Source organism: Silurus aristotelis, assembly GCF_946808225.1.
Source record: "Silurus aristotelis genome assembly, chromosome: 15".
NCBI classification, from domain to species: Eukaryota; Metazoa; Chordata; class Actinopteri; order Siluriformes; family Siluridae; genus Silurus; species Silurus aristotelis.
In genome coordinates, this window is record NC_139588.1 from 17,835,080 (window position 1) to 17,979,258 (window position 144,179).

Below are 144,179 nucleotides of genomic sequence, written 5' to 3' on the forward strand. Positions count from 1 at the left end.
GTGGAAAGTTTAGAAATAGAAAGCTTTGAAATATTACTTGACAAAGATAAGCAATGTCTATACTGAGGGGGTCCATGAATTTTAATTTAGAATAGTAGTGGTCTCTCCTAAATTAGAAGCACATCACATTACAATTTTGCATCCTTAATTTTATGTGGATAAAATCATTCTAAAATCATTTTAAAACTCACTATTTTTCCCCTTCTAAATCCCCAGAGTAATGTTTTTATGTACTACGGCCTTTCAAACTTCTACCAAAACCATCGTCGCTATGTCAAATCCAGAGATGACAGCCAGCTGAACGGGGACACGTCATCTCTCAAGGTAGAAATGCATTTGAAAAATTCTCTACAGCCTCAGGTGACTGGTATGATCAGTAGTCCTCACTGTGTATGTTTTTCCACCACAGGATCCGAGCAAAGAATGTGAGCCGTACCGCATGATTGGAAAATCACCCATTGCCCCCTGTGGTGCTATAGCCAACAGCATGTTTAATGGTAGGGAAAAAAGGAATTTTTTAGAGTCATGGATTAAACAAAAGCCAGCGTGGTTGTCAACAATCTTTGTTTTTCTTTCATTTCTGCAGACACGCTGGAGTTGATTTATCTTGATCCCAATGGAACCAGAAACATAATTCCTCTGGTGAAGAAGGGCATCGCCTGGTGGACTGATAAGCATGTGAAATTCAGAAACCCTGGTGGCAGTAACTCCAACCTCACTGCTGTTTTCCAAGGTAAAAATGTAAAATTTCAGGATGCAAGACCCTTTAAATTAAATACGGATTGTAAAACGGCTAGTTTATAAATCTTAACATGGTCCAAAGCCCGATTTAGTGTAGTGCTTTGTGACCCTGGAACTGGGAAGTTGGAGCTCAGATTAGTGTCATGTTTGAGCTTTATGCTTCCAGGTGGGTGCTAGTTCAAAGCATGAACTATTATCGATTTAATAAGTGAATGTCTGTATATTTATTAATGTAAATACTTGCATATAGAGTATATATTTAAAAGTACCAGAAAGTTACACTGTTCACTGTTCATGCTGACTTGACATCACCTAATTCTGAGGTTCCTCAGAAGTAAAAACTGAGGAGTTTGTTTTTTTTGTTCTTTTTTTAATCAGAGGTTATAAATGAAGAGTTGTGGTTTTTAGTCTGCAGTAAACGATTCAGACAGCTAGTTTGATTTTCCACCTGATCACCCCCCCTTTCCAATTTCCATTCCATTCCCCTCCTATAACAAGTCTTTTCTATTTCAGGAACTGCGAAACCGGTCAACTGGGGCAAGCCTGTGTACGAGCTGGACTCGGATCCCGAGAACAACGGCTTTATCAACGAAGACTTTATCGTGTGGATGCGGACGGCTGCCCTGCCCACGTTTAGGAAACTCTACCGCATCATCCAGAAGAAGAACAACATGACGCCGACGCTTCCCAGAGGCAACTACACTCTAGAAGTCACTTACAGTATCCTTTCAGAACTGAATCCAAGTTTATTTAGGGGATCTGAGCAGGTGACGATCGTTGCACGATTGAGCAGCTAATGCATTTTTAAGAGTTTATCACTAATAACTGATCCAGATGAGAATTTTAAACCTGAACTTGTGCACTGATCAGGCATAACATCATGCAATTATAAAATTATGACCTGTGATGTGAATAACACTGATCATCTCTTCATCATGGCACCTGTTAGTGGGTGGGATATTATTAGGCAGCAAATTAACATTTTGTCCTCAAAGTCGACGTGTGAAATGCAAGAAAAATGGGCAAGTGTAAGGACTTGAGTGAGTTTGACAAAAGCTAAATTGTGATGTCTAGACGACTGGGTCAGAGCATCTCCAAAACGGCAGATCTTGTGGGCTGTTCCCGATCTGCAATGGTCAGTATCTAAAAGTGCTCTTAGGAAGGAACAGTGGTGAACCTGGCGACAGGGTCATGTGTGGCCGAGGCTCATTGATGCACGTGTTGTCCGATCCAACAGACGATCTCTTGTGAAGTTAATGCCGGCTCTGATAGAAAGGTGCATAGACAGAATACACAGTGCATCGCAGTTTGTTGTGTGACAGGCTGCTAGCCACAGACCAGCCAACATCAGGCAGGTGGTCATAATGTTCTACCTGATCGGTGTACACTTACTATCTATTGAAGAGAAATATTGTATTATACTGAACTGCTCTGAAGTTGAACTGCTTTGCGAATGCTGTTATGTTGCGCTCCTTAACCTCTCGCTCTCAGATTATCCCGTGCGCAGTTTCGATGGCCGAAAGCGCATGATCCTTAGCACCATCTCGTGGATGGGAGGGAAGAACCCGTTCCTGGGCATCGCCTACATCACCGTAGGCTCTGTCTGCTTCTTCCTCGGAGTCGTCCTGCTCCTTATCCACCACAAATACGGCAACCGCAACAACAGCTCCGACGTTCCCAACTAAGTCCGTGCGATCGCCTGCATGCCGTCTCCCACACGCATGTTGAAGACCAACCACTTCTCTAATAAGCTTGTCTCGTTGTGTTTGTATGGATGTGTGCGCTCGTACCTCTCGGGTATTTGAGTCTTGTCCTTGGAGTGCAGCAATGCGGAGCATTATGTTTGACAGTTGTTGAATTATATAGATGTATTTATTTTTAAACAGGTTCATGATGTACTGTATTAAAGTCATGATTTAATTTTTTTTCTGCCAGTATTTGTGTTAAAAGGCTTCTATAATGATGTGTATATTTGTGGACAGGCTTGCATAAGTGCGACTAGGTCACTTAATTACACTGAATGTATAGATGGTGTAAGTTTCAGAGCTAAATTCCTGCCTAAGTGTTGCAGCATGTGATCTAGTAGGTCAACATCTCTAACAGGTTATAGAGTGTAAAGTTTGTTTTGTTTTCGTTTTTTTAAGCAATTTGGGATCAAAACTAATTTCTTTATGTAGGTGCCATGACCTCACTCAGAGATATCTGTAGACCTGTTTGTTATTTAAATGCACATTTTGCTCTGTTGAAATGCTTTTTGTTTTTTTTAATCTGGCTTTTTGTTTTATGGCTTGAATTGTTTGGTATCAGGGGTTAACATGTTTTTTGCACTTTAGGCTTGGCACAGCTTTATATCCCCCATTTTGCCCACTTTCATGGATGTTTGTGTGTTTCCACAGAAATAAAATAAGCTGGAAGTGAACTTTTCAGGTTTTTAATTCTCGTTTTTCATAACGAGGTCACATTATATTATTAAAGAGAATATAAACTCTTAAACACAGTAAAATGTTCATTCTGCAACCCCTGAGATGGATGTAGTGGTTCTGGTGACAGTTTGTTCCTCGGTGTTGTATTTTTTGTTTTGCTGACTCATGTACTTTGCAATGACAGTGTAGTTCAGTATGAATATTTAATAATTACATATGGGACCTCAGTAACAGTCAGTTCTCAGTTTTGGCTCCTAACAGAAGTACAAGAACCGGTTTCACAGCAATTTGCATGATCTAGTAGCATGTTAATGAGAACGAATGTAGAAGTGTTGGGGATTTCCAGGATTCGATGCAGCAATGCAACACAATTGAAGCAGAAACTCGCCACAGTGAGATGACATGTACAATGGCATTAATAGTGGCTTGTGTACAGATAGCGAAGTGAAAGAGGTGGGAAGAATAAAGGAAGGAAGCACTCTTGCATTGTCTTAAGGTAAAGATGAAGCTACATGTCAATAAAGTCTGAATTAGCAGGAAGTTAAACATGCAGGAAAGTATTTTCCATCATCAGCATGCACATGTAGTTGCATGGGCAGGAATTAATCTCAGGGTGGTGTGAAGAATGAGGAAACACTAAATAAAAAAACATTGATTTGAAAAATCTGATTTGGGAGGGATGGTGTGTTATTTAGGCTATAGTTTAAGGTTTTCTCTACCAAACTTGCCATAAAATATTTATAAAGTTATAATTTTACTGAGAATTAGTAATCAGTGGAAAGTCAGCGTTTTAAGGCAAGGTTTTTTTTTTTGTTTCATTATAAAATAAATCTTGGACACCCAGTAATATGGTTGTAAATGCTTATAAAGATTAACACTAGGGATGCACCGAAATGAAAATTCTTGGCCGAAACCGAAACACTGAAAGAAATTATGCCTATTATTACCATTGCATTTATGGCTATGATTGTGTACTAAACTTACTAAAATCAAGGCATTTCAATTGCATAAATTAATATTAAGGTTTCAAAGAATAAATCAATTACAAATGATGAAAATATTTATTTATAGCACATTGCAGCAATGCACAGGATAAAATAAATTAAAATTCAAACTTAAATGTTTAACTTAATGCACTCATGTGTACATTAAATAATAATGTACAGGCCCTCTGGCCTGCTGAAAGGTTGTACAATTAAATATGTTATTTCATAAAAACAAAGTGCATTCAGAACAAGTGCAACTGCTTAAAGATACAATACAGTACAACACTATCACTGGGAAACTTCCTGCCTTTTTAAAAACGTCCGCCACAGACGGAGTGCGCGTGCTCGGAGGAGTTTTGCTTTTCTGTGCCGCGTTCCTCTCATATTCAGCATAGCGATCGGGATGTTTGGATTTCAGGTGATAAATTAAACCCGACGTGGAGAAAGTTTTTGCAAAATTTCGGCATTACATGTTTTGCAAATCGCTATCCGTGGGTCTTTCTCAGATATACTGAAATACATCCACACCGCAGACATGTTGTTTCAGACAAGCACGTGCAGGCAGCGGTTTTTGTTTGCGTCATCACAACAAACTGTTTCGGTGCATCCCTAATTAATACACAAATTTGAAAGGTTTCAGCTTTCTAATGGTTCAATTCAGAGGTGCCCAAACTTTTTCCTGTAAAGGGCCAAAAAATCAAACTTGATTGTGGTGCTGTGGGCAAAAGATGACTGTTGCATTATACCAAACATTATATTTAGAATTAGTTCCTATGCTTCCTTTCACTTATGATTTCTTAACATTTTAAATAACAGACAACATGACTGTAATCTGTGTAACTAATGCAATTTTAACTTCAAGGTTCTAGTTCAGTGTAACTTATAGTAAAGTGAGAAAAACTCCTATTTATTGTACAACAGAATTCACTGCCTTTTACAGCTATTCACTGATCTATAATGAGAGACATAAAGCTGGTTTTTATTTTAAAGTTTTTTCAAATGCCATTTTCAGTATTTATTTGACATCTAATAACATGGTGGACCAAATCAAAGGTCACCATGAGCAAACTTTGGCTCACAGACCCTAATTTGGGCCTCTCTGCTCTAATTACTGGCCAGAAGTATTTTGTAAGGTAAATGTTAGTGAAATTAAATTATGTATTTCATAGAAAGTGTGACGTATATATGTGTGTATGTATGTATGTATGTATGTATGTTCAGAGACAAATTTGGTGATGCTTGAAAATTAATACAAAAGATAGATCACTTAGTTTCTATTTATATATATATATATATATATATATATATATATATATATATATATATATATATATATATATATATATATATATATATATAAAATAAACCGGAAGAATACTTGATACACAGTGTAGATTATACTGTATAGTGCAACATATCACATGACTTAGAAACTGTAGTACCACGCCACAACAGCAGGCGGCAATATAACGACGAACCACAGTCAATGCACCGGTTCTATCCGAAATAGCTCGAATAAGGACTTATATTGCACTAAGTAGGCTGCAAAAGGGGCGTTTATAATGGCGCATGTAGTGCCCTTATATAGGGAGCAAAAGGGCGTTTGGGATTGAACCTCTATTTCCGTCTCAGTGTCCTTGGCTGGAGAGACTAAGCGGTAGAAGGAGATCATGTATAGGCACATTGCGGTGAGTTCGAACAGTAAATTATATTTTAGAACCGTAAAATTATTAATAAGATTGAAATATAGGGTTTGGGGAAGTAATCTATTTCCGAGCTGCGATAAGATAATACATTTCATTGGGTAATATTTTAGCTAGTTCGCTAGTCAGGCCTGGAAGGACAAGATCGGATGGCTGGTTTAATCAAACAGCGAGTATAAGGAAGTAGTTATTATAAATATCACAGGTTTTCTAAAAGGATGTAAATTAGGAAAGATAAATCTGAATAACAATTAGAGCGAGCTGCAATCTATTGAATGAATTATTCTCTAACTACCCATATTCATGTATATTATTAGCTACACAAACAAGTAATAACTATTCAAAATAAAAATTAACTTCCCAGATGTGTGTTTTATTCACATCCCAAATTATATGATTAACTACCAAAAATGTATTAATGAATACCCCGAAATAATTATAAACTGAACTACCAAGGTTATAATAATTTAGTAGTTCTAATAAGTTCATGATCTGTATGAATGCATAATAAAATAATAAACATTAAAAATCTAGAATAATAATAGTGTAAAACTGGAAGTTGAAAAAAGAGAGAGAGAAAGAGACACTAATAAGAAGTGCTTTTTTAATGAAGAGCTGATAAGTGATCCCAGCTGCAGCAATGTGCATATAAACAGGACAATAAACAAGAGAAAAAGGAGTGTATGGATGAAAGGAATCTGAGCTGAGGGAGGTTTTTATTCAACAGCTAAACAGGTCTCCATCAGTCAAAACGTCTGCTTGAGACATCTGTTCTTTTACCTTCTTTTTCTGCTTGGATGAGGTCTTTATTATTCATTTCTTCTAAAGAATAGGTTTCCCCATCCCTGGTCCTGTCCTGTGTGTTTTAGTATTAACGCTAATAAGTACTAGTCTATTGAGTAGACCTTCCTGAGTTGAGGTGTGTGATAGGACAGTGATATGGGCAGGACAGGTCCTAGTTCTCCAAGACCATGGATTGGGAACCTGTGCTTCAACAGAAAATAATAATTCTGAATGAGTTTTTAGAATTGGTTTAGCTGTTTTGAGATGACCGTTTTGGCGGACAATATTATCATATTTCCAGCACAGGGCATTTAATTTGTATCAAAACTGCCAACTAAAAGTAGTCTGTGAATACTTGGACCATTCTTGCATTCGTGTATACAGAATGATGGGATGGTGGTGGATTTGAATCTTATAATGGGAATATTTAGCAGGAGGTGAAAATACACTGGGTGTAGGAGAGAACCCTGAGGAAACAGAGCTCAGGAGGACCAGCAGCGCCATCTGCTGTATAGTTTAAAAAAAAAAAATCTGAAAAATTGACTGAGCTGTGTTTATATGAAAGAAATTCAGGATCCTGTCAAATGTTCAACAATCCATTCTAACGATTAGAGTAATGCGCACATGAAGAATGGCGCCCAGTGCTGTAATAATTGTTCTCCATGTTTCCAGGCGATTCATCAGCTGTCCCGGCGGACACTAACTAGCAGCGCTCGCAGGCAGGTGGAGAATAAAGTGGCCCAGAAGCAAAAGCTGTTCCAGGTACGTTGACCAGATTAGTCTTTCTAATGGATAATAATGTCCACATCTGGTTAGCTTATTATACATTTTCACATTTCAGTCTGTTTCTTTTGTTCTAATTGTCCTTTATGTTGAACAGCTTTTAATCTCTGAAGGTCTTTGAGAACTCCCTAGGAATGACTGGAGAATGGGGGTCATGCCCTTTTCAGTCACAATCCTTTCTTTTTATTTCCTTGCACACTTGGTGCAGCATTTAGTGCACAAATGAATGCTGCTGTTAATGTAGACCCAGAATTAAGAGTACAGTAACATAACATGCGAGTGTCTTACCTTTAAACTCCAGAAACGGCTTCTTTAAACGCGTCCCCGTTTCACCTTTTTTTGAAACTGATAGTCTTCTTCTACTTGAGGAAACAATGCGTGCGGCACTGGTTGTTTGTCGAAAATCGTTGCTTGGTCTGTGGTGTTTACTAAAATTGAACTAAATTTAACTTTTCTTCCCCTTCGTTAACAATGGCCCACTTACACAGAACTCAAGTGAAGTTTTGGGCATTAGATTTTTTTTCACCGCCGAGTCGGCATACACAGTTTATATAGGGGATTAATGATCACAAAACATTATTGATGCACAAAGTTAGGAGCACAACACAATGCGATTTGCAGTAAAATAATGCAAAATGGAATTGCTGTTGTCAACTTGATGTTGTCATGGCCCACCCACATGTATACTTATGTTTATAATTGCTGTAAAATGTGTGAAACAGATCAATTCTGCTATGACTTGCAATATAGCAGCTATAAACAGTTTCCTTGCTTCCCCTTGAATTAAATTAGGATTGCAACCAACGATTATTCTGATAATCGATTAAACGGGTGCTCATTTCTTCTTTTTCGATAAGTTTTTTTGTAAATTTTTTTTTATTTCTATTTTTATTTATACATTTTTTTTTAAATAAATTTTACTAGATGTGTTGCTTATTATAAACATATAAAACTCTAATTCAGTGTATTTTTTGTATAAAAGTGTCCTTAAAAAATGCAAAAGCCACATAGTGAGTTTAACTATTTTTAATATTGACATTTCTAACCTTGACAAAGCTTATAGTAGCTGCTTGTTGTTGAGTGCATGAGGGATTTCTACTTTGAACAAGTTCACTCATGCTGGGATGTTTCTGTAAAAAAAAAAAAAAACACAACAGCATTTGAGTATGAAAACTGAAGCAATTTGCAGAAATCAACGTTTGTATTGTATTTTGTTACAACCATGACAACCATGTTAAAAAGTCAATATAAAATATAATACATTGTTTTTGCAATTTTTGTTAAAATTAATTTTGTTCAGTTGTGAAGATATAAGCATCTAGAATAAATAATTAATTCGATTTTGTATGATAATTAAATGCATCAATTAAATATACAAACACCGAAAATGAGCATTTGAACGTAGTAAAGCCGCAGAAAATCACATTTAAAAAAACAGAAGTAAAAAAAGCTATAATAAGCGAATTAAATGCAGCAATTGAACGGCTTTATTTAAAAAAATCATTGGTGTGCGAATTCATAATCATTCGCTGAAAACCACAACAGTGACTTTAAATATAATTGTTTACTGCTGCTGTTATTTGCTGCTTTTAGATTTAGCGTTTGTTCGTACCGGATTAACTGAATCCATCACTGTTGCGAGCGAGCCGATTGCGCAACCTAATGCTCCCGAGTCACGACAGAACAGTGTGTTTTCTTTTTTCACGTGCTTGTGCATCACTGTGGTGCTTCAATCCCACACAAACTCCCCTTTGCATTACTTCCAGGTACATTTTTCCTTGTTGCATGACTTGGGAAGCACACTTTTCCCTGCTGCCGGTTGACCCTGTACTGTCCGCCATTTTCGCAGGCGGCTGTGTTCTCTTGCTTTAACGCAAAACCGTGACTTGAGCAGCCTAACTAATTGATAATGAAAACGAATTTCATTATTGATTATTAGCGATTTTATCGATTTATTTTTTTGTTGCAGCCCTTCATTAAACATTTTAGCTTGTTAGAGAAAAACCCCATGCTGCTGCTTTCTGAGCAATTAGATTTCAGAATTGAAAAGCATCGCATTATAAATATTTCTTGTGTTATGAGATAATGTACTAATATAAGCCCTAAAGAGTTATTCACGTCAACTGATCAAAACGGTCCGAAATGTAGACATTAATATTACACTGGTAATAAAACGGTATTACAGTTTCCAAGGAGTTAGATCATTTGCATTATTGTATCATTTATATCATCATCAAAGTGTGCACCTAATCAGTAATGTAGCATCCTGTCTTTATTTATTTTTTATAGAAGTTTGTTTGTGTGTGTGTGTGTGTGTGTGTCTTCACTTCACACTCAGGTTGTTGCACTTGAAACATGTCCAACAGATAAGTATATTATAGCTGAACAAGACTCTATCACACTAACCTGCGTATGGTGTGCTGACTGAGTCTAACAGAAGCATTTAATATACCTGTACCTATAGGTACAGTAGCAGTGCACATGCTTTCATATGCAGCATAGTTCTGTAATTCATGCTTGTAGTCTGTAGAGAGCGCTTTGGGGTTTTATTCCGGGTGTTGTTTATTGAAGGCAATTTAATCATTCCTTTTTATTTTTATATTTTTCCCCACCCTTTTTCTTATCTGCTTTGTTTCCCCTGTCAGTGAACACTTAGTATGGCAACATAAAGAATGAACGTATTCAAACATTCTCTGGCTTTTGCACGTATTGATCAATATCACTAAAACAATCTGCTCTCTTGGTGAGAATTTTCTCAGGGAATAAAAAAGAAAACCACACGAATATTAAAAGCCCCGTTAATAAAAATGAATGATAGTGCTGCATATTTAATATTTAATAAAGACTATACATTTGTTGTGTTATGTACAATAATCTGTTCTTATTTTGGTGTCTCCTAGGAGAATAATGGCATTCCAGTTCATTTGAAGGGAGGTGCTGGTGATGCCATCCTGTACCGCACCACAATGGGCCTCACCATCTTGGGTATGTGATGGTACATTAACCTGAAATTTGCTGTTACATGGTCATTGATTTTTAGCGAGTCAAAAAAAATAAAATAAAGTTTATATAGATTATCATTGTTTAGGCTGCTTCATTACATGCTACAAAACAGCAATGATTGTGTAATGATAGTATATAATTAATATATATTAATATATAACTAATAGTATATAACGATTATCTAATGTTTATCATTTATATATCATTTATATATTCATTACACAAATATTTTGCCGTTAGACTTTGTTGTGTTTTGCTTTTTAGGAACGGTCTTTGTGATCTACGAGCTGGTCAAAGCAGCACTCCCGCACAAAAAGGAATAACAACTCCTGGATATATTTCTGCCGAAACGGCCATGTACATGTTGTAAGGAGTTTAAAAGCTGTATATTTATTCATTTTCATAATGGGACCAATCTACAAGTATGTAGCTCTGGACAATAAAATCTGCTTCCCATGATTTTTGTCTCTATTTGAAATGCTTTCTAGACTGTTCATAATCACTAAAGGATATAGTTTTCCTCAGTTTCCTAAACAACACACAACCTTATATAAAAAACAAGAATGGATATCCAGTACCTTAGATTTTGTTTTCCAAACGACCAGTTTGAACAGAGAAATTGAATGAACACACTGAATTGATTTTTGGCACTTCATGACAGGAAGTGAAGAACCTTTTGTGAAGCTTGGTGAACGTGTTTCCACCAGCAAAATTTGTTTGCTTTCTTACATCCGAAATAAAAGCAGTTTAATCAAAGGAACTTGATGAGTCAAGTCAAGAAGCTTTTGTCCTTTCAACCATATCCAGCTGACGCAGGACACAGTGAAATGAGACAACGTTCCTCCTGAACCCTGTACCCTGAACATAGAGCTACATAACAGAGAAACACAGAGCTAAGCTGTAATTTAACAATGTAAACAAAAGGGTTTGTGCAAAACGGCAATAGTAGCACAAGTCAGGTACAAACACCCATCAGTCTTAACTTTAAAATACCTTGCTAATATTGTGTATGGTGTGCTGCCTGGAGCTCTCAGGACTCCCCAATACATCTAATGCTGTGGTTTTGGGACCAAGAAATTATAAACCGCTCTTAATAAGTCCTTGTAAGTCCTTCATGTAATACAGTGGGGCATTCAAGGATCAGACATGTTTGTCTAGGACATCCCACAGATGCTAGATCTGAGATATGGGTAATTTAATTTTGAGTTGAAGACATTGGCTTGAACTCAACATGTTCTCCAAACAATTTCTAAACAATTTTTTGTAAACAATTTATCCTGCTGAAAGGGGCCCACTGGGGAATGCAGTTGCCATGCTTGCAACAAACATCTTTTTTGGTAGGTCGTACACGTCAAAATAACATCCACATGAATACCAAGACCCAAGTTTTCCCATTGCCCAGAGCCTTGACCGACTTACCTTCTCCTCATGCATCCTGGTGCTAACTCATAAGTGACTTGTGTGATGTTTTGGACATCTGTAAAAGTTGCTCAGACTTTTTTTTCCCTGTTTTCAATACACCACCTTTGAGAACTGTTCACATGCTGCCTAATATATCTTACTACTCCATGTATTAAGGGATTGTTTGTTACTTCACCTGTCAGTAGTTGATATTACGGTTGATCCTGTAGGTCTTCCAGCTTCTGTGGACGAAAAGAAAACAATTTAAACACCAAAAAACATTGTTATCTGTTATCTGGGTTAGACCCAAGGTTTTAACCCGTGTAGAAAACTTAATTCTGACTTTATGGTTTTATTAACTTCCAGTCACTATCAATATTATAAAAAAAAGTTATCGAGTAGATGAGCAAGCCTTACACTCGTGGTATGATGTTACTGATCCCAGATTGTTTAGTATGCATTTGTTATATTGTTCGAAATACTGGTACCACCAGAAAACAGTGACTGGCCTTGATGTATAAAACAAACAAATTGTGGTTCTGGGTCATACAGGACATAGATTAAGTTCTCTGTGGAACCTAGTAAATAAATATCAACAGCCAGGACGGTCTCATGTCCTTGAATATATATATGAACTGCAGATGCAGGTGGTAGTTCATAAAAGCTGAGAGAAAAATGTGGGTTTTACATGGATTCTACAAGGTGAGGAAAACCTTTCTTTATAATTCTGGCCATGACCAAAAAAGTGTGATGGTCACTGAGATCAGATTCCACTCAACTTCTGCTGAGTCAGGTTAAGATTTAGAACTGGTGTCAACAGAAGGAATCAAAACGCCCAGTTTGCCTTGCGTCACCAGTTCAGGCTGTTGGTGGTACGGTCATGATCCGGGAAATGTTTTCTTAAAACGCAGACTGTGCCATTTCGGAGTATTGTTGCTGACCACAAAATTATTATATATCCCTTTACGAGCAAAACACGCTTTTTCCAGCATGACAATATGAAAATCCACAAAGCATAAGTCATTACAAAGTTGCACTATGAACATAACAGCACAAGTTGAATGCAGTGTTGTTCGATCCAGATTTTAACATTTTTTGCCAAGGCACAAAAAATCTGCTTGAGAAGCGTATGGTAGCCTAACTTTTCAGTTTTGTCTGTTAACTAAAATGAAACACTTAAAACTTTTCATAGTAGAATTTGTCTCTGAACATGCATAGCACTAGCGCTAAACTAGTAAACTATTTTTTATTGATATTTCTGAAGAGGTCCCTTGCGCTTACTGACACCTGTAATAAGATATATGATGCACCCATTAAAATATTATTACACTTTGCCAACTCAGAGTTGAGCATTTGCAGTATCATGTTTGACTTAATACTGAGCACTAAATAAAAGGTATGCTATGCTAAAATAGATCCAGGTACAGGTGTAGCTGATTGCCATTGATTATAATCAGGATGATATTGAAGATGTCTGTCTCTGTTGGCAGATGCTTGTATAGTAGTTTTTCTGGTTGCTCTATGGTACAATGTTCATATAAGGAAATTTACAGTGTAAAGGAAATCGTAAGTTTAACCCACATTAAAAGACCAACGTTACTAACCAAATTTGTTTTTACAGGAACCAGGGGTTTTTAAATCCAGGGTTACTGCAAGGAATCTCAGCAGTGGGCAAGCTACGGGACCTGAATAAAAGAGAGAGGCCCCTTTTCAGCACAAATAATTTTTGTCTGGGTTATATCTCTATTTAATCACTGATTTGAAATGAAAAAGAGCCTGGGTTTTACCCCCCCCCCCCCCCCGGTCCGGTTTAATTTACCGATATCAAATCAGTGTTAAGTCTTAATAATTTAGTAATCAATAAATGTGTTTAAAAAATGCAGCTTTTTGTTCTTTGAAAATATCCAGACTCTGGTAGTACTCTGGTTGATGCTGATGCTAAACAGGTACCTAAAGCAAGACTATAATGTTTAATCCTGGCTCGGCGACCAGGAAAATTTCAGGTTTCTGTTTTTTTATTTTTTATATTCTAGTAGAAAATTCTCCAAAGCATAGGTATAAAAAACAAAACAAAAAACCTATTCTAATTCAGAAAATTAGTTCAACAGACTGTAATGTAGTGGCATTGATTTACAAGCTAAGTTCTTGCGGAAAAAAAAAAAGGCAAATGGAAAAAGGAAATTATATATATTTTTAAAGTAGGGAACACTGAAGGGAAATCATAATGCTACAGCAATAAATGCCATTCCATACAGTGTGCTTCCAATTTTGTGGCAGCAGTCTCAAGAAGAATCCCAAACTTTTAGCCATATACTGTATGTTTACCTACCTTATCTAACCTACTGTGTGTTACACACTTACTCAAACCGATGTGGAAAACATTAAACTCCACTCAAACAGTATCCCAGGAATTACAAGACAATATCGCAAGACTGTATCCCAAGTTCAGGATCAAACAAGAGCAGCTACAAGGCAGCGATGCCCATTCTGTATTTACACAATTTACATGTAATATTTCACTATTTTTTACATCTCATGTGAGAAAACACAAAACATTAAACTTTTTCATTTCACTCAACACACCAACGTCAGGAAATTGACATTCGGAAAACAGATCATCTTTTACAGACCAGAGAAATCTACAAACACACATTTATGTACAGATCAGATAAAGCTGATAATAAGTATAATAAAAATGTTAAATTACCATATGAAACTGATGATCCCCACCCCCAAATATTTTTAATCCAAAACAAAGCATTCATTTATTATATGCTTTTTTTTTAACATTAGATTCGTACTGCTTAACATTATACCTAGAATAGCAAGCTAATGCTGCTAGGTGGCTAAGCCTAGCTAAGCAAACTGATAGCTAGAAACTAGTCATTTCAGATGAATGACACTTTTCTCTCCAAAAAACTGTTGTATCTGAAAAACAAAATTAACAACATCTGCCAGCAAGGAATTAAAAGCACAATTTATTATTCGTTTTTTTCAGCTGCTTTGGAGCATTTCTCGAATCATCCTTAATATTTGCAAAGCAGTAAGTGCATTCTCAAAACAAATGGTACAAACAGCACAACACATTGGATTTCTTGCAAAAGTCTGTACTTTTCTCAAAATCCTCAGTTCATCTCTCAAAAGTAAGTATTTGTGTCATCTCATTCCCATCAGAATGAAAAGTCCCTTTGTCCCATTGTTCACAAACAAAATCATTAAAATGTTTAGTCATGTTGTCAGTATGACTGTGCACAGTTTCTGGATTTCTCGATATAAACTACGGTTTGGATCACAGCGACTGTTAATGCACAAAATTTGACTTTTTTCTGTTTGGCATCTGTTAATATCAGCAGCACAAATTAATTTAATGGATTGGATATTTGATTTATATTGATTGCAAAAGACCGGACACGATTCACACTTTTACAAGGACAAGTGTTCGTTTGTTTCTTAGTTGTTCATCCATTTTCAGAATTTATTATTCTATTTTTTTGTTCTGTCTGTATACACTTTCCAATTACGGGTTCACAAGATTCACCTTTGACCTGTTTTAGAGAACCGTTTGATTATTGGTTGATCTGATGTCGTTCACTCGCATTCATTAGTCAAATTCAAGTTTTATCTGCACAATTCATCAATTCAAGTCGCATTTACAAAAAAAAAGTTTATTAGAAATTTTAGATGACAGATGATGACAACTGATTTAATCATTTTGCATTCAATGACTAAAACAATGAACTAATGCTGAGATGTTTAGGGGTTAAAACTATTCAGGTGAAACCAGTAGAATATATATCTTGACCAACATGACAAACTACTGATAATGTAGGAAACAGCACACACTTGTACACAATCAGTTAAATGAATGTACAAAAACATTCGCAATTTAATCAAAACAACAATAATTGTTTATGATGAGCACAAATGACTAAATGATGATGAGGTTAAACAATTAGTTTTGAGAATTTTATTTCTGACCTGAGAAACGCTCCAAAGCACTTTTTAGTGCACTATATGTTGAATAAACCATGGTTTGGTTTTCAGAACTGGTCAGAACAACTATGTTTTATACTAGCTAGTCATTCAGGCGTGGGTCACGGCACTGCCGCTAGAGGGCGACATTCACAAATAAATATAAGCTAGACTAACTGCACTAAATGCACTTAAAATTACAATTTTCCCCGCAAATGTGACTGTTGATATTGAGACATTGAAATAAAGAATATTTATTATTTCCATATGAGCACCAGAAGTCATGGATATGCTATTACAGTTTTTCTAAGTCGCTTTGGAGCATTTCTCAGATCAGAAATGAAATTCTCAAAACTTGTTCAACCTCCACATCATTAAGTCACTTGTGCACATCATAAAAGCATTTCTTGTTGCTTTGATCAAATTACGAATGCTTTTGTACAGTCATTTAATTGATTGTGTACAAGTGTCTACTCTTTCCTACATTATCAGTTGTCATGTTGATCAAAATATATTATACTGGTTTCACCAAAATAGTCTTAACCCCCAAAACATCTCAGCATCAGTTCATTGCATACAGTTTTTCTCGAGCATTTCTCGAATCATTCTTAATATTTTCAAACCAGTTAAAGCATTCTCAAAACAATTCGTACAAACAGCACGATACATTGGATTTCCTGCTAAAACCTGTACTTTTCTCAAAATCCTCAGTTCATTTTGCAAAAGTAAGTATTTGTGTCAATGAGCATCTCATTCCCATCAGAATGAAAAGTCCCTTTGTCATAGTTCACAAACAAATCATCGAAATGTTTAGTCATGTTGTCAGTATGACGCTGCACAGTTTCAGGATTTCTTGATATAAACTACGGTTTGGATCACAGCGACTGTAAATGCACAAAATTTGACTTCCTTCTGTTTGGCATCTGTTAATATCAGCAGCACAAATTCTTTTATTTGATTTCATATTTGATTTATATTGATTGCATGAGACCGGACAGGATTCACACTTTTACTGTACTGTACAAGTGTTCGTTTGTTTCTTAGTTGTTCATCCATTTGTGGAATTTGTAATTCTGTGTTTTGCTCTGTCACCAATTGAAGGTTCACGAGATTCACCTTTGACCTGTTTTAGAGAACTAGTTGGTTATTGGTGTAGTTTAGATCAAGAAATACTGAAACTGTGCACTGTTTTACTGACAACGTGACCAAACAAATCGAGTGAGTTAACAAAGGGACTTGTCATTCTGATGGGAATAAGATGTTCACTGACACAAATACTTACTTTTAAAAGACAACCTAAGGGTTTGGAAAAAAGCACAGGCTTTTACAAGAAATACAATGTGCTGTAAATTGTTTTGAGAATGCACTTACTGCTTTGCAAATATGAAGGATGATTCGAGAAATGCTAATAAGCAGCTGAAAAAAACTGTTTGTAGCTTGTACCTTTATGATTATAACAGTTTCACTTACATCTTTTCTATTATCTATTTATATGTGCACTCATTTGCGCAATTAAAGTTGATTATGAATTAGATAAATGTCACAATTTATGTACTAACACCTTCTAAAATTAACCCTGAACTTCAAGTTAGTAACATTTGCTGATGTGCTGCTTATAATTTTAAAATACTATCTCATTAATTATTGCAAGATATGTCTTTATTTTACTATTATCTAGTTAACTGCTATCTATCTATCTATCTATCTATCTATCTATCTATCTATCTATCTATCTATCTATCTATCTGTCTGTCTGTCTGTCTGTCTGTCTGTCTGTCTGTCTGTCCGTCCGTCCGTCCGTCCGTCCGTCCGTCCGTCCGTCCGTCTGTCAATACGATTAAATTATTGAATATTTTCTTTTGTTTGGTGTTTATGTCAGATAAGTTTCACTTACAAAAAATTATAACCATGACTGGTGATTCAGGGCTTCTGTATTGCTCTGAACACAGCGATTAAGGTATTTATTCTTCAGTGACGAAGATTCGTTTAATATCTCTGCAAGTCTTTGCATGTCAAATGCATTTTCCTGTGTGTTTGCATATGATGTTTTTATATCTTGACGGGGACCAAATACGCCCACAAGCAATTAAGAATATTTGACATGTTTGACTTTGTAAAAACATTTGGCTGGTTCCCAGGTTTTTTCCAAAATCTGCAAAAACTTTTAAATAAATGAATAAATATTTAATTGGTAACAAGGTTTGGAGTAAGATCTTGGCATAACATGAGCTGCACTGATAGTTATGCCAGTTCAAAGTGTATGTGTGTGTGTGTGTGTGTGTGTGTGTGTAAAACCCCAGCCTTCATTCCTGAGCTCCTCTGATGGATGTGCTCCATCTCCATCAAAGCAATGCGCAGAAGTTTCCAGCAGTGCAAATTCCTCCCAGCAGCTCTCATGATGAGGATGGTGTCGTAATACTTTTTTTTTTTTTACACTCTGTATCACCGCCCCCCTGTTAAGTAGCAGACCGAGGACAGACCCTGGCTCATTTGGAGTGCGGACCTTCCTCTTCCTCCTCCTCCTCCTTCTCCTCCTCCTTCTCCTCCTCAGGCTCCATCACTTCGGCTGTCTGTGAGCAATCAGGTCCAAATTAAACCAGGACCGACAGGACACCAGACCTCTTCACATTCTTCGTCCTCTGTTTGTGTGATATATCAGTCATTTCTTTTGGACACTTGGTCTGGAATTGAACGGTGAGTTCAAATTATAACGCCACTGCTCATTTTCATTTAATAATTACTAATGAATTAATATTATTATTAAAAGAACCTCTAATTAAATCCTTAAAGAATCACAGAACTTTCTGTGAATAACTACTTTTTTAAAGAAAACTTAAGAAGAGGAAATCACAGCAGATTTATTTATTTATTACATTTCTTTAAACTGTTGTGTAAATTAATGTAACAAATGGCAATAAAATGTAAATTAAAAGTGCAACTTTACTTTTGTTAATAAAGATATCTGTTAATTGTCTCAGAGATCTCATATTAAAAACCCATAGTGAGTCTTTATTATTTATGAATAAAATGTTCGTAGACATTCTTATGAATTAAATACTTCAGCAGTACTGCTATGAAACCCTTTCAGGTAATTCTTCTCACACACATTTGAAGGTTTGATTTGGTTCCTGAGGATGCGTGTGAGGTTTAATGAAAGGTTGAGATCTTTAATTACGATGTGCAACATTTATTCCTGTTGAGCCGGTAAAGGCTGAGTGCACTTTGCCCAGTCACCTCAAGATTAATGAGGGTTGAAGTGAACTTGAGCACGGACGGGCCGCTGCAATGTGCGGCAGGAGGCGCTCTGTATCTGTAATGCAACTGAAAGCGTTCTCTGTCAGGTTTTCTAGACTGGCTTATTGTGAAGTCTTGGGGAAGTTGCTCCTTAATGTACCCCCACAACCCCCACCCCCCCCACCAGAAAAAAAAAAGAAAAGAAAAAAGGAAGCCAAGTTCATGATGTAATGCGAAGATAGTGTTCAAACTGAAAAAAGAAATCAAACTGCTTTATGGCTTGTAGTAAATGTTTGATACATAGTTTATATCAGGTTCTAGTTCAACTCAAGGCTTCAGTGCTTGAAGAGTGCATAAAAAGTCAATAGTGCTTACGAACGCATACTTGTGCATGCAAATTTTCATAATTTGTGGTACATTTACATGTACATTTGATGATATTCCATTGTGTTATTATTATTTACTTCTAAAAGGGGTCATTAAAAATGTTACATGTGAATGTAACAAGTTTTCAATTAGAATGAACTTGGCCTTTAAAAAAAAATTATAAATACAATATGACGAGATATTAACCTATTCCATGAAATAAAATACATTAAACATAATAGAGCTTTTTCTGTTAAGCATCATGAAATGTTCCTTTTTTGACACATGTCTATGGCACCTTTTGTAAACATGGGACAGGATAATAATGAAAACTGTAGTAAGTTAATTTACCTGCTGAGGGGAAAAAATGTGTGCGTGTGAGCTGTGGATCACAGAGTGTAACGGTGTTTGCTTGTTTCTTAGGTCCATTCATGCTCTGCTGAGACAGACCAGGAGTGAAAATGAAGAGAAGGCTGTGTTTGGCAGCATCTGCTTTCATAGCAGTGGCAATAGTGTCGTGTGTGAGGGCTCAGAATGAAGGTAAAAACAGCTGAGTCACTAAACATTTCCTCTCTTTCTTTTTCTTTCCATTTAAACACTCATCTCTCTCTCTCTCTCTCTCTCTCTCTCTCTCTCTCTCTCTCTCTCTCTCTCTCTCTCTCTCTCTCTCTCTCTCTTTCTCTCTCTCTTTCTCTCTCGCTCTCTGTGTGTCTCTCTCTCTCTCTCTCTCTCTCTCTCTCTCTCTCTCTCTCTCTCTCTCTCTCTCCTCTCTCTCTCTCTCTCTCTCTCTCTGTGTGTGTGTCACTCTCTCTTCTCATTCTTCTTTAGCACTCCTCTCTCTATGATCTCTGGTCTTCTCTCTCTCTCTCTCTCTCTCTCTCTCTCCTCTCTCTCTCTCTCTCTCTCTCTCTCTCTCTCTCTCTCTCTTTCACTCTCGCTCTCTCTTTCACTCTCTCTCTCTCTCTCTCTCTCTCTCTCTCTCTCTCTCTCTCTGTGTGTCTCTCTCTCTCTCTCTTCTCATTCTTTTTTAGCACTCCTTTCTCTATGATCTCTGGTCTCTCTCTCTCTCTCTCTCTCTCTCTCTCTCTCTCTCTCTCTCTCTCTCTCTCTCTCTCTCTCTCTGTGTGTCTCTCTCTCTCTCTTCTCATTCTTTTTTAGCACTCCTCTCTCTATGATCTCTGGTCTCCTCTCTCTCTCTCTCTCTCTCTCTCTCTCTCTCTCTCTCTCTCTTTGACTCTCACTCACTTTCTTTCTTTCTTTCTTTCTTTCTTTCTTTCTTTCTTTCTTTCTTTCTTTCTTTCTTTCTTTCTTTCTTTCTTTCTTTCTTTCTTTCTTTCTTAACCATTTAAACCCTCGCTGCAGCAATTCCCACACCCCCAATAAAAAAAAAAAAAATAATAATAATAAAAAAATAAATAAATATATATATATATATATATATATATATATATATATATATATATATATATATATATATATATATATATATATATAAATAAAATCGTCATCTGATAATGCTATCTACATGCATTTGTTTTCCATTGCTCCCCTGTTTCACCCATCTGGGTTTAACTGTGCACGATTGTTTCTTATTATTGAAGCTCTGATTTGAAGGGCTTACTAGTGAAATCAGGAGTAAAGCTAAACCTTGAAACTGAAGCAGTAACCCAAGGTGCATTTTTTCTGAGGGGCAGATTAAATCTGCGTGTTGTGTCGATTTGCAGCCCTGTGTGGGCTAACACTGGTTTTAATCTGTGCCTAGGAAATAGGATACACACCTGGGACTGTTTTCAATTACATTTCCTTTTTTAGTAAAGCAAGCTACAACAGTCTGTTAATTTAAACTAAATAAGCATTTTTTTTACTTTCCACAATGGCAGTTACTGGGAACACCAGTGAACTGAATGAAGGCTGCATGAAGTTTATGTAACAGTTTTCATTTACAATAATAAAATACAGATGAGGGATTCATTACCAAAAGCAAAATAAAATAAAAAATTGTCATTGTATATAATTTACAAATTGTAGTCTTACAATTTATTAGTTGAAGTTTTTTAATTAAATAGGGAGGATGCTCACTATCAATAAACAGTAATATGTAGTATGACTGTGGAAGTATGTGAGGTTGTTCCCTTATGTAAACGATACTTGTTAGATGAAGTTCAAGATCCTGGACCGATTACTTCAAGCTCATATATGAACATGGCCTGCAAGTAAAATCCAGGAACTTGGATTAGAATAAGGATAAAAATGTAGTTTTCTAGGGTTATAGTGATCGTAAATAAGTCTACATTATAAAATACAAACATAGAGAGAGAAAAAAAAAAAAGCAGCCAAGAATCACCATAAGCAGCAGATGAAAGCTGCATCTTCACTCTTTCAACTCTTTCACTGCTGGTGGAACATTTTCAGAGTCATCCAAAGAGCAGAAAAACAATGACTGGACTTCATCATCATCGGCAAGCGTAAAAGTACAAAGTGTGCCACTGCGGGTGTACAGCGGAAAACCTAATGGAATATTTATACTACTTTTAACTTCATGTCCACCCGATTTAATAGAGCAAAAATACAAAAATATATTTATGAGCAAAAAAAAAAAAAAAAAAGATTTTAATTTTTTTTAAATTCTTAAATAAAGAGAAAAAGCTCTGTGTTATTAAGCAGTAAAGTCTGGCATCAGCATGTCGGTGACACTGTGAATGACTTTTTATTTTCTTGTGCTAGAAATAATGTTTTATATCATTATTTTAAATTATGCCATTGATTAGTGGAAGATTCAGATGATGATCGATGAAAAGCCCATATTAAATTTCATGATTGCAATCTTTTCAAATAGAAAGACAGAAACATGTCTGCATGATTGATTTGAAATAGAGAAATAACCTGTGCATAGAAAATGATTCTTTTTTTTAACTATAGTTAATGAGATATCATTTTTCATATATTTTGACAGATTTTTGATTAAACATATAAAAAAAAAAACATTAATTGTCTGGTACTGTGAAGTGTTGGACACCGAAAGCCACCCGAGTAGGACAGTGTTGACACCGATTCTCTGGAAGTGTATGCTGTGAACAGCATTTCTTTCTGTTTAAAATCCTGAATTTCCCATAGGTGTTTGCTTTTGAGACCCAAATATTGTAAAAGCCATATTATATAATTTAAATAACATTTTCATTCACTCAGCAAATATGCCCTTCATATGCCATACATGTCAAATATTAGGTCAAATATTACTCCACTAAAAGTAAAAGCGCTTCTTTTATACTTTGACTTGAGTAAAAGTATTTGCCTTCAAATGTACTTAGTATCCAAAGTACTATGATTGATCATGGCTATAACATCCTATTATCATTTTTGTCACAAGACTTTATCTTAGTTTATGTGAAAAGGCTCTAAAGCTACTTCAGAATATTAACGAATTACATTTTCTTTGTTACTGTCCACCACTGTTGGAAAAGACCACTTGCTTGTGGATAGACATGTATCATCAGGGGATAAAGGTGATCAGTCAGAAGAACTTTGTATAAAGAGAAAACCTGGATCAAACTATATTTTGTTTCTTCACTTATTTCCTCAGATCTTTACTTAAATATGTTACCTCTCTGTAAATATATCCAGATATTAAATGATAAGATGTCTAGTTTATGTTGTGGGCCATTGGAAAGTGTGAATGTTTTAATGACCAGCATATGTTAGGATTGGGTCGGGCCCAAATGGGATCAGAAATGGAAGCCATCATCAAAGTTGAATTGGTCAACCAGGTTGGTGGATCTTATTTTTAACGTCCCTGCCCTGGTCAAGCTTTGGCTCTGGTCTGCCTGATCAGAGCTATTGCTTCACAAAATATTTTATTTGGATATCCTTAACATACACTCATCTCACACATTGTTCCAGCTGCCAAATGTACCTCATAGAAAACACCTGAATTACACATCACACATCACACAGTCAAAGGATATCGATTTAAAATATTTCTAAATATATCCTCTCCCTGAAGTTCGTCTTGTACATGGAGGTTTCAAGTTGTAGGCTACAACTTTTCATGTACATGTGCATTGGGCAGATGTGACATCAGTCTGCCCAATGTGACCAACCCCAATTTCTTTTTGTTGTTTGTTTTCTGTTTGTCTTATTTCAAGTGTGTGCAAGTCAACTCGCATCTTCTTATTTAAGTAAATGTCGAAAAGAATGTACACACGCGTCACCAGTGACACTGTGTATTCTTTTAAGAGGTTTGCAATGGATTGTCATTTTAACCAAGTCTGTATGGAGAATAGAATGAGATGTGGTTTTTTTTTACATTTTCACTATGATATGACATTTTTCCATTGTACAATCAATATTTGAAATATATTTCTTTGGAGAACGTTCTGCAGCAGTTCACCACACTGTGAGTCCAGCTGTGTTGGACTGACTGCTCTGACCGCATGTAAAAAAATCTGGCACTCTACCGGTCTCTGTGGTTCACCTTTTTTTTTTTTTTTTTGTTCGCTGTGTTTTTTGCTTGAGCAGTCTGCAGCCCTTCATCCAGACTGCTCAAACAGATGTCATTTTATTTTAAAATGGCGTTATCTCTCTTGTGTTGCCGTCACTCCTCCTTCCCCAACAATGAACATGCTAACTTCAGACATGAAGTGTTGATCGTTGGGGTCCCGTCCGTGCACTTGCTATGTGTTCCTTTGACTTTATAAAATTATTAAACAAAATCTCTTTTGGCATTGACTTGATCTACTCCATCTTTTTGCAGTGATGCCGCCGTCAGATTTGAGATTTAAAATATTAAATGAGCACACAGTAGAAATGACATGGAAATTGCCCCGGTCAAGAATAGAGGGCTTCAGAATACAAGTGTCATCAGGTACAGGTAGGTAGTATAATTTATGAGCCTATATATCTTTCATTATTGAGCTTTTATAGCTTTATGTTGATTTTGCCCCTCAGGTTGATTATGAGTCTATTACATTTTTGATATACATCCTGTAGAAAAGTGATTGCATTGTTAAAATCTAAGTACTGCTAGCAAGACCCTAACTCTTAGATCTGAACTTCAAATGTATTTCACTTTCTAACAAATGTATACTTAAACAATTAATTAATTGAATATATAGGGTACAATAGGACAGAATACTTAAAAAAATAAAGGAAACTAGGATTGTGTATTAATAGTTGAATAGTAATATACATAATAAATGGCCCACTTCCCAGGTTTGCAATTTGCACAAGCTTTTATAAGTCTATGCACTTCCTTTGCTCTTTCCTCACTATAGACGAGCCTGTGAAAGAGTTTACACTTCCTGCCTCTGCGAAAAAGACCTCGATCAGAGACTTAACCACTGATGTAGAATATGAAGTTTCAATATCTGCATATACTGGATCACAAGAGAGTATACCCCTCTCCGGTCAGATAACAAGTAAGTCAATTGCTGATAAACCATTCTGTTTTGGGTCCTTTACGTTTCTTTTTTTCAAAGGTATAATTTACATTTTATTTCCCTAGTTCAATCAAAGGGGTCTGAAGGAGGTCCAAGAAGACCACAAGTTTCAGATTCAGTCAGTAAGTAAATCGCAGAGTTTTTTACTCTCACTCATTCATTGTCTTAAGTGTGTGCTTGTTATATATATATATATATATATATATATATATATATATATATATATATATATATATATATATATATATATATATATATATATATATTTTTTTTTTTTTATAAAAGCAGCATTGTGTTTTATTTTATGACTGAAAACATTGAGCTTGTTACACAGCTGTATAAAAGTGAGGTTGCCATTGTGTGAATCAGTGAGTGCTTATTCCTCTTGAGTTAAATGTGGACTCTTACCTTAGCTGATTAAAACAAGACCATAAAAACGCTGAGAGAAGCGGAAAGCATTGCAACGACTCACTTTACAAGAGCCTCATGGCCTTCTCCTCCTTAAGCAGAAGGTTAATAATTTTTTCTGCCTTGAGCATGGGTAAAGAGTTCCCTCGACAGCTGATTAGTCATCTTAATGCAGCACACTGATTAAATGCTGAAGACATCTTTAACATATGTCTGATGCTATTAGGTGGAGTAGTTGGCAGTGAGGTCAGCGAAGTTCAGGAACAATTACTCTTTTACTGAATTACTGCATTGCATTGAAGTGACGTACGTATTCAGCATCTGAGTGCTGTACAGTTTATAATAGAAACAAAAGAAGTAATAGATTTCTTGTAGTAGCCCCATAATTAGACCTGCACTGTGGGCCTGAAAAGCTTTTGGGCACCATTATTTGATCATCATCAACTGGAATAGATAACAACAAATGTGTTTGCTTTATGGTGACCCCTATAAAACAACCTTGTTCAATTCTTAAAAGTTTAAACATAGTCCCTATTTGACCAGTATTAAGTTTTAGTGAATATTCAGTGGCCTTTTTTAACCTCTAATTCTACAAATTTCATGACAGAAATGCTTATAAAGTGTAATGTTTATAATAGCGGTAGTGTGAATTTATACAGTGTTTTGGTTTTAATCCTATAAACCTCTTGCCTTTTTTGCCCCAGAATGCTCAGCAGTTGCAGATCTGGTCTTCCTGGTGGATGGTTCCTGGAATGTAGGGCAGGAGAATTTCAAGCATGTCCGAAGCTTCGTATCGTCTATGGCTGGAGCTTTTGACATTGCAGAAGACAAGAGCAGAGTGGCTGTGGTTCAGTATAGCACAGATGCAAGGACTGAATTTACGCTAAATCAGTATCTGAGACGGCCTGATCTTCTCCGTGCCATCAACAACATGCACTACAAAGGAGGAGACATCATGACAGGTATAAATGACAAACAACACAACCCAGTTAAATTCAGCTTTGAGTCAGGTAGCTCGAAATGAAAGATAATTTTGGTTGTTGATCTGTTTGATAAAAAAAGGTATATTTTATTTCATTTTTAAGAGATGAAAACAAAACTTCCTCCTCTTCCTCCTTTTCCTTCTTTTTATTAAAATGAATGCTTTCAAGTTTTTTAGAATTTTTTCAGGGAAGGAATGTAATTAAATGTGAATAAATTGTTGGACATATTATCGATATATTAAATGGGCAGTACTTAAAGTAAAGAAAGGACACTGGAAACCCAAGGGATGGAAAAAAATAGTGGCGTGAACAGGAGATTTTTCCTTTTACGTGATATGGGAGTGGGGATAAGGGGCTGTGTTAGGAAAGAGAACAAATTAAATATTGTTGGCAGGTTTAAAAAAGCACATTAAATAAAAAAATAAAAAACCTGTCCCATACACCAACACTCTATTTGAGACAAATGTGGAATAAAATGTCTGAGGGACAACAGGGGAACACTACATGCTGCGAGTACTAGCATTTAGCCCACTGTCCATAGATAATGTTTATTCTAACCATTTCAGAGAAGACACAACTAAGTCTAGCTGTCACGATGTGTATGTTTGAGTTCTAGTTCATAAGTTTGTTCTTGGAAGAAATAAAAAGCTTAAACCTCACCATAGGAATAGACTACTACAGAAGCATCCCACCTTTCTTTGTGTGAGAGAGAGATACAATTTGCTCATCAGGTTTAGACAAGATAGATTGTGCATTGATTGCTTTTGTTGTTTTGTGTTCTTGGCAGATCTCAATAATGCTGTTTACATGGTTCTGTATTTATGAATCCTTATAATCCTTATACTGTGTAATATATATTGTGTGACTATATCATGGGTTTGTGCAACTGCTTGTAAATGCATTGAAACCTAAGTGTATCTAAAAGGATTCATTTGACTTGATCACACATTTTCAACCCGGATATATTTACACACATACAGCATGCATAGTGCAAAGTTCATTCAGCACTGTGCTGCTTATGCAGATGTCAGAATACTCCCAGCCAAACACTCAAGCGCTCGATTCCAAAATCCACTCACGAACCAGCAATATGTCTGTGACAACAATTTGAATTCTTTTTTCTGACATGTCATAAATAATCACATGGAAGTGAGAAAAAGTGGATTTTAAAAGGAATTTCATGCAAAGTGAATGCTTAATTGTATTTTTCTCGCTGCCATTATGCAGGTGGTGCCTTGGACTACCTGTCGAAAAACGTTTTCATCGAAAGCGCTGGTGCCAGAAATGGATTTCCCAGAGTGGCTGTTGTCATCACAGGGGGACGATCGCGAGACTCTGTTAGGGACTTTGCTAAAAAACTTAGAAACAACGGCGTCGAGGTCTTCACCCTGGGTAGGTGGGAGTCTCGTGCTGTCTCTCAAACTTGAAATACTATATTTTCCTGTTATAAGGTTTTAGAGCTGGGGCGGAGGGATTGGTGCCCTTTTCAAACTCACCCTTCAGTCAATCTGCAGCAGATGGTGAAAAATAAAAAGCTTTCAAGGAGTCAAGGTCTAATCAGATGGGTTTTGCAGACGCTGTCTTTGGCACTATCATAGTTTCCTACTCGTGGAGGAAAAATAAGCTGCTTTTAAATGTTTTCCACTGACCTGACCTCCAACTCCTTATTTAAAAAAAATAAATCACTGTTAATCCAGCTGGATTGCTTTAAAAGTGGGGACACGATAAGCGTTTGCTGCTTTTCACATGTTTCTAGTGCATAGCTAGTGTGAGGCATTTTTACAGAATGCTTTTGATTGATTTCACATGCAGCTTTCATCTTTTACAAGACATTTAGCATTTGCAGGTGTTGATTTTAAAGCAGAAACAAGATTTTAGATTTTGTGCAACCCTATAGATCAATAAACTTTATTTTCTCTGCAAATCAGGCATCAACGAGGCAGAGGAAGAGGAGCTGAAACAAATGGCATCCACACCATATAGCACTCACGTGCATACCGTGTCTAGCTTTGAGTTGATTAAGACCGTGCAGAAAGAGCTCATTGCACAAGTGTGTTCTGGAGTCGAGGACCAGGTGAACTCATTGGCTAGTGGCGAGGAAGGTAAAAACAGCAAACAAAAAATCATGTAAACATGTGATTAAGGTTATATTTTTAACCATGTATGTAATATACAGTATATCATCATATACAGTAAATGTTGACTTACACTGGCCTGAACTGACCACGGTGCTCACAATTGCACACACTAGAAAAAACTATTCAAGTCTGTTTTTTTGCTACAAAATATTATCATTCCACATTAATATGTTCTGACTAAACATTTTATACTTCTTACCTAAAGGACATTTATGCTATTTTGCTTAGTACAAGCATGTTATGTATAGACTCTGAATGGATGCTTGCATCTCGTTGTAGTGGTCGAACCCGCCTCAAACCTGCAGGTCAAGGAGGTGGCATCCAAATCAATGAGGATGACGTGGGGTGCCTCTGTGGGTGAAGTAACCGGCTATAAGATACAGATGGTGCCTATGATGGCAGGAAGAAAGAGGCAGGAGCTTTACGTCAGTTCCACTCAGACCAGTGTTAATGTGAGGGACCTTTCTCCAGACACTGAGTATGAAATTAGCTTATTCGCCCTGAAAGGATTAACACCCAGTGAGCCAGTCATTACCATGCAGAAGACCGAACCTCTCAAAATATCACTGGGTAAATAGGAAAATTAAGTTATCATTAATTTCCATGAGCTGACTATTATGGTCTGTTTGGTTCCAAATGAACCTTTCAAGATGGTATTGTTCCAAACAAAATACCATTAATGCACTAAACTGATTAACATTTTCCTTCTAGAATGTTCCCTTGGAAGGGATGTTCAGGCTGATGTTGTCCTTCTGGTCGATGGGTCGTACAGTATAGGGTTGGCAAACTTTGCAAAAGTGAGAGCTTTTCTGGAGTACCTGGTCAATTCCTTTGACATTGGTCCACAAAAGGTCCAAATCAGTCTTGTGCAGTACAGCAGGGATCCACACACTGAGTTTTACCTGAACACACACCACAATCTGGATTCAGTGATTAAAGCAGTGAGAACCTTTCCATACAGGGGAGGTTCCACTAATACTGGCAAAGCCATGACCTATGTTAGAGAGAAGATCTTCATTTCCAATCGAGGTGCTCGTGCTAATGTACCTCGCGTGACGATCCTCATCACGGATGGCAAGTCTTCGGATGCCTTTAAAGATCCTGCAACAAGGCTTAGGAACAGCGATGTGGAAATCTTTGCTGTTGGAGTGAAAGATGCCGTGAGGTCAGAGCTGGAAGCCATTGCAAATCTGCCTGCAGAAACCCATGTGTACACTGTGGAGGACTTTGATGCGTTCGAGAGGATCTCCAAAGAACTGACCCAATCCATTTGCTTGCGCATTGAGCAGGAACTTCTAAATATCAAACAGAAAAGTGAGTGGTCCTTATAAAATATTTTGGTTTCAAATGGAAATTTGGTAAATGTAATAACTGAGGTATGCAAAGAAAGCATGTGTGGATAATGAATTCTGTTGATCTATCAAAGATGGCTTATGTGTATGAATATGATTAACTATTAAAATCTAAGACTTTCTGTGTAAACCCAAAAACTACTATATATGTAAGTTATGTAGTGAAGCAGAGTGGTGATTTTATTTAGAGGAAGTATATCTGTGAAGCATTGACCTTTACACTGACCAATTAATATGCTTTTTTATAATTTTTCAGCATCTGCCTTTATTATAAAAAAAAAAAAAAAGGTTTCAGATATTGTATGATTGATGTGAATCATCAACATATTATTATCATTATTATTATTGATAAACATTTCCATTTTACAATCCTTTGACAATAATTATATTTTGCTGAACAAAACTTCCATTCAGCAAATGTACAGTATGTGACTTGACTGCTGAAATTACCCCTGTAATGTAATTTTAATCTTAAATTAACAGCAGCAGAAATTATTTACACATATGGTTACAATTATGACAAGGATTTCAAAATGAGCCTCATTTGCCTTTTTTTTTTTTATTGTTCTTGATCTGATGAACATGTGGCTCACATATGTAAAAACAAATGGTTGCAGTTCATTGTGAAAAATCTTAGCCACAATGTCTGCACTGCAAGTTCCAAATGAATTTGCACGTAAACCTTTGGCACAATCTTCTCCAATTGTTATAAAATAGATAAGAAATAAATAGGTAGGGTGGGTGAAAGGTTTGGTTAGGATGATTGACACACTTAAATGAGCTTTATTTAATTAATTGTGATCACGTTGCAGGTTTGGTATCACCTAAGTCCCTGAGATTTTCCGAAATAAGCTCCAGAAGTGTCCGGACCACGTGGGCCTGTGATGCTACAGATGTCGAGTCCTACCTAGTCAAGTACAAACCAGCTGCAGAGCCTAATGCAGATTATGTCTCCGTCTCAGTACCAGGAGATACCACCACTGCTATGTTGGTCCACCTCACGCCCCTTACCAAATATGAAGTCAATGTTTTAGCCCAATATGACAAAGGAGACAGTATACCTCTCACTGATTTTGAGACTACATTGGAAGGTTAGTTCCTCTCTTTCGCATGACAAATTTGTTACACGGAAGTTTAAAAATGGGATTTTTAGAATAGATAGAAGGAGCATTCTTCAAAACAGCTAGTTTTTCTACTATTAATGTTTTTTATGTATTCAAGAAACAATTTCACCAATAAATATTTGTCAAAATTAAATACAAAAGATGTTTCTTTTTGATTACATTACAACACACCATGTATTATTGTCTGTAAAGTCACTAAAATACACTATTTTCAGACTTACAGTGAGGAATAGTAGAAAAATTATTAGTTGTAAAACATCAATGACTTATAAAGACTCTTGTTTTGCTGCAGAGCAAGGAACTGTACGCAACCTCCGTGTTTCTGAGGAGACCACCGAGAGTTTCCGTGTGTCATGGACTCCGGCTCCAGGAGCTGTGGTGAGATACAGGCTGACCTATGTTCCAGTCAGAGGTGACAGTGCCACAATGGAGACCTTTACACAGGGCCCTGAGACCAATATCATCCTCCAACAACTTCTCCCACTCACCACTTACAGAGTGAGCGTGGCAGCAGAGTACTCATCAGGTGTCGGGGAGCAAAGACAAATTGATGGCACAACTAAAGAGGGTGAGTTTCATTAATAAAGAGGCATATCAAAGTTTTATGATGCATATTTTCCTTCCGCTCATTACATTTTTCTAATGTTTGACATTCTGCCATTTAAAAGATTCCAATCCCACACTTGTTATTAAGCAACAGGGCTTTCCCTGTGGAAATCTGCAATCAAGACCTACACACACACACACACACGCACGCACCCACCCACATGCACACACACCCCCCCACAGTTTTTTGTTTCCTCTGTGGGAGGTTATAGAGGATGGAACGTTACCCAGGAGATGAGCCTGCTTGCTAACGCAACAACCATCTACTAGGGGGGAGGCTAATGGAAATAAACAAACTGATTTCCATTTGCCAAAGCAGTGGAATTCCAGACACTTGTTATCATTGCTCAATGCGGTTAGCGCCTTTGTATGTTCCAGCTGCTCCTATCTGGCTGCTCTGAGTAATGCAGCTGTGATTTTTTCAGGGCCTGTTATGGCAGAAGACAGATCTTATGCAATGGGATTTTCTTAAACTTTCAACATTTCATAAAGTGCAGAGTTTCTCCATTTATTGATATGAGAGAAAAATGTCTTCCTTACCACTTTATTTTGTCATGACGAAACACTTGTAAAAGGAGATTTACGGAGACATTTTATGTGATTATAAATGCATTTTATTCGTTTATCACTGTTGCATTTAGTTCGACAAATGACAATTCACAGATTGTAATAGCTAGATCATGCATTAAATTATTGAATTGAAATGTAGTTTTTGTTAATGCTAGCTTTATAGATCCTCCAGCATGGCCTTTGACCTAACAAGTCACTCATGCTGTGTTCCTATAGAGCTTGGCTCTCCACGAAACCTGCGGGTTTTTGATGAGGGAATATCGTCAATGCAAGTGGAGTGGGAGCCGGCGCCTGGTCGGGTGCAGCAGTATGTCGTGTCCTATCAGCCAACCGAGGGTGGAGAGACAAAAGAATTGTCAGTGAAAACACCATCAACTATGCTCAAAAACTTGCAGTCTGGCACAGAGTATCAGATTACTGTCCGAGCTCGTTACTCCTCTGGTCTTGGCCAACCGTTGGAGGGCACTGGCACCACTTATGAGGGTGAGTAGATATCCCTAAGTGTGTTTTGTTTTTCTAAGTCAGGAGTTAGCTAATAAAGCAAAATATATGCCATTAACATACTTCAGGGTCCATAAGCCTTTCTACACAGAAGTGTAAGTTTAAATAAGTGTGTAAACCTGCTGTTAGCTTAACTTTTTCCTCTTGCAATACACTCACAGCATATTGATTTTAATGTGCAAGTCAACTTCATGCAATTTGTGCCACATTTCCCATTTTATAGTGGTCCACCATTCTAGTGACCTTCAAAATTGACAGGGTGTTGCCTATTATAGAGTTTGCTTTTTTTCTTCTTTAAAAAAACAATTGCTGATTAGAAATCATGCTTCAGATTGAGGTGAAATCTGACTTTATGGGATGTGAAAATAGAGTAGATTAAGCATAGCCATTTGAAAGTGTCATGGAGGCCAACTAAATGCCCTTGGGGGTTGATGTGTTGGATGCTAACAAAAATAGCAAACATCTACTTGGGTAAACCAAGTGAACCAAGGCATTGAGGAATTGAAGGTATTTAGTTTAGTTGACATTGATATGGTCTGTTTACACATTTTACTGACTGTTAGACCTCCCAAAAAGAAGATAGTGGAGCAAAATACCTCACCGCATTTCCAACATATTCTTACATTTTAGTCAAAATAACATATCTGATATACAGTATTATAGCATCAGAATTATTGCTGTAAGTAAAGTATAAAAGCCCACAGAGAAAACCATTTAAAGTTTTGACCTGTTTCACACATTTCAAGAGTAATTATCCAGTTATTGTATTGCCCAAATAGAAACAATCACAGCAAATAAAAAAGACTGCAACTCTGAACAGGATATGACATAACACTTACTGAGATGATGATTGAATAAACACAGATATAGCATTTTACAGTGCTGCACATGCAACTAATTTCTAGTGTAATGCTCTTGTATTTTGCTTAGTGCTTTCAGACTTTATTTGCCCTGTGAAATATATCTTACTGCCCACTCCCATACCACATGGAAGTAAAAAAACACCCATTGAAAATGGTATAGTAGTACTTTCTATAGTAAAAATGGCTTTTATGTAGGTAAATACCTTCTTAGGCTAGAAGGTACACAACAACCAGCTCTTCTTTCATTCAGGGATGGGTGGAGCATTGGGATATGTACTGAAAGCAGAAAGACATCAAGCACCACCAAGAACTTGCACTTATTACCCTAGCTTGTGCTGCACCCAATGACTGAACTCTGGCTTGGTTGGAATTTGTTCTGACCAAGAGAGAATTGCGTGTGTGGTGCTAGTAGTGGTAGCTGGGGGGATGGGCTATGGTTATGAGTCACTTTCTCCTGCTGTGTTGGACCTTGTATGGACTTGCCTGGAATGCAGCAGCTCTGTCCTGAAGGTTTGGCTGGTGGGTCCATTTCTGACGTAATTGGACAGTCTGATTTTCTTCCTGCCTTCGGTTCCTTGGGCCATATGGAAAGGATTTGGCCAATTCAGCAACCAAAGCTCTTTTGATTATGATATATTGTTATGTTACTTCTTCCATCCATCCATTGACAAACAGAGAAAGTTTCAGTGCTGAACTGACCGAGCTGTGATCTCACAGCTGCTTACATAATCCACTTAACATGCAGCTGCTGGAACTATCAAGTAAAACATTTAAAGAAGGTTTTAGAGACTGTTTCATGCATAAGTTCTAGCAGTGAAAAATGAAAGGCTCCAACATGGTCCACCATTTTCTAGCTATGTTGATAATAGTAGCTTTTTAAGCAAGACATCCTGTGCCTTGCATCCAAGATCTCTGATCTCATAGATTGCTTGCACAATTCAATAAACACAAATTTGCTGGAGCAAAAATGAATTAGAAAAGCCATATTAGCAGTGTTTGCTGTTTTAAAACTTAAGTGTACACATAAATTGAATTACCAACACTCCATGACTCCACACTACAAGTTTATAATATTACAATCACAAAAATATTTTTTTTGACATTAAGACCTTTTTAGAAAAACCTTCCAGTAAGGAAAGAAATAATATAGAGGCCCTAACATACTCCTGAATTTCATATATGTGTGGAAGCAAGGAAGCTTAAGTTTCACATACATTCCATGACCTGTTCCATCAAGAAAAGAAAGTCAATAAAAGTAAACTTGAATGTACTAGATGGGAAATGAAACATTTTATTAGATATTTGGCATCAGACATCTATGTTAAATAATCTGTTATGTACTCATAATTATTGATAATTAAGAAACAAAAACAAATGCATGGCTTGCACTGCATTAATTCTTCATATTTTTCTTTCCTCTAAAATGAATGATCAGCTTCTGATGCATAAAGAATGCAGTGTTAAAATATTCCACAAATCCTTAAGTACTTTAAAAACAATTTGAATTTAGTAGCAGTTTAAGGAGCACCTTTGTTACCTTCCTCCATCCAAGAGCTGCGATTTTACACATACTTGCTCTAATCATTGAGCAGGAAACTTCTGGAACTCAGCAAAAGAGCCAAGCAAAAAGATCGTTGTTCAGATTTCTCTATGCTTGATTTCCAAAAGTAGGGAAAAAAAACAAACCACATATTCCAGGTCTCCACTGCTAATTATAAAATAATGGCCATTTCAGCAACCTTCAGTACTTTCCTTTATCCAAGGATTGCAGTCTTTTAAAGACATTTTAATGTCTAACTTCCAGAAGGGGGAAAAGAAACAGACACTCCGACATATTCCAGTACATCTGAGTTTTTTGGTTAATAGAAGGATAATTTTGACCTTGATAGGGTATGGAGATGACTGATAAGGGCGTGAACAGGCCTGTCAACAGCATCGGCCACATGGGGGATTTGTAGGCTGTAACGGGTCTGCAGAGAGGTCTCCAATCTTGGCATTCTCTGTATCTCTTTGTCCTTTTGGTGGAAACTCTAGCTTTTTTACCTTGATAAATTTGGCAAATCATAGCCTAAATGCACAGCACACGTAGATGCTTATGACTAAGTCAGCTCAGGATTCCAAGCAAAAAAAAAACCAATGAGCTGTGTAATAATGCAAAATTAATTGTAAAGGTTGGAGAGGAAAAATACTAAATAAAAATGTTCTGTCTGGTTTTGGTGAACCTGTGGCCAAAGGCACTGTAGTTTTAGAGTGAAAGCCTATGAAGATTTCTGCTTCTGCTCAAGGTTTCAATGTTTTGTGGTTTCTGGTTTGCTTTTCTGCTAACCATGGTTGCTAAAAGTGATATATAACTTACCATGGCCTTTCTGTATGCCTTTCCTGGAAGGCCATGCTCCTCTGACCCCTCTCATTACCAAGACCTGGCTACTCACAGACGTGCCACTCACTAATCTGTGGCATATGTGAGAACCCCAGGGAATCAACAGTTTTTTTAATTTTTAAATCTCATTTATGAAAGTAAGATTGTAGATTGGTTCAATCAAATATTGCAATTATATAACCTAAGCTTAAAATTTTCACAATAAAGGCATCTATTGTAATACATAATTTCCCAAAGAAGACCACCAGGCATTCAGTTTTCAGCATATGGAGAGTTGTTCCGACAGCTCAGGATTACCTCAGGGAGATTCCTAGGAGAGCATAATTTTTCTATGACATTTATTATATATACAAAGCTGATCTTGGCCTTCAAGGGTATTTTATTTATTCTAAATGTATTTCTGTGCCTCTTTGATTAATGCTACTTTAAATTAATATATTTTATTTTTATAATGTAAGTTGCAAAGCTTATCATAAGGCATTTTTGATCTTAGTAGGAATCTCCACATTTGACCTCATACATGTGAAATGTTTCGAAATATGTGGAAGAAGAGCTTAATTTTTAAAACTTGGATATTCACGTGAATTTGGGATGCACATTCTTAAGCAGCAAAATAGAGATGAATGAGGGTAAAAAAACATAGAAAAAGAGGACATATGGAAATGAAATCAATCTTATTCAGTTTGTGTGGAGAGAGCCAAAAGTAAGGTTTTCTATTCGCAGTTTACTGACAAGGTGCAGCACCTGGGAACTGTCAACCGAGGATGACCCTGCCCTCCCTGACGTGGAAAAAGCACATCAAGTGTTTCGGCTTTGGCCCTGCTTTACAGGCCCATGACCCCGGGGAGGTTATTAAATTCAATACTGCGTGCCTTTTCAGCCATTACCCACTCTAAAGGTCATTTAAGAGGGGATTACGTTAAGACAACATAGCTTTTCTATGACATTTATTACAGACACAAAGTAGGTCTTTAAGGATCTATTGTCAGCTCTGATTGTAATTCCATGGAAGCTAATACCTCTCTGTAATACTCTTCTAATGGGGTCATGTAATAAGCATATTTCCACTCTTGTAATATACACTAATGTTGTCTATATTGTTCACAAGTTGGGACCCAATGGTAACTTTTCTTTGTGAAGCAGAACCCAAAACCCATTGAAATTTGGTTTCTAATCAAGGCTAAATATAATTACTGTACATATTTGTAGACTTTGAGGAGGATAGTGTTATATTCACACTGGAGGATGGTAAATTAGGACTTTGGATCCAAACATTGTGAGCCACACCATGCTGCCACTCCTGGGCCCCTGAGCAAGGCCCCTCATAACTGCTCAACTGTATGAATAGAATAAACATTAGTCACTCTGGGTAAGTTAAGTAGTTTTTTAGGTAGTCATTAATTAGCTTATACGCTGTCCATCTTAGAATTATTATTATTTTAAACCCTTCTTTAAAAAGATTAAAAAGTCATGGCTTTTTGTACATGGTTATGAAATGACACAAAAAAAGAAAGGAAAAAACAGGCACAAAAAGGGGAAAAATTCCATATATTCTAGCATGTGCCATAGATTTAGTATGGAAAAAACAGGTTGTGGATTTGCTGGCAGGAATTGCTCATGGCAAATTGTATGTGTGATGTCTGAGGCGACCCAATCCCTTCCATACCTGAAACCCATGCTCCTGAAGCTTTTAAAAACAGAGGTGGTAAGGTGGCAGCCAGCAGACAATATTCTGAAGACATTTCTTTTGCTGCACATGTGCAGTAAAACTAAGGAAATGAAAAGTGTGCCAGAACTGAAACGGAATGCTTAATGGGAATACTGCGTGTGATAGATTATTTTTGGCGTAGCTGTTGGAAAGATTTAGTCTGAAATCAGACAGAGCTTACTCATAGATCTATGAAATTGAGCAAAGCTTTGAGTAAATCTAATGCTTTTATCAGTCTTGAAACAAAAGCCCTGCTTTACTTTTCTATGTATTTTTGTGTAACAGTAGATGTGTTACTGTTAACCTGATGATAGGTCATTTCTTTTCAGTTAGTAACTTTTCCTTTGAGATCCAAAACTTAGAAGCCATTCAGTTAGTTTATTATGAGTATTATTAGAACTTTTAGATTTTGTGAACTGAGATGAAATAATGTACAAAAAATCAGCATATAAAACTGACATATAAAAAGCTTGGATTTAGTGTGTATTTTTAGTATGTGTGTATGTAAATTAAGGTTTAGCCCTTCACACACAGTCAGAACAGCTTTTCTAAACCTGAGGTTTAGATTTGACCGATCCCTAGAGCTGCAATGGGCAAATGGACACCATTTGCCTAAGGATTTAACCGCAACTAGCGGTGGTGGTGGAGTTCTTTTTTAAAAGACATAGCTCAAAAATCTCTCATAGATGTTCAGTTGAGTAGCGATCTTCTGAGTTTGAAGGCTATAGTCACATGTAAATTCGATTTTCATCAAACTATTCAGTGAGTTCTCATAAGCTGTGGTTGCTGGTGTTTGAATAAAAAAATACCACCCCCAGAAGAATAGGAATGTTTTGTAATAGTATAAATGTATTAAATCAAACCAGGTTTTTTATTGGTTTTGGGAAAGCTAGACCCAATTATTTTGTACCCTCAAACTGGTACAAAAGAAAATCCACCTTTATTGTAGCAGTAAAATCTCCATTTAGCCTTAATTTCCTGCTGCAACATACTAAGTGATTCTGTAAAAGTGCTACAGGGGTCTAGACTGGCATTTATTATAGACTTAACTGTCCAAGCTAACGTTAGCATTATAGTAAAAGCTTAATTTTCCAGCTAATATCCATAGCAACATATACTTTATATGATTTTTTGAAGGAAAATGGAAAGAGTTTTGTTTTGTGGTAAACAGTTCTGTTGGCATGTAAGCCATTTACGTTATCAACACAATTGGCACCATTAGAGGCTATAAATATAGAGGTAATACAGTCAATTATATATTGCTACTTTGAAAGCTACATCCCCGTGTGTGTCTGAACCCCAACTGTGAATTTATTTGGTCCTGCAGATACATTTATATTCTTTGCATTAGTACTCAGTGGGGAGAGGAAACTGGCAGCCAGCGATTAGTTGCTTCTACCAATTCATAAAAAAATAAATTGGAAGTCCCCCCAGAGAACCCATGTGGTTTTGAAAAAATGAAAGTTGCTGCAATTATAGCAAGTTGTTGCAATTATCCCTTAATTTTATTTTTACTAAGCTGTGTGTGTTTTCTTCACAGAACTTGGCTCACCCAGAGACCTGATAACTAGCGATGTGACTGATTCAAGCTTCATGGTGTCATGGTCAGCCGCTCCAGGCCGTGTCAGGCAGTACCGTGTCCGCTGGATGTCGCAGTTTAGTGACGAATCAGGGGAGAAATCTGTGCCTGGAGATGTGACAAGCACTCTGTTGGAGGGATTGAGCCCTGAAACGCGGTATCAAGTGTCTGTTTTTGCTGCTTATGGCATAGGAGAGGGCGAGCCTCTGGTGGGAGAGGAGACCACTGATGGTACGTTGTGTTTATTTTGACTGAAATTCTTTGAGTAATATTTTGTATTTTGTAGCTACATCTTGAAGATACCTTTTGGGTAACATTTTAACTAAAATGGAAACTTGAAGGGCATCAAGTGTTTTTTTTTTTTTTTTATGTGATCATGTGACAACGGAGACAGTAAATGGTTATGCCACTGAATTAAAATATTGGATTGAAGTATTAAGATTGGAGACAGTTGAATTTTCTGTCCTCCCAAAATATCCTGTAATTAAGAGTAAGGAATTAAGGCCAATACATTTTGAAGGATTTAATTTAAGTAATGTGTCCACTTCTTGCTGTGACGTTCAGATCATGGATTTTGCACTTAGGTGTGGTATTATGCCAGACATTTCCAAGACGTGTAGAAGTTGTCTTTGCAAGGTTTTTATGAGATGTCATGATTTTTGGTCGGAAATGCTATAAATGATTAATGCTGTAAATGATAAATATCAGTATTACTGTAGTCATACACAAGATGTCAGACACTATATTGGAGTGATGTTAAATGGACAACTAGTAATGTATATGGGTCAATTTAAATAAGGTCAGGCTGAATGTACAATACAATTTACATTCACAGTCAACTTTGCCTAGTTCTTGTAGTTCTTGTAGTACATGAATTACATTTACAAAGCATTTCTATTATTTCTATTGGCTCTGTTTTGCAAACCTTGGTTCTGTGAACCTCAAATCCATGCACCAAGACAATACAGAACAAACCAAACTTCTCCTTAGAAGAAATTTAACCTGGTCATGCTTGAAACTTCTTTTGGGAAAATCACTGCTGGTAAAACCACATTTATTTACAACTCAGCAAAGCCTGACCCCATGGTCTGATAAGTCTAATCAGATCGAGGTTTTGAGGTTAGACAGAGAGATTCTTTTATGCTGAGACTCTGCAGAAATGGCGGTATTCAGTCATATAAATATATAAATGGGGCTTGGAGTCTCCTTGGCTTTTCCTCAGTGGAAAAAGTGAGATGATGGTTGTGAGAGAAGGGTGGGGGGAAGATAACATCATGGCAATGAAGTGAAAGCATTTAAAAAACCATGCATCTTTGCACTGGCGGCTCTAATTTGTGCCGTATGTCGGAGACAGGCTCTAACAGGCCTTGGACACGCTTAGTTAAAGACTGTACGCCTTCTCTGTCTACACATGGATGTGCAAGGAAAGTCAGTGGAGGAATGGAAACTTGCTTATAATGCAAGGAGCCATGAGGAAGGGTTTTATTTTTTGTGGTTTTGTATTGACCTTAGAACCATTTTGGGCACTTCACTCCATTTCCTTTTAACAACGAGTCCCTATGCAATATATGCATTTTAAATGGAACTTGCGTTTTGGATGCAAAGGTTTGCTCAGGTCAGTCAGCACATTGGATCGCCACAATTCTTTCCGTTCATAAAAGCCTTCCTAGTAAAAGTCTTGGAGTCTGCCATTTCTTGGAACCACAAAAGATTTGGATGAGCATAAGCAAAAAATAATATAAATAAATAAATAAAAGTGAACAGATAGTCTTTGGCTCTGTTGAGCAGGAAATGACAGTCAAAATCTGCCTCAGACACACAGAAAATACTTCAGAAAAAGTAAAAATTTTGAGCATGATTTTATTCTTATCATAATTTAAAAGAGTAATGTGCAATTTCATGAAGGTTGATGTGTGTTTTCATGTGTTCAGTTCATCTGCCATCCCTAGATAATTTCTTAATAGGAACCATGTTCGGATGAATGTTATTGTAACATTAAATCCAACTTAATTCATCGGCTGTCTCTGGACTGTTTCATGAGTGCACAAAGGTGAATTGAGATCCACATAATACAGAAGTGAAAATGTCGCAAACCAAACAAGAAACGTTCCAAAAACTTTTTTGAAAGCCCAGCCTAATATTTTCCGCTGTTCAAAACACTCCTTTTCCCCAACCTTTGTTTGAGAACTAAATGTCCACTCAAACTACACTAATGCGTTATCTTACTTGTCTTTAGAGATGTACTTTGATTAGTATAAATGGTTCCATTAGTCAAACATTCCAGTAGCGTTTTGCAAAATACATTACTTCAGTGGTTTCTGACACACATACTGTGACACACTGTAAGCTGTCTAATGATTTAGGCATGTGCTAAAACTGTTCAGCTATTATTATTCTTATTGTAATGCTGTTTTTGTCTCCAGCTTCAGCTGCTGCTAAGGAATTAACCGTGTCCGACGAGACGGAGAAGACAATGAGAGTGAAATGGCAGGCGGCTCCAGGCCGGGTGCTGAGCTACAGAATTACATATACGCCCCAGTATGGTGGAAGACAGCTAATTGTGAAAGTGCCATACAACACGACATCCACCGTGCTGAAGAAGCTGCAGCCCAAGACCACATACGACATCACTGTTCACCCTATTTACAGGCGCGGAGAAGGCAAAGCAAGGCAAGGAGTAGGAACCACACGTACGTTGGCCTATAATTCAAAGCCCATGAGTCACAGGGGGGCATGTTTGTGGTTTTGGGTGTGCTAAGAGTATTTGTGTGTGTGTGTGTGTGTGTGTGTGTGTGTGTGTGTGTGTGTGTGTGTGTGTGTGTGTGTGTGTGAGAGAGAGTGAGAGAGAGACCTTAAGTAAACAGAAACTTACTTTAAGTAACAACTCCCAAGACAGTTTTTGTGAATTTTATTTTAGAATAGTATATTGAGTAGAACAATTCTCTTAATCCCCAACCCAAAAGCCGATATCTGTATCTTAATACATAACAAGTAATGCAATAATACACTCTGATATTCACATATTTATATATTTTAACATACAGTGCCTATCAAAAGTTTTACAACAACTAGTCTTTTATTGTTTTTTGAAGACACAAGCACGTTCCTTTAGTTTATATGCAACAAGCTGGGTATTGTAATGATATGAAGATTTACTTTGACCAAACAAATGTATACTGTATGTAAAGATGGTAAACTTTATTTTTAATGAAAAATCCTATATTAGCATGAATAACAGTTTGTTTCTCCAAACTTTCAGCTAAAGTACTTTGCTATGCCTGTTGTAAAACTTGCCAAAGATGTTCTTTACTAGTAGGATTTTTTTCTGAGCTTGCAATCCAGTTCATCCCATAGCAGTTTGATAGGATTTAGGTGCAGTGACTGGGCAGGCCTTTTTATGATAGATAACACTCCAGCTGACTGTTTGCGCTCCAATTAAAGCCTACAGACCTTGGATGTATGCTTCTGGTCATTGTCTTGTATACTAAAGTTGGTTCCATATAGACAGATCTTGATGGATCTGCATGGAGTTGATGTATTGGTTCAGTATTCCTTTCACCTGGAATAAGTCTTCAAACTTCCCTGCTCCGAAAACAGCCCAAACCATTAAGCTTCCACCACCATGTTTGTCTATAGGCGGGAGAAGCCGTCTGCTAACATTTTCTCTCCTGTTCCGCATTTTACATAAATTCTTCTGTTAGAGACAAAAATGTCAAATCTTGACTCATCTGTCCATAGGTCCTTCTTTCTTTCAAACACTGTCCAATTCTATTCTGACCCAGAATACTTGAAGTTTTAGCACCTTGGAAATGAAAGTTTTAGAAGTAAATACATTAACAGTAACTTTAAAGGTGAAGATATTTCTGAATGTAATGCAGGATCATTATGGACATTTTGACACATAGATGGACTGCCTTAAACCATCATATTTCCTAAAATGACTCGATAAACAGAATAATATTTGCAAGAGAATGTGAATCTATATTTTAACAGAATTTTATTTTTTAATTTTTTTGGTTGTGTGCTATAATTTAAAAACATTTGCATCTGGCAAGTTTTCCCAGACCACCACATTCACTATACAGTAATCACTATGCCTATTATTGTCACCCATTTAGTCAACAAAAGAATCAATGGTGATAGTTTAAATTAAAGTCTTCTTGCTAGCAATGCACATTGACACATTGATTTAGACGTAGCAGTTCCATACTAGGCACTTTGGTGTTTTGTTAAACAGTTTGCCTTAGAGAATATGTCTGCTCATATAAGAAAAAAGTTAATATAAAAGTTCAGGGAAGCTCAAATGTCAACACATAAATATAAACCAGTTTTATTGAATTTGATTGATTTTTTAATAGATCCACCAGTTTTATACTTATTAACGCGAGGGAACAAGCAGCAGTGAGTTGCTAATAATGGCAACTTTTATGTTTAATAATAATTATTAAAAAAATTAAATCCACAAACACTTCCTAATGCTCTAGGACCCTCCAAAATACTGAGGGCTATGAGGACAATTGAGGGCTATGATATCTGTGTTCAACATATATAGAGATGTTTATGCAAAGAACTATTAACTCTTTGTGAATAATTGTACTTCTATTAATAAGACAATTTGCTATTAATTCAAGTTAGTTCAAGTTAAGTTTTAAATGTTTTGTGTGTCTTCTCTCATGTAACTGGTGTACATATACATCCTTTTAGCATAAACATGTACTAAGATATCTGTCTGTGTTGGTCTGTTTTGCGTGCAGTGTCACCTTACAAAGCGCCAAGAAACCTGCAGACCTCTGAACCGACCAAAACGAGTTTTCGTGTGACTTGGGAACCAGCACCTGGAGATGTGCGTGGCTACAAAGTCACGTTTCACCCAAGTGATAACGAGGTGAATCTCGGAGAGTTGCTTGTGGGACCATATGACAACACAGTTGTCCTAGAAGAGCTCAGGTAGGGTGAAAAATGTTTTTTGCTTAAAATCTTTACTACACTTCATTTTACTAAAAATTGTTTCTCGGTTTGTCCGCAGAGCAGGAACGAAGTACTCAGTAGCCGTGTTTGGAATGTTTGATGGAGGGCAGAGTTTGCCTTTGGCTGGAGAGGAGAAAACAACACTTACTGATCCACCTGAACCCCCGGTCATGGACCCTCCTGGTAAAACTTTAATATACCTAATAATTATACGCTTTTTTTTTCAAGTTGAAGACCCTCCTCCAATGGAGAAATTGCTTTCTAAAAGGCTAATTCTTTCAGAAAACACTACTGACCAAAAATAATTCTAAATTAACTCTTATTATAGAAACAATATCATATTAGAATGTACTTATTCATTTAAACATGGGGTTTCAGCCAGGATTTCTACCTCAGCATCTGATCAATCAGGATCATCGTTACCCTGTGCACTGATTTTGTGCTAGCATGTTTTTCTGACTAATACATTGGGAAATGTTTTTGATCCTTCGCTGTTATCACTTGCCAGAGTTTGATTAGCTCCGTGCCGTTTCACTGTGTATAACAAGATGTCCCTACTTGTGCCGCAGCAAACAAACATGCCAGATGGAATGTAGCGTATGTGCCTACCACATCTTCTCCTTCATATTTTGCTGCTTTTGAGAAGTCTTCATGAAAAAGAAGTACACTGCTTCCAGTTAATATACGTTTTACAGCCAAGAGAAAGGGAAAAAAGAGAGAGCGAGGAAAATTGTGCAGAGTTGCCACAGAGCAGCATAAGGCTAGGAAAACGTTATGCTATCCAGTGAAAGCTGAGCTTACAGACTGACCCTGGGCAAAAAAAAATCTTTTTCAATGAACCTCAGACCGTTGAACCTTTGCCCAGTAGATTCTGATCAGAAGCCACATTTTGTGCTATGTCTAGACGAAGAGCTTATTCACTTCACAATAGCATTACTATTTCGCAAATCTCTAACCAAGTTGCTTTTTGTTTGACATTTGTTTTAAATAGATAGATTGTCGAAGCAAAAAACAGACAGAGAAGGAGGCAAGATCCTTTTCTGGTCTAACTCAGATGAGGAAAATCAGGGAATCTAGCCCTTGCAAAAAAAACTTTTGGCTTCTTTTTTTTATTTTTTATCGTTACATATGCATTTGCATTAGTAAAAAAATATTTTTGATTTAATAAACCAAAATGCACTGTTTACCCAAGAATTACTTCTGGCGTTATGTGCAAAATGGAAGTGGAAGGAACATACTTTAGTGCTTCTTTCCTGTTTTTGCTCTTAGCATGGATTTATTTATTTATTTGTATGTTTTGCTGAACAGCGATACCTGATTCGCAACACAGCTAGCCAAAATGAAACAGTTATGCCTAAAAAAAACTGTTTTTCCCGAATTAAAAAAACTAAAAACATTTTGAACGCAAAACTGTCTTTGTGTAAATAACTGCAGCTCTTTCTCCATATTGCAGACAGGATTCTGGCTTTGCACTGAATTAGTTATAAATAAATCAATGTGCTATAACGTGTTTCCAATTGCAGAGACAGAGGCAGTGCACTACAGTGCACTAGTTTCTTTGCAGGTGTCTGGAGCTCGGTGGAAAAAAAGGAAAAAGGGAAAAGAAAAAAAATTTTATGGCAGAGGAGGAATGTGCCATAACTCAGGGAGGGCTTTGCTCATATATCACTCATCTACAGACGTTCTTCTTCTTGAGGAGACAGAAACCATCATGCCGAGCCTCCAGGGCTGGATACCAGAGGAGACTGGATACTGCAGCACAATGTGGGGAAAAAGAGGGGAGAGGGATGTCATAAATCTGTGTACATTTTCCATTGTTTGAAAAAAAATAGAAATAAATATTTTCAAAACAAACGTGTGCTTTGGAAAAAATATCTTGTGTTTGTTTTTCTGCTTATTGCATATCCTGTTTGAATCTTCTTTCTTTAAACTTCCACTTGGATTCAGGGATTCCCTTTCGCATTTTTGAAATTGGGTCCCTATGTGACTGGTGTCCCCTGTATTCTTGTTCCACAGATACCAAGTGTAAAACTACGGCCAAAGCAGATATAGTTCTGCTTGTGGACGGCTCCTGGAGCATTGGACGTTTGAACTTCAAGACCATTCGGACTTTCATTAATCGCATGGTGGGCGTTTTCGACATCGGACCAGACAAGGTCCAGATTGGTGAGGTTCTGGTGCTTCGGCGCATTTTTTAGAAGCAGAGATTTATGGTAGTGACATAACACTTCTGGACACCAGATGTGAGCTTGGATTTGGGGCTCAGAAATGAGTTATTACCTGAATTTTGCAGCGTCCTTTACTTAAACGTGTGAAGAACATATAAAATAAAATGGAAATCTCCTGTAATCTGACATTTAATTTCCATCTTTTTTAGGTTTGGCTCAGTACAGTGGAGACCCCAGGACAGAGTGGAACCTTAATACTCATCGTACTCGAGACAGTCTCTTGAATGCTGTGAATGAACTGCCATATAAAGGCGGAAACACCATGACGGGTATTGTGGTTTAATTCACAACACTTATCCATGTTTACAGAATAAAGCTCATACACATATTTAATAAGTTTTCTCTTGAGAGTCTCTTACCAGGCTAAATCTTTGCTTTGTTGATTTTATTTCCTTCTTACACTCTACTGAACAGGTCTGGCTCTGAACTACATCTTGCGGAATAACTTTAAACCCGAAGTGGGCCTCAGGCCTGACTCTCGTAAGATCGGTGTCCTCATTACTGATGGCAAGTCACAGGATGACATTATTGCTAGCTCCCAGAACCTGAAGACCGAAAACATTGAGCTTTACGCCATTGGTGGGTGACCAAATAAATCATGTTTTGTATAGTATTGCTTTTTTTTAACTGAAAAAAATGGTACTTTTGTATCAAAGTTGATATTGTAGTGCTTTATTAACATTTTTGCATTTGTTATCATTTTGGTAATTTCATGAAACCAATCACATTTGATATATTTTATATATACGTTATTATTTGATTTGTGCTATAACCATAAACCCTCTGTCCAAAGCTAGTCAAGAGTCAGTAAGCTAGTCAAGATTTTAAAGATGGACTACTTTTTTTTAGACATTCAAAGGTTCTGTAATGAATTTAGAAGCAACAATACACATTATGGTTGTGTCTCTAGGTGTAAAGAATGCTGATGAGAATGAGTTGAGGTCAATTGCCTCTGACCCAGATGATATCCACATGTACAACGTTAATGACTTCTCGTTCCTGCTGGACATCGTTGATGACCTCTCAGGAAATCTCTGTAATAGTGTCAAAGGACCAGGTAAAGTCCATTAAAAAGCTTTTTCAATATGACCATTGGTTTTGATGCTGTGGTTGTAATGGGAAGGTAATGAGTTAAGGAAGGATTAGATGTGCACACTTGAATTGTGTTTGTTTAGATTAAGGCAAGAATGGTAGTCTGTAGTCTAGACACAGGCAAATTCAGAAAATGTTAATTCCAACTAAAACTAGTTAAAGATTATAGTTTCACAACGCACAGGAAGCCGAAAGGTTTTATACAGCCAATGGGTGTGTGAATAAAATGTGTTGTGAAACGAGTTAACAGTTATGGCCACATGCTCATAATGATATACAAATGTAAAAAACAAAATGCGACATATGGTGTACAGATTATGTCACTGCACTGGTGTTGCAACATCTGACTTCATTGTAGTCTTAAGGCTGAAGCTGGAAAAGACCTTCTATTGTGATATTGCAGACTGTATAAACTTAAAGAGAATGATTGTAAATCAAAGCTGCGCAAGTTGGCCGAGGTACACCTTCAACAGTCTTAGCTGTTACTTCTTTGTGTTAAAAATACATTTCACAAAAAGAATAACAATGCCATAACAATCTACAATGAAGTCCAGAAATTGAGCTCAGTTCCTCTCGGGAGCATATCAGTGATTTACCACACGCTGAATGGTTACACTATATTCTCAACCAGGCCAGCACCCAAAACCATTGATATATTGTCCACTTCACCTTTTATTCGAATGAAACGAATCCACCTCAGATAAATTTGTTTCTTGTGTAAATCCTAGTGTGCGAACTGTTTTCCATTGCTCTTTGCCTTTTTTCCATCACTTAATGAAGGAGGAGGAGGTCCAGGGACTCCCACTGATCTAGAGACATCAGAGGTGACTCACTATACCTTCCGTGCAACTTGGATGCCCCCTGATGAACCTGTGGAAAGATTCCGGATTGAATATGTTCCTCTGGCTGGAGGCAAGACTGAAGTGGTGAGACTCCTTGAATGCTACTGGTGTGGTGCTTTCAAAGGACACTTTAAGCAAAAATAAAACTTGTCTCTTTTGGTCAATCGGTATGGTGTCTGATATAGTTATAGAGCTATACTAGCACTGTAGAAATTGCTTATCTAAATTAGCAAATCGAAATACAGATATCACCGAACTAATCAAGTCTAGTTTTACACACCCAGATCTAGCAGTATTATGAGCTTAATCAGTTCAGGCAAATCAACTTGTATCTTTTAACTTGTTTTCTGTAGAATCTTTTTATAGCATTGGAGTTTAACTATAAAATTAATGATGCACACTTCAGACACCAAAAAACACGTCTTGTTTGATTGATAAGGAAGCAAAGGTGTAAAATATCTATTTTAGAAGAAATTTTGTTTTTTCTCCAGTGATATAGACTACACATACACACCCCATCATCAGTTAAAGTACTAATTTACAAGATACACTTTTGAACCAGCCAGTTGGGATACATTTGCAGTGCCTGGTTTCTCCACAGAATTTTTTCCACTCATGTGCCCAGTGTTTTCCATCGGCTTATTAGAGGCATCATAAAGTTGAGGCTTTTGTGGCTGGGCTTGAGTTACATGCACCACAGTCTTCAGGAACTGACTCCACATTGCTATGACTTTTTATTGGACCTCTTACAGTGGAAACAACTGCTATTATATGTCTGATTACATGTTACATCCCAGCTATTCTTATATGTAGACATTACATTTTCCTCCAGTTATTTTTCTAATATATTATAAGATACTCAAGGAAGCACAGCGAGGTATGATCTCATTGTCAATTACTTCTTTGTTTGTGGATATTAGAATTTTGTTTAGCTGCAATATTGGAATATGTGATGGTCTCAGAATTGGGTTGTAAACCAGAACTTTGCTAGTTTACTGTGATCTATAGAACATTTTTGTTGTTAATGGTACAATAACCTACTTTTTTTATGATCTATGGAACATTATTTGAAGGCTATTTTATTTATTTTTGATTTCTTTGATCAGCTGTATGTAGATGGTGAGGAGAACACTCTTGTGCTGACCAACCTGACCCCTGACACAGAATATGCAGTGAGTGTGTTCTCCATTATTGGTGAGGAAACCAGTGAACCCCTCAAAGGCACTGAAACCACCTGTAAGTTGTAAAAGCATTTGCTTTCTCTGTACTGTTTCTTTTACTCATCCACCAATTTCTGTAACTCATCCTACTTTACTTTCAAGTTCATAGGTGGACTGTTACTGACTATTTGTTTATATTACTATACACAATGAATTAGTTCTCAGTGAATTTTGAGATTTGAAATAATATTAAACAGACTGACACATAATTAACATGCTGTCTACAAAATAGACTGAAGAACATTGGAGAGACTTAAAAAAGTTGTAGTGGCCATCATAGTGCCTAAATTCTCATAAATATAAATAATATTCTCAAAAATACTCATATATTACTCATTATTTTGGACAATCTGTCCTCTGTGGCTGTAACACCTATACTTCTGCTTACTTTTACAGTGCCCCTGGATGCTGTAAAGAGCATGACGGTCTATGACGAAGATATAACCAGCATGAGAGTGAGATGGGAGACGGTAGTAGGCGCTAGTGGCTACATGCTCAAGTACAGTGCCATTAACGCCACTGTGAAAACTGAGGAGAAAGAGGTGAGAGCTGGACCACATGCAAATGCTTACTCAGCTTTTCCATATCCACTTCATGAAGCATGTTGGCAAGGTTTCTGCCAGTGGTTCCTCACTTCCAGATGGTAAAATGCAAGAAAGCTATGTTTTTACTGTTTTGTTTAGGCAAGTTTGTTAAAAAATTTGACTTCTGGGACGTAAGAAGGTAATGGCAAAGATTAGTTCATGTTGGGCATGTGACAGCAGTTTCTCCCTGAAGTCATTGCAGTGATGCTGTGTATTTTCTTTTCTTCCCCAAATTGGGAAGAGACATTAGGGAACAACTAGTTATCAATGAGGCATTAAAAAATGTGACAAGTACTGTCTAGCTTTTCTGCCTCCTGTCTAACATCCGCTCTCTCGATCTCTCTCTCTTATGCAGATGCGAGTTGGGGAAAATGTGAACGATGTCCAGCTGCTGGAGTTGATTCCTAATACGGCCTATGCTTTATCCCTGTTTGCGCTACATGGGGAAGCCGCCAGCGCTCCCCTCATCGACCAGGGAGTCACTTGTACGCTAACCTACATTCATATTCAAACTGATTTACCGGTTTACTTTCTGCTAAACCATATAACAGACTTCTGCTCCTAATCTCTTTGTCTGCTTCTCACAGTACCGCTCCCTCCTTCTGGCAATCTGCAAATCAGCGATGTTACCCACAGTTCCATGCGTCTGAACTGGGATGCAGCTCCAGGAAGGGTTATAAAGTATGTCATCACCTACAAGCCTGAAGGTGGAGAGATAGCTGAGGTACTGTACACTTCATCTGTTCTAACATATAACAGAAAAACAGTCATACCACTATGGGTGGTTCTTTTTTATAAATGAAACTGAGTTTGAATAAATATGACACTATAAGTATGCAGCAGTGATTGACAGAGGGAAATAAATAGACAAAGGAAAGAGCACTGCTCCTAACTTACATAAATCTTTTTGGGCACAAGTACCACAGTTAATGTGTGCTAAACTGTGAACATTGTGAAACTTGAATCAAGACCAAGAGAAACTCCCAAGCCCCCATTCATGTTTGAAACTTAGCTCTGTGGTCACTCAAGTGATGTTACCATTGGTACAATTTTCAAAAATAAAATTCAGTCCTCTTTAATGACTAATAATTGGTCAGCACTTGTTACATGGTTGTAAGTTCAAGTTGGACCTAGAAAAGAATCATCATTGCTGGTGGGTTTGCTACACATTTATTCATTGATATATTTAGTATATACTTAAGCCTGAGGCGTGCTTGTATAGTGGCAGGACTGTTATAATAATGTTGTATAACCAGAATTGTGGCTGGACTTTTATTCATTAATTAAATCTGAATCCTCATAGCAAGAGGTCACATTACCGTTTTTGTAATTTTTGTAATTATATATTTTAGGGCTACTCAATGGATTATATTTAATCGCCATTAATCGCATGATTGTCATGAGTTAACTCGTGATTAATCACAACTTAATGGCACATTTGTATCTGTTCTAAATGTACCTTAAATTAATACTTTTCAAGTTTGTAATACACTAATTGTTACAGATATTATAAATTATTATATTTTATTATTATATAAATTTCACTCAAAATCTCCCCCTTTTTTATTGATTATTTGATATTTATTAAAATAGTTTACACTCTGGAAATTGTTCTTTTAATATTAATTTATTTTGCGATATGTATATATATATATATATATATATATATATATATATATATATATATATATATATATATATATATATATATATATATATATATATATATATATATATGTTTGATGTGTGTACCCACATTTTTATTGCAATGTTTTATTGACAGACTGAGGTCCCTGGTGATATCACTACTCTGGATCTCAATAACCTACGCTCTCAAACTGAGTATGATGTTACTGTGACTCCTGTGTATAATGCAGGAAAAGGAAGCAAAATGACTGGTAGCGCGATCACAGGTGAGGTTTTGTTTTTGAGTCATTCTTCAGGAGCAGTGAAAGACTTATATGTACCATAATATATTTATTAGACTGTCAGTTCACAGATTAGTCCTTGGCTGACGAAAGAACGGCTGTGAGACATTTCACCAGCTCTGTCGTCTCTGTCATCAGAATGTTTCCAATGCAATTCATCAATCCACAATAATACATTAGTCATTGCATGGGGCAATGTTTTTTTACAAATTCCAGCTGATTCACTGGGCTGTTATTTTACTGTTACAACAAGCTTTTTATTGTAGACACAAACATACCAGCTCACGCAACGATAATTTGTGGGGCCAACATTAGAAAACATATATTAGAGCTTAAGTCATGACTAATAGTCTTATAAGTGGGCCACCTTCTTCTATGTTACTTGCTGCAGATGTGGTGCCAGCCCCAAAGAACCTGAGGTTCTCTGAGGTGACACAGACCTCATTTAGAGCCACTTGGGAACATGGAGCCCCGGATGTCTCCCTCTACCGCATTGGGTGGGTTAAGAAAGGCGGGACAGATTTCGAAACTGTAAGTTGATCCAAATTGCTTCAATTGTAATTCAAAAAACATGATTGGGATTGTGGAAATGAATTAGAATGTGACAGTATTTCTATAGTCTGTTCTGTAATACTTTCTTGCTAAAATTTAGTCCCAATCACCAAACCAAATAATTAGGAGCAAGGAATCTTCTTGAGATACAGCTAAGGAGAAAGAAACCTTGTATAGAACTAATGTTTTGAATATTACCAAAATCCGTAGGCTGTAGGTAAAGGAAACAAGTTAGTCATAGTCACTAATTAATCCTTAAAAAGAGAAGGAATTGTAGTTCTCCAGAATCGGAGTGTGATGCAGATTGAAGCAGGAGCTTGTGACATTAAATACCTGGTAATAGGTTTCTAAAACTAAGATTATGTTTCTCAAGACTATACTGAGCAGCGAGGAGACGTCTCATGTTCTTACCAACTTAGACCCAGACACTCCGTATGATGTTACCGTCACAGCCATCTACCCTGATGAGTCAGAGAGTGAAGACCTGATTGGAAACCAACGTACATGTAAGTTAGATTTACCCAAATGAATGCACAAATGCAAATACATTCTCACTTACCTTAGCTTCAAAATACCTACCTCATTGGTCAAACTGAAATAATGTACTGTTCTTTTAACATCTTTTTCTAGTGTCAAAGATCATTATGCCTGGTATGTTGTTTTAAACAAGAAAAATTATTGAGATTACATTCATGGAAATGTGCTGGTCATGAAAAGAATAAAAATTGCATGTGCATTACTGAACGCTAATAGAAAGTGTCAATTACAGCAATCATCCACCAGAAACACCATTCATCCAACCATTCTGTCACCCATCATCTCGTCATCAATTTCATTCATTGCCAATGTCATTAGCTCTCAGTCTCGGTGTCATTATATATGCATGTGCATACATAACCTGCCCGGCTCCACTGTGTCCACATTGTGAAACGTGTCTTCGTCACCATCACCATGTGCTTCTCCATTCAGCTTCCAGGACTGAGTGTTGTAAGAATAGCACAAAATGACATGGTTAACCTATGCTCCATCTTCTACCAGCTCCCAATGGACCGCCACAGAATTTGCAAGTTTTTAATGCTACTACCACCTCTCTGACTGTGAAGTGGGACCACGCTCCTGGCCCTGTTCAGAACTACAAGATCGACTATCAGCCAGTGGCTGGTGGAAAAACTTTGTCTGTAAGTCTTTCTGCACCCAGTCACCCCTCATTGAAGAGCAGACCTTATAATCACAGTGTAATGGGCTGCATTTAACCCACTCGATATATCCAGCAGAACTTTCCACATTACTAACACAAAATATGTTTTACAAACATAGTTGAGCCTTATGTTATCAATTACAATAGGGTACCCCCTGGAAACTTGGAAACTCTTGTTCCATAAGCTTCAACAACACTTGGAACAAAACACTATCTCTGTTAAATGTCTCGAGTCATGAGCAATTTATGTGAAAAGAACGCCGCTGGTGCGATTAAGCTAATTATGTAAATTATTGTTAACTGTACAAAATCCCATCAACAATGCTTTGGGTGCTTATTTGTTTTTTGTTTTCCCCATTGTGTAAATCTCCAAGTTGGCAAAAACAACAAAGATTTCTTCCCAAGAACATAGTTAGATCATGAATTTAAAATCAAATTGCTAACAGATACTGGGTATCCAGGATAACACCACCAGATAGCCACTCTCGCCACTTGTTCTGTCAAGTTTCAAATATAAAAACGCACAACACAAACCAAGAATGGATCCAAATCCAGTCTGACAGAACTAGAGAGGACATTACAGAGGACAACACAGTGGAAGACTATGTTAGGAAATGTGCCTAATTTTTTTTATGCTGCCATTTTGAACAGTGTTTAAATTTCTGGGTTAAGACAGAATGTAACACACTATCCTTTATTTTATCGTCTCAGTCTCTAATTTTATTTCTGTATATTCATATCCATGAGACCTGTCATCCTAAAATAATTAAAATATTTCACTTAATCGGTTGGTAAAAGAGATCCTGTGAGAGCTAGAGCCTGAATATTTTGTTTTCCAGTACCTTTTCTGAGAAATTACATGTTGGAAGGGTGTGCTTTATTTTCTTAGATTGTGTTGAGAATCATTGCTGGCCCACATTTTGTACCGTTTAAGCTCCACCACACATTAGCCAGGTGTTCAGAGTTTCTACAGGTGCCCAGGTAAATGGGAATTATAAAAGCTGCATCCAACCCTGTCTAGCATGGGAGACCTTAAACGCTAATCTGGAAAACTGACCACAAGGTTAAATAAGATCATAACTATCAAGACAATCCCAGTTGTTTGAAAACAGAAACACTTCCCGCAATGGTCTTAAAGCAGCTGGAAAATTATGTTTCTGACTCATTACTTAATAAACGCCAATGACGTGAACTTTACAATGAGAGGAACTAAATTGTGGGTTATTTGTCTTTTCACACATCATTAGTGTAATATTTAGATTATGTCACTGTTTCAGAGCTTACTTTTTCACACAGAGTACATGTCCATTTACAGCTCAAGACTTTTTGCTTTGACCAAGATTATTTAAGAATTTGAACTGATACTGTTGTCCACATTACATAAATGTTGCATACATTTAAATTTGGGGCTTATGATTTTAAGCAGATTGCAGTACAATATTTAAAAGTAATTACTCATAATAAAAATAGTCATTAAGTTAAAAAAAGATTCATTAATAGACACGTCATTTTCCATTAAATAATATAGTAAACAAACAATCAAATCTTATCTTTAATATACATAAAAAAATGTAATGCCTGCCATGTGAATTAAAATCTTTGACTGTGGCTTGAACTTCTTTATTGCATGTATAAAAATAAACAAGGGACCAATTCACTGCCTCCAGACTCAATGAATTGTGTATTGCTACGCAACAAAACACAGTACTAGGGCATCTGTGGGGTCATCAGGGAAGAACAGTGGAACGTTTTAGAGTAGCCAAGTCAGTCTTCTAATTTAGATACAATCACTAGATCCACCGAAATGCCTCAAAATGGAAAAGCATTTGGCAAAGCAATGCAATGGAAAATCATGAGAGTATGCTTTTGTCAGCGAGCCAAAGACCTGATGTGGTTATAGCACATATGGTCAAATACTAATTTATATGTTTCTTAAACTGTCAATTCAGCTTATGTTTAATCGAGCACATGAGGTCCACATTTCCAAAACACATAAGCCCAGAAATACTCTGAAAAAAAAAAACGTACTGTAGATTTGATTACAACTCATGTGATTAGAATTTGCCTGATAAATGTAAAGGTTGGCTTCAACTTTGTGTTGGACAACACAGTCTAGGTTTTTTTTGTTGCTTCTAAAATCTACTATTAGCCCACAAACTTAATAAAGAGGGTTTATTTAGTGGGGTGTACCAATGCGATGCTGTGACGAAGGTTAGCACCTCATCAGCATGTCGGCCAGTGTTTTTTTTTTAGATGACTTGGTTTTTAAAAGGGAGTTCCAATCATTTGTCCAAAGCAAACATCAACTGACTGCTGACATCTATTCCAAACAGACTCAGGTTGGAGGAAAGAAGAACAGTGTTATTCTTCAGAAGCTGACTCCTGACACGGCATATTCCATCACTGTAGCGGCTGTGTACCGCACAGGAGAGCCCAAAGACATTTCTGGGCAAGGAAAGACAAGTATGTGCTTTTTTTATCTTTTCAAGAAAATACGAAAGGTGTTTTTATGATTTAGGGAGACAATTTCGCAATTCTTTTACATAAAGGAGTTCAGATGGGTATATAAATTAGACATGTTTGACAATCAGATTGAGGCTGCAATACTAAAGTGTTTGTTCGCTTCCAGAACCATTAGGTGGGGTGCGAAACCTCCAGGTCATAAACCCAACCATGACCACACTGAATGTACGCTGGGAGCCAGCTGAAGGAAAAGTAAAGGAGTACAAAGTTATATATGTTCCTGCAGCCGGTGGAACTGAAGCTATGGTAGGACTGGTATTACTGTCAATTTGCTGTTTCTCTTAATGAGAATGGATTTTCTGATTTTGCGACATGAATCATTAAGTAATTTTGCTTTGAAGCTCAGATTGTACATCCATTATACATTTAATGAACAGGAACAGGTATCAGGTACAACTACCAATACGGTTCTGAGAGGCCTGCAGCCAGACACTCTGTACACTGTCACTGTGTACCCGGTTTATGCTGAGGGTGATGGCAGTAGGATGTCAGAAAATGGAAAGACAAGTGAGTTTTACAATTGTTGGTGTTCATTTATTAGCTAGTTATATTTGTAATTTAAAGAGTTGTATTGTGTTCCTTTTGTTTGACTCTATCAAACAGTGACAGATATCCAAAAACCAACATTGTAAAACAAAATAAAAATTAGGGTTTTTTTTGTCCTGCAGGGGCCCTTGGAGGAGTAAAGAATTTGAGGGTCACTGACCCCACCATGACCTCCCTCAATGTCAAGTGGGAACCTGCTGATGGGGTAGTACGCCAGTACAAAATCTTCTATGTCCCTGCAGCTGGAGGCACCGAGGATATGGTGGGGCTCGCCGAAACTTGTTCTGCTTTTGGTTTTGTTTGTTACAATGCATATTTGTGCCTTATTCGAAAAGTTCCTCTTGGGTTCATCTACAAAAACAAAAAAAATCCAAAACTATATATATACCAGATGTTTGGCCTAAACAGATAGATAGAGCCTGACAGTTTTAGCTGAACCATCCAGTCTTCAATTTTCACAATTTTCGATATTGTGATAGACTTTTTAAGCAAAGTATACAAGTTTCTCATTTCCAGACCATTAATACTGTCTTGCATAAAGATATGCAATTATGCTGTGAAATAAGTTAAAATGTAATTCTGGTTATATTTTGGTCATTTTCTGAACAGGAACAAGTTCCTGCAGGAACAACCAACATTGTACTGAGGAACCTTCAGCCAGACACTCCTTACACTGTGTCAGTTTTGCCAGTATATCCAGCTACAGAGGGTCGCCGCCAGTCTGAGAATGGAAAGACCTGTGAGTATCACATTATTGTCACCTCAGTTCTCTTGTTGTTTATGATCGAATAGCTTTCAAAAGTGACTTATAAATCCTTGTCTTAACGATTTGTTATCACTTTCCAGTGCCTCTTGGTGGTGTTAGGGGTCTCCGTATCACTGATGCCACCTTCACCACACTGACAGCAAACTGGGATGCTGCTGACGGGAATGTTCAAGGCTACAAAGTCATCTACATGCCCACAGATGGAGGCCCTGAGCTTGTGGTAAATCCTGTTCCGGCTTTTTTTCTTTCACATCACTACAATGTTGACATCACACATGATGACAGGAAAGGTTTTCTGACATGTGTAATGTAAGTGCCTGGCTTAAGCCTGCTGACTGAAAAGGCTAGTCTTTGTTGTGTTCCAAATGGTATTTTCACATACAAAGATGAAAAGGTTGCTGAGATTTTAAGTCCTTGAACTTGAGAGCTCAAATCCTCTTTGACATGCCAGTGTTCAGGATCACTTGAAGCAACTCAAGTGTTACCAGCATACCATTTGGAAATGGATATTTGACATTTCTATTTGTATGCCAATGTTCAGGATTGCTTGGAGCAAACCAAGTGTGAAAAGGATACTATCTCAAAATGCAATTTATTTTTCAATTGCCTTGGCATTTGGCAATGGATCTTTCAGGAATTTTTACAATACTTATTTAAAATTGGCAGGCATATACCATGAGGTTTGAGTTAGAATTTTTAAGAACAGAGAGAAAGAGATCAGTTGAACAGGAACTGTATTTATTTATTTTTTTTTCCTATTTTCAAGCTTTGCCAGCCTGGTAGAATGTTTTCTTTTCCACTTCACAGGAACAAGTATCTGAAAGCACCACTTCTTTTGTGATGAAAAGCCTTAAACCCAACACTCTATACACGGTCACTGTGGTGCCTGTTTATGCTGAAGGAGATGGACCACAGCTCTCTGATAAGGGCAGAACAAGTAAGTAATTATTCAACATCCAATATTGGAGGGCTGTAATCAGCTGATTATGTTGAGCAAACTTTAATACAATTAAATTGTTCTCAGAACCTCTGGGTACTGTGAGGAACCTGCAGGTTACAGATCCAACTATAAATACACTCAACGTTCGCTGGCAACCCGCTGAAGGCAGCGTCAGAGAGTACATTGTCATTTATACCCCTGAAGCTGGTGGTGATCAAGAAGTGGTAAGACATCCTGATTTTTGTTGAAATATTTTGAACTCTTTACACTTTATCAAGACCTGATGGGGAAAAAAATATTCCCATATTTTCTCAATGATGCTTATTTTCTAAAATGCTACATAAATAACATTTATGCAGCAATTAAAGAATGGACACCCAATTGTGTGTGAACAGGAACAGGTCCCTGGGACTACCACCTCCACCATTCTGAAGAATCTGCAGCCTGACACAAGATACACTGTTACTCTGGTACCTGTTTACCATGAGATGGAAGGGAAACCCCTTTCAGAAAATGGAAAGACAAGTAAGATAATATAAGATAAGATACGATAAGATAAGATATACCTTTGTTCATCCCACAGTGGGAAAATTTCTGTGTTACAGCAGCAAAAAAAAAAAAAAAAAAAGTGCAAATATATATATAAAAAAAAAGTGAAACATAACACAATGTATAAATACAAAAGAAGAAAAAGAGACCATGAATAGGTAGTTACGCTATCAAACATATTGCACATCGGTAATATCGCACGGTTTTAAATGATTTTTATTGCACATTTATTGCAATAAAACTTTGTTATTGTTATTATAGCACAGTTAAACAGTAATAACAGTGTATATTTTAGTAACTGGTTTACTCTGTAAGTCACAGATTGGATAATAAGATATATTAACTCATTTCCACTGCTGGCATTGCACAGGAAAATCTAAAATTTATAGTTCATAAGGCTTCTGTTACATTAGGAGTTCATTTTTGGACCTAAAAAAACTGGAACAAAATAATTACAATTTATTTTGACAAATCAGATCCACTAGAATTGCTGGCTGGTGCAAACCTCAAGCTGCATTCAGGGTGTTGTGATTTTAGACTTTTTCAAAATTATGATACAATAATATTCTATTTTATTCATATTATATTATATAATAAATGAATGCTATATATAACAAGAAGAACAGTCACAGAAAGTGCTTTCTGGGTTTTGATCTACAAGGTTACAGCAAGTCTCTGTCACACAACTCCATGGTCCCTTCCTAGCAAAACTTCATTGATATTGCACAGCTATTTTTTGTGGGTTTCCTCTGGGTTCTCTGGTTTTATCCCCTCTCCTAAAAAAACATGTTGGAAGGAAGATTTGACTACTGCCCCTAGTTGTGAAGGTGTGCATGCATGGTGACACACCAGGGTGCATTCTGATCTTGTGCCCAGTGTTTCCACTTACTGAAGATAATGAAAAAACCTTCATACTGAAAATAAACAAACAAAAACACTTTTGCTGAATTTTGAATCACATAACCTTATTAGAAAACTTTATTGTCACCAGAACCACTGGGTGGAGTTCGGAACCTGCAGGTAACTGACCCAACTGCAAGCACACTAAATGTACGCTGGGAGCATGCAGATGGAAATCCTCGCCACTACAAGGTTTTCTATGTAACACAACCAGGATCAGAGGAGAAAGTGGTAAAAACCAGATGAACGTTTTCTTGCCTGTTAAAACAAATCTATCACTTTATTTTGTATTAACACTCGGGCATGTTATAATATATATACTTTTTTGCTCAATCTTATTCCCAACAGGATCAAGTTTCTGGTAGCACTACCTCCACTGTTCTCCGTAACCTAGATCCCAACACGGTCTACAAAGTCACATTATTGCCCATTTATGAACAAGACGTGGAGGGTAAACGCCAGTCTGAGAATGGAAAGACAAGTATGTTCAGTAATGTTGTAGGGTACTGGGATCAGTGATGTCCTGTGGTGGGTTCGGATGGTCCAGTTTACATCACATTAGTTCATGTTGTCCTGTGTTTTTTTTACAGAGCCTCAGGGTGCAGTGAAGAACCTTCAGGTGACAGATCCTACTGTTAACTCTTTAAGGGTGCGTTGGGACCCAGCTGATGGTGATGTTCGTCAATACAATGTCTATTACGTGCCTACTGCTGGAGGTCCTGAAAGCATGGTATGTAGTCACAGCATGTATGCAGTTTGAAGTTAATAAAACCCCTGACGCAGGGTTTGAACATTAACCTTACTGAAACAATGACATACCTTTGTTTATCCCACAGTGGGAACATTTCCATGAAATTCTGCTTCATAATACCAATTCTGCTAACTTTTTCATTAGACTCAGGTGTCTGGAGTTTCAACTAACACAGTTCTCAGGAACCTACAGCCAAACACAGAGTACACAGTCAATGTGGTGCCAGTGTATTCCGATATGGAGGGGAAGAGAAAGTCAGAGAAAGGAAAGACAAGTGTGTATCAGTCATTTCTTTATGCTACATATGCATTTACATTCAAGCATAACATAATAAGGCTTTAACATTTATTGCAAATATGTAGTTTTTGATTCTGCTCCAAACTTATGACAATACTTTATAATCTTTTATCAAGAACCTTTGGGTGGAGTAAAGAACTTGCAGGTAACTGAACCAACTACCAGCTCCCTGAGAGTGCGCTGGGAGCCCGCAGAAGGAAATGTGCGCCAGTACCGGCTCTTCTATGTCCCTGCTACGGGAGGTGCTGAGGATATGGTGAGATATGTAAACAGCTTTCTACATTTGTCTTCTTTGCCCAATATGCTTTACTTCATATTTGAGACATCTGTACAGACAAGCATTAACTATACTTAAATTACAATTAAACATTAACATGAAACATTTTTACCAAATACAAAAGTGTTAAATTTACTCTTTAGATAATAAATCTATGACTAACAACTATGGTTAGGATATAGAAGCAAGGAAACACTTTTATTTGGGTGAATTTTTAGTTATTAAAATAATCTTGCTAATAAAAACTTGTCAACTAATTGCAGAATATTTATCATTTAGATATGCCCATTGAGAACTGGGACAAAATCTACAATATCTTAAACTAAAATATTTACAAAATATATATTTTTCACAAATTTCAATAAAAGTAAAAATAAAAAAAAGTAAAGGTATTAGGAGTTTTCTCCAGGTACAGACAAAAGGTAAAACACATTTTTTTCTTAGGGATATTAGGAAGTTATATTATGAATCTGAATTTTAATGGTGTGAGAATGTGTGTATGCAACATAGGCTTCTGCCTATGCCTACACAATGAGACTATGATATACAGTAAGGTTCAACTTTAATGGTTAATGGGAAGTAAAGTTCAGTCCCACTTTAAGACAACCACCGATATGCATATATTACTTTCTCATACAAAAAATACCAACCATTCATTTCTTACTTATAGATTTTTCGAAGTTCTACAGCAGTTAATTTATTTTTAATATACTTGGCTCATGTGTTAACAGGAGCAAGTATCTGGAGGAACCACGAACACAGTACTTAGGAATCTTCTATCAGATACACTCTACACTATAACTGTGGCTCCTGTGTATCCTGAAGGAGAAGGCCTTCGGCAGTCAGAGAAGGGAAAGACACGTGAGTGGTCTGCAAGAAGTTCCTCATCGCTGTTTGTGCATCATGATGTATAATAAAAAAAAATAATGGAATTAGCTAGGTTCTCTGTGCACCAGCACATTCTGTACTTTTCTTTAAAAACGGAAAAAAATAATGTTGTGGAAAGATTTGGTTGGCTTATGTTTGTTTGCCTTGCATGAGTCTGGACGGTCTGATCACTCTCGGCACACTGGCCTTATTTTTACTCGGCATGTCATGCTTACTCAGCAAATCCCCTGTCTAGAGAAGGCTGATCGAAGAGTTTGTATTTCACTGGAGCATGACTGTATAACAACTCTTCAGTTCTCTCTAACACCCTTTTAAGCAACATTAACAGCAACAGGGAACTATTTCTGTCTTCCCAAGTCCCTTGGTGACAATTACAATCCAATGATTTACAACACTACACGATCCCCTAATGTATCATACATTAATGCAATGTTTGCCAAGTTCTCCCATGTTTTACTTATTAATATCTGAATAGCAAAAGTTATTATGCTCGATTTACATTGCATAATGCTGTACGTGGATGTTGAGTGAATCCGGACACAATACTGTACTTGTCCTCAATGCCCCAGTGCATGAAGAATTTAGAACTTGTGTAGAAGTTGTGGATATTTCTCAAATTGAGAGCGAATATAAAGCAGCATTTGTTTATAACTAGATCATGTTGCACTGAACTAGAAAACCAAAGGCACAGCTGCATCAGTTTTAAGAACAAGTACAGTGTTTAGCCCAACTGTACCCACCGGTTTGTGCATTCCCAGAATGCATGCCATAAAAACCAAAATTACTATGTCTATTGCTTAGTTCAGCATTTATTTTCTAGCTTTATTGCTGTAATGATTGCTATATAGATCCTGTTTCAATTTGTCCAGCTCTGGATGCCCCCTTCTCTCCCTTTGCTCTAAATCTGCTTAAAGTTTAAACTCCTACTTCAGACCTATCATCTTTGTGTAAAACTAGCTGTATATAATCATTTCTATGTTGCTCTACCCTGCAGTTCCTCGTACTCCACCAAGGAACATCCAGGTTTACCGTCCCACACCCAACAGCCTCAATGTCCGGTGGGAACCAGCCTCAGGCCAGGTGCAGCAGTACCGTGTAGAGTATGTGCCGCTTACTGGAGCCCGACCTTCTGAATTTGTGAGTTTATTTCTCATTCTCACTCTGTTTCTCTACATTCCATGTTCTGGCAAATTACTTAAACACAGTGTAGTTTATTAGTTTTCAGAAAACCATAGTAGTAGGTTATTCAAAACGATACAGGTTAACTATGAGGTGACTTGTCACGTATAAATCCCACATTCTGTACTTTTCTTCCTGCATGGATTCACTGATGTGAACTTTGAATTAAGCAACAAACCTAGAAGAAGCTTTAAACGCATTAGAGAAACATACCCCAGACACATCTGCACAAGACATTGTTAAACTCTATGTTCGGCTCTGAGTGAGAAATAACGAGGCTTGGTTTGGTAATTAAAATATTCTCTGGGTTTTGTTCTACCAGAGGCCACATGTATTTGCTTTCATTGTCTCATGACTTTTCCAGAGCCTCCATGCTTATTGCTTTGTACTTATACAGTTCATACCTAGAGCAAGGGCCAAATTTCTGAATCTACTGCCAAGAACACTTACATTCAATGTGATTCCCATAACATTATTAGTTTCTGTTCAAGAATACACTGTGTGAAAAGGAGACAATATGAGTGCTAATTTCAAATGTTAATAATAAACAATTGATATTAACTCGAATTATATGCAACTCTGTGAAGTCTGTATTGCTTCAGGCTGAAGAATGAAGAAATGACTCATACCTCAGAGATTTTTACTCTGTCTGAGCCAAGTCTGGTGGTTGAAATCATACACTTACTACTGTAATCTTGCTATTCAGTATTGATCATAGAAGAATGGGAGAAATGGTGAGAAATTTAGCAAAAGATGAATCAGAGGCCATGACCTAATTCCCAATAGATTTTTTTAGTTTATTGAGCTCTCACAGTAGCTCATGCATTATACTAAGTTCTCAGTCTGTCCTGATTTTCGTATTAAAACAGAGAGAAAGGACCAGCTTCCAGTTTGTCTTTTTTCTTGAAGGTAATATGAAAAAGAAAAACACAACCTGTCATGTTATTGAGGCACTCCGAAAATGCTAAATCTTCTTTCTTGAAGATTCCAATAGCAGGAAACTTTGAACGATGGAGACTCCTTCCATAAATATTAATGAATTTATCCTTTTTTAACAAGCCCAATTCCAAAAAAAGCTGTATACAGGTTTTAGAGCAACAAATGATTTCATCCAGAATACGTCTTTTTCCTTGCATATTTGAGCAAAACAATGCTAACTGCATACTGCATCTATTACAATAGCATAACTGTTACAATAACTGGCCTGCCTGCCTGCAGTCTAGACCTTTCACCATTTGAAAACATTCGGTTAAGTTGTATTAGCCCTACACCATGTGGATTATTCGTTCTTTTTGGATAAAAATAAATAAATAGTACAAGTGCATTAATATAAATCTGTGATTTGAAATACAGTCAGCACTATAGTTAGAGTTGCTGTTATAGAAAATGTATTCAACAAACCAATTCAGAATTAAACAGAGCAAAACTTTTTTTGAACGACGAAAGCAGTTCACAGTCATTTCGTTTGTTTGACTGAAATAAGAGCTGTTATGGGTCTAATGCACAACTGCGTTTCCTGTGATGCAGTGATTCACAAATTAAAATAGTTCTTATCAGACGAAGTGATAATCCTGCTGGTTGCTGACACGTACAGGATGGGATTCCCCTCAGCTGTGTAACCCCAGCAGCAGATGTGTTTAGGCTTGAATGGGGGTGAACCCCAGGTCTGCTCTCACCAACAGCAGCCATCCAAACTGTTATGTAAAGGAGAATGCTATCTAGCATTTAACCCTCTAGCAGCTTTTGTTTATATTACACATCAATGTGAAGATGTCCTTCTTCACCGCTAATCTAAACAGAGCTTTAATGATGAGGTCATTATATATATTAGCGCGTGCCAGATTAGTGATGTTCACAGAACTGTTTTAAGTAGGATGCACTTAAGCGTGCTCATCTGCATGTCATCTACATGACGATCTTTTCTGTGAAGGTCTTGGTTCCAGGAAACATCAACAATGCATTCCTGGATCAGCTCGTCTCTGACACACCGTACTCTGTCAGTGTCTCGGCGGTGTATGCCGATGGAAACGGACCACCGGTCAAAGGAAACGGAAAAACACGTGAGCTACACTTTATGATTATACTGTCAACACAGGACATGACAGAATCGCTCATTTGTTATGCATGAAGTGTGTTTGTGCATCTTAGTGTGTGAAGTATGCTAACAGTGAGCAATTTCCTTTCCAGTACCACGTGCTGGGCCGAGAAACCTTCGTGTGTTTGACGCCACCACAAGCACACTGAGTATTGGTTGGGACCATGCTGAAGGACCTGTAATGCAGTACAAAATCTCATATGCGCCAATGACAGGAGACCCCATCACTGAGTTTGTGAGTATTTACCTAGATGGATTATTCCAACAGAAATCATGTAATTCTGTTTGCAAGATTTCACTTACAATATTCATCAGTAACACCAAATACTATACAAAGTATCTTAGAATGTGTAGCCTAAACCATTATAAATGCACATAAGTCACACCAAACCTTATAGAGCTTATGATGAGTAATTACTCACAATATTCTAGTCATTTGCTTACACTTAATCAAGTTAACCACACAAGATGCCATGTTGCTTAAAGTTAGTCTCTGACTATTACAAAATGCTGACACTGGAGACTTCTTTCAAAGCTGCTAAACAAACAAATCCTTACAGTCGGTTCTCTACTAATGCATTAAAATAAACCAATGGCCTTGCAGAAAAAAATATTTATTGTCAAAGCTACTGTCTGACCATTCAGAACAATTCAAAACAACAGAACTTTGGCATAAATGTTCTTATATCCTGGTCTGAATACTGATTTTCTGATTGGCTGGAAGGTGTGCTTTTAAACTCCTGGTAATTCCAGTCAATTAAATCACTGTTCAAAATCCATATGTTGCCTTCAAACAGTTGTTCCAACACTTCCAGTTAGTTGCATTTAAGAGTGAGACATCTGATGTACAGATACAAGTGTTGCTCAGATGCAAATTTATTTTCATAACCCTTTTTTTTTTTAATGTATTCAAATAAATGTAATATGTAAAGTAATTAGCAAAGAATTGGCAAAAAAAATCCTTTCAATCTGTTTTGCAATGCAAATGTTAATGACAGCTTTAATTTGTCAGTGCTGGCAAGTCAATATGGGTAAACCCCATGCAAGGTGTGTGTTCACAATTTTAATGCACTTCAGTTAAGGTGGTTCTTTACTTCCATGCCATGCATTAAGATTGTATAATACATTCCTAGTCATGGATTTTTTCCTTAAATATTATTGACCATGTAAGAATTTGTAAGAATCTCCAACACTATGACTATGTTATTGTATGTATTATTGCAATGTATACAATATTAAATGGTGCAGGCTGTTAGTGTGTATGTTAACAGTGCATTTTATGAAGTTATAAATACAGGTTATATTGTATACTGAGATTTCATTAAACACCATGACTGCCTTAAACACATTAATTGCTTATACTCACAAGCTTAATATAAGGATTTATTACATTAAAGGCTTTATAATGAATGGTTCAGCAAGAATGCTTTATACTGCATTTTTTAAACAAATATATGTGCTGATTAAATATTGACTGTAACAGGATGACATATACAATATATCAATGGAGGTTATAAAATCTGGTCACATCACTCATATTTTACCAGCTTTAGCTATAAAAAAAATTGGCACATTATATTCCTAATGCATTAAATTAAGAAGGCTAATGGAGGCCAACCTGACATCATGTGTTAAGCCCAGTGAGTGAGAGTGAAAGCAGAGAATGTTATTCTCCCCGACCCAAGCAGCTGGTGTTATGTCATTTCAGCTCGTGTTAGAAACGGCCGCAAAAGAGCGGAAATGAATCGATTCTTTTCAGTGACTCTTGAGAGAAATGATTATGGTTAAGACAGGATCTTCAGATCTCCAGGGACAGACTTCATCCTCTAATTTTTTTTTTCTGGCTAAATCCTTGAGCTTCTGAGTGGACCTTTGTGTTGGTGACTGCATGCCTCAGAGATTTGTTTGAAGTGGGGTTTTTATCACTGCTCCCAATCTCTCTATTACTGTGTGTGTTTGGCAACAGATCATTTCATTTTCATGCTCCACATACAATCGCTAATGGAAAGCAACAGCAGGTCACTTTGCTCAAAATTCTAATGGAATCCTAGTTATGGATGTTCTTTTTTTTAATGAAAACCCTTCTAAAATTCATATGTTTGTCCACAGACTGCTGTTCCTGGTAACAGAAACATTGCCATCCTCCAAAATCTGCTGCCTGATACTCCTTACAACATCACGGTACAGGCAATCTATGCTGATGGACAAGGAGGTTCTTTAGTCGGAAATGGAAATACACGTAAGTGACACTGAAACTGCACAATTTTCCATTTCATTAGTTTTTTTCGTTTAAATATTTTACTTTGTTAAATCAATTTTTTTATTGCTAATTATTAGTATAAAATATTTGGAAAATCTGTCATGAGTCAATCAGCTGATAAGATATAAACAAAAATTGAGAGTGAGCACATTAATATAAATCTGTTATATTTAGAGTTCCTAGGTCAGATATTGAACTAGTTCTTTTTCATGATAAGAATATTTTTAATCCTGATGATTCACAAAAAAGACAAATTTGTACAGGCACTGTCAAAGGCTGGAATTTGTCCCCATACAATTTTGCGATGCTTTTAACAAAGAAAAATTTGCTCGTAATTCTGCAAAAAACCTTGGTTGCAGAACATCATCTCTTTGAGAAATTTGTGACAGCTTCTTCGCTGATTTCGATAGGGATGCATGGTGCTTTTAGAATAATAAATGTCAGTCGGAGTCAGTTTTCTGTTGCATATATTGGCATGAGATTGCATAATGCCTGGCAGTTCATAGCTACCTTAGTGCAACCACTGTAAAAATAAAATAAACCCAGTCTAAACATGCATATTCCCCATTAAAGCAGTGTAAACACGGTGCAGAAAAGAAAAAATCATGTGGGCCCGATCAGTAGCGTCTCTGGCATGCCAAGCCAATAAGGATTTCTTTACCCAATGGAAATGAGTCATGCTTTAGTATGCTTTCACTGGGAAATTGGCGGAACGGATTCAGAATTGAGGTATTCCTCTGCTGTGTATCTTGGACCAACAGTTGGCCTACTGGAGCCCCGAAACCTTCGTGTGTCAGATGAATGGTACACCCGTTTTCGTGTAGCCTGGGACCCTGCTCCAGCGCCAGTGCTCGGATATAAACTCGTCTATCAACCCACAGGTACATTTCAGTTTCAGTTGCTATCTAATACCATGTACACAAGAGTTGTCATAATGTAATATATAAACATCGAAAAAAAACTAAAATAAACACCCCACACTTACCTTGCTAATAAAAAGTTATTATACAGGAACATATAAATATCTGTAAGTACATGTTCATAGATTAAAAACATTCGAAAAAATGTTTGTAAGTGTCACGTATATATATTTTTTTTGTCCTGTGGTATTTTCAGACAGGGACGAGACACTGGAGGTGTTTGTTGGCGATGTAACCTCATACACTCTTCACAACCTGCTACCTGGTACAAATTATGATGTCAAAGTGTTTGCTCAGTATGACTCTGGTGTGAGCGGGGCGCTCACTGGACAAGGAACAACACGTACGTGTCTGATTGTTATGTGTCTTTAAAAGCATATCATTGTATTCAGGAATTAGACGCACTACAGTACAGTAAATGCTATACTGGTATTTCCATACCAGCAGCAGTTATGACAGTTTTAAAATGGGCAGTGACATGATGAACACAGGTTCATTGTCTTTTTTGGAGTGATGGTGTACCATGACTCTGACTAGGACAAAGTCTGACTGGCGAATTATAAACTGAAAAAAAAAGAAGCTAAAACTTGGATGTATAAAGATGAAAATACTCACAAATATTTAATACATTAATCCAAAGAAGCAGGAAACCACGAATAGCTGGAAGTGGAAGTGGCAATTTTTCCAAGAGAGATAATATTCCTACTTTCTGTCTGCGCAGTCTACCTCAATGTGACCAACCTGGAAACATACAATGTCGGCTACGACCAGTTCTGCGTCAAGTGGACACCTCACAGAGGCGCAACTTCTTACAGAATCAAGCTGAATCCTCTGGATTGTGAGTCACACAAACCACTTTAATGTGCATTTCGATCATGTACAGATCATTTGGTTAAATCTACTCCCCCCCCCTGTTTGTATAAATAGTTAAAGTTGTTTGTCAAACGTTGCCGTAGCGACCCGTCTCTGTTGCCTTGTATTGTGTCATCAGTCTCCTGGAATGACAACACGTCAGTCGCCTGGGCCGAATGTTTATCCTCTGTGTTTTTCTTCGTTTATTCTCCGTAGAAGGACATATGTAGAATAAACTCGACCACCAAGTATTAACTGATTCAGATGAGCTAGAAAGTTTGGTGTCTTTCCTTAAATCCATCTGGTTTTTATTCACACATAGATTAAGGGTGCTTAGTAACAAAAAAATGCAGGATATTGGAGGATATGCTCATTCTCTGTCTATTTGGCAAGTTCCTCAGAGTTAAACAATGAAACAAAGTGCTAGCATAAGAACATGCCAATATGGCTGAGAGATTAAAAAAATCAATTCAGCACAAAGATTTCAGATTAATAGGAAACACACAAGGTCAGGAGTTTAATCAGCATTTCCTCGCTATCACATACAGTTTTACTAAATTATAATAATAATACTAATAAACAATACATGGTTAATCATAGTATATGATGATGAAGAGTTGGGTTTAGATTAGACTAGGTTGGTGCACAGTATGAGTTCAAAAGCGAGGGGGTACATGCAAGATATTTCTCATCATACTATATAAACAAATAGTATAATATTTAGACAAAATGTATTATTCACAAATTAACTATGTGAAAATATAAATGAAAAAAGTTTCATATAAAGTATGAGTACAAGAGTCAGTCAATGTTGAATTTCACTTGGCATATACTTGGCAGTCTCGCTTATCCAGAGTGAAATACAGTTATCGCAGTTATACAGCTGAGCAATTAAAGGGTTAGGGCCTTGCTCAGCAGTGGTAGGCCCTTGAGCTAAAAACGGCGCACAATGAGAAGAAAAAATATTGATCATGTAACCAAAGATTAAAACAAAAGTAACGAGCCTGGTTTAAAAATGTAAGAAGTAGAAAGTATAGACATTTGTGTAAACAATGTAACGAGTCTAATGTGCTTCAAACTGTTGGTTTATTTTATTTTGAATAAGAATGAAATAGCATGGAAGAAAACGTTACTAAAACTTGTTATTTATTGTCTCTACAGTGTAATAAGTATTGCTGTTAATGAGCTTTTATTCAGTCATAGTTATTTTGTCTTGTCTGATGTTGCAGCATCTGCTAAAGGTCAGCAGGAGATCACCATCACAGCTGGACAAAGTCACTACTGCTTTGATGGCTTGAGTCCTGATTCTTTGTATAATGCTACTGTGTTTGTACAAACTCCCAATCTGGAGGGACCCGGAGTCAGTGCCAAAGAGCGCACATGTGAGCATCATAGCCTTTCCACTTTTATATGAGTGGTAACTCGCATTCTTTATGAAATAATTTTATGATTCAGGAAAAAAAAAGCTCATCATATTGGGTTTTTTTTTTTTACAGTGACAAAGCCAACGCCAGTGCCAACCCTTCCTCCTACTCCTCCTCCTCCACCAACCATTCCTCCTGGTTGGGCAGGTCAGTATTCTCTAATACTCAGTATAAAATGTGAATAAACTGTATGCTATACAGGTAGATTTCAGCTATGTTTGGAAGAAAACATTAGGAGTTAATGTGGGTTTGGAGCTTTGTCAATGGATAGAATGATATGATGTATAATTCTAAACTGCTGGCTATGAGCTTCCTTTACTTCTTAACAATATGTGCCTAAAGCAACAAAAGCAAGGTTGGCTGACTCATGCAATCATGGAACGATTGCATAAATGTACTTTTGCTTGAAGTGTTCTTTAAACATGCATGTTCAAAGCCACTTTGCCCTGAGATTAAACAGACAGTTGTCTATTTAGCATTTGTCTGAACCGAACGTGGTCAGAACGAGCTGTCCCATGTCCAAGATGGATGAGCATTTGTCAGGATCGAATATCTCTGTAGCGTGTATGGAGTGTGTAAACAACGTCTGGTGCGACAGCTAGTGGAAATTAAGGTAGTTTGCTGAAGAAATGGATGTAAAAGTCGAGTCCAGATGGAGTGGTAAGCCTCATATAAAGCATTGTACATAAACTGTTGTGAATGGACAGAGAATTAATTGTGTTAAAAGACAGACGGTTTTGCAAAATATCTGCATGACCTAACAAGTGGTTAGATTTCGGGGAAAAGTGTGGCTATTACTTTATCAATCGTTTTGGGATTCACATTGAAAAGATTATAGTGAGTGTCCTGGAATGTGAAGAGAGTGAGAGTGAGAGTGAAAGTGAGAGAGAGAGAGAGAGAGAGAGAGAGAGAGAGAGAGAGAGAGAGAGAGAGAGAAGCTGATGTCAAGCTGAGAGTGTTAAAAATTACTTTAAGCTTTTGGACAGGTGTAATCAGTATCAAATTAATACTTAGGTCACCAAACCTGGTCTAAGGAAAATGAATCTTACTTATCTGACAAACCTCAGCTCTACAATAGTCTTTTTTTAAATCTATTTTGTTTTCTGAATCTAAGATTTGCCCATTTAGTTACATGCTGGAAGGCATATCTGTTTCCACTTCATGCATGTTGCTCAGATCAGGTGTTAACAGGGACCAGGATGTGTTTTATGCAATTGGAGAATGCACGCAATGGTGTATGTGGTTGTATGTGGGCAATTCTGAACTATGCCGCAGTGCATCAGGCAAGAATTATCCCTGCAAATTTTCTGTACTAAAAGAGCTTCTAAATATTTCAGCGAACCCGACCATCAAATGCTCTGCCACACTTGTTTGTTTTCACAGAAAAGCTTGATCGATTAAAGTACTTGCAACACATAGTGTCAATGCCTTTGTTTGTAAAAGTTTTTTTTTTCCAGAATGCCTGACTCTAATTAGAAAGCACAAACTGTGTAGGTCTTTTTTTTATGAAGGAGCCTGAGTGATGAAATGTGGCAATGAATTGGAATGACTTGTTATTGTGCTTTAGTCTGCAAAGGTGCCAAGGCAGATGTTGTGTTCGTCATCGATGGCTCATGGAGTATCGGCGAAGATAGCTTCCACAAAGTACGACAGTTTATCTTCAGTATCATGGGTGCTTTTGATGTCATCGGTCCATCAGGAATGCAGGTATGGACAAATATTCCAGGAAGGCATCGAGTCTGAAATGGTACAAACAGTTTTCAAGGAAAAATCTGAAACCAAATTTTTCTTCTAGAAGCTCTGGATTAGTTGCATCCACATTTTAGATAGATAGATAGATAGATAGATAGATAGATAGATAGATAGATAGATAGATAGATAGATAGATAGATAGATAGATAGATAGATAGATAGATAGATAGATAGATAGATAGATAGATAGATAGATAGATAGATAGATAGATAGATAGATAGATGGATGGATGGATGGATGGATGGATGCATGGCAATCTATGATATCCATTATACCTAGTACTTTACCATCTTATTTGTATTATCATTTGTTTTGGGGTCAGAGGACAGTGTAATAGAGCTTGAAGCACATATTTTGCTTAAAATTTAAAAAAAAGTAACATTAGTCAGCCAGACAAAAGGTGGAAAATGCGAACATGGCACTGGTAAAGCTTAGCGGCTGATTAGGCAGTGATTAACCGGCCAAGTCAAGAAGGTGGAACTTTTCAGTAAACCAATTACCTAAAAAGAGCCAAAAAAAACAATGTTAAATGAGGATTTGCCAAAGATTTGCGCATTTATTTCTCTGCTGAGATATACTGTAATTGTAATTTATAAGCATGAATAATTCAAGAATTAACTAGAAAAGGTCATTTTCCAAAACTCAGTTCTATTCTTGAGCAATTCTTAGGTGAAAAAAAAGGTTGGTTATGGATTCGGATTTGGATGTAGCGAGGATCTTCCTGTGTTTGTCCAACAGGTTGGTTTTGTACAGTTCAGTGACGATGCCAGGACCGAGTTCAGACTGAATACTTACAGTGACAAGGGCACTGCTCTGTCAGCGCTGCAGCTCATCCGCTACAAAGGAGGAAACACGAAGACAGGTGCTGTGTATCTTCCAGTAATCATCAGCTACACTATTACACACTACTTGTCCTATCTGTCCACAGTAGTCCTGAAACCGTGATCTATAATCGGAACGTTGACATTTTGGTTTATGGCAAAACAATGTGATGACAAGCTAACATTATTTCACTGCACCCTTTTACCCCTGAGACGATGAAATGTTGGTTTTAATGACTTGTTTGCAGAGAAAACATTTCAGTCACTTTTTTTTTAATTCAGTAACTCAATAGTCTTGAAGCTAGTAAAAAATTCAACATCTGTGTACTTGCTGTGTAGGCATGGCTCTAAAATATGTGCACGACAAAGTGGTCACTTCAGACACTGGAATGAGGAGGAATGTCCCGAAGGTGCTGGTGGCTGTTACTGATGGACGGTCTCAGGATGAAGTGCAGAAACATGCTGCCAAGCTGCAACATGCTGGTATGGCCATTAAATTACGAGTCATTGCAAGATACTAGATATGAATCGGGTTATTATTGCTGAAAATTTGATATTTAACAAGCATTTTGTGGTATTTAAGGTGGTTCAAAGCCCATTTTTTCAAAGATTAATGTGTAAACTCTATCTTGTCTTGGATAATGTTTAAATTCAACTGTATTAAATTCAGCAACTGTGAATTGACTCGTTCAAAGAATATATGGTTGTAACACGATTTCTTCTAGTGTTCAATTCAGAAAAAAAAACAGTCACTGCTATTAAAAGTGATTGTAGGTTATTTTGTTAACTTAATTAATCTGAATTTCATTTGTATAATGTTTTTTAGCAATAGGCATTTACACAAAACTGTCTTACACAAATCCTGATATAAACGTGTAATTTGAATTTGTCCATCACTGTTTAAACTCTACCAAAAAACCCCAGCAATTAGCGATGGATCCTTGTGGAATATTTCTTTGACGTTAATCAGCATTTGGAATTCATTATTTCATTTGGAATTTTATTTTTCCAGGCTACAGTGTGTTTGTGGTTGGAGTGGCTGACGTGGACTACGCTGAGCTTCAGAACATCGGCAGCAAGCCAAGCGAACGCCACGTTTTTGTTGTTGACGACTTTGATGCCTTTGCCACCATACAAGACAGTCTGGTCACCTTCATCTGTGAGACTGCGTCTTCCTGTAAGTGCATTGTCGTCAATTTCTATTGTTATTATTCAAACTATTTCAAAAGGATCAATTCGTTTTCAACAGCAGTGCCAGTGGAAAAACTTACGCTTACACCGATATTATCAGGAGGCGGTCATAGTTTTACATTCTGTATACTTTGAAATATCTTGGCCCTAAATAAGCAAATAAATGCAATGATTTATGATAAGCGATGTAAGGTTGTATTCTGTATTTTAACATTATATTTTAACATTGTTTGTAACATTTATAACAACTGACAATTATTGACATGTTTGACTCTATGCATTACCAAAATTGTTTCCTGAATCCTTTCACAGCTTGCCCTCTGATTTACGTGAATGGATTCACATCTCCAGGTACAGATACTGATAATTATATTATTACCATTAGTAATAATCTTTAAAGCATTATAAACGTACACACACACACACACACACACACACACACACACACACACACACACACACACACACACACACACACACACACACACGATAACATGATAAAATATTCGACAAACATGAAAAGTATAAATTAATGATTTGCACTACAACTATAATAATGAAATATACTGTATGTAACACAACTAAATATGCCAGTAGATATGAAGACCTGGCCTGGTTAAACATTTAGTAGAAAATAAGAAAAAATACCTATAGAGCTAGTGAGTGTTTTCTGGAACATTAAGTATTTAGTGCTCGTAATGGTTATACTGCTTGAGGATTTCGCTTCAACGATCAAGGTTTAATATTATCAGCATGTTTTTTTCATCTTTCTAAATGGTATTTTTTCTACAATTTCCCTTAGGTTTCCGAATGCTTGAGGCATTCAATTTGACTGATAAGACATACGCTTCGGTTAAGGGTGTATCAATGGAGCCAGGCTCCTTCAACAGCTACACAGCCTACAGGCTCCATAAAGATGCCTTCATCAGTCAGCCTACAGTGTAAGTTCAGTACACCAATATGCATAGTCTGAGTAAAGTCTGAGGCTCCTAGAGAAACTGCAGACATCAAATCGAATTATTTAACACATCACTTTATAACATTATAATGTTATTTTGTTGAATCTGTATAGTGTTTTGCTGTAGTTGTACTCCTCATTTCATCAATGTTATTGTGGTACATCTTTCATTTTTTCCCTCCCATCACTCACCAGCACCCACCAGTGCCCTCACCAATCTAATAGAAACATGCAGTGATAAAATTATTCATTTTTTATACTGGTTGAAAAATAGTTAATTTCCATTCAGCTAATAGTTTACCAATGTACTAAATAAATAATGCCTACAGGACTCCTCCAAATTTTACTTTTCTTTCTGTTTTTTCACCTATAATAAATAAAAACAGTTCTTAATCATAGGCCTTTGTAGGCCCCCAGACCTTTGTGGCCCACTGTATCCTTTGTCTACCTAAATAGCGCTAATAATCCTCATTACATGTGACAAATAGTGTTCACAATTGCAGAGGTAAATACAGCCTATTGCTAAAAGTATGCTATTAGAGGATTATTGTGGGCTTTCGGTCTTGTTGTTTTAGTCTTAACATGCCCAGCAGCTCTCAGCTAGACAATTAGACGTCACTGTTAGCTAAAAAGGCTCGAGGGATTTATGGCACCTTGTTAAAGTCAATCCTGACAGGTGGTGATGTTTGTTGAAGGGCTTCGTTTTTCCTCAGGGCTCAACATCAAGTTTAGTCCCAAAGACGTTTTACAAAGCATTCGTTTTCACTTCTCTTTCACAAGTCTGTAATCTTTTTAACATATACACTGCAGTATCAGGTGACCTGAAAATGCCAGGTTTGATTAAACACCCCTATGGGAAGCTTTTAGAACTGGACACTGTCAAGCTAATGTAAAAACAGGCTTCTGTTATCTGTTATTCTTTTATATTTTAAAACACAAATTTTGGGTTCAACAGAGAAATCCATCCCAATGGTCTCCCCACATCCTACACCATTATTCTGATGTTCCGGATTCTTCCAGACACGCCCAATCAGGCTTTTGATATTTGGCAAGTGTCCGATAAGAACCACAAGCCTGAGGTCGGCATCACTATTGACCGTAAGTGTATATTTAATCCCCATAGATTTAAAAAAATATTTTGCTGCCTCATTTTATCCTGATTTTGTGTTCTTTGTGCATTGTCTGGGTACTTTTTTCTGTCTGTCTGTCTGTCTGTCTGTCTGTCTGTCTGTCTGTCTGTCTGTCTGTCTGTCAGACAGACAGACAGACATATATATATTACATATATATCTCTCTGAAGACCCTTCTTTTCCAGCTTAAAGGAATTTTTATTTGCAACTTTCTCATATTTACTCGCAAAGGCAGATTAGTCCTGAAGTGGTGAGACATTTTGCCCCTGGAGCTCATTAATAACAAAAACTGCACACTAGCTAACTTTTCTTTTTTAATATTAATTTCCCTATTTTAATTAGCTATTCTTCCATCCCCACAAAGGGTATCTTATGGTCTCCAGGCTTCAAGCCTGTTATCCTTTTCCTTTCTTGGTATGCAGCCTTGACCTTGCACCATTTCTTCCTTCCGAGCTTCACTCTTCACACAATTTACTAATTGTCATATTTGGCGCAGGCTTCATGCAACATTTCAGTTCTGCTTATAAATGTTTCCTGTGAAGGATGTTTGTATTGTATGTCTAAGTCTATAAAGAGCTTGGAGGCCTATCTGACAATTTCCTCTTCTCTGTCTGTTTCTTTTTGCAGCCTCCAAACAGACCGTATCATTTTATAACAAGGACACACAAGGAGAGATTCAGAAGGCCACATTTGACAGTCCACAGCTGAAGAAAATATTCCATGGAAGCTTCCACAAGGTAAATGCTGCCGCCTTTGTGTTCTACAGTACATGGATCTGTGGATGTGGATCAATATGGGGTATTGCATTTCTGTCAAAAGCGTTTCCAGTTGTACCTACATGTGATCAGTGACCTGAGGATATACAGATGTCTAGGATAGCAGGCATTCCAGATGTTACGATTACAGGTGATATGCCTGTAGGTGGTATGTAAACGTCTGTTCTTTTAGCAGATGGCACTTTAAAACTGTTATGTAATGTGTAGCTTGAAGGAATTATACCGTATAGAAAAGGTGATATGGGGAGCTTGTTTTTCAGATCATGCTCACACAAGGCTGCTTACTTTACGGATTTTTATACCCATCAATTTTTCTTTTGAAAGCTTTTGCTGTGCATCGTTAGTCCATATGAATTAAGCATAACAATACACTATACTGATGTTACTAACCTTCAAAAGTATGTTTGTTTGCCAGGAACATGTTTAGGAAAGCATCAGCAGCTTTCTATTCCTGATTTTTATTCATCGGCCAAAATAAATATGAATGAAACCTAACTGAAGCTATGAAAACACTTCACAGCTGTTTATCAGTAAAGTTAATGTGAATCATAAGTAAATATAAGGAAGCTCCTCCAATGTAGCTTTTGTAGTGTAGCGTTAAAACATTAATGCATCATGAATGATGAAGTAATTTAATTATTTATTGATCTTCATATCTTATGTCCAAAATGTGACGTTGTTAAGCTACATACGGTCTTTCTCATGTGAAAGTCGATGTAGAGTTTGAAGTTGCATTCGTATCGTTCAGTTGCCTTTCAGCTTCCAGTTGCACACTAAAGTACAGTATACTAAAGTTCAGTATCACAGTTTAAATTTTCTGTGTTAAAAATACAGTCCCCAAAGAAGAAAACCAGTGCGGTTGTACACCTTCAATAACCTAGACTGATTTAAATGCTTTATTTTTTTAGTGCTTAAATACAATGGGCACGTAGTTTATAGATGATAAACTCATAAACAACAATTCAAAACATGACTCTATTAGATTCAAGCAACATACTTGACCAGGTCATATTTTTCACTTTTTGGCAGTGTATTGTTGGCTTTGTATTGTTATAATGCTGAAATATTCCTCTTCTGCCAAGTTTTTTGGAGACTGAGTCTTCTTGTCAGCTAGCATTTTGGTATATTCACAGGCCTTCCTGGTGCCATCTATAAATGTCATCTCCCCAACATCCTTTGCACTAAGATAGCCCGGTATGATCACACTCCTATCACAGTGTTTAACTGGCAGGATTGTGCATTCACTATTTTATACCTGGTCAGGTTCACACCAAACCAGCTGGACCCAATCTGAGCCAAATTGATCTTGAACTCATCTGACCAAAGAATGTGCTTCGGATATTCACCAGAGGTTTTTTTTTCACTTTGAGCTTTCACAGGAACTCTGATTTCCACTGATAACCAAAGTACTAAGTCTGATGCGATTGCCCAAACTAGATGCAAGTAGAACACACTTGTGTAAGTGCCATATTGTTAATGGAGTCATCTTAGGTGAATAGTGCCTGCAGCTCTGAGGTAGTATGGCTCGGTCTACTGCTGCAGCTGTATTCCAGCAGACTTTTGGTTGTTCCTTTCATTAAAGTTAAGTTGGTTGTTTCCTTTGTGAAATCCAGATTTAAAAGATGGACATAGGAGCTCTCAATCAGGAGCGTATAGGATCAAAAAGTTCTGGAAACCAAAAGTATACTGAGTTTTGTAGCAGTGATTAAAGGTTGCATTGGGGTTGTACTTTAAGTGCTGTATTTATTAATCTAGTCTTTATATAAGTTTTGATTTGGATTGTTTCTAATAGAATCTACTTCACTTGAGAGGTAATAGTATTTTGAATCTTCTAACATTTAAGGGATATTACACAGGGGTGTACTAATTTATGCTGTATACTTGTTTGAATTCTAACAATGAACCATCTTGTCATTAAGCCAGACTTTGCTAAAGTCGAAAAAAAGTATTATGACTGTCTACCGCCTCCCTGCAACATTTTGTTCTTTTTTCCTTAAGCACATCATTCAATTCAGTTCAATTTTTTTTGTTTCTAGCACTTATTAAATAGCAGCTTTACCGAAATCCAGATGTAAATTTTGATCCCTTATTGAGCAAGCCAGAGGAACACGTTTCAAAGTAAAACCCTTCTTTTTCTGGGTGACATTGGAGAGTGGGATTAGAAATCATTGCAATATGCGGTGAAGTTAAACGGATTGTTAAAAGGAGGTTCGTTCTGGGTGTCTTTATGATTACAGTGGCTGGTTTTAGGCTGAAAAATATTCAGCACTATTCCAGGTAAGATTAGCAAACAATGCAAGATTAAGTCTTGGTTGTGATGAGATTTTGAGCAGCAAAGATCTTTAGGGCATTCTTTTAAGATCATCAGAATGAATTCCGTTTATATTTGTACAGCGCTTTTAATTATGACATTGTCCAAAAGCAGACTTTCTGCATTCAGGGTGTAGCTACAAAACTCAACAGGCACACATGCCTTGGCTTCTCAACTACGTTTGGGGTAAAGGGAACACTGTGGAAAATGTATCTTTTTTTTTTTTTGCACAGCTGCTGCTTGCCAACACACACACATAGATATATACACAAAAGTTAATACTCTTTCTGAAAAAGTGCTTAATCCTGTTTGCCAAGCTTCAAAACAGACTGAGTGAAAAGGGGGATGTGGCACATCGTTTACAATCATTTCGTTATATAACGATCGTGAGGACTGCTAAGCTCTTGCGTTTTTTTCTCAAATTTAGAGTCTGTTTGGTGCTTTTAAAACATGGTGGAGTTTCTCACTGGAAAAGGAAGTTTGAAAAATATTGGGTCAGCAAATTAGCCTTTAAACATCGGCAGGGGAAGGAGGAGAAGAAAGCTGTCTTGTTTACTTTTCTCTGTTTCCCCTTCTCCGTAGATATTTTGTCTCTTGTCTATTGGGCTGGAAAAGAAAACCACACAATACACATGCCATATCTTTTTTATTCATACATAAATGTTATCCCTCTCTCGCTTTATTTTTTTATTTTTACCCACCCTCAGATTTGTGACTCTCATTCTCTCTCTCAATCCTGGCAGTGTCCCAGCCCTCATTATACTTATTCCAAGATGAGGGAATTCCTGTAGTTATTCTCACACTGCAGTTGCTTTTTTGAATGCAAAGTGTTCTAACAACTCCCTAGGAAACTGCTTGCCTTCAACCCAAAAAATCTAATATTCACTGAGTAGTTAAAGTGAAATCCAGCAGCTTATCACTTCCTCCATGAAGGATTCCATCTACATATCGTACTTCAGCTCTCACCTGTTGTATCATGAAAGAAAAATAATCCATTGATTCAATTTTCACAGTTAAACACAAAGCCTTTCTGTAGACTGCCAGTGTTAAATCATCCAGCATTCCTGGATAAATCCAGATGATTTAGACATTCTAGCGGAAGCCTGTGCATTTTCTTCGAGGGTTGATTGCTGCTTATAGGTTGTTTAATTAATCTCACCGTGGGATTTCTGTATAAATGAGCTGTAAGGTGCAGAATGTGAGTTTTCCAAGCCACAAGGGTTGGCAAGGGATAAAGTTTGAAACTGATTTATGGCTGTATTTGAAGAGAGAACAGTTAAAGGTTATAATATCATAACCAGGGCTACATCTCAAACACAGAAATACGATGCAGCTGTAACTGGATATCTATGGTGGAAGTGTCATTAAATCCATTTGTATTCAGACTGTAGCACATTAAATGCTGGTTATTTTTTTTTCTTTTATACATCGAAAATGAAATATTTGGCTTATGAAACCTGTATTGTTTACTCATGTTTGATTTTTTATTTATATATATTTTTTGAAACTTATTTGGATTGAATTTTTGGCAACTCAACTGTCATAAAATTAAAGAATTGCTTTTGACAAGGAAAATTGTTTGGTCTTGAGCATACCTTTACAAGTAAACCACAAAAGTTTATACTGTACATACCAGCTTTGGGCTTCATTTCCTGGACTTAAGTGCCTGAGCCAGTGTCTCTTTATTGAGATACCAGTAGCTTTTCACATAATCTAGATCAATATTTATGCAGTATACTTAGACTCTCTGGAAAACAACAAAAAAACTGTTAATATGCCATATACGTGGAAGAAATCTATCTATCTATCTATCTATCTATCTATCTATCTATCTATCTATCTATCTATCTATCTATCTATCTATCTATCTATCTATCTATCTATCCATCCATCCATCCATCCATCCATCCATCCATCCATCCATCCATCCATCCATCCATCCATCCATCCATCCATCCATCCATCCATCCATCTATCTATCATCATATAGTAACGTTTAACCTTAAAGTTTATGTTTCCCCATTACATCTTAAAGTCTTTTATACAGCAACAATATATATATAATGTTATGGAACAGCTGTAAAACAATTTAATTCCTTATAGCACATATAATAGCTGAAGTATATACAATTGTTCCCTCTTACCGTACTCTCTTATTTTCGCTCTTTTAAAGTAAATAAGACAAAATAAGTGCAGCTTATAATGTTACTAAGAAACAGGAAACCGCAAAGCCCTTTACCCTGCACATTTTCCTATGTTGGTAAATGTATACTTAAAGCTTTATTTCTAAGTACTGACACTGGAAACCTCTCTCCAAAAAAAGTCTACATGCCTTTGTATGAGCTGTTACTAAAGAAAAATGAACATGTTTAAATAATAATACATGCATATTATGACAAGTTGTTTTTAAAGAGTGAAATTTATTCTGGTAGCCCTTTAGAATGCGACCAAAACGAATAGCATGATTACACAACAAGATACTGTTGAAAAGTTTTTATTCAGTATAATATATAATCTGGAGATGCATCTTGAGTGACATAATACTACAGTCGTATACGTCGTGTCTGGTCATAGCTGGATGTAGAAATCTACCAGCGTTCTACAATAAAAGGCCTGCTGAATAATGTTTTAGACATACTGACTCCCAGATATCGTTCTATTAGGGCACTTTTTCCACTCCATTTCCTGTCTTCTTATTGCTGCTTCTTTTTACCTTATTTACCCTCTGCTCAAGAAAGGAGGCTCCAAGTCTCACAGCACGATTTTTTTGCCTGTTGACCGTCTGAAAATCCAGAGCCATGACCGTGTCGTGACGTTCAGACAATGTTCACGTCAGCCTCGAACTTCCACTTCCAATGATTTTAAGCAGAAGCCTCTTCTTATGGCAAGATCTTAAGAATTTCGCTTTTTCCCAAAGGAAGGAGGCGGTGGGGAACAGCTGCTTTTGAGTGTTGCTGTTGAGTGGGACGCGTGCAAAGACTGGAAAGCTAGATAGATATCAAGAATAATATTTTTGACTACACTCGATCATCGTAAACGTTGGATTTGCTGAGGACTGTTTATGGAACATGTCTGATGCTAATACTTGTAGTGGAACAAAACTCTATGGCATGAATTGTGTCAGACTTCTAATTTTTTGACAGACCACCCACTTTGACTCATACAGTATGTTAACACTTTTTCCTGGTCAGATTCTGGGATCCTGGAAACACCGGGCAAAAAATGGGAATACACCCTGGATGGGATTGCCACTAGAAGTAATTTAGTGTAGCCAGTTAGGAGCATCTATGAGATGGGAAGAAATCTGCATACCCACAAAGAGGAAACTCACAGCGTCATTGGAGCATGAAAAAACTCCAAACAGACGGTAACCTAGATAAGGGTCAAACCAGGAAGCTGTGAGGCAGCAACACTTATTATGAGTGATAACCACAGTTTAAAACAAAAACATGATGCAAAAGAAAGCTCTAAATGCCTAATCTGCTAATTTCCGTCAGCTGTTTGTTCGCATCTGGTGCATCTGGAAATATTTTCCAATTTAGACAATTTTCTCTTCTAGTTCTGCATATGATCACATCTGCATTCTGTACCCATATAAGCTTTTTTTTTTTTTTGTAATTTAGGACAATTTATGAAATGCTAAACTATTTAAGTTCAGTTAAGAACATTAAGGTAAACTAAAGCCCAACAGCGGCTGATTGGTTGTGCTGGTGCTTGAACCCTAGACCCTATGATCAGTAACCCAGAGTCTTAACTACTGAACCACCATTTAACCACCCTTCAAGGCAATGAAGAAATTACACCCCTTGTATACACAGGATACACAGAAGAACAGAACAGTGTCCTGATCCTCACGTGACTCATAAATGATCCAGTATTTACCTGATTCTATTTTTTTTTTTTTTTCTTTTTCTTTTTTAGCTCCACATCATGGTCTCACCGAACAGCGTCAAATTGAACCTGGACTGCCAGCAGGTGGCTGAAAAGGAAATTAAGGAAGCTGGAAATACATCAACAGATGGCTATCAGGTGCTGGGCAAAATGTCCAAATCGATTGGTTCCAAAGGGGAATCAGCAACAGTGAGTAAAGCATTTTGCCTGATATTTAGCATGTGAGCATGCAGCATTTCATTCTTTCATTTCATGTATATAAAAAATGTGTGCATAAAAAAAAAAAAAAAAAAGTTAAATGCCTAACCCCCCCCCAGATGGATTTTCCAGCTGCAAAGTCTGTCATAAATTTTTATCTGGTGGTTTTTATTTTGTTGCGCTTTTTTGTGTTTTTAAAGTCTTTAAATGTGAAGTTCGGATCAAAGATGTGAAACATGAAATTTTTTTTGATACACAGTTCCAGCTCCAGATGTTCGATATAATCTGTAGACTCGGATGGACCAGCCGGGACAGATGTTGTGACCTTCCTTCGATGGTAAGAGCCACCAAAACATGTCTTTATTTTTGTTACTTTGATTGTTTTTTTGTTTCATGGCGCTGTGATTAAATGACCTGAGTGTGTTAATTTGTCGACAGAAAGCCACGAACTGACATGGCGGCCACAAACAAAAACACACATCAATATAATTAGCCAGTTAGAAACATCTGGTTGTCTACAATTTTGTCATCAATTCTTTTTTCGAGTTTGAGTGTGGATGTTAACACTAATAATTAAAAGGCTTTAGTCATGATCTCTTTCACCCTTCGAGAATATTTGCCTATGTACTTTACAGTTATAGCTCATGCTTTGGCATAACATCCATCAAAAAGGTTATCATGCCCCGAACGTGTTTGCGTGGAAATACAAAGGGAAAAAATGCTTTGATGTTGGAAGCCTTTATAGCAAGATAGAATTATGGGCCATCATGTAGGAAGAGCATCTCTGAGAAGCAGACGCTGCTCTGTTTCCATCTGAGCCTCAACAGAAAGAATCGCAAATTGCTGCTTTTAAAGGCTCATGAAATTTTGGATATAATTAGCAGTTAAAGGACAGCTGCAGCTTCAAAACAGCTTATTGTCATTAATTTGTAGCTTGTCCCATATTTACATTGACTTTTCTACCCTGAACATCTAATAGGTTTTTTTTTTTACCACCATGCCTTGGTTCTCCATCACACAGGACGAAAGTGTTCAAAATCTCCCTCGTCGACATAAAACAGCGACACCACATGAATCACGTAGCCGTGCCACCCTGCTGAAAAGCTGGTGTTCTTCACATCACACTCAGGATTTAATAGAGTCCAGCTTTAAAAATAATGCTGTCAGCAAGAACAAATGCTTCTCTAGTGGAAAATGTGGATTTTAATGCCTACACTGAACTTTGGAATACAATCTTTTCCCTATGTCTTCACCAAATCCTCTAAAATGCTAAAAAATGTAGCTCTGTTTTCTTTTCTTTTTCATTTTATTACAAAGAATCATACTTTCCTCCCATCTTTAAACAGAAAAAAGTCTTATATTTGTTATGACTGCTTTCCTGTTTGTTCCTGTTGCTCATTCTGCTGAAAGCTCCTCTTTGAGAATCCTCTTCCCCTCTTCTGCCCTTTTTTTTTTTAGATTTGAGTTTTGAATAAGATTTACTCTTGAGGCAGAAGAGCAGTTGCTGCTCTAATCCTCAATGGCCTCATTCATCTCCTCTAATCTCACATACTCTGTCTTCTTGTTCTAGAGAGACGAGGCCAAGTGTCCATCTCTTCCTAACGCCTGCACATGCACGTCGGACAGCACTGGGCCTCCCGGACCGCAGGGACCCGTGGTAAGATGCTTTTTTTGAGAAAAGAATTACCTGGAGCAGACGGTATGTCCAACTACGTAGGAATTACTGCAACGTGCAGTTCAGAGTTAGCTAACGTGCAGCATATCCATTTCACATGCTCTCTGTCAGTAAGCACAGAAGGAGCCCTAGGCCATGGAGCTGTTTCTCATTCGGGGATTTTATCCGTGATGAGCTGCAGCATAAACCATTATGAAAAGAAAATTTGGCCGAAACTACAATTTGCACAATGTCCCCTTTTATTTCAAATGCCAGTGCATGTTTGGTATTCAAAGTTTGCTTTTTTAGTTTTGAAGATTTGGTGCTAATGTGGTAAAGTACGGGAAGCTTAAAGTCTCAAAGTCAGCTTTGGACAAAAGCACATGTTAAATCGTTTAAACGTTTGCCTCAGACTGCTTTGTTTATCAGACTTTGTTATGCGGTTTTCTTACATCGTCTGGCACACTGCTATCTATATAAAAAAAACAACTGGACAGCAGCCATAATGCTAGAATCACTACCTCAGCACTTACTGTCTTGGTGTCATTCCACAGATAGCATATTCAGGAAGAAGATCTGGCTGAAGGCTTTAAATGCAGAATTTGATGCTTTATATGATATAGTACCAGTTTGATTTGTATATATTTATTTTTCTTTAACACAGTACTGTTTGCATCATGCTAAACTTGTAGATTGAAGCGTTCCACGTTCACCTTTCTAAATACAATAGAAAACAAAGAAAGCTAGGTTTACCTACTATGTTGACTGTACATTGAATACAGGGAAATCATGTATAACTTTAATGAGTGGATATTGTATGTATATCTATAACATGCAGGAGTGTGTAAATGTATTTTTTGTTGTTTGATGAACTACCTGTGACAACTTATTCACATTTATAAAAAACTTAGAATAATAAAGAACAAGCCATGCTTAATAGCTATGCTGGCATGGGCAGGCCAAGTGCATCATTTGGATAGAAATAAACAGTTATGTGAGCAGATCACAGGATCTTTACTATTTGTAACTCTGACTTTTCCAGGGAGCACCTGGTAGCAAAGGTCCCCGAGGTGAAAGAGGAGAAAATGGACTTGTCGTAAGTATCATATTAAGTTCCTCCTGTCCATCCATTCCTTTTTTCAAAGGTGTAAAACTTGGGACTGGTTATTAAGTAATGTGAGCTAGTATGAAGCAGCAAATAGTTGAGACTTTTTTCCTATGTGTATGTGTTACTGTAGGGTCCAGTTGGACCTCGTGGAGATATGGGTCCACAAGGCCCAATGGGTCTTCCAGGACCTCAGGGCCCCAGTGGGCTCTCCATTCCAGGAGAAGCTGTAAGTGATCCATCCTTCTGTTTTTTTTCTCCTTGCTTTAACTACTTCCCTCGTCCATTGTCTTTGCTCTCAGCCCTGTTCTCGGTAGTGAGTTGTAAATCTCTCAGACCCCTGAACTGAAGGATTACTCTGACCATTAATTTTCTCCTGAGTGGAATTTGCACTGTAACTACGGTTCTGAGTTGTGCGTTCCTCCAAGTCTGTTGACCTCACGCTGGATACATGACACCCTTTTAAACACCTTATTCTTAATGCATCAACATAAATCTGACTTCAGCCCCTTTCCTCCCTGCTCTCCACAGACTCTCTTCCTTCCCTTTTTTAGTCAGACGTTATTGATTTGCTGGATTTATGTGTCCGATTACCAGTAGAATGACAAGTACATAACCTCCTCCACTCACCTTCCCAATCTTCTGGCTTTTTTCTTTAGGGGCGTCCGGGACCGAAAGGAGATCCTGGTGATGCTGGACTACCAGGGCAGAAAGTAAGATTATCTTTTGGCTTTTTATGCTTTAAAAAAAAAAAGAAAAAGAAAAAGAACACTGTATAGCTCATGCTTTTACTTGCTTATAACTCCATATTGGCTTATCAGCTAGCTGAGAGGTTACTCACACAGAAATAGATCATGCTATAAGATTTTAACTGTAAAGCCTAGATTGCCTAATAAAATATTTATTTTGATGCTTTAAAGCCATCCTGAATGTTTGGAGCAAGCAAAAGCATTACAGCAATTTAGCTAGAAGTTAACCAAGCAATATGTAAACAGCTAGAGATTCTTTGGCGTGACATGATGCCATGCTTTAATGCCACTTTTGGATGTTACTCTGGATAATGGTGCATGTTAATTACAGTAAATGTAAAATGCAATGCACATTTACTTGACACTGGATACATTCGTTGGGTGTTAATTGGGCATCTATGTTACCTTGTTGTTTCATCATTGTCCATTTTGCGAAATTAGTTGTTCCTTTTTATTTATGAATGGATAAAAATGTGGCTGGTCAAGCATGCAGCAAGCCACCAATCAGAGAGCACAGGTATAGCAGTGCTCTGTTTTTAACTTGTTTTGTTTGCCGCTTACTGGTATCTAATTAGTATGAACATACATGTACTTTTACTCAAGTTTAAATAGAGCACTTTTACTGGAGTATATTTAAATTATCTAGCATTCTATCCAACTAATATTCCTAGCATATCTCTACTCTAACTCATGTACATGGTTTGTGTACTTCGTCCACCACTGTTATATATGAGTAATGATTAGTGAACATCTTTCTAGAAAGTTTTGACAGTTTGTAGCATAGTGGACAAAGTGTATAATTACTACGTGACCTCTGTATAGTCACTTATAGTCATTTTATCTCATTTCTATGTGCTGCACACCATGTCCTTTGCAATTAATTAATCTTTACATACTACCTCATACCTGCACTAAAAAAAAAAAAAAAAAAAAAATTTATAAAAAATATTTTATATATATATATATATATATATATATATATATATATATATATATATATATATATATATAGAGAGAGAGAGAGAGAGAGAGAGAGAGAGAGAGAGAGAGACAGAAGAGAGAGAGAGAGAGAGAGAGAGAGAGAGAGAGAGAGAGAGACAGAGAGAGAGAGAGAGAGAGAGAGAGAGAGAGAGAGAGAGAGAGAGAGAGAGAGAGAATTTGTACTTGTATCTGCACATTGAAAATAAAGTTGAATCTAATTTAATCATAACTATAATACAAGTGTTGATTCATGATGGGTGCTGCTCTGGTGAACTTGTTGGATGCAGATGCTATAGCGACATGCATTTAATAACTTTAAAACGGTTATGGCAGAACCCTTTAAATCTTTCGACCAAGCATCAAACGCGAGCTGAGATTGATGAGAAAGGGAGAAATGGGGATGGGTGAGGAATAAACTGCTGAAGTTATTTGAAGCAAGTCAGAAATTCAGAAATAATGAAAAATGCAAACCGTGTTTTTTAATGGTTTAAATTGCTTTGTTAGAGGGAGGTGTGTTCACTGGCAAGAGTGTGTTCAAACATGTTAACATGTTTATGTCTGTCTCAGGGTCTACCTGGACCAGCTGGTCCTGTCGGTCCTATGGGAATCGCTGGAGTAAGGGTGAGTTCTGCTGCCCATCTGGGTGCAGTGCATTACTGTGTATAAGTAGATCTTTCTGTACTGTACTGTGGAAATCTGGAACTGATTTTATTTCTACTTGTGTGTCTGTGTGTAATACAGGGACCTCCAGGAAAAGAAGGATCAGCCGGACCCAGAGGCCCTCAGGGACCAATGGTGTGTTTAAATAATAAGGATTTCATCGAGAAACACTCCTGTCTTGGCATTCTGTGTTTTGCTGAAAATGAATAGTTGAATTGGCTCCCTTTTGAGTCTCTGTGAAATATTGATTTTGATGCTGATGCTATTTTTGTGCAGGGAGCACCTGGATCTCCTGGAATGCCTGGTCCAACTGGAAAACCTGGCAAGACTGGTGAAAACGGTATTCCTGTAAGTAAATACTCACTAGACCATACATTTAAACACTGCGTTTCTTTTTTTTGTAAAGAAGAAATGAGAGAGCACATGGTATGTTATAATACAGGTGGACTTGAAAGCTAGATATTACAGTTTTCTTTGAGAGACATCTATCAATGAGACAAGCAATGATAAAAAATCAGTCACATTCCAGAAGAGCTTAATATTATGCTGTCAGAGGGCTATTTGTAATACAACGAAATGGCGTCTCACTTTTACCCGATTTACCCAAAGACCGACAGCAGCCCTCGGGCATTCATCAAAACCTGCTCAGTGACATCCAAATAACAGTCGGAGAGATTTTCCAGCTTGCGATAAACTAATTTAGGGTTATTTTAACGTTGTGAAACTTTGTGGTAGGGGGGATTTAAGGGGCAAGTGGGATTTGGGTTTTCAGATGTGGTGGCGTATGTAAAGTAAGAATATGCTTTTTTTTCACAGGGACACATTGGAATGAAGGGAGACAAGGGGGAGAGAGTGAGTGATGGCCTTGATTTACATTTTATATTTGTAGTTGTTTTTTTTTTTCCATTTGAAAAGTTTATTTTTTTAAGTAAATATGCAATTAGGAATTCTGCTGTTATGTCTTTTAGGGTGACCTCGCCTCTCAAGGGATGATGCGTTCCATTGCCAGACAAGTCTGTGAACATTTAGTCAACAGTAAGTGGTATTTTGAGTGAACGTTTTCTTTACAGCAATTTATAAAATAAATTGTGTGCAAAGTGCATTCAGTCAATTGCGTTTTAATGAGCGTTTATATGTTATTGTTTTACTTCAAGGTCAGATGAGCCGAGTCAATGACTTGCTGAACCAGATCCCCAGTGACATGCGCAGTAACAGCCCTGGACCTGCAGGCCCTCCTGGGTCACCTGGTATTCAAGGGCCTCGTGGAGAACCTGGCCGGATTGGACAAAATGGTTTCCCAGGAAGGCCAGGACAGCCTGGACAGCAGGGAGAAAGAGGTGTGTTTCAGTCCTGACATAAACAACAGGGCGAATTTATCTAAACTGAATTGTAAGATATTACAAAAAAATCTGTCTAGACTTTAATGCAATGGTTGGACAACAGTGAGAACATTTAAGTGTCTTTAAATAGAGGTAGGAAGTAAGGTTGGGGTGTTCTGTTATAGAAAAATAATCAGCAATGACTGCATCACTGTTGTAATACTGTGTTAGCATCAAAATGTGGATTATTTTCCTTAAACATCTCATCATTACCAATCTTACAAGTCATTTATAACTGTTCTCTGACAACAATTTTTTAAAGATTACATGGATGAGGTGCTGTGCTTTTTAACTATTTAAAGTCCAATCCTACAGCAGACAGGATCAGTAAACAGTAGTTTCCACACTAGTTTTTCATTTTTACTTTCTCAAAAGTCATATGAATGAGTTACACCATAGTTACACAATATTACCAAGTTGCCTCTGTCCTAAAGATGTTGCCATGGTGGGAGGCTTATTCACTAATACAAAAATTCTGGTTAAATGACCATGAATCTGTTTATTTTAAAAACAAGTCTCTGGTAATATGTTGTTACTACAGAAACCTAAAGTATAAAAAGAGTTTGTAAATATAAACTCATCATTTGAGTTACAGTTAAAAGCTACTATCAGATCTGCTGTTATTAAAAAACTGACAGCCTCTTGATTTGAGATGAATTTGCATGAATATATAGTAGGGCAGTTCTTTCCTTAATTGTTTTAACACTGCTTTACCCCAAAAAGACTTCATCCTATCTTCACAAATCCCAACAATCCACAGTTTTTTGAGGAGTGTTCTGGAGTACAAAAGAGCATAATTTTTAATACCTTACCTCTCTATATTTCTGTGCCAATGTCCATGTCATCAGGAGCTTATGTGAGCACTCAAAGAATCAAATAAACCCCAAAACTGCTGTCACTTTCTTTCAGTTGGATCAAAAGTACTGTTGCAGCAAAAGCACATGCCTAGCTCTTAGCTTGGACAGAGATATTGATACTTTTTGTATCCTGCATTTTCTATCAGACTCCCCCTTGATGTCATTCCAGAAATTCTGGATCAATGCGCTCTATCCATCCACATACATTTATCGCTCCTGGGGTTTCTCTCGGTTCTCACAATGCTGTATATTAATATGATCGAATTCAGGTCCAGCTGGCGAGAAGGGTGACAGAGGAAGTCCGGGAATTGGAGAGAGAGGACAACGAGGCCCGCCTGGACCACCTGGTAAGACTTTTTATGTTCAAATGCACACAAAACCACAGGCCTGATCCTTTTAAATAGCTGTCAGTATAGATGTCACCAGTCTCTCTCATTTCAGTTTGGTTTAATTTCATAATGGTATTCGAACGAAAGTGAGTGCGTCCCTGTGCGAGTTTTTAACTAGGCCTTTTAAAACAATAAGGTTCTCATTGTCCTAATGCTGAGCAGAATAATTTTCCATCCCAAGGGTGTTGCAGTTCTGTTCATGTTCTTATTACACTCATATAATAGTAACCTGATGACATATTCTAGCATAACTCTTTCCATCTCAGACATGAGTTTTTCTTTTTAAACAGTCTTATACATAATCATGTGTATGAACTGTACGAACTGTAAGTCGACAAAATATGAAATACCATTTACAAGTTCATCAAAACAATATTCAAATTTTTTAAGGAAAACATGCTAGCAGTTTAATGAAGAAAAAAACAGCTGGATTATTTGTTACTGAACAGCAGATACTGTGTTGTGTTTGACTTTGATCTAAATATTATGAAACAATATTGTTAAAACCTCTGAATGATTATTTTTTCATCACTGTTTTTCTTTATTTTTATTATTTTTGCTCGGCTTCTGAGCTAAAAATCGAATGCTTAGATAAAAATATTACATAAAAATAAGTAACTAAATAAGATTGATTTACTTGATTCTGAATCAGGATCACAAGGTGAATCTAGACAAGGACCTCCAGGCCCCACCGGTTCCCAAGGTGCTCGTGGTCCACCTGGTCGTAGCGGTATTGCAGGGGCTCGAGGACCACCAGGCCCTCCAGGCTACTGCGATTCCTCTCAGTGTGTGGGAATCCCATATAATGGCCAACAGTACAGAGGTACGTAAATTTTTCTCACAACATAACCTGCTGCATAACATTACAAAGCACCACTAATAATGCCTGTATTAGCCAGTTGCATGTATAGCTAGCAATTAGCATAGTGCATGATAAGCTACCTTGCAGTTAATTTAGCTTTGAGGTTTAGCATCACGTATGTATACAACACCCTGCTGATGTAGTTTCATAACTCTAACCCGCTCTCTGACCTGTTCCAGGTTCGTAAGCATTCTAAAGCGTCTGTGCTGCTTTCACTCTGAAATCATGAGTGAGTCCTGATTGAGCTTTGTCCTATGAGGATAATCACCAAGAAAACAATTAATGAACACTATAGAAAGCAATATAAAGCTACAAACACACAACAGTAATAAATAACGGACTGGTACTAACAAGAGTTTGCCGCAACTTTAACCACCAACGCAACGGGTGATGGCAGAAATGCAGTGGCCTGTTTACAATCTTGAAGCCGAACGGCAAACAGGCGGGTGGAGGAGCATGATCCAAAAACAAACAAACAAAATCAACACCACCAACACCTACTAACCCAGAGGATTTATAGCCAAGACTACCGATTCAATCGATTAGCCTAACTCTTTTTGTTTTTTTCTCTTAAAAAAAAGAAAAAATCTGTAAATAAACTAATTGTGCCTTGTAAATTACCCCAAATTTACTAAAAATTCATTTTAACACCAGCTTGTGCCTTGTATTCTGCTGTTCGCTGTATGCCAATATGATTTCCTCTTTATTACATTTTATTTTATTTTATTTTAAAAAGATGATGTGCCATACGTCATATACTCTTTGACTTAGCTCAGGGCCGATTTGTACCCCGTGCCTTTTTTAAGACGTGACCCTGGAGGTGTTCATTTTTAAAAGAAAGATATTTGTGTACTTGGTAACAAAGAAAGTCTCCTTCTCTTTCATTAAGCTTTAAACTGATATTCCTCATTCACCTCCTCAGCTGTGTTACCATGTCTCATGTCACACACTTGAATCTTCCATTATACTTGATGTTGAAAATATTCCCATGACTTCATTGCTCCCATTTCTACGTCTCATCAAACATGAGCGGAAAAAGATTGAAAAATGACCCCATTTTATTGTTTTCTCGATCAGTCCCAATTGTCCTTTATTTTTCCAACCCTTATTTTTGCTCCGATTTTAGTTTCATGGCTATAGCATTACAACACAATGCTCTTGTTGACTTGAAGTGTACCATTACATATTGCTCAACTGGGCAAAATGATATTTCCAAGCAGAAGCGGTTTCTCGCGATCCCGAGCCCCATGAATTCCAAATACCTGAAGAAGACTTTGAGCTTTCACCCAGCGTGCGACGCAAGAGATCGCTGTCCCGAAGACAATTCAAATGGATGACATCATAAAAAATATATGTTCTTTCCATAAAATGTAAAGTTTTATTTTGCCATTCAAAGTTGCTTTCACATATGCCACTAATAAGGTCTGTGAACTTGATATGACAAGAGCTCTCTTTGCATTTTTCCCTTTAACTACTCCCCTTATGCGCTTGTAAATTGTCTGCTCCATTATGCTAAATCACAGCATGTACTAGAATTGCTGGCGAGAAACAGTTACACGTTCTACTTCCTGCCGTCATGATCGTAGAACACAGCAAGCATACAAACCCACACGTCAGTCATTCACGTTATCCGCCTTCATAACCCAAAAATGGGTTTTATCATCATCATCATCATCATCATCAGCGTAAACATTAACATCATCCACAGTAACACATGGCCTCCATCGCATTATCCTGAATATTTATCAGTTTCGTTTTTTTTAGCAAATGTTTTACCAAAAGTGGAATTGCATGTCTGTCATGTATATTTAGGAAGTTTATTTGTTTCTTTTATTTTTTTTCCTTATTCCTTTTTTTTTTTCTTTTAATCAGAATATAGTTGTTCTTATTGTTGTGTTATCAGTATCAAACGCAGTTGGCATTTGTGTGCAAGACTATGGATATAGTATTGCTGCTTGATGTTTGTAACTGCAAATTGTGAATTCCATAGCCTTATTTTTCTTATTTATTTCTGAAACAGAGGAGGCATTTTTCAATAAAACTACTGAAAATATAAAACAGTGTCGTGCTGCTTTCGATCAGGATCGATTACCAAAAAAAAAAAAAAAAAAAAAAACAGTGGCTCAAGAGACAATTAGAAACAGAAGTATGTATTATTTTTTTTACATCAAAAAAATTCTCTGAAAAATACATTTAAATAAAATAAAAAAAAAAAAGGAAAATTTTTTCCAGAAAACTGCAGAATCACATTGGTGAAGGAATGACTGTTTATAGCTGCTACAATATGAAAACTTTTACAGGAACTCACAGGTATTCCACACTGTTAAATGGAACTGGAAAATAATAAAAAGAAAATGTAATTATGTAAAATAGCAATTGTTTGCTATTGATTTTCACTAGAAATAAAAGAAAACATGGAGCATACGAATATCCAACCCTACACCTAAATTCTGTGTTTGCAGGTCATGTTTTACTGTATTTGCATCAAAGCACATGATAGGATATTGTATTTGAAGCTGTAGTAACACTATGGTGTCATGCGTTCATTAGGAACCACAAAGCACACACTCTTGCGCTGAAAGTCTTATATCTGAAAGAACAAACTTGTGGTTTCATCTCTGATAGTTCCAAAGGAGACTCCTTTCACAACTGCTAAATAAAATCATCAGAGACAACAATTATGAAACCATGTCTGTGGAGTGAGACGCACATAAACTGTAAACCTGAGGAGATTTAACAGTGTAGTATACCTCACAAGAGTTTTAAAGGAGGCTGGATTTATCTATATTTGAACTGATATATGGTAAAACGAAGCTCCACAATTCGATGGCTTAGGTTTAGTTCAAAGGCATGAAAATCTCTATAGAATAGATGTACATTCCTTTGGGTATCTCTTCAAGTCGGTCAATAATTTAGAACAAAAAGGGTAGTTGGGTTATATTTCACTCATGCATATCTGGTTTTCAATAGAAAGTTCTGAATAAAAGGTGTGAGACCAGGACAGCAGTCATGACTGCTTTTTTAGTGATGCTTGGCTTTCGAAGAACTTTCGGAGAGATGTGTTTGTGACCTGAGAATGGTGGCAAACCTCAAACCGCAACATTCCAGTATCAGGGGAAAGTGGAGAGTCAGTGATTTTAAAATAATATAACTACAGTGGCACCTCGGAGCTCGCGAGGGTTAGGGACCAAGACCGGTCGAAAGTTCCGAATTTTCGCGACCTTTTGGTACGCCCCTTCTAACCCAGTAAAAACCCAAAGAACACTATACGAAATCGATTTAAATGAGTAAATAACACTATTTTACTCCATAACACTTAATTATTAGACAATTTTAACAATACTTTAATAATTTTTTTGTCATACAGTACTGTATATGTTATATTTTATAGTTTAAATGAATAATACATAATAAAAATAGTTTTAAAGCATTTTTTAGACAATTTTCGCTCCGAGTTTCCACTGTATATATAATTATATAGTTAGAACAAGTCAATTCTAACTATTGTTCTATGTCTAATAACTATGTTTATGCTGATTAGTTCTAAAAGTTACCACTGAACTGTTACCACATTTTGCCAAGAGATATAAAAGACACAGAGATACAAACATTATGAGTAAATATTTAAGCTAATTTTAGATGTCATCACCTTCAAGTTAATGGGAAAATATGATGCCATAGTGTAGCATACGTTATAAAACATGATGTTTGCTTTAAAAAACAAAATAAAATCAACATAATGCAATGAACACAAATTGGGATCGGGTTCCAAAAATGACTCGTCTAGAAGTGATTTATTCCTCTTGTACCCACAGACGTTTGCCAGTTACTTTTATTTTTTGATTTATTAAAGAAAAACACAAAATATATTTAATTTGTTTATAGATACAGTTCATATTGTGGAATGCCCATTGTAGTAGAAACAGCTGTTCCTTATCATCAGCCAAGTTTTTCTGTCATTAAAGTTTAAAAAAGCAGCATTACAAATGTTACAAAACACTAAATATAAGAAAAAATTTTAAAAACTGTAGAAAAAAATAAAAAATAAATAAATATATATATAACCACTGTATGAACAAATGTATTGGCACATGACTTTTCCAGCCATATGTGGTTCTTTCCTAATCATTTCCCGCAAAGTTGTAGGAACACAACTGTATAGAATGTCTTTGGATGTGGTAGCATTACAATTTCATCACCGTGAACTAGGAGACCCAAACTCGTTCCAGCATGACAATGTCCCTGTCTACAAAGCCAGCTCCATAAAGATATGGTTTACTTGGGTTGGAATGGAGTGTAGGATTTTGAATAGACTGCTGTAGATATCTGAGCTCAACCCTATTGAACTCCCTCAGGATGAATTGGAATCTCCACAAGCATGCTCCAAAATTTAGTAGAACATTTTCCAGGAATAGTGGAGGTTATTAAAAGAGCAAATGGGGATGTGGAATGGGATGTTCCAGGCACTCACAAACCTTTGTCCATACAGTACTGTATGTATAAATATGAGCGTTTTGTATTTATTTTAATACTGTATGATCAATGCAGGAGGGTCTGTTGTCAAAAGTACTGCTATTAAACAAATGAATAAATCAAAATTTTCTGACCAATCAGATTTGAGACTTCAAAAGCAAGCAATTGATTATATTGCATTCATCAGTGTGCTGGTTTTAACTCAAAATAAAACGTCAATCACTCTGCCGCTTATTTTTTAAGAAACAATGTAATTTCTTTACATACACATCCTGTTCTTATAGATCACAGTGTTCAAAATCTGTAATTATATAAATGGCTAGTGCAGTCCTTGAGGCAAACCAGAGGAAGTCACATGCAAATGTTTTCCGACATGCATACAACACTGCTTCTAAAGCGCAATATAAGATTTTCTTCTTTCTAGGCTGTTAGAAGAACTATTAACTCATAGCATGTTTCACAGCCAAGGATTACCTCATGGAAAGAGCCGAGGAGGCAGAGGAGAGTTTGAAAGCTATGGCAGTTTGCACAACAGGAGCTTCTCCTTTTGGAGCTGCTTCATTTTCTCATCATTGAGTTAATCTACTTCAGTGATAGTAGCTGTAAATTTCTTCCTGCTAATCATCTCAGTGGCTTGTTGAAACAACCCGACTTAGACACTGCTATGGAGCATTGGGATTAATTAGGCTTGTCCTGTGTTTAGGAATTCCTCTTGGATGCTGGGTCTAATAAATGAAATCCATGATCCATTTCGAAACAGTAATACAATACATATCAAGTGTAAGTGAAAGGGAAGAACTTAGAATTGGTAAAAAAGGCTGAATGAGGAAATCCAGGAAGCCTGATCATAAGAAGCAATAAAAATGTTTTGGTAGAAAAGCAGACATTTCGGGATTTGCGTAAGCTAACACACTTTTGTGAGCACATTATTTGTTGGATTAGAACAGATTTCTTGAAAATTCGTTGTGGCAATTCAAATCCATCTATTGTTTCTGTATAGAGAGCAGCTGAATCGAATTATTATTATTTACTCCAAATTCAGTTATATTGACAGTGTAAAATAATCAAATTGTATGCCAGGACTTACCTCATACTACACAATACGTTTCACAGACTCATTCGAAATCATCATAGACAACAGTGAATTAAACTACAAAATAAAGCAGTTAATTGTTTAGTAGTTATTAATTAATAAATGTTTAAAATCTATTTTATAATATTATAAAACCTTTCTGGCCACGTACAAAAATTTTGTGCTAATTATTTGGTATGGTTTTAATAACACAATGACTAAAGGGAAGCTTGCTACATATCTTTACCTATACATACTATACATACAAGCATGTTATTGATGCTCCTTTGACCTCATGCTAAAATATACTGTAGAGTGCAGAGATATACGGAAGACTCACACTGTATTTCACTTAATTGATCCTAAAGTAGTGTTTGCTTTTGAGATTGACTGACAATTTGATTTGAGATGGAATCAATTTAGATTTTAATTCGATTTATGGCTGGTCTCTACCTAGATTCATCAAAGAGGCTTCTAAAATTCATCTATGGAACCAATAATAATTCCTCTTGTATGATCATGTGCATTCAAATGGTCTTTTAGCACAGCATGCACTCACCATGAACCATCTTGTGCATATCAAATCACTATATTGTCAGTGCACAAGTACAATAACAACAGCAGCATGAAAATGCGAAACATATGGAAAAATCATTAGATTCAATAGAATTTGGTTTATTGGACACAAAGCAAAGGACTTTCATTAAGATTATTTAAATGATAGTATTATGTTGAGATATAAGAAAGGCCAGGTTAATATTTAAAGTCCTTTACAATATTCAAGCTATGGCCAGTATACATAATATAATATGGAAATTTCGCACATTGGTGTTAAGGCCTGAAACTGTCACTATCAAATTAATAATTTAAGGGTTAAGGTATAAAGGGCTTTTTTTTGTGATAATGTTAAATAATACTAATTGAGGCTATTATTAAATGACCTTAATTACAAGCACCAGTAAGCTGAAAGTGTAGCAGATGAGTGTTCAATCATATTATTTTTCAAACCATCAGCTTAATTGCTTGTGTTTTAAAGCTAGACAACTAGCTTTAAACACAAGCAATTAAGCTGATGGTTTGAAAGATAATATGATTGAACACTTATCTGCTACACTAGATGTTTCTACTTAAATATATCTGGCAACTATGACAACATAAAATAAAAACAGGGGTAATTGTTTTAATTGCAGTGAGCAGCCCAGATATTTGGAGTTAGACATCTGTGAATATGATTTGTCACAACATTGGAAGCACACAAATGTATAGGATTTCATTGTATGCTGTAGCTGAACAATTTCCATTCCATGCTACTAAGAGTCCAGACCTGTTCCAGCATGACAATGCACAGAATCCTGACCTCAACACCGGCTGCAAACCACATATATTCACCATCCCAACATCTGAATGAATCTAGTGAAAAGCCGTTTTTAAGAAGAGTAAAGCTTTTTATACCAGCAAAAGTTGGAAAAATCTGGAATAGGATGCTCAACAAGGACAAAGGACAGGTGTGATGGTGAGGTGGCCACAAAGCTTTGGTCATACAGTATATAGTACATGTGAAACACATCACATTATAAAAACATAACCCAGATTAAGGGTAAAACCTTGAATGATTGACAAATCATTATTTGTTAAATGCCTCTTACATCTGACCAACAGCAGTCTGATTAACAAACAAATACGTCACACAAACCATGTAATATATTGGAAATATCTTTAGTGATTACAGAAGTCTCCTCACAGTTGTAAAGAATTGAACCCAGAACACATCATCATAAACAGACAAAAACAACACAAATGAGGCAAACAAGAGTGTAAATCTAAAAACTAAAACTAAATCAGAAGCAGGAAATCAAAACACAGAACGAAAGCTTGGTAAACAGCAATTTATTTCGCTGGGTGTTAAACAACTAAAAATCCTCTTAAACTGTGTAAGAGAAAATTGGGTGTAACTAATCAGAATGAGGGTGATTATGAGCATGTACAGTAAATGTGTGTTAAGAGTTTTAGTCAAGAGTGCCTGGTGGGATATGGAGTTTGACTCTTGCAGTGAATGGACAGACCATAAGTGGCAAAACAAGACGGTTAAAATATAATTATTAATTGAAATGCTTTAAATATAATATAGCACAATTATGTTTTAACTGTTTTAAATGACAAATACTGAGGAGTATCAGTATAATACAATTGTGAATACAGTTAAGTTTAGCAATAATTGTCAAAATTTTAGGCAGCACTTTTAACAATATTTAAGGTTTTATTCACAAGATGTTATATTTACTTGACACTGGAATCAATGGATAAATAATTCCACATAGTTAAAAAAAAATGTCTGTGAATAGAGTAAAATATGTGGAACAAATTATGTGGGTGGTCATCTTTTGACAGTAAATCAGATAAACATCATTATCTTCTTATGGTGTCATAGAATATAAAGATTATTTTCTAGATTAGACAGAATCTTAATTGGATAGATACGACAGAAAATGTCATATGTTGGAAAATCTGCTGCTGCAATGGACTGTGTGAAATTTCTCCACCTTTGGAAAAATTAGAGCAAATGGCATTTGGTCTAGGACTATGTTGTTTGACTGTGCTTAAGGATCCCTTGTTGAGTGTAATTATAGGCTTTTATGGGTTTAACAGAAAGATTGTGGATACGCTCACTCAGGCGCAGTGCCATATTTACAACAAATTATGAATTTTTTTCTTTTAAACAGTTACAAAAGCCAAGCAGAACGAGGTGCCAAGTATTGTTTCTGGTTAGCAGCTTGTCAAGTCAAGTCAAGTCAAGTCAAGTTTATTTGTATAGCGCTTTTCACAACAGACATTGTCTCAAAGCAGCTTTACAGAAAACAACAGTGAAGGTGAATGGTGTCTGTTTGTCCCTGATGAGCAAGCCGTGGCGACAGTGGCAAGGAAAAACTCCCTTAGATGATATGAGGAAGAAACCTTGAGAGGAACCAGACTCAAAGGGGAACCCATCCTCATATGGGTGACATCAAGAGTTTGGTCATAAATCTTTCAACAATACAGAACAATTTGTGATCATCATAGATCCAGCATCAGCTTCTCCATGCCAGGGCCTTTAAACACTCGGCATCTACTTCTCCATGATCATCCATAGGTCCATAATCTTCACGAGGTGGGACGTGACTGGAGCTGGCCAAACCTCAGGATGCCTTGGGATGGGGAGAGAAAGAGAAGCAGTGGAGAGGAATTAGCGTAGCTGCTGTTCATGATATTAGCACAAGTTGATAATGTGCATGTAATCATATATTCTGGAGCACAAGGTTGTGATGTGATGTGTGTGATGTGTGTTATGTGTAGGCTTTGCTAAAAAGATATGTTTTTAATCAACACTTAAACTGGGAGAGTGTATCTGAACCCCGAACACTGTCAGGAAGACTATTCCAGAGTTTAGGAGCTAAATGTGAAAATGCTCTACCGCCTTTAGTGGACTTTGCTATTCTAGGAACTACTAGAAGCCCAGAGTTTTGAGATCTCAGGGAGCGTGACGGATTGTAGTGTGTTAAAAGACTGGATAGATACATAGGAGCCAAACCATTTAGTGCTTTATAAGTGAGTAGCAGTAGTTTGTAGTCTATTCGAAACTTAATAGGAAGCCAATGTAGGGACGATAAGATTGGGGTTATATGATCGTATTTTCTTGACCTAGTAAGAACTCTTGCTGCGGCATTCTGAACTAACTGAAGCTTGTTTATTAATGATGCAGGACATCCACCTAGTAATGCATTACAGTAGTCTATTCTAGAGGTCATAAACGCATGGACGAGCTTCTCTGCATCAGATATAGATAACATATTTCTTAGCTTAGAAATATTTCTAAGGTGAAAGAAGGCTGTTTTTGTAACTTGATTGATGTGATTTTTAAAAGATAAGTTGCTGTCTAAAATAACTCCCAGGTCTTTTACCGTTGAACTAGTAGTTACAGAACAACCGTCTAAATGCAGGCTGAGATGCTGGAGCTTCTGTGTACTATTTTTTGGGCCGATGAGCAAAATGTCCGTTTTATCAGAATTTAATAGCAGAAAGTTATGGGTCATCCAATCTCTTATTTCTTCAACACACTCAGTTATGCGAGCTAATTGAGCTGTATCGCCTGGTTTGGATTAAATAAATATATGGTTATCATCAGCATAACAATGGAAGCTAATTCCATGCCTTCTAATAATATTTCCTAATGGAAGCATGTATATTGTAAAAAGCAGGGGTCCCAGAACTGACCCTTGTGGCACGCCATAATTTACTAGCATTATCCTGGATAGCTCTCCATTTAAATCTACGAAATGGTAACGATTGGACAGGTAAGATTTAAACCAGCTTAATGCCTGTCCCTGAATACCGATGTAATTCTGTAAGCGATCGAGGAGAAGATCATGATCTATAGTGTCGAACGCAGCACTAAGATCTAGTAAAACTAATAGGGAGATGTAGCCTTGGTCTGAAGCTATAAACAGGTCGTTAGTGATTTTAACTAGAGCAGTTTCTGTGCTATGATGGGGCCTAAAACCTGACTGAAACTCTTCAAAGATATTGTTCTCCTGCAAGTGGTTACATAACTGGGCAGCGACAATCTTTTCTAAAAGTCTAAGCTTGTGGGTTAGAACAGTGTTTAACTTTTGGAGCCATTTGATACTGTTTTCATGCTGATTTAGAATGGTTAGAACCATAGACTACCTTTATTTATCTTTTAAGTTGATATCTGGCCTGGCTTTACCCTAATTGAATTATTTGGGAGTAATTTCATAATTTATAACAAGTGGGCGCAGATCCCCTGGTGGTCTAGTGGTTAGGATGCAGCTCTCTCCACGCTGCGGCCCAGGTTCGATCCCCGGTCAGGGAACCAACCCCAGCCACTCTTAGTGCCGGTCCCAAGCCCGGATAAATGGGGAGGGTTGCGTTAGGAAGGGCATCCAGCGTAAAAACGTGCCAAATCAAACATGTGGATGATCCGCTGTGGCGACCCCTAAAGGGAGAAGCCGAAAAAAAGTTTTTTTATAACAAGTGGGAGCAATTAAAAGTTTTTTCTTTTGCAGAGCCTATTAGTGTTTCTCCCAAATGTCATATAGGCAAATTTATGTAATTATTATTATTATTTTTTTTACATATAGCCTAACATATAGATTTATATTGTACAAGAATTACAGGAATTAAACAAAGTGTGTCTTGTCCTTATTTGCTGTGTTTTGTAATTACATAATGCTTTTAGTGGAAATGATTACTAATCAGGAGTGTAACTGACAATATAAACTTGAACTAGCTATTTACTTTAATTAGTGATAGCTCAACAGTTGAGAGTTCAAATCCCAAAGCCACCAGGATGCTGCTCTCAAACTCTTGAACAAGGCCCCTAATCCTTAGCTGCTCAGTTGTATTAAGAAGATCATTCCAAGTCACTCTGGATAAGGGTGACTGCCATATGCCATACATGTAAATAGGCAGTATAAATAAATAATAAACAAGGTAAATATGTAACATCTGCATTTACTCGTGTTAATAGCATCAAAGAGTAGAATTCTGCATTTTTACACACCTCAAGGAAAACTTATTGTTGAATACATTTTGTATCATTCAAACAAAGTGCATCAGGTTGAATTAAATCATGGTATTATTATATATCAGGTTCTTAATAAGTTTTAAACATAATTAGAGTTGAAAGTTTCAAACATAATTTACTATTGTGGACATGTTGCTTTTGATGTTTCCATGTAAAAAACTATTCCCCTTCAGGAACTCGAGCTGCATCAAAAATGCTTTGGAAATGCTTCCGCCTTGTACAGGCTGTGAATCACGTGTATAATCAGTCCAATGGAACGCGCGTCTGGGAAGCATAAAAGCACATGGAGTGAAACCAGCGCATTTCTATTCTATGCTGTGATTTATTATATTTTGCCCACTATCTGTTCCTTTGCTTGTGTATTTTGTGGATTATGTCTGCAACATTTGTACACTGATCTTTTCCAGTTTCAGGTTGTTGATTTTGCTCACATTTGGGATAATAAAACTCCTGATTACACTTCCATCCATCATCTTACACGACAACCAGATATCCTGTAAGCACCCTTTAATTGATTTAAAAACTAAATAGGAATTTTAACAAGGAAGACCAACAGAAACACCAAAATATTCAACGATGCTGTAAATGACTTTAGTTCCAAGTATTTGCCTCTTAATTACAGGAAACACTGCTTTGAATTTGGTTCAGAAATAATGTCTTATTTTCAGTAAATTGGGTGATTAGTTCTATAAAAATAATCTGTCTGAACATCAGAAGGATTTTATGTAAATAATCAAATAACTAACTATTATGATTGAATGTGCATGTCTGGCTCAGAATGTTTTACTGTTTAAAAAAAACAAAGTGGATTATGAAATTTCTAAAAATTCACACTGATTTGAGTTACAAGGTAATTTTCATGCAGTTTAGTTTTATTAAGTAGAGTTAATATCTTTAACTTGTTTTATCAGGAATAACTTTGAATATAACACACTGTCTCCACAATATATTAATGGATAAATCCTTAATTGTGAGCTAGGTTGCAGTGCATAAAATGTTTTCCCTGAGTTGAATCTAACACTTACTTCCTATGTGTTCTTGACATAAAATTGGAACTTGCTGTAACATAATCAAATGCAATTATCTAGCATTCATTTACATTTTTGGCTTAAAGAAATTAGGCCCAAGCTTGCTTACCATTCAATGTATATTTACATGGTGGTGCTCTTATTCTTAGCTTCTACAATTTTTGTGCAGCTTATACAAGCAAATAATAAAACATTGATGCATAAAAAAATTATATATATTTATGTATTTATTGTTTAAAAAAGATAGACGGTTTAACCTTGGCAGTGTACTACAGCTGGCCCAGATTACTACTGTAAAAATGTTTACCTCTGAATCTGTTGTTGCAGTAAATTATCCAAAAGCAACTACCTCCCTAATATCTTAGGAGTCTAAATTTCTCTGTAAAAAAAGAAAAATTAGTCATGTATTGAATAATTTTTGAAACCCAGCCATTAGGGTTGCACAAGCCAGTGCACTCTTAGTGCCGGTCCGGCCCCGGTTTTAAATATGCGAATCAGAAATTCATACCGGATCGGTCGAGGCCTGGGTTACCAACGACCGCCACAGGTATTGTTAGCTAACAGGTGAAAATTGGGCTACTGTTGGCCGAAGGAGGAGAAGGAGAGGAGGAAGACATCTACAGAGACAGCAGGAAAAGGAGAAGTGTAGGAGAGTGAAGGTTAGGGTTGGTATGTTAAATGTTGGTACTATGACTGGTAAATGGAGAGAGGTAGCTGATTTGATGAAGAGGAGAAATGCAGATGATGTGTGTTCAGGAGACCAAGTGAAAAGGGAGTAAGACCAGGAACATTGGAAGGGATTTAAACTCTTCTATCATAGTGTGGATGGAAAGAGAAATGGTGTAGGGGTGATCCTGAAGGAAAAGTACAAGTAAGAGTGTAGTGAAGGTGAAGAGAGTTTCTGATAGGGTGATGAACATGAAGCTGGAAGTTGAAGGGGTGATGATTTCATCAGTGCTTATGCTCCACAAGTGATTTGTGAGATGGAGGAGAAGGAAATATTCTGGAGTGAGTTAGATAAAGTGATGAGAGTGTACCTAGGAATGAATGACTGGTGACTGGGGCAGACTTTAATGGTTATGTAGGTGAAGGAAACAGAGGTGATGAGGAGGTGATGGGTAGGTATGGCTTTAAGGAGAGGAATGTGAAAGGACAGATGGTGGTAGATTTTGCTAAAAGGATGGAAATGGCAGTGGTGAATACGTATTTTAAGGAAAAGGAGGAGCATTGGATGACGTATAGGAGTGGAGGAAGGTACACACAGATGGACTATATTCTATGTGGGATATGCAACCCGAAGGAGATTGGAGACTGTAAGGTGTTGGCAGGGGACAGTGTAGCTAGACAGCATCAGATGGTGGTCTGTAGGATGTCTTTGGAGGTGAAAAAGAAGAGGAGGAGAGTGAGGACTAAAGGAAGAATAAGATGGTGGAAACTGAAGAAGTAAGACTGTAGTGTAAGATTCAGGGAAGAGGTCAGACAGGGGCTCGGTGGTGGTGAAGAGGTGCTGGATGATTGGGCAACTACTGCAAAAGTGATCAGGGAGACAGCTAGAAAGGTACTTGGTGTGACATCTGCAAATAGAAAGGAAGACAAAGAGACGTGGTGGTGGAATAAGGAAGCGCAGAAAAGCATAAGGAGAAAGAGGTTGGTTAAACAGAATTGCGATTGAAAGAGAGATGAGAAAAGTAGGCAGGAGTACAAGGAGATGCTGCATCAGGTGAAAAGGGACCGAGCTGGGAAGGATGTGCTGCAAGTTAGAGCAATAAAGGATGCAGATGGAAATGTGTTGACTAGTGAGGAGGATGTTTAATGAAGATGGAGGGAGTATTTTGAGTAGCTGATAAATGAGGAAAATGAGAAAGAGAAGGTTAGATGTTGTGGAGATGGTAAAGCAGGAAGTGGATAAGATTAATAAGGTTACGTTCCCACCTTGGTTAGGCCTAGGGAGTGTGGGAACAATAACCATTTAGTTGTTGCGGGTTGTCTGGACAAAAGCAGGACCAGAGTTTAGAGTAGTTATTGTTTTAGTGGTCAAGTGAAGTAAGGTAACAAACAGTTTCCAAGAGTATTTCACAGAGTCAAGAAGACTAGACTCACACTGGCAAAAGAACATGGACAGTGCCAAAGAAATGAACATAAGAAAAAGGTCTACTGTAGGCTGTATTTTGGAAACAGCAACAGATTAGCTGACTACTCTGGGCTATGATACCAGAAAATACAATGGGTGGCACCTGCCCTCTACCTAGGGTGTCTAAACAATGGCAAAACCTACATGGTGGAATGTTGGTGCACGCACATTCTTACCTATTCTTATCTGTTCTTAGAGTATCTGGACAGGATGGACAGGATTAGAAATGAGTTTATTATAAGGACAGCGCATGTAGGCCGTTTTGGAGACAAGGTAAGGAAGGCGTGATTGAGAAGGTTTGGACATGTGCAGAGGAGGGACATGGGGTGTATCGGTAGGAGAATGCTGTGGATGGAGCCACCAGGAAGGAGGGAAATAGGAAGGCCAAGGAGGAGGTTTATGGATGTGGTGAGGGAAGACATGCAGGTAGTTGGTTTGAAAGAGGCAGATGTAGAGGACAGGGTGGGTATGGAGACGGATGATCCGCTGTGGTGACCCCTAATGGGAGAAGTTGAAGAAGAAAAAAATTTTATAATTTCTGGCCTGATTGCATTAGTTTTAATGAAATATAATATATAATGTAATTTGTGACTTACAAAGCTATGTACACCTTAGAACATTTACAATGCTTGCTTAGCAAATGCTCCTGTAAATTATTAAAACCCATCTAAACGTTTAAATATGCACTTCAGATAATGCATGACTACCTTTCACCGCAATCCTTCTACCACGGCTTTGGATTCAAAGTAATTATACAATTATTTGTATCATTATTTATGACTTTCTGCTAATTACTGTACTAGCTTTTAGTCCGTAGTTTGCCAAAAATGACTTGGTAAGGCAGAATTCCTTTGCAGCTAAGCAGTTAAGCATTAAGGCTTTAACTTAAGTTTTTTTTTTCCAACAGTGGCAAGATTGCACTCATTGTCTTCTGGTCACAAGCCTAGAATTTGTTGCTGAGCTCATCCAGGCCATTTACTATTTGGTCCGAGATCATAAACCAAACCCCATATGACACTTTTGTGACACCAAGACCATGTGCTAAATCTTCCAACTCTGTTTTATACAGATTACTCTTGCCAACCATACTGGAGTATTTATATGCATTTGTTAACCATCTTGAGTCTCTGAAGATAAATGTCTCCTCTGAAATCTATGACTTTCCCCCAGCGTGTGCTTCTCATTAGGGAACATTCAGACACAACCAGGGAGAACACACAACTCCCTGCCTCCTCGTCCTCCAGCCATCAAAGTTTTCGCACCAGCTGTTTAGACTAAGCATTTTTTTCCGCTCAACAGGTGTGGAGGTTGACTATGTTTTGTCTCTTTCAAGTCAAGAAGCTTTTATTCCTGCAGAACTATGAAGCGAATAGACAATAACAAGACAGGATATTGAAATGTGTTCTGGTAGCATCTTCAAGCACCATTCACTAAGGATGTTCTCGTGACATGTTTTAAAAACAAAGATGTACCGAAATGTAGCAGCACATTCTGCAGAGCTCATGTAATATTAGTTGTGAGATTAATTAGAGATTTAATGGATTTGAAGATGTCAGATTGTCTTTTGATGTGTCCATCATGGTTTTCTAAAAACACTTTCACCCAAGTAGAGCGGGAATTTAAAGTATGAAGTAATTCACACATATGCAAGAAACAAGCAATATGTTTGTATGCATGTGTTGTGGTGGGAGGTATAGAGAGAGAGAGAGAGAGAGAGAGAGAGAGAGAGAGAGAGAGAGAGAGAGAGAGAGAGAGAGAGAGAGAGCACAACAGAGAACAGGAACATCTGCACTTTTTACAAGTGTGGGCTGATGCACTCAAAAAACAAAAGCTGTAAATGAAGATGTGAAGCAAATTTCTCTCCATTTGGATATATGGATTATGCAATTTTCTCCAAGGCACATTATTCATTGACTATAAGTTTGTTTGACATCGTGGACATTTCAATGCACATAGGCACGTCTCAGGCAGATGTGAGGATGCATTTCTTGTGATACGGGAAGGGATTTTTTTCTGGAATTTCACAAACCTTCCTTTTAAAAATGTGGGCTTTGTGGCTTGTGTTGAGGCATTTCCTCAGTTTTCCTCAGAGGAACAAATGTAGAATGGGAGTAATGAAGAACGGACAATGCCTTAATATGGAGTGTTATAAAAGTGCCCCTGTTTTTCCCCACGAAAAACTGCAGTCCAAAACTCTGCCAACTGGCTCCGTAGTCGAAATAATGTGTGTTGTCATAGCAATGCGATGACACAGTGCACGACTTGACATCAAGGAGAAGTCAAGCTTCCTGGTGTGTCTGAGCATGATTTTTCCAAATGAGATGCAGACAGTTGCCTCTAAATGATCCTAGACACGCTGAAATGAGGTCAGCTTTTGTGTGGGAACCAGACTTTCCACATTAATGCCATATCACAGTATGATCGCTTAGATTAGCGATGTTTGCCAATGTTATATTTTACTAATGGACTGATGGAGACCAGGTGACCACCAGAGGATTCTTTGTGGGTGAACAAATATGACTATGATTCTGCTTTAACTTGTGGGTATTCTAACAAATAATCTTTTATTTGTTTAAGTACATTTAATCTAAAAAATGTATATAAAACAATCACACTAGCCATTTCTAATGTATTATTATCATCATTATTATTTTAATTATTATTAATATCCTATTTTTACTTTATATATTAACAAAAAAATATTAGCGATTATAAAGAAATTTATAAATAGTTAATAGTAGTTAATTCTTTATTAAGATTATTGTATTGTTTATTATCTGGAAATAAGTATATATTTTATATGAAAATAATGTGACTCATTTATGTCACAATCTCTTATTTCTCTTTCATAACTGGAACCAAGCCTTGTGTGTAAGTGCAGATGTGGGAAGTGAAATTAAAACCGAACCATATAGCAAACATGAGCCTAGATTAAAACATCATGCTAGTTTGACCATCTGATCAGCACACCACAGAGTGGTCTGGATTTTGTCATGGCCAAAATCTCCCCTGAACATGTTCAATTATAAATGACAGTCGAGCAGATGTGTCAATGGGTTGAAGATTCAGAACCATTTATCACTGGCTGTGTTTACAGGAAAAGAGATTTTTTTTGTCACTCTGAAGGAATTCTTCTGATTGCAGAAACCATTAGAGCTGTTTATATATTTACCATAAACTGAACAATCTGTTTAAAGCCCCTGTCTGTTTTAAGTACCTACATTAATCTGTTAATAATCTCCATATTCATATGTTGTATCAAGATATATTTAATATGAACCAAATGTACGCACTCTTCAGTGTCAATATTGTAAACACTGATTGTACTGTAAGTACCTATCCTTGTTAAGCATGTTATCAAAGTTTACGTGGCTGTATTTAGAACAATGATACAATTAAATTGTTATTATTATTAGGAGGCCAAGCATAGACAGTGTACTGTTATTCTACCTTTTATCCCCCTTAAGCCAAGTCAAGACAAGTTGAGCTTTGACATTCCACTATGCATGCAAATAGAAAAGTATTTTTTATTTTGTTATTTTGCAGCCTAATACGACAATCAATCAAATAGATTTTTTAAAAATTAATCTACACTTAGTTTCCCATAATGACAAAGAGGAAACAGAATTCTAGAAATGTCTGTAAATTAAAAAAATAATAAATAAAAAAACCTGTACATTTGACCTTTTACAACAACAGTTGAAAATAAGATCAGGTGCCTATAACGTATTTTCTCTACCTGAATACTTTCCCCACTGTATACCTATATAAAAATACATAAATAATATAAACATTTAACCTAAATAAACCTACATATAAATTTACACCTACATAGACCTACATTAAATCAACTAATTGAATGTATTCTGATTATATAAATACATAAAACCGAGACATTCAGCAGAAAAAACAGGGATATTGCAAGATGATGAAGACTTGTTCAGTGCATATGCAGAGAGATAGGAGTATTGACTGAATGAGACTGGATGGTGTGTGAAGCTCACTCATCCATCTTCTTGTTCATCTTCTGGCTAGAGTGTCTATGGCTGCCCAAATTGTCACACTAATTGCTGAGGATCTAAGGAAAATTCAGAACAAATTTCTGAACCAAAGTTCTGCTAATTTGGTAGTACTGTATGTTTATCATAATATTTAAAGGGACAAGATTGGGTCTATCTCAGAACTGACCTTGCAGAAGGACCGTTGTTGATGTCTTTAAAACCATGACATGAGACTATGCAACAACTGTCTTTGCCAAAGTCAAATGTCAAAAATTATAAAAACATGCTACAGTATAAATATTTATATCTCATTGCAATTATTGCTACTCTCTTCTACAATCTTCCAAATTTGTCTTACATCATCCTGACACACTGCTAGACAGTTGTTCAATTGGGCCTTTCCTCCTAAAGTCAAAGAATTCCGCTACTGGCCATGGTCGATATACACACACCATTTGCACAGCTTACTGAGGTTTTTATTTCTTTCTCCTATACATTTGTATTATTTTTCCTCACGGTTATCAGTCAGTTAACACAGCAAGAAAAATGGGCACTTCAGACTACAACCAACAAGTTCAGGGTTGTGAAGTGAGCTTTTCCACTGAGCCACAACAATTAATAGACTATGACCTGACATGCAACATGAGTCTCCTCTGGTTTGTGCAGTGGGTAAGTAAGTGTGTAAATGTTTGATATGAATTCAAAACTTGAACCAGGTTGCTTAGAGTTTACAAAATACAAATTTGTTGCAAAGATATTTTTTTATGTACTGAAAATTATTTTATTTTTTTTATAAAATTTTTACATAATATATAACATAATATCACCATTTTATATATTCCTTGAGCATAAAAGGCTATTACCAAAAAGAATATTGACTTCTCAGGGACAAGCTGTCTAATCACTGACAAACGAGTCATCTTAGTATCAGTAATTGTATGCATTCCATTGTATGCATTTCATCGTAATTGTATTTGTCATGTTTAATTCTACTGACAAACTCCCATAATGATCTCACAATAACCTCATAAGACTCTAATTTCTAATTTAATTACATCCATCCATCCATCCATCCATCCATCCATCCATCTATCTATCTATCTATCTATCTATCTATCTATCTATCTATCTATCTATCTATCTATCTATCTATCTATCTATCTATCTATCTATCTATCTATCTATCTATCTATCTATCTATCCATCCATCCATCCATCCATCCATCCATCCATCCATCCATCCATCCATCCATCCATCCATCCATCCATCCAGTCAGATAAAAAGACAGAAATAGATAAATACTTTCTGCAAAGAAACTGTTCAGTGTTTAATTTTTTAACACCTTTTTTTATTCACAGCAGAAACAAGTCTAGAAATGAATGCTTGCTAAAACTCTGTATGTTATTAGCTATGTTAACTTTATGGTTTTGTTTTGCATGTAGTCTATTCAACATGTCCATACCATTTAGGAAAGAAGCCTCTCCTATGTCTTACTGCCTTTAACTGCTTTAAATAACTTTCCAAATTGGATGCCTTAGTCATGGTCAGTAAAGTCTTTTAGCTGTAAACAGACTCATTAACCTAGCATCACATGCCATTTCTTTTTTGTTAGCTAGCTGTTGATCAGTGTTTAGTGGGATTCTGCATGTACAGCTGGTTAAGTTTGGTCCGTAGAAGATCTAGGCTGGTGTTAAATGCAAAGTTAAATCTGCACAACGAATTCCTGCATATGTCTTTGGGCAAACCAGATGTTGCCATCTCACTTGTAGATCTACAATGTTGCCTGCATCATTCACACACATTTGCTTTAAAGGCAAACTGCATGGTATGCAACATGTGGGTCACAGAATTTAGCTAAGACACATTTCTCAAGGCTTTTTATTAGGTTTTAGAAGGAACAGGTGTGTAATCATTTAGGAAATTGGATTTCTTGGCAGAAGATATAATGGTTGAGGTCTTGGAGGTGCTTCTGAAGGGATGGAGCAAAATAAACTTAAATACCACTAATGGTACACAGGGGTGGAGATAACAGCACTGTGCATTAATAATAAAATACAAAATAAATACAAAATAAAAAACAGCTTCTGCAATATAAAGCAAATTAGACTGTTTATGGTATTTATATAATATGACCATTTTATATATTTCTTGAACTTGAAAGCCTTTTACTAAAAAAACTTCCCAGGGACAAGCTGCCTAATAGCTGACAAATAATTCATCTTAGTATCAGTAATTGAGTGTAGGAGTATTAAGATCAACATGATTTACTTTCACTGTGCTGTTTGACTGTATAAAAGTGGAAAGTGGAAAATGAAGTAGCCAAAACATATCTAACCAAAACTGGTAAATAAACATACTATGTTTGGTTTGACCTTGACTAAGAACAAATGCATGTGATCCAAAAATGCTGTCATGGGAAACTTGCATGCTGCTGTCCTTAGTTTATAACTACATTCCTGCCTTCTGTCCATGGGAGAAATGTTGTATCTGTGTTGGCATCTTGTTTTACGTTACTAATAAAAATCTTATTTTTGTACATGGCAGATTTAACACTCAAATGTCTATTGCAGATTTCTTTTTAAGGTATTGATATCTGACTTAGAATGTACATCATACCCCAAGTTTTCTGAACAGATCTCAAGATCAATCCACTACTTTGACCTTCATAGTATCTAAATTACCTGTTAGATAATGAAGCTCTTACTGACAACTCAACATACTAATTTAAACACATTCTCTATCCATTTTTTCTGTATTTGTATTTCTCTGTAATCTAAATTTTTTGTGCTAATGTATATTCTTAAAACATTATACAGTACAAATGAACTTCAATTCAGCAACTGAATTGTTTGCACCTTCCAAAAATAGGCTAATAATTAGATGAATGACCCAGATTGCTCATAGATTTGATTTAGTGCATGAATTTGAGTCTGTATGGTGCCCTCTGACAGACAAGTATCCCATCAGGTTTAATTTCAAGCGCACACCCAGTGTTCCTGTGACACAAGCCAGGCTCAAAATAAATAAATTATGGTAGTGATGTTCCCATGTTCCCAGGTGCTTTTATGCAAACTCTGGATAAAAAAAAAAAATGGTACTGCTGTAGCTTCACTTCCACTTGATGGAGGGTGACAGAAAAAAGATTTGGAATAATTTGTAACATAATGAGTGTGCCTTTTGGTATGTTTGTCTGTAACTTGTTTCTCCACTTTAGAATATTCAACATGACAGTAGTTAGTAGAAACATAATGATTCATATTTTTTCACACTTTTTTGTGGAAATTGAATTAGAATTTTGAAAAGAATTTGGCATGAAACAGTCTAATGTACTGTACTCAGTGACTTTGCTTTTAATGTATTTGCATTTAAATGACCAGCAATCAAATTATTCACATTCTTTTTTGATTTGCCTGCAGAGAAATCAGTGTTTTGTGAACCTTCTTAACTTTCTGACACGAACTTTGGCAAAGATTGGTTTTGTGGTGATGTGATGCCTTTAACTCAACAATTCACAGTGTTCAGTCCCACACATGCATCTCCTTTCCTCAAAAATAATGTAGCAGTCTGATTTCTCATAGTTGTCTAGTGGTTCTAATGGTAAGAGTTTACAATATATTTACTACAGTACATTACACTATTTGTCAGACACCTATATTTAGTGATTAGCATTTCTGTTATTTTTTAAAGCTGTTAATTTAGGGTCTAGCAGTGGCAGTTTTGTTTTGAATTAAAAACCTTTTGATCAGGAGCTCAAATTCTCAACAAAGAGGGTCCTTAGTTTCACATTTGTAATAAATCTAATTGGTCACAGTTACAAAGATCAAACGGACAAACATACTGTTTTAAACAAATATGACACCTGAATTCATCGGAGTCTAATAGTGTATATTCCTGTTTTTTAGAGAAAAAAAAAAAACATTCTTAGACCTTTAAATGCATTAGATATGGATAGAAAAGTTTCGTTAAACAGATTCAGTGATCTGGTGTGTTAGTGTAGACATTAAGGTTCCTTGTAGTAATGCAAACCAAAGAAGGGTTGCATGAAAGACTGCAGACCACACACGCTTTGCTAAATGAGTAATCGAGGCTGAAGTTTTTAAAAGACATCTATATACATGCTGATATAATGTTGTGGCTTCTTGCTCATTTAACCTGTTTTAATAAAGAATTATGGGACTTATGCCATGTTTAATGTGTAGTCTACATGTTTGTGTGTCGTCAGTGGAAAACATTATTGCACTGCTCCTAGCTAAAGTTTTACTTTGTATAATTGATGTAAAAGCAGAGATTTGTAAATGTTTTTGTCTTTGGGGGAAAAATAAATTAACTTTCCACCAGTTTTTTTTTTGTTTTTTTTCTTAATGGAAGTACATTTTAAATGAATGACCATGACAATTGAAGCCAGTCTGCAGTGAAATGTAACAAGCTAGATGTTACTTATCTTAATATTATGTTGTCATGTCAACATTTATAATAATTGTGTCACTTATTTGGAATGTTAAAAAAACTAAACTGCTCCCTAATAATGTTTCCTGTCAGATGACTATAAATTGTGGAGTTGTGTGAGTAATGCAAGTAGTTTAATTGAATTCACTTGTATTGCCCTTGTATATTCACTTGTATAAAACACAAGACCCTAGCACACTATTTTTCAGAGTTTCCCTACAGTTACCTCAAAAGATGCTTTAGATGCAATGTGTACATGTTTAATTTCCATATGGTTAAGGAGTATATGCATGGAGTAGGATTATGTGGTGAAGTCGAGGAACTGGCAAGAAAACAAGGCAGATGCTTTTGATTTCATTTTGACAAGACTTCAACAAATATTAAGCATTGAAATAGAATACACAGGAAAAAATTCTGTCTGTCTCTCTCTCTCTCTCTTCTCTCTCTCTCTCTCTCTCTCTCTCTCTCTCTCTCTCTCTCTCTCTCTCTCTCTCTCTCTCTCTCTCTCTCTCTTTCTCATATAGATATATACAGATAGATTGCTAAATTGATACCGGCTGCACATTCTAAGCAAATAGGGAAATTAGTTGTCCATTTTTCCTTCCCATTTTAGTGAGTGTGTATATCTTATATTGGAATCTGTAATTGGAATAAAAGCTAATTTACATACTGAATGCAGGCAGGGGGATTAGATGTATTTATTCATTTTAGTTTTGATCTGCTATAAAAAGCTCAAAGATAATTCTTAAGTTAAAAAGAGTATACAATTGTGGGCTTCATATACATTTTACAGAATGTTAGACAGCAATAAGCTCGTAACAAAATTTTTTGGTATTATAAATCTTTATAAATCTTTTTTTTTTTTTCAATATATAAATCATAATATCTTTGATGGTTGTTTCTGATTTGACTTCACTCACATACGAAACAACCATTTCTACTAGGATAGAAACATTTAATTACAGAATAACTCTGATAAAGCAAAGGGACTTAAGATCTAAAGAGCCGCGTGATCTTAAAACCACACTCGCAAAATACTTTATGTTTGCTTTGTTGCTTTTTAGTTGGCAGTTATAGATGTAGTAGTTATTTAACTAGAGCATTTTGCAAGAAAGAGTGGAATGAAATTGCTAAAACAAGATCTGCTTAACCAAAAAATAAACTGAAAAATTAGTAGAAGAAAAAAATGTGCATGTTGTTTGTAACATGCATTTTAACATAGTATTAGTTAAAGGGCATGAACTGTGTGTTAGTTCTCTCTATAAGGCTATAGTACTTTTTTTTTCTTCTACTAATTTTTCAGTTTAATTTTTGGATTATGAATAATGATGAAAAAAAAAGATCTCTTTCTCTCTCACTTTAAATGCTTACAAAATTTTTTTTTTTTTTTAAATGAACAAGATTTAGATTTTTTTTTTAATTCCCTGCAAATATTTCGTGGATTTGACCTAAAATTTAATTTCAATAAACAAGAGATTTAAAGACATAAGACTGGCAGGTTTTACTTACCACTCTGGAGTTATAGTGCATCGGAAAATGAATGGTAGTTTCTTTTAACTTGTATGAAAAGCAAGAGATAAGTTTGTAAAGAGAGGATTTAGCAGGTAAGTCTTGTGATATATAAAAGCAAAAGAAAATTTGCTCTTTGCCAAATGATTATTTAATCTGGGCATATAATGCCTACTTGTAGTGAATATTTGTACTTATAAAGTTGAAAATATACACAAGTGTAGCCTTAGCTAATTAATGTGCACACACACACACACACACACACACACACACACACACACACACACACACACACACACACACACACACACACACACACACACACACAAAGATAGAGAAACAAAACACAAAATAAATATAACCTGAATCATGGGTTGCAAAGACAACAACCATTAAAGACAACAGCTAGACAAAGAATGAGGTGCAAATTGGGACTTGTATACTTATAAAGATAAAATTTGACATAGGTGCAAAAATAGTTACATAAAAAGAATCAGTGAAGTGCAGGGGATGATGGAAAATATAGTCAACTGCCTATATCGGCAAACCCCTAATACCGTTAAAAAAATATATTTTTGGAAAGTTGGTTCCAGAAGGTAAAGAGTTGATAAATAGGTTTACCAGTAAACTGATGGCATTTTCTCTTTTTACTGTTAACACCTCATTTATTTTATTGAAGAGAAATGTTCCTTTTCTTTGAAACATTTACTACCTGATGATAGATCCATCTGGCCCCTGAACAGTAAGCCTTTTCAGTCCAAGAGGCTTTTTGCATTGGAGACACAAGCAGAGCCAGTTTTCACTTAAAGATATGTTGACTGGTGGCATTGTTACTGCTACAATGTCAATGTGCCAATTGAGAGTTGCCAAATGCTGCACAATAACATTTAAAGAATAACATAAAATGCATGTGTTGGTGCTAAAAATACTACTAGAGAGACAAAGTGTTTTCACAGTCATGTAAAATCAAAATGTGTGAATTGTTGTTGGGAAAATTAAGAATGCAAATAAATAAGTAAAATATAAAATAATGCTTTAAAAATTATTGTTTCCTTAGATCAATGCACATGTGAAGTAAAATTTGTTTAGAACAGTATTTGAGTTTATTGATTACAAAGGTGTATGTACTTTTTACTAATGAACCACAGTAAAAATTGCACCCACTCCGTGTGAGTCATTGTAGCTTGGTTACCTTTGCTTTTGCTGATGTGTGCCATGTTGTCATGCTGATCTTTAACACAACAGGTTTTAACAAGCAATATTGAAGCATTGCTCACCTTCCATTAACTGTGGCTTTATACAGTCTCACCACATGGGTGCAATATATTAGCTAGTTTGGCTGTAGTAAAAAATAAATTAAAATCTATGTACCATGGAAGGGAATTTAACACCTGGATTTGTATATAAGCATTGCACTAATAGTTGTTGTGTTTATATACAAATTCTTAGTCCATGACAAATATGCTGAGTGTCAAACCACAACTCAGCAAGATGCTTCTCTGTGTTCGAATAGCCACCAACAGTTACTGAAACACAATTCAGCTTGATTACTCCATGGCGATTGTTTAAATCAAAGCCAGTTGTGCAGACTGGGCCGGAAAATCTATAAAGGGAAAACCCCTCTCACAGTAGCCCAAGGCAAGAAATCAGTGTCACAGTCTGGGAACGACTCACCTTGTGCAAGTCAGTAGCATTGTCCAGCTACTCCAATGAAGTGAGTGAAGTGTAAAAAGCCAGGCCTTATGTTGACTTGGTCCAACTAAGCAAGCAAATGTGATTAATGACTGGCGTATTATGGTCTTTTTCCAAAGTGAATTAATGAACTGCCAGACCCAGGGTCAAGTCTTGGTGACTGATTGAGGAAAGGTGTTAATAAAACTATATAATAACTTCCTTATTATTTAGCTGTATTTTTAGTTAGATTAGGTGTTAGGGTGTGAAAATGGAAGCTGGTGGTTGCTCTGTATCGCAATACCAGAATACAGCCACATTAATCAGATCTAAAAACTGCATTTTCTCTGTCTACAGTAGTGTTTTCAAAAGTTTTTCCAAAATTGTTTGTCCACACAGAAACGACTGAAGACTCTTACATCACCTACTGCACAGGCATCCAAACTCAAATAGCTTTGCCCTATTCATTTCTAATCAGATGTTCTTTTACTTACCTTTACTTACTTTTTTTTTAATTAATGCAAAGTGGATTAAAAAAAATAAACTTCAAAATAACAACAACTGCAGTACAACATCATTTACCACATTGCCTTAGCTTGCATTTATCCCCAAAACGGCAAAAATAAATAAATAAAAAAATAAAAAAATAAACATTACAACAATTCATTTCAGTGCTTTTATCTATCTATCTATCTATCTATCTATCTATCTATCTATCTATCTATCTATCTATCTATCTATCTATCTATCTATCTATCTATCTATCTATCTATCTATCTATCTATCTATCTATCTATCTATCTATCTATCTATCTATCTTTTTCCATTTGAGGACCTTTACTTTAACTTTACTACATGCTGGTGAAGGCTACATACCCATGACCTTATAAAGGCTACATATCCGTGGGCTAATTTGCACAATTATTTGAGGTATTTGATAAAAAGGTTTTGGGCTCATGATAATTTTAATAGATATCAATCAGTTTTTGACTCATTAATATCTCTATCAATAGATTATTGTACTAAGCGTGACATTAAAGTCTTTTCAAATTTGAGTTGATTGATAATGATGATAGAACATTATAGCCATAATAAATCATTGTACTTTGGATACATTTACATTTAAAGACAAATACTTTCGAACTTTTACACAAGCAAAATCGAGCACTTTTACTGGAGTAATATTTTACCCAGTGAATCTCTTCTTTAAATTAAATAGATGGTTTGTGTACTTGTGTACGTCCACCAGTTGAATAAACACACAAAAGCTTTTATTGTATAAATGACAGAATTCAGTCACAAAGCCATCAAAAAAAAGATACAATCATATTAAATATCACTAACCTTAGTATGAGATTGTTGAATGTGTTTCTATATCATTGTACTCAAATACCTGATTTGGACTGCAAAGCAATTACCTTATTTCCATGATGACCAATTTGTAACTAGTAATCATATTTTTTATTATAATTCACGTGTAAACACATCATGGATAAAAATTAAAGAAAGAAAGAAAGAAAGAAAGAAAGAAAGAAAGAAAGAAAGAAAGAAAGAAAGAAAGAAAGAAAGAAACGAACAAACAAACAAACAAACAAAACAAAAAATTTGCCAAGCTTTTGTGGTTCAAGCATCATAAATTTCATACTTAGAATTTAATTTTGTACAATTAAACCATCTTTAGTTAAAATAACACTTTACAAAAGTAGTTAACTAAAGTGTATAATAAATAAAATAGATTATAATATACAGGACGACAGACTGGAACACAATCATAAGCTTAGTCTAGCTGTATTTTGAGATTAGACTCTAATCATCTAAAAGGCAAAGGTTGTGAAATTTTCTATTTTCCTTCCAGGAACTGTTGTGACTGGATCCGAAGAGAGTTCAAGAACAATGCGTCCTAGATTTCTTTTTTTTTTTTCTAATGAATAAACAAAATGCCAGGCCATAACACAGACACATTTGTAATCCTTGCTCCAGATTGGAAAAAGGACTTCCCTGAACTGTGTAATTTACGGAGGGGAACACCAAAGTCCTTTTATCATTTGCTAGACAATGCTTTTAGTTTGTCTTGTGGAAAGAATGCTGAATGGCTGCTACATGATTTAAATGGTGATTGATTATACCACAGCTATGTGGATCAGGATGTTAGGTTTAAAAGTTGTTTTGGCTTTTTCCTGTTTTTAAAAACCTTTCCAGATATAAATATAAATCAAACTTATGGCTTTCCAGCTCACACCTGTTGAAAGAAAGGTCTTTATTACTGAAGTCTACTTCTTCATAAGATAACAGTGATATGATGCTTAGAATTTCAAAGGCAATTAGGAAACAAAAGGACAAAGTTTAATATACTAAAATATATAAAATCAAGATTATCAAAAGGTATTTAAGGGACCTGTGACATACAGTAGTGAGTGTGTGCAACATGTAGTTTACAGAACCAAACAACAATGTCTTGTTTAAGATAACTTTATTCATTGTTTTCTTTTTTATCTTTTTTCAGTCACATGAAATGCTTGTTAGTTTTGGTGTCCTTGTTCTTGTAAATAAGAATAGGTAAATGGAAATGTTATTGAATGTTATTGAATGTAATTTTGGATAGATGTCTTTTAAAATGCTTTCTTTCTAGCTTTCTTGTTGAAAATAGAGTTTGATGCTAATGTCAATGTTTGTATGATGATGTTGAACATAATCTAACATTCAAGTAACGTTTATGCTAATTAGATTGTAACTGACATGTCATTGGACCATTTGAATTTAGCGGCGGAGCCTCACTTATGAAGAGTGTCTGTCACTATGTCCCTTTTGTCACTATGTAAAGTGCTAATCTTTTGTGTACGTTTTGTTTTTGTGTGTTTTGTTCTTTTAGTTTTGTTTTATACTGTTTTTTTCTTTCTATTGGAACCATGTTGGATGATTCCTGTTCCACTGTTTGGTCCATGCCCTAACAAGAAAATTAAAGTAACCTTAAGAGACTCCATAGTTTTTGCTCTCATTTATCTGCCTACTTTACCACTATCAAGCAAGCAACACTACAGGACCCAGTACAGTAAATATTGCTTTCTGGGTAGGTTAGACCATGTTGTCTGTATAACATCTTAATAAAGAGATCACATCCCAAACTCACCTTTCATCAGACCATGGATCAGATTCACAGCATTGCTGTGCAAAACTTCGATGCTGGGCTTTCACCTTTTATTTAGAACAGATATTAATTCAAAGTTAAAACTGGTGCCAACATAAAACAAGGAGTCTATACTTTCTATCCTCTCTATGTCCAGCACATGTAGAAGGCCCTTTGGTGATGTAGGTCCACAACTAGCTTCCTTCCATATAATTGCAAAGTAGTATAATCAAACTTGAATGTTAAAACATGGCATTGGTGTTTATTTATTATGGTTATAAATATCAAATTCAAAGTCCTTTCGGTTCTATAGTTATGATTACCCTCTAGCTTTTTATGTGTAAAAGCCATACTCGCAAATGTAAAGTACTGCGTAGCTCAATCGATGACCAAAACTCAGGGTTGCTGAGGAATTTTATTTTTCTAGACAATGTCCTGCATAAGGGCCTGCAACAGAACTTTCCTTATACCACGATTTCTTGTATTTGTGAAAACAATCAACAGCTGTCACAATTTAAAAGTGTGGTAGAGTGAATTCTTCTTGTAGTATGATGATCTTTTAAACCCTTCAGGTTCTCCGGTTATCAGAACATGTGATCCTCCAGCATTTTAATTTATAGAAGCCATATCTGCAAATGTATATTAATGCATAGATTCAACAATAATTATTGTAAGAAATGTACTCAGTGGTTTATTATTACTACATTAACTATAACCTCCTGTTTAAGGATCTGCAACAGAACTTTACTTTGTGATGCTCATGTTGGTGGTATGGCCATACAATCTGACCTGACAGCATGCATCAAAAAGAGGGCCTTGGCAAGCATTTTTGCCAAAAACTGTCAGGTTTTATGAAAATTTGACCTCTAAGATCATAGCATCCTGTATTCTGGCAAGTTATTCTGGCTTATTTTAACATCTGGCATGCAGACCTTCATCGCAATATGACAAGCATTTGTATGGCTATGTCTCAGCACTGATGGGCAAGAATTAGGCTGTAGTGTGACAAAGAACCCCTATCATGTTAATCACTTGATTAAATGTGGTATTGGTTCTTGCATTGTGTGCTTGAGGGGAAATGGACTAAAAGTTGAGGACATACATTTCCTGGATAGTATGGAATCTCTGCTTCTGATGGCCAACTGGATTTTCATTCTTGTTGTCTATACGTAATTAAATCAATGGCTGGTACTGTTTAAAGTTTTTGCTCTCATCAGAAATTGGGTTTGAGATACTCTTCTAATGCCAAAAACTGAACTGACATTTTTATCATTTGGCAAATGTCAAAATGTCCTGCAATAGTTAATGATCTAGCTCATTCAGGGTAAGGAGTGCCATTTTCTAAGAACCTCAGCATACTTTAGTTTATTGTGTTTCAATTAAATTTAATATCTGTTTGTGTCTTTGTTCACTTTTGTTCACTTGTTTTTTCAGTCATTTTCTTATATTTCTTCTTAGACTTTTCAAGAATGTGTGTGTGGACATGAGTGTACATAGTCTCCTGACTAGTGCCCCCCCATCAAAAGAGAATCCTCCCACTTTGTGCCCAGTGTTACCAAAATATGTATCTGGAACCACCTTGACCTGAAGAATAAAGTTTAACGAATAAACAGAATAATGAATGAATTAATAAATAAATATTCCAAGAAAAAAAATTCCAAGAAATTTGTGGAGACAGGCACCACATAATGTTGGCTTTACACAAGTGCTTATTTTGACATATGCTTAGGCCTACAGTAATTACATTACTGAGAACATCAAGTGTCTATAGATAATGGGTAGTCTGGTAGTCTAGCTAACATAAGAACCATCATATTAATGTTTTCTTTTTGAACTACTTAGATATATAATCATTGGGCTTTTGAGACACCCATTCTCCTGTTATGTTTGCTGTTCTGCGCTAATGAGTATGTTCAAGGGGTTTCTAGTTTCATCCCCAGTGAGATCATCAGAAAGCAGATGTGTTAATAGTCTCTTGCAATATATATACTTGCGTGTCGTTTGCAAAGTTTGTACCTAGGGTTCACCATCTGTTTAAGAATTCCTCTTGTAAGAAACATCGTGAAATAAAGCCATAATTAAACTACAGTATTCGGTGATGGATCTTGCTGGATCAAACACACAGACGCTGTAAACATATGATTTATTGTGTTCTAGGAAAAACAAACTTTCAAAAAGCTCACTTACAATTTTGTAATGATCCACACAACTCAGTTTGAGATCAGGTTGATTTAACAAGTCTTTATTTGCCAAAGATCTCTATTGATCACAGGTCATTTTGTCTGATTATACACTAAAAAAACAAAGAAAAAACCCCAAAGAAAATACATGTGAATTTGCCAGGTCTCCTGATCTGCTAAAAATGAGAGAATTCCTTAATCGACTATAATACATTTTATACAAAATATTTAAGCCAACAGAAATACACTGTTTATCTTATTTCAGCTCCTAGAGTGACCCTGGGTTTTGCAATAAAGCAGAAATTATTTTTCCAGCATTGCCTCTAACAAAGCTTCAGTGATTTACAAGGTTCTCCCCTTACAATGACTCGCCATTTTGTACACAGGGGTTTTTATTTTTGATTGTCCTAATAAATTTACATAATAAATACCCTAGATCGGTTGCTTTCTTTATGTAAAAGAGACACTGGCAATCCTCCTTAGTCCAAATGTATTAGGTTTGGAAAATCTTGGACACTGCATTCTTTCCCTTTAGGAACCAAACACCAAATTATTTGCCAAACCTCCCATTGATAAGAAAGTGTTATAAGACTGCATTTAGTTGATTTTTTATGGGAACTATTTCAACCATCTAAACTGTTTACAGATAAAACTGTCAGCACATGATTACTGTTTTTCCTATCAGAAGCTATAGGTCAGATTTTGAAACCATGAAGTCTGATGCCATGGGACTTTGGTTCAAAGCTGAGAAAGTCTTTTCCACCATATTTCTTGTCAGTGATGATTAGTGAAGCTTGCTATCATCCACTGGAAAAGAGGGTTCTCGCCAGAATTACGTTGATAGCCTTGCTCCACCATTCTCCTTGTAATAGTTTCAAATCCATTTTCATGTCTGTGTTTTTGGTTGCTATTCCTAGTCATTATTGTATTTAACTATCTTTTTTATAAATGCTCTTATCTACAGTATATCTATTTTTCAATCATTGAATGTGTTTAAGTGCCTCAAATACTATACATATACATATACCATGTTTACTTTAACTCATGTTTAAAAACAGTGTTAATAATAATTTCTGTGCATATAGCAACAGCCCAATAGAATCCCTGAACTATGAACTTGTTCTCATAGTGGCTGAAACTGGCCTGACGCTTTGGATGCCATAATGGAAGGGTTTTTTTTCCTGTTTTTGGATGTTTAACAACCCCAAATTGTGGAAAATACTGTGAATTAGAGAAATCTGTGGCATATCTCTCCAAGTGCTGTAATTTGGCTTGCAGTTCCAAAGATTTGTCATGATTACATGAAATCCCCTTTGGGGGTAATCTTTATTTTATGTCATTTCCTTATGTGAAGTGCTCTTTATGTGGTCATAGAACTTTTATTACAGGTCGAATGTTTGGAAAATGTGAGCTCACACACAAAGCCTGGATGCCTTAATGAACATGAGTTTACACAAGTATATAAGAGTATATGGCAAAAACTATTGGGACAACTGACCTTTCTAAGCATATGTAGTTCTTCCACATAATGCTACAACAAAGACGGAGGCACCCAAGTAAATAAGTCTTTGGATGCAGTAGCCTGAAATTTTCCGTCCACTTAAATTTATGACCCAAACCTGTTCCAGCATGAAAGCGCCCTTGTGCACAAAGTGAACTCCTTATAGATATGGTTTATATAGCTTTAAGTGATGCATATAACACTTTGTGATGCATTGGAACGCTGACTGCACCCCAAGCCTCCTCACCCTACATCAGTACCTGATTTTAGTAACGACCTCCATACTACTAAATTGAGTAGAACCGAAACACATGTGACTGTTATAGGCAGGTGTTCATAAACTTGTGCCCATATGTTTTTTGTCACTGAAGGACTAAATGAAATATATAAAATAAAATACAATAAAATTAAATTTAATTAAATATAACATGTAGAATAAAGTCTTCTGCCCCTTTCACCATCTCACACCACCCACCAGTCTGTTCTATAAACACACACATAGGCAGGCATGCAGTCAGAAAAAAAAGGAGAAGCAGGGGAGAGAGTAATGCCATTCCTCCCATTCAAACACCAAATTTTGCTTGCTGTGCTGGACCACTTCCCAGTAATGTCTATGACATGACTGGGATTTTTAACTTACTATTTTCAGATGATAGGCAAACACTTTTCAATAGTGCCACCCAGGAGCCAATTTGTGTTCCCTTTCGGGAACTCGAGCTGCGTTAACAACGCTTTGGGAACCCTTGTTGTCCAAGCTCTTAATCACATATTTAACCAGTCCAATGGAAAGCGTGGCATCACCAGCGGGGTCACAAATAGGAAGCTATAATAAGCACATGAAGTGAACCCAGCGCTAGCTTCTATTTGTTCATTGTTTTCTATGTCAATTTCTATGTTTGTCCAAAAATTAAGGCTGCAAAAAAGACTAAGCACACCTACTGACTGTGTGTTCCTCCCAACATTCACACAGCCTTTGTGTGGCTTGTCTGGGACTAAAGCATGCATTCTCGAGGGAGCTGACTGAGCACATTGTGCTCGCATGTCCATGCGGACACTCCCCGCCCGGTGGGCACTCTTTGAGGCAGAGCAGCACACTAGTTCCTGGGGTTTGCAAATGGACCTCGCAGAGGGTTCTGAGACAGGCTTGTCCTTTTTTCTGCCTCACATGCCAGGTCCAGTACTTGTTCACATGCTTCAGAAGCATAAATTGTCTCGCCCGCCCGGTTCGACGGAAGTAAACAAGAAGTATCCTGAGCCTCCTGAGGAAGGAGGCTATCGAGGTGGACCCTCTATCAGACAGAGAGTCTAGGTTTTACAGCCGGTACTTCATATTTCCCCAAAAAGACAGTGGGTTGCGTCCTATACTAGATCTACGTCAGCTGAACCACTCACTTGTAAGAATCAGGTTCAAGATGCTGACCCTTAAGCAGGTCACGTCTCAGATCAGATCTAAAGACTGGTTTGTCATGATAGATCTAAATGATGCACACATTCATGTATCCATCCTCCCTTCTCACAGAAAGTTCCTGAGGTTAGCTTTCGGGGCCAAAATGTACCAACATTGGGGCCTTCCCTTTGGTCTTGAGTTCTCACCCCGCACCTTCACGAAGTGGATTAGATAAACTATATTGACGATTGGTTGATAGCTCAATCAGAGCATTTAGCGGTGCGGCATTGAGATGTCGTTCTCGCTTACATGAAGGAGCTGGGATTTTTGCTAATAGCCAAAAAGACGTAGCGTTCCCAATTGCAAAAAACCACTTATTTAGGCGTTGTATGGATTAAACCCTTATGCACATGCAGCTATCTCCTGCTTGCACTGCGTCCATCCTTACGGCCATCAGGAGGATCAGAGAAGGGTAGTCACTCACTGTGAAGCAATTCCAGAGACTGCTCGGGCTTATGTGATTCCACTTGGCCTCCTGCACATGAGACCCCTTCAGTGGTGGCTCAGGACCCAAGGGTTCTTACAGAGGGGCAATCCCCTCCATACTATGAAGGTCACGTGGCAAGCCCTACATGCCTTAGATATTTGGAAAGATCCCAGGTTCCTATCTCAGGGCCCTGTGTTGGGAGTTCCCGGTCATCACGTAACGCTTATGACCGATGCATTCCTCTTGTGGTGGGGAACGGTCATGAGTGACCGCTCTGCCTAAGGTCTATGGAAAGGGCCCCATCTGCTGTGGCACATTAATTGCCTATTTGGCAATTGCATCAATTGGCAGAGGCTATGCCTGCATGCCTGTTCACCTTCCCTCTTGTCGCACTGGGAGCTCTGGAAAGAGTTCCCTGGGATGGAGTCCATCTCATTCTGGTGGCCCCGCGGAGGCCGGGCAAACCATGGTTTGTGAACCTGGTAGCCCTTCTCGAGCACCCTCCGTAGGATATTCCTCTCAGGAGGGATCTCCTCTCTCATGCAGGGGGCGCATTATTTCAACCCCGCCCAAAGTTGGGAGGCTGTGGCTGTGGCATCTAAGGGGGCACAGCTCGAAGATTCCAGTCTCTCCAAAGAGGTGGTAGAGACCATTCTCCAATCCAGAGCTCCCTCTACAAGCAAGTTGTTTGCCGCAAGATGGCGTCTGTTCAGTGTATGGTGCGATCTGCACCAATTGGATCCATTTAACTGCCTGGTGGGTTCAGTGCTGGAATTCCTCCAGGAACAGTTTGCCAAAGGGTTGGCTCTGTCCACCCTCAAGGTCTACACATCCTCCATTTTGGCGTATCATGCCCCCATGACGGGGCAGTCATTTGGTAGAGACCCGCTAGTCACATTTCTTTTCCACGGCACCCGGAGTCTGAGGCCCCCAGTGTGATCTAGAGTGCCTGCGGGGGACTTAGCTATTGTGCTGGAGGCTCTATCCAAACCCCCCTTCCAGCTGTTAACCGATGCATATTGGAGGCACCTCACAGTCAAGACAGTGTTCCCTTTTGGCCATTTGCTCTTTTAAGAGAGTAGGGAATAAACAGGCCCTCTCAGCGGTCCCTCTTTTCTGGAGTTCACTCTAGTCATGACCAGTGGCTTTCTGTTCGTCCACAAGACGAGTCCATGGAGGAAGTCGTAACAATTGTTTATCTGCTATGGCCCCCCTGAGGAGAGGCCTTTATGCTAACAAGCAGACTCTAAGCAAGTAGATTATCGATGCAATTGAGTGCCTCTCCAGGACATATGCAACGCTGCGGGCTGGTCCACCTCACTGACCTTCCTCAGGTTCTATAACTTTGACCTCAGTGACATTCCTGGCCCTTCTGTCCTTCGGCCTAGCTGTGCCCCCACACACTAGGCAGAGATTGGTCAGTCTGGCGGTATTGGAATCTCGTTCCCAAAGCATTGTTGACGCAGCTTGAGTTCTTGAAAGGGAACGTCTCCAGGTTACATATGCAGCCCTGGTTCTCTGAGGGAACAAGATGCTGCATCTCCATGCCAAACGTCCGGCATCCTTGCAGCACTTCCGTCACTCTTACAGAAGCTAGCACCGGCTTCACTCTATGTACTTTTTATAGTTTCCTTGCCGGTGATGCCACACTTTCCATTAGACGGATTACACACTTGATTCAGAGTATGGACAATGAGGAAGCGTTCCCAAAGCATTGTTGACACAGCGGCTAGGTCCCTTTAGGGAACCAGGGTTGCATACATAACCTGGAGAGGTTCTTGTCATTAGTTGACATTGTAATTAAATGTTTATACTTTATACACAGACTGACCATCCAAATAGAAATTTACTACCGAACCTTGTAAATGTACCACTCTAGATTTTAGGCACCATATACTGCTTATAATGTGTATTGTACATGATATTTTAATAATTTAATAGGACCCAGAGAGAAATTTTAAATTGCATGGTTGCAAATTCTCCCCAGCCAAGCTAAGACAGCAAAATTAAAAAGGAAGCTTTAGGGTTCCAAAGACATGATGGCATCCTGGCCCATAAAGCTTCATGCATTCAAGGATTTCCAGTAGCCAGCAGTCATGGTTTGGAAAAAAATAAACAGTCAAAATGGAGTTTCTGACAAAGCTTCCAGCATTACCACAATGATGTCACCACACCACAGACTTTAAAAGTAAACTTTAAGGGGATAAAAGATGAATTGCACTTACTGTGTCAATCTGATAAAAATTGTTTTTGTTATTATAAGTGTTTTATCGCTCATGTATTATGTGATTCATTTCTTAGATACACTATTAGTAGGAAGAGGACTGGTGAACCATCCCTGAGTTTAAATCTTTGCTCAATATTCACTAGGCACTAGGACATTATAGTTCACAGTCTTCCAAAACCAACAGCCCTCGTGCCCAAGATTGAACATTTTCTCCTTCTTTGTTTCTTTCTAACACACAGAACCACTTCCAAATGACATTGAACATTAAAATCCCCTTGAGCCTTTCGATTACTTGGCAGAAATAATTAAATGCTAGAGTAATAGTTTACCACACCCTCTCCTCTCTCTACGGTATTAGTGAAAAAAGCTGAGGCTTATATTTATGTTTACATTGACATCATTTGGCATTATGTATTAAACACAGTGACATAAAGAAGTGCTTTGTAGTTATAGCCTCCACCAAAAACATATTCCCATGCTCATACAAGCTAGCATTAGTGTTCGATAAAATCTTTAGTAAAGAGGTATGTTTTTTTAATCTTCATTTGCAGTGGTTTGGTCAGCCAAGAGAAGTTCATTCCAACACGTGGGTGCGAGGACAGAAAGGAGTTTTAATGTGTGTCTTCCTTGTATTTTGAGCAATAGGTGGGTTGAGTTGAGCCATGCTACAGGGAGCGTAGTGTAGAGCAGGGTTTGAAAAATAGTTTCAGGAAGATGAAAATTGTTAGTTTTATAGCTGAGAATCAGTTTTTTGAATATGAAACAGACAGTTACAGGACACCAGTGATACCAGGGACAGACCTGCCAAAAGCGAGTTGCAGTATTCCAATTCTGAGATGACTTAACAAGCTGACTGAAAAAGTGCCTGACTGGCCTTAGAGAAGAATTAGCTGCTCTGGATCTTATAAAAGAGAAATCTACATGAAGACTATGGATAATGTTTTCTATGGGTTACCAATTTTTTTATCAGGAACTCTAAAGCTAGCATAAAAATTATTTATATGGTGATGGTAAAAGTCCCTATGTTACCATAACGTCTTTTTTCCAGTGAGAAAAATGCATTTCTTTATATTAACATGGTGTAAAAACCTTGGCTTCTCATGTACTACTGCGGGTCCTCCCAATCCCTGTAGTATTTTATAACATGGTAATTTAATGTTGATTGATAGCCCTTGGTGTCCTTTGTGATTTTTGTCTTTGTTAATCTTTTATTGTCAGAATTGCTTCCAGTTTAGGGCTCTCAGGAGGGACCCATTTCTAGCTTCAGTGCAAATCTACAGTATGTCTCAGTCACCCTTTTTTCCCTCTTCGTTGCTTTCTAGTTTCCTACTCCCTCTCCAGACCAACCAGACTCTGGCAATATCATTCACCACAAAGAATCTTCAGAAAGATGCTTAGGAGCATCACTAATGCTTTACCACAAACTTTTATTAGCCTACTGAGATACTGACCGACATTAAACTATATCTCAAACTTGTAATCAAAACTCATTATCTTTTAACCTGGAAAGAAGTAGGCTATTGTACTTTAGCCCCACCTTATCAGCAAGCCAAATATTTGTAGTATGAAACCTTGCAACATTTGAAGACTTTGCCTTTCTACCATGTTTGCATTATTCATACATGTTGCAGATGTACATTTTATTACGTTTTGGAACATGTGATAGACCACATGTATAAACACAGATGTTGCTTTTGCACTGCACATTGGAGACTTGAATATATAAAAGGCAAAAAAACTAAAGGTTATAGACCACTTACGTCACTCTTATGAATTTTAACAGTGTGCAAATTCCCTAATCTCTAACTGCTTACAAAAACTGAGCATTAGGTTTTATATTAGAAATGACTCACAGAAACATATTGTTTTAAAAAAACTGTTTTTAAAAGCCTAATCTATGCATTTTGTCTTGAGTGGTTCTTATTTAATAATTTGCTCGCAAATATTAATAACATATTAAATATAAATTGTTTTATTAACATTTAATCATTTAAGCAAATGGCATTAAATAGCTTAAAGCATAATGTTGGCTTTGATCATTTTTTATTTTGTTCCAATGAATCACTTAGCAGGCCGATTTGATATATTTGACATGTATTGGCTCCCGACTGAAGTCTGACACTCCCTTTATTGGCTAAGATAAAAAAAAAAAAACAAGTTTGAACAAAAACTTTATAACTTCAAAAAGCCTGGCCTGTGTAAAGGTTACATATAGCTGATAAACCCAGTTAAAAGAAAAGGAGAATGCAAATGAACTTTATTTATTCCACTTCATTCCAGTCTTTATTCAGTGTTTTAAACACTGCCTACAGTACATGTTTGCAAGCCCACTTTCTCCCGGTGTATTACTTTATCACACAATAACACATGTATTTCCCTGGACATTATCAATTCCTTTTGACCCTTTGCTCATGCAATGTCACAGGGCAGTGCAACCCACTTTGAAGAAAGTGTCTATTTTATATATTTTGCAATCATGCCCTCACAATCCCCCATGTATTGCAAGTGTCGGTCTGATTGCTCTCTTGGACCCCTGATCATATGGTCATATGGCAATAGGATTTAAGATGCTGGGGGGAAACATTTTTCTATAGTGCTATTTGAAGTGCAGTTGTGTGAAATTAAACAACATTTTAATAATAATAACAATCACTATTGCTTTTTTTTTTTATAGTTTTTAGAAGTTTGCTTGAGATGAGGTGACAGTGTCATGAACTGTATATTTTTTTTAAATTTTATGCATTCAAATGAAATGTAACTACTAAGCCTTGGATTTTCGACAACATTTATGGCAGTTACATTGCTATAAACTGATAACAGCTAGTTGAATTTTAACTTCTGGTATAGTCTAGACAAAATAGAAATGGACTTTTCTCAGAGTCAGCATGTAGTCTGATCTTTTTTTTTTTGGCCAGAAGATCTCTTTGGTGCACCACAAATGTGGTTCATCAGCTGTGGAAATCTATGTCTGCATTTTATTTCCAAATGTCAGCTCAGCAGGCATTGTCAGGCATTCAACTGTATTCCTAAAAAAACTGCATAGATGCTGTTTCCATGCAATGTCTTACAGTTTTGATCTCTGAACTGTGGCCATAAGGGTGCTGTTTTCTATGTAAAAAGGCCTTAATTATGCTGCTGAATTTGCTGAATGGTGGCCTATTATCTGTCTTTAATATTTCAGAGCTGCCAAACACTAAATATACACTCCAGGACAGGAAACGCAGTGTTGGCTGAGGTGGACCAGACAATTTCCAAAACTGGAAAGTGGGACCAGTCATTAACTATTGTTAGTTAATTGCTAGTAGAAAGTGTAGAGTACAAGTTTGTGCCAACATCGTTCCAGGATACATATTTTGTGGTCTTCTTTAATAGTTTAATATGATCTTTAGAGTGCTTAGCTTGCATGTGAGACACCATTACATATACAGTTAAAAAAAAAAAAAAAAAAAAAAGATTGAACAATTCCTTGATGGGCCTGTGGACAAGCTGCACATACTTTTTTTCATATTCTAGCAGAATTATTACTGTACACCTCTGCAGCTAATTCACTATATGAACTGAGCCGAGCTTTCAGGTAAATTGCAAAAAATATAGCATGAAGTATGTACACCCTGTGTGCATACTTCGGATCAATAATAAAAAAATTATTAGCCAATCCCAAATCTCCATATATAATTTACTTAGGAATATAATAACGTCTCATTAACCAACCGACCAACCAACCAATCAACCTACCATCCAGCCTATCTACTTAACAACCAACCAAACAAACAACCTGCCTACCTATCTATTAACTCCACCTTACACATTCCCATGTTAAAAGTTATATAAAGTTGCAGTAACTAACATTTCCAAAATATTACAAGAAAAGGGGAATAAAGTTTTCTAATTTATTGTTTCTTGATGTTTAGTGACATTAATTGATTGAAGATTTGCTTTATTACTCAAGTCCTTGTGAATCTATTGTAAAATGGAAACAAGGCAAAGAAGTGATTTGATGGAAGTAAAGTTTTCACTCTCCAACTGTATAATTCATCCTGTGTATTACTGTTTGAATAAAGGAAATTAAATATAAATTAAAAAAATAGCTAGACAAAACCTTATGTGGCTAACAGTGTTGTTTTTCCAATTTTTGCAATTGATTTTTTTCACATTAATGTTGACATTTCCATGGAATTGCCTAATTTTCCTACAAACCACCAAATGTCACCAAATTTCCATTCTCTACCTGCTATTAGACGTCCTTTGCTGTTTTCTTTAAGGAAAACATTTTCCTTATTGCTTGTAATGGTTAGTAAATTTGTATTCATGTCATGTTATTTTTTTTATATTATAATCATTATTTTACATTATTTTTAAGGTTTAACCATTTAAATTGTCACAAAACTACTTAAACCCACAGGCAGATTTTGCCTTTTGAGCAAACCAGGGACAACAATGTTAGCTTCCTGAAATGACATGAGGAAGAATCCTTGAGGAAACTTTACAAACTCTCAAAGGTTAATGCATTATTTTGTAAATGATGGAAAAGCTTGGTAATTCCATTGGGTGTATGCTAAATTAACTAATTAAATCAAAGTTAAATTAAATCTTTGTTAAATGAAATCTATGTTTATGCATGTAAAGCTTTTTATCCTGGTTTTCACTTTGATTTTTTGTTCTGTTCTGTTTTTCCTTTGTTTATGCAGTTTGTGCCTCACCTAACCCTCAACTGTTTGCTGACCTTAATCTTATTCAGCATTTTGGAACTGTCTGCTTTGCCAGTAATAAATATACACAACTGTATCTGCATCTGTCTTACCTCCCAGTTTGTGACAGTCAGAGACAGGGTTTTCAATAATGTCTAGAGTCTAGACAAGAGTGCAAGAGAATGCAAGGAAGAAATTGAACAACCTCTCTTTTCTGTGAAATCACAATGACACTGACATCTGTAAATTCATCTATGTGGAAGAAGTTTGACAGTGCTTTTCAGTGTGCTATTCTGCCTAGTCAATGAAAGGAAAAAACAGGCAGTTGGCATGACATGTGTGGACATGTGTATGTGATGTGTGGAGATAGTAGTTTAGTGGTTAAGGCATTGGACTTTAGTGCTGTAGGTCACAAGTTCAAATCCCAGTGCTGACAAGCAGCTACAGCTGGGCCCTTGAGCATAATTAAGTCTACATTTAAAATTATCTCAATCACGTCATAGTGACAATGAGTAACATTATACACTAGATGATCAAAAGAATAAGTTCAATTTAGTGAAAGAAAAAAAAAAAAAACAACAATGGGAAACTACCATGGAGGGTATGAAATATATATAAAAAATGCAGGAGAGCAACAGAAGAGCAATTATAGACATTACTAATCGAAGCCTTGTTTAAATAACACAGCATAACTCCCATTATTCCGCAAACTGGAAGCAAACTGACTAAGACTTTAAAAAGTCCCAGACTCTTAGTCACTGGGTAAATCTTCCACTATGAGGGTTCTACCTGCTGGAGCAGCTGCTTGGAGATCCAATGTGGAAATTTTGATACATACTAGCCACACTGGGACACTGTTATTATGTAGTCAGCAAGATCTGCATTTCCTGTAACATCTTGCATGACTCAAAGCTTTGTGTTCTCTGACTGCTGAATGAAACCAATCAGCTACAAGGCATGTTGAATCAGTTGGCCTGCTGATATGAAGCATGAAAACATCTGGAAAATCAGAGGATCTTTAGACAGTAGATTATAAATAAACATATCAGTAAAATCTGTGGATCAAGTGGTTCAGGAAACAGTTTTTTACGGGTTAAATATATATTGGTTTGGCGAACATCCTAGCTAGTGGTTATTCCTACATTAGAAAAGCAGATGCACTGAATGATTGTAAACATGGATAAGGAGGCAGGAGAATACTGAAACCACAAAATCTTTGTCAGCACTAAACACGTTATATGAGATTGGCTCTTCTAAGAGTTTAGAAAGTCTTAATAAAAGATGTGAGCAGTTTTTTCATGGGAGCAATTATATTTTCAAAGCATCCAGGCTAGGGGTGTAACGATATACAAAATTCACAGTTCGGTACATACCTCGGTTTGTAAGCTAGTTCGGTTCAATTTCAGTACAGTTAGAGGGAGAAATTTAGTTTTTTATATAATATATATATATATATATATATATATATATATATATATATATATATATATATATATATATATATATATATATATATATTATTATTATTATTTACATTTGTGAACATCAACAGTTTATATTTTTTAACTATTCTAAATAAAATGCCTGCTTAGTTTAAATAAAAGAAATAAAAATATATACAAAGGAAAAAAAATACATCAAAATAATGCAAAACATTTGCATTAAATTGATTACTTTAGGAGAATCAATTAAATAGAGACAAATTAAATTGATTAAATAAAATAAAAAAATGGTAATATTAAATTAAACAGTTAACATTTGTCAGACCCTATTTGGGTAATACAGATGTGTTCAATTAAAATAATTTTAAATCAATTTATTGTTTCATAAATTAATTTATTCCATCCACCCCTAATTCATTTATTCACTCCCTTGTTATTCAGAATTGTCAGGAAAGCTAAGCATGCTTCTAAAATAAGCTGGTCCACCACTTTGAACTTTGTCAGGTTCTATGACCTCAACATCAGAGCCACTCCCGGCTCCTCTGTCCTGCATACTGGTTGTGCTCAGACACACTAGGCAGGGACTGGGCAGTATGGTGTGATTGGACACTCCCTAAGCGTTTTGCCACAGCTCGAGTTCCTGAAAGGGAAGGTCTCTAGGTTACATATGTAACCCTAGTTCCCTGAGGGAACGAGACACCGTGTCAACAGGCCACACTCCCTGCATCCCTGCGGCACCTACCTTTTCTTTTTACAGAAGCTAATGTCGCTACCATCGCTCACCCATTTTGTAGCTTCCTGGTTTTCACGACATCACCTGCAGATGACATCATGACATGCCTATTTGCCGGATTTCACACGTGATTCCCAAAGCGTTTCGATGCAGCGTCTCATTCTTTCAAGGAACTAGGGTTACATACGTAACCTAGAGATAATTTTTACCTTGATGGTATTCATATGGTTTATAATTATGTTTTCTGGATAATGTAAGCTCAAAACATATAAGTAATAGAACTTCCCTTTCAGGAACTCGAGCTGCGTTGGAACGCGTTGGGAACGGGATTGCGTTCTCCATGCTCTGAAAAATGAGTCTAAGGTTTGCTTTTGTGGTCTAACATTCAAATATTGGGTCCTTCCATTCAGCCTTGCCCTGTCACCCCACACCTTCACAAATTGTGTTGATGGGGCTCTGGCTCCCCTGAGACTTCAGTGCATCCGTATCCTCCATTATATCGACAATTGGTTGATATTAGCTCAATCAGAGCAGTCCGGCATAAATATGTCATTCCCGCTAAAATGAAAGAGCTGGGGTTTCGGCTGAATACCAGGAGTGTGCTTCCTCAGTCACAGAGAATCACCTATCTCGGTGTCATTTCAGATTTGGCGACTATGCGCACGCAGCTTTCCTCTGCCCGCATAGTGTCCATCCTCATGGCCGTCAGGAAGGTCAAAGAAGGGCAGTCACTCACTGTCAAGTGTTCAGTGTAATTCCATTTGGCCTCCTGTACATGAGACCCCTTCAGTGGTGGCTCAGAGCCCGGGGGTTCTCTCGGAAGGGCAATCCCCTCCACATGATCAAGGTCACACGGCAATGCCTACATGCCTTAGATGCGTGGAGAGGCCACGTGTTGGGAGTTCCCGGTCATCGCATTGTGCTTACGACAGATGCGGCCCTCACGGGATCTATGGTCTATGGGACAGTGGCCATCTGCGGTGGCACATCAACTGCCTAGAAATGCTGGCCGTGCTTTTGGCTTTGAGGCACTTTCTCCTGGACCTCAGAGGCCATCACATGTTGGTTTGCTTGACAACACCTCCTTGGCTTTGTATATCAACCACCACAGGGGTGTGTGTTCACGCCCCTTGTACAGGCTGGCATGCCAGATTCTCCTGTGGGCCCAGGGTAAGCTCCTCTCCTTTAGAGCAGCTTATATCCCAGGACATTTGAACAAAGCAGCAAACACCCTGTCAAGACAGGGGTCTGAACCTGGGGAGTGGCGCCTCCACCTCCAGGTGCTGGAGCAGATTTGGGAAAAATTTGGCACAGCCCAGCTAGACCTGTTCACGTCTTTAGAGATGTCGCACTGTCCCCTAATTCTCCCTATATCCACCAGCCCCTTTGGGATTAAATGCTATGGTGCAATCATGGCCGAGGCTGTGTCTTTATGCCTCCCCCCGTCACACTGCTTTTGGGAGTTCTGGAGAAAATTCACCTGGATGGAGTCCCTCTCCTTCTGGTAGTCCCACGGTGGCCGGGCCATCCGTGGTTCACGGACCTGGTGGCCCTCTTCGAGCAGCCTCTATGGAGCAGCCTCAGTCAGCAGCACAGCTCAGTCCATGAGGAAGTTGTACGCTGCGAGATGGCTTCTGTCCACTGCGTGATGCTCTCGGCACCAATTGGACCCAGTCCACTGCCCAGTTCTTTCAGTGCTTGAGATTCTGCAGGAGCAGTTCGCAAAAGGGTTGGCTCCGCCCACTATTAAAGTCTATGCGTCCACCGTTTCGGCGCATCACGCAACCGTGTCCGGGCATTCACTGGGCAGAGACCCACTCCTGACACGTTTTCTTCCCGGACTGCCTGGTTGGGACCTGGCATAGTGTTGGAGGCTCTATCCGAGCCCCCCTTTAGCCTTTGGCCGAAATTTTGTGGATCCATCAAGACTGCTTTCTTGCTGCCATCCGCTCTCTGAGGAGAGTAGGCGATTTGCAGGCTCTCTCTGTGGCCCCCTATTTCCTGAAGTTTACTTTAGGTATGACAGGTGCCTTCCTACACCCTAGAGCGAGTTACGTCTCCAAGGTGCCCTCGGTCCGAGGGCTGGACTGGTATGTCCACCGAACGAGGCCTTCCTGCTTAAAAGCATATGCTCAGCAGGTGGATTATTGACGCTATTGCGTATTGTGTGGCAGCCACTAAGGCTTGGTCCTATGAAGTGTCCCTACAAGACCTCTGCGACGCTGGGGGGTGGTCCACTCCGCTTAACTTTGCTAGGTTTTACAACCTTGACCTGTGTGCCACTCCTGGCACCTCTGTCCTTCGACTCAGTTGTGCTTATTCACACTAGTCAGGGACTGGTCGGTGTGGTGTAATTGGACTCTTGTTCCCAAAGCGTTCCCGAAGCAGCTCGAGTTCCTGAAAGGGAACATCTCTAGGTTAACCCTATGTATGTATGTATGTATGTATGTATGTATGTATGTAACCCAAGTTCCCTGAGGGAACGAGAAGCTGTGTCTCTAGCCACACCTAGAGGCAATGCCAATACTGAGCTTAAATATTAAAAAATTTGATTATTACTCCTGTTAATACTCTTCAGAATGAGTCAAGGTATGATAAAGATAAAACACGGCATTATTAGGGTGTATGAGGATGGTAACAGGAACATTATGAATACGTACATGCTATCAGGATTAATGGTCAGGCACACTGCATTGCATGAATAAGAATGTAATCCTTTAGTTACAGAATGCATATTTTTATACATTGTAGTTCTTCATGAGTGCATAACTGTAAAATTTGTTATAAAAAATAAAAATAAAATATATCACACTACATTACGAATCTCATCCTTCATGCATGGAAAATGCTGCTTATTTTGTCGTTGAATCAACAGTTGAATTGGATATAATTGCTTGCATGTTCAGTTATTAATTTCCGAATGTGGTTTTCTGACAACCTGATTACAAACACGTCCAGCACAGTTACTTCCTGATAGCAGATTTTTTGAACGTAGGAGATCACACTAAGAAGCCAAGCACATATTAGCTGCGTAACCCAAACAAACACTTGTTCCTTTCTTTTTCATTCGGGTTCCACTTTGAGGGGAGAAATTTAAATACACCCACGGCTGTTCGCATTAATGTGAAGCAAGCATGTCCCGAGTTACCCCTAAAACAGGCATGGAAATAATCTGTCTTTATTAACAACCCAACAGGCAGCATGAAGTGAATCTAAAGAGCTGAAGGAGTTTATCCCAAAACACTTATATAACTGAAACTACCAGGTTTTTAAATTCTGGGAAAAATTAGTTTGTTCTTCCTAAACCACAGATTCAGCTTAACAGAGGACTCCCTGTGCAGTATGTTCTCAGACAGACAGTCTGAGGTTGTGCTGAACCAAAGAAGAATTATAAGGTGCATTCTTGGCAAGGCACTTTCCTCAAAATTAATCCTGGAAATGGATCACTTCATTTGACAGCTTGGAGGAAAGCCTTATTCTGCTGTCAAGTCTCAGGTTATTAAGTAAATGTTATAACAATTTATATCAATAGTTCATGTTTATTTAGTTATAGTCTGGCTGATGGACAGATTATTTTAAAGAACAGATGATGAGTGCGTGATCAAGTGAAGTTTCCACACATTAGAAGGATGTTGATAGCTTTTAATATGTTGCACTTTGCCATCAGTAGCACAGTGAAATAAAAAACACAAATGTTGTGTTAAAAGATATTCACTGATATTCGAAGATAAAAATTAAATGCAATGGTAATGAAACAACTGTTTAATTGTTAAAATGTAAGTTCTTAATAATGGTGTAGTTAAATAATAAATATAAAATACCACACTATGTTCCTAAAAAGTATTTTTAGGAACATAGTGTGACTTATATTTCATTAATTTCTGTGTAAATATGTACACAAACTTTTAATATTTACCTCCCTTATATCTCAAGTTTACAACAGAGTTCAGTTTGTTTAACAAGCAGTGTGTTTAAAGTAACAAAATGTCTGGCTGGTCCAATGCCAAGCAAAACTATAAAACATCAATGCGAGATAAGCTTTTTAGCAGTGCGATTTGAGTCACCTAGCTGTTGAGTGGCCCTGTGAAACCCAATACCGAAAGAAAATTCTATCCAAGCTGTAGTTACAGGCCTGCTGGCATTTTCTTTCAACAGGACAGGATCCGGATTAAATAAATTTTTTTCTGACATCGTTTATACACATAAAATGAACATCGCAACACTGATATTTTTAGTAGACGTAATGACCAAGTTTTTATGTTTAAAGAATGAGTCAGACTCCCCGTTCAGCTCACTGAGAATTAAGAACACTTTTACTTCCACATTCACTCTTACATTTAACTTTATCTTTAATGCTGCTATTTAATACTTGCCAGATGGTTAATTCTGTAATGACTACAAATTCTTCCACTACCAAGTAAAAAAATAAAGCATTTAAAAAGTCACACATACATGCAAACAAATTGTCACCCAATAATGATGGCTCGACTAAAAATTTTAATAAATTGACGATGTATGTATTTATGTCTCTCACTTTGACGTTTCTCTCTAACTATTAACAGAAAATATATCGCTTCTATTACATATATACACATATATATATATATATATATATATATATATATATATATATATATATATATATATATATATATATATATATACAGTGAGGAAAATAAGTATTTGAACACCCTGCTATTTTGCAAGTTCTCCCACTTAGAAACCATGGAGGGGTCTGAAATTGTCATCGTAGGTGCTTGTCCACTGTGAGAGACATAATCTTAAAAAAAAAAATCCAGAAATCACAATATATGATTTTTAAACTATTTATTTGTATGATACAGCTGCAAATAAGTATTTGAACACCTGTCTATCAGCTAGAATTCTGACGCTTAAAGACCTGTTAGTCTGCCTTTAAAATGTCCACCTCCACTACATTTATTATCCTAAATTAGATGCACCTGTTTTAGGTCGTTAGCTGCATAAAGACACCTGTCCACCCCATACAATCAGTAAGAATCCAACTACTAACATGGCCAAGACCAAAGAGCTGTCCAAAGACACTAGAGACAAAATTGTACACCTCCACAAGGCTGGAAAGGGCTACGGGGAAATTGGCAAGCAGCTTGGTGAAAAAAGGTCCACTGTTGGAGCAATCATTAGAAAATGGAAGAAGCTAAACACGATTGTCAATCTCCCTCGGACTGGGGCTCCATGCAAGATCTCACCTCGTGGGGTCTCAATGATCCTAAGGAAGGTGAGAAATCAGCCCAGAACTACACAGGAGGAGCTGGTCAATGACCTGAAAAGAGCTGGGACCACTGTTTCCAAGGTTACTGTTGGTAATACACTAAGACGTCATGGTTTGAAATCATTCATGGCACGGAAGGTTCCCCTGCTTAAACCAGCACATGTCCAGGCACGTCTTAAGTTTGCCAATGACCATTTGGATGATCCAGAGGAGTCATGGGAGAAAGTCATGTGGTCAGATGAGACCAAAATAGAACTTTTGGGTCATAATTCTACTAAACGAGTTTGAAGGAAGAAGAATGATGAGTACCATCCCAAGAACACCATCCCTACTGTGAAGCATGGGGGTGGTAGCATCATGCTTTGGGGGTGTTTTTCTGCACATGGGACAGGGCGACTGCACTGTATTAAGGAGAGGATTGTGTATTGCGAGATTTTGGGGAACAACCTCCTTTCCCTCAGTTAGAGCATTGAAGATGGGTCGAGGCTGGGTCTTCCAACATGACAATGACCCGAAGCACACAGCCAGGATAACCAAGGAGTGGCTCTGTAAGAAGCATATCAAGGTTCTGGCATGGCCTAGCCAGTCTCCAGACCTAAACCCAATAGAGAATCTTTGGAGGGAGCTCAAACTCCGTGTTTCTCAGCGACAGGCCAGAAAACTGACTGATCTAGAGAAGATCTGTGTGGAGGAGTGGGCCAAAATCCCCTCTGCAGTGTGTGCAAACCTGGTAAAAAACTACAGGAAACGTTTGACGTCTGTAATTGCAAACAAACAAATATTAACATTGACTTTCTCAGGTGTTCAAATACTTATTTGCAGCTGTATCATACAAATAAATAGTAAAAAAATCATACATTGTGATTTCTGGATTTTTTTTTTTAGATTATGTCTCTCACAGTGGACCTGCACCTACGATGACAATTTCAGACCCCTCCATGATTTTTAAGTGGGAGAACTTGGAAAATAGCAGGGTGTTCAAATACTTATTTTCCTCAGTATATATATATATATATATATATATATATATATATATATATATATATATATATATATATATATATATATATATATATATATATATATATATATATATATATATATAGCTGCATATGGGGGGTATACACAAGCTATGTGTCACGTGCCTGGGAGCGAAGCATGCTAGGTCGGTTCTTGAGGGAGCCGACTGCACAGATTGCGCTTGGATGTCAATGCGAATGCTTCCATAGAGCACTCTTTAAGGAGGGTGCTCCCTCTTCTCGTGGTTCTGGCCCTATTTCCACTAAGGCAAAGCAGAATTTAAGTACCCGGGGTTCACAAGAGCTGCAGGCCAATCTGATTTGGGAGCTAGACGTGGGAGCTGTCTCAAGTGGTCAGCAAGTCCGTTAGCTCCGCTGTGCTTTGGACCTAGCCCTTAGGGCTACCAAAGTGACTGCTAAGGCCATTGGCCGGTCCATCGCCACCCTTTTTTCCACTAAAAGACACATTAGGCTCACCCTGTCGGATCTTTCCGACAGGGATAAGGCTGTGCTCCCTGATGCCCCATACAGTGTGCATATTGGCAAAAAATTAATTATTAATTATTATTATTATATATATATATATATATATATATATATATATATATATATATATATATATATATATATATATATATATATATATATATATATATATATAGTGAAACCTGTATTTATATTCTATACAATACTTGGTGCATGGCATGGTAGTATGGGCTTACATTGCCCAGGATGCTCATCAGCATGGCACCTGGCATGGGTTTAACAGTGATTTGGTTAATTGGGTAATGGAAACAGAACTTATATTGGTGAGCTCACCTTCCAAATCAAGCCATCATAACCCATCAGGGAACCATTACATTTTATGTAGCTGTTTATATAATCACAATGAGGGTGTGAAACACATGAAACTTTAACACTGCCTGTAAAAACCTAGGTGTTTCTGTCTGTTTGTATTTCCCATGCATGAGTAGCCTGTGTCCTTGTTGTAGCTTTGTGCTGATGATGTAATGATTAATTATGCATAATACCAGGAGCTGAACTAATGCCTAATTGCTAAAGCCACCAAGTTTACATTACACAACTTTTGCCCCTGATTTAGCATAGTTTGTACTGAGTAGCCTGTGCTGGTAGACTTTAGTCTGCAATTTCTAGTTGACTACAATTAGAGAAGCGTGTGAGACCCACTAATTCTAATTTCTTGCTTAAAGGTAATGTTTCAGGTGAGTTTTTTTGAGGTAGTGCATTTAACAATAAACACTGTAATGAAGAGATCCAGGAGATATAGATCCCTGAAGAGCAAGTCACAAGTGACAGTGGCAAGGAAAAATATCCATAGGTTGCATGAGGAAGAAACATGAAAAGAAATCAGACTCAGAAGGATATCCATCCTCATCAGGTACTGTATATTTCCTTACAGCTGAGTGATGCATGCTAGGCTTTGTTAGGTTTATGTAAAGTACAGTTTTATTTTGTCTCCATCCCTGTCCTGCAATTGGTTGTGTCCTTTATGTGTCCATTTCAGTCAGAATGAGCCTGTTTCCTATTTGCCTTTTTTTAATTAGTTTGTATATTTTTTCCCTGTGTGTCTCTTTTTTTTTGTCCATGGAGTATACACTCAGTTTGTCTCAATGCACCTGATTCAAAGCTTGTTTTTAACCTGGCTTCATTTCCCTATTGTCAGTCTTTTCCTGGCTTCGTTTTGTCTTGTTTTGGTTGATCATATAAACTTAGCCTGTTT

At 37.0% G+C, this 144,179-nt stretch overlaps 3 protein-coding genes across 6 annotated transcripts in view; all 3 read left to right on the top strand.

Annotated features, from left to right (window-relative positions):
* LOC310737834 (cell cycle control protein 50A-like) overlaps positions 1-3,160 on the top strand; it is a 5,198-nt gene extending 2,038 nt beyond the window's left edge. The window contains exons 3-7 of the mRNA XM_083562543.1: positions 217-324; positions 410-497; positions 587-733; positions 1,255-1,461; positions 2,233-3,160. Coding sequence (XP_083418669.1) covers positions 217-324; positions 410-497; positions 587-733; positions 1,255-1,461; positions 2,233-2,426 — 744 coding nt within the window. The 3' untranslated portion in view covers positions 2,427-3,160. The remainder of the gene's footprint in view (positions 1-216; positions 325-409; positions 498-586; positions 734-1,254; positions 1,462-2,232) is intronic.
* Positions 3,161-5,688: 2,528 nt separating this feature from the next.
* cox7a2b (cytochrome c oxidase subunit 7A2b) lies at positions 5,689-10,881 on the top strand. Its single transcript, XM_083562570.1, has 4 exons — positions 5,689-5,838; positions 7,309-7,398; positions 10,320-10,404; positions 10,687-10,881. Exons 1-4 carry the CDS (start codon positions 5,821-5,823, stop codon positions 10,743-10,745), a joined length of 252 nt encoding a protein of 83 aa, XP_083418696.1. The 5' UTR covers positions 5,689-5,820; the 3' UTR covers positions 10,746-10,881.
* A 7,394-nt stretch (positions 10,882-18,275) lies between these two features.
* On the top strand, positions 18,276-94,544 carry col12a1b (collagen, type XII, alpha 1b). Of its 4 annotated transcripts, none has more exons than XM_083562371.1 (78): positions 18,276-18,489; positions 19,819-19,935; positions 24,146-24,262; positions 24,666-24,809; positions 24,896-24,952; positions 25,943-26,200; positions 27,449-27,613; positions 28,150-28,323; positions 28,639-28,929; positions 29,071-29,673; positions 30,524-30,802; positions 31,128-31,403; positions 32,228-32,494; positions 39,004-39,273; positions 41,466-41,732; positions 43,797-43,989; positions 44,069-44,193; positions 46,027-46,176; positions 46,388-46,507; positions 46,653-46,817; positions 47,149-47,295; positions 48,111-48,256; positions 49,279-49,408; positions 49,789-49,934; positions 50,332-50,461; positions 50,564-50,700; positions 51,760-51,889; positions 52,296-52,435; positions 52,830-52,962; positions 53,087-53,107; positions 53,495-53,634; positions 55,988-56,117; positions 56,284-56,423; positions 56,555-56,684; positions 56,846-56,985; positions 57,333-57,462; positions 57,570-57,709; positions 58,297-58,426; positions 58,514-58,653; positions 58,825-58,954; positions 59,970-60,109; positions 60,227-60,359; positions 60,469-60,608; positions 60,774-60,903; positions 61,043-61,182; positions 61,935-62,064; positions 63,086-63,228; positions 65,201-65,330; positions 65,458-65,600; positions 67,475-67,604; positions 68,387-68,506; positions 68,742-68,888; positions 69,267-69,383; positions 70,627-70,779; positions 70,894-70,968; positions 72,389-72,528; positions 73,313-73,436; positions 73,735-73,878; positions 74,408-74,572; positions 74,899-74,937; positions 75,389-75,527; positions 76,500-76,642; positions 77,302-77,411; positions 83,683-83,841; positions 84,110-84,187; positions 85,421-85,507; positions 86,547-86,600; positions 86,743-86,838; positions 87,269-87,322; positions 88,907-88,960; positions 89,081-89,134; positions 89,276-89,347; positions 89,816-89,851; positions 89,968-90,034; positions 90,154-90,336; positions 91,505-91,582; positions 92,277-92,447; positions 92,666-94,544. In XM_083562371.1, exons 2-78 carry the CDS (start codon positions 19,857-19,859, stop codon positions 92,671-92,673), a joined length of 10,836 nt encoding a protein of 3,611 aa, XP_083418497.1. In that variant the 5' UTR covers positions 18,276-18,489; positions 19,819-19,856; the 3' UTR covers positions 92,674-94,544. The 4 variants fall into 4 exon arrangements, with proteins under 4 accessions (XP_083418497.1, XP_083418495.1, XP_083418498.1 ...); XM_083562369.1 differs by having other exon boundaries at positions 93,707-94,544; XM_083562372.1 differs by lacking the exon at positions 53,087-53,107.
* The last annotated feature ends 49,635 nt before the right edge of the window (positions 94,545-144,179 follow it).

What these genes read in the sequence shown, in the direction of transcription:
- cox7a2b (XM_083562570.1), top strand. An exon ending in AGAAGCAAAAGCTGTTCCAG is followed by an intron (nt 7,399 to 10,319) that starts GTACGTTGACCA and finishes GGTGTCTCCTAG; the next exon opens with GAGAATAATGGCATTCCAGT. An exon ending in AATGGGCCTCACCATCTTGG is followed by an intron (nt 10,405 to 10,686) that starts GTATGTGATGGT and finishes TTTGCTTTTTAG; the next exon opens with GAACGGTCTTTGTGATCTAC.
- col12a1b (XM_083562369.1), top strand. Translation starts at nt 19,857, where the DNA reads ATGAAGAGAAGGCTGTGTTTGGCAGCATCTGCTTTCATAGCAGTGGCA. An exon ending in TTTTGAGACTACATTGGAAG is followed by an intron (nt 30,803 to 31,127) that starts GTTAGTTCCTCT and finishes GTTTTGCTGCAG; the next exon opens with AGCAAGGAACTGTACGCAAC. An exon ending in TCGGTCCATCAGGAATGCAG is followed by an intron (nt 72,529 to 73,312) that starts GTATGGACAAAT and finishes TTTGTCCAACAG; the next exon opens with GTTGGTTTTGTACAGTTCAG.